Source organism: Dipteris shenzhenensis, chromosome 21, assembly GCF_047967505.1.
Source record: "Dipteris shenzhenensis isolate YYH24624 ecotype China chromosome 21, Dip_SZ_1.0, whole genome shotgun sequence".
NCBI lineage: Eukaryota > Viridiplantae > Streptophyta > Polypodiopsida > Gleicheniales > Dipteridaceae > Dipteris > Dipteris shenzhenensis.
In genome coordinates, this window is record NC_141616.1 from 17956122 (window position 1) to 18096762 (window position 140641).

The window sequence follows — 140641 nt, forward strand, 5'->3', positions numbered from 1 at the left end:
TATCCCTGTTGTCTTGTAAAGATCATCTAGAATTAAGGGTTATAAAGAGATCATCCATATCAGCAGCAACATCAGTTGGAGTGGGAATAGGAAGGATTGAGAGCTTCTAACCAGCTGGACTCCTTGTGAAAAATTAACATGGAGCCCCCTTTCCATCTGACATCTCCCTACCATAATTCCAAACTGCTTAAGATAAGAGCCTGGTTAGATAAAGCAAATTCTCTCCTAATCTTCTGCCAGATCATCCATCTGAACTGATATTTGTTCCAAAGTTGGCCCCAGGTCTGCAAACCTTTCTTGAATAGGGTACTTGCCAGAGAAAATTGCTCATCAATGAGTGGAGAGTTTTTAAACATAGCTGAGAACCAAATGGAATCATTAGACATAAAGGCTCCTTTACCAGAAAATAGTGAAAATACTTTTACCTCCTCAAAAGCTCTCCAAAATAGATTGCCATAGAGAACTACCCTTAGTCTTACAAGGTTCAAGATTACAAACAATAGATATTAAGGGATAGTTATTCTATTTGGTGGCCCTAAATGGCCTAACCTGTTTCATGTTCCTCAATAAAGGTTAAGCCAAATCACACTTTGTACTCGGAGTAGCTTTAATGGCTTAGGTTGTAGATAGCATTTTGGCTCCTCTATCCTTCCTTTTTAGACTTAGTATAGTAAGACCATCTTACTTTATAAATCTTTGATCTACCTCCCCATAGAAAGACCTACAAACTCTAATAAAATTCTCAAGACCCAGACTTGGAGCCCAGCAAGAAAGGTAAAAAATAGAGATGGGATCTATGCAATGGTTGAGAACCAATCTCCTTCCTACCAGATTGGCCAAAAATCCCCTCCACTTGTCAAATCCTCTTTTGAAACTTGTCTATAAACCAATGCCACCTTTGCTTCATGGATATGTCAAAACCCATTGGAATTCCCAAGAGCCTAAAAGCTATACCATTTTTTATTCTATGGCATCCAAGATTATGCAAATATAACTGCTCCTTACCACTAAGAATGTGATACCCTATTTTTGTATGATCAATTCTAGAGCCTTATGCTTTACAGTTGATGCCTAGACAATCATTGAGAGTGTCATACCCTATTTTTATATCATTAATTCTAGATCCTGGTGATGCTTTACAGATGATGCCTAGAAAGTCCATTATACAACTCACATCCTACTCAGTATTCCTGGGGGTGAGGGTAGTGTCATCAGCTAATTGCTGACACACTAATTGCTTCCTAGTCCTAAGTTCAATCCATCTAAGGATACTTTCCTGAATCTAACTCCTGAGAAGCCACCCAAGAGAGTCAGCTACTGCTACTACAAGGAGGAGAGGGGTAAGAAGGCAACCTTGCCTAATAGACCTATTCAAAAGAAAGAGGGCACTCATGTCTCCATTGATACATACCTTGGCTGATGCATTAGTAAGTAGTAGCTTAACATAAGAAATAAAGAAAAGAGCCCATACCCATGTCTTACAAATATTGTAATAGAGAATCCCATTCTAGCCTATCAAAGGTTTTATCAAATTTTATCGTGAGTGAGGAAGCATATATTTGACAATTAGTCTCCTTGGCATACTCATACCCCTCCCAAATATTTATAATTGCCTCCAAAAGGTGACTTATAAAGCCTTTCTCTTATGGAATAATCCAATCCTTCATCTTTCTTTGAATCGTGAGAGCTAGAGCCTTAGCAAATATCTTATAGCTACAATTAAGCATTGTGAGAGGTCTCTAGTTCCTAAGACATCTTTGGAGCCTTCCTTGGGGATGATCTTGATGATTCCCCCATTAACAAGAGAGGGGAGACTACCCTTTGCTATACTTTCTTGCCACAATAGCAGCAAGAAAGGTCCTTCCAGGTTCAAAAATACCTTATAAAATTCAATGGGAAGACCATCCTCTCCTAGTGTTTTACCATCTACCATCACTGTGACTACTTCCTTCAACTCTTCAATGGTAAAAGGGTTCTCTAAATAGACCATGTCAAATCTCTCTACTACTTTGTCTCTTACAACTTGACACAGCTATTTGGCTCTTTGAACCTCTTCATCTAGAATTATTGCATATGAGAGGATGTCGGGAATTGATTGTGAATTAGCTTGATATTATCCTCTGTGGATGAAGCTAAAGTGCCATTAACCTTTTTTAGAAGAGGGATGCCCTCACTGACCTCTTTTCTTCTAATAAGCTTGAAGGTTTCCTTGTGGGTCTATCAATCTCACCTGCCTACCAATCTTTGAATTACACCTTGGCATCATTCAATCTAAACTACTCTTGTTTTCTAAGCTCTTTTTTGGCGATTAACAACTCCCTTTGAGTATCTAGATCTCTTGATCTAGACTGCTACTCTAAACTCTCAATTCTACTTTGGATCTAATCCACTCTCTGAGCTCTTACTTTGGCGCTATGCTTTCTAGATGTCTTGAGAATTTTTTGAGTGTTCTCAACTGCAACATTCCAAGCATTTGCAATAGAACTTCCTTCAACAAAAGCATTTTCCCAAACTGTATTTATCATGGCTTGAAGACTCTTCAAAGCAAATAAATTTGGGTCTACTTTGAACCAAGAGATTCCTCCGTGTCTAGACCCAAAATCATAGCATAGAAAGATAGGCTTGTGATTTGATAGAGTTAGGGAGGAGAAAGTCTTAGTCTTTAAAGAACCGAGATTATTCAAGAGAGCATGGGAAAGATAAAACCAATCTAATCTACGTTCTCTCCTGTACTCACCCAATTGACTATTACACCAAGTGAGATCCCCATCTAGACATGTATCCACCATTTGCCAATGCTCTTTGAGTTCCTGCCAAGCATCCAGTTTAGATCCTTTGATAACAGTGCCCATTTCCAACCATCTAGTGAAATCCTCCATAGCAAAACAATTGCATCTGCACATAAAAGAGATTCCCATAATACCTTTCTTTCTACTGCTGAATTAAGTGCATATATAGAGATTATTGCAAATTTAATCACTTTGATAAAGCATTGAAGAAGCACCCATCTGTTTTGACCATCTGTGAGACCGCTTGGGTGATTCCTCCATTATAGTGAGAGAGAACTCCAATAGCAGTCCCTCCCTTCCTTCTGCATGGGAAGTATAATACAAGACTCTTTCTTTTCTAAAGTTTTCAATCTATTCTCTAAGTTGACTCCACAAGCCTTGACCTCTTGTAATGCTAGAAAAGTAGGGGAGAGAGTTAGCCCTCAACCAGTGAGGTACCTCTTCTCTTCCAAGGGTCCATCAACCCTCCAACAAGGAGACTAATTTATCTGAGATTGTTTTTCTGCCCCTTCTTAGCCCTGGGGTTGGGGATGTTCACCTGAGTAGTGGTAGATTTAGATTGCCTTCTTTTATGTTGGACATGATTGAAGGCTTTACATTGGTGACAAAATATGAAGAGGGGAGAGGAGAAGAGTGGAGATGAGGAGAGAGGGCACAGCTAGAGAGCACACCACAAATGACTAACTGTACACTAGATTTAGTTGAAAATGTAGAATATATAAAACCCATTTAGGGTTAGGGTTAGGGGATCTAACCCTTTCCTTTATAGCACTCTATTGGGTTAGTGCTATGCACATATGATCACGTGATGGTGCTATGCACACATGATCACATGATGTTGAGCGTGAACTCTCAACACCTTCCCTCAAGATCAACATCATGAAGTAGGCATTCCCTCAAGATGATGATTATACGGAATCGAAGAAGGAACGAGCATTACATTCCATTACACCCCTTTAATGGGAATGTCCTTCCTCTGCATCAAACCAAGAGCTAATTGGTGTTTCTCGAATAGCTCTTTACCGAGTGGTTTGGTAAAGATATCTGCAACATTCTCTTTGCTATCACAATGCTGTAGTGTGATGTCACCAAGTAACACTCTTTCTGTGATGAAGTGCTCTCTAACATCAATGTGCTTTGTCTTGGAGTGATATACTAGATTCTTGGCCAATGCTTGAGCCGATTGATTATCACAATATATTGTTGTAGGCTTTGACTCATCTAAGTAATCTATTTTTGACAATAGTCTTTTGAGCCATATAGCCTCACATGCACCTGTAGTGAGTGCCCTATATTCAGTCGAAGACAAAGAAACAATTGTTTATTTGTTTGAAAACCATGATATAGCACCTTGACCAAGGAAAAATGCATATGCCTATGTCGATCTCCCAGTCTCATGATCTTCGGCATAGTCACTATCACAATATCCATGCAACTATGGATGACTTCCTCTCTATTCTATCCCAAATTGTCTTGTACCTCTGATGTATCTCAAGACTCTTTTGGCTGCATTCCAATGAGACTGTTTTGGATTTGCCATAAACTGTGCTAGTGAGCTTATTGCATAATAAATATCTGGCTGAGTGATAGTCAGATATATAAGAGATCCGATGAGCTGCCTGTAGTACCTATCATTGACTGTAGGCTTTTCTAAATCTTTAGTAAGTTTCAAACTCTATTCCATGGGAGTGGCTGCAATCTTGCAATCTGCCATATGAAACTTCTTTAGGAGACTTTCAACATACTTGAGCTGACTCATGAATGTGCTATTTGAATCTCTTTAGAACTCAATTCCAAGACAATAGTGCATAAGTTCAAGATCCTTCATGTCGAACTCTGGAGATAAGTCTTGTTTTAGTTTTTTGATGAAGCTGTCCTTGCTTCCTGTCACAATTAGATCATCTACGTACAAAAGTGCAATAGTAATGTCTTCCCCTTGAACTTTGTAGTAGAGAGTATGATTTGCATTGGATTTCATGTATCCCAGATCAGCAAAATACTTGTCGATTTTGCTGTACCAACTTCTGGGTGCTTGCTTTAAGCTATAGAGACTCTTCTTGAGATGGCAAACCTTATTCTCCTTTCCTAGTTCAACATAACCTGTTGGTTGTTGCATGTAGACTTCCTTGTCTAGAAAACAATTGAGAAATGCATTCTTGACATCGAGCTGATACACATTCCATCTACTGAGTGTCGCTAGTGATATCAAGAACCATATGGAATCCATCTTTGCTACTGGAGCATAAGTCTCATCATAATCCTGACCATATTGCTGTGCAAATCCTTTTGCAACTAGTCTGGCTTTGTATCTTTGAATACTGCCATCTGGATTGTACTTCACTTTGTATACCCATTTGTTTGCTATGGCCTTCTTTCCTGGTGGTAGGTCACATAATTCCCAAGTATTATTCTTATACAAAGCATCCATTTCTTCATTCATAGAAGTTTGCCATTTTGGCTTGTCTACTGCATCTTCGAAGTACACTGGCTCTTCTATAGCCATGATGGTAGGCATAAGAACATAATTGGTCGTTTCAACCTAAATTGCGTTGCCTTTCTGAGCATATGTCAATCTAGCTGGAGGTATGCTTTCCCTAGTAGACCATATGAGATGTTGTGGCTCTGCTTGGGGTGTTGCTGGCAATTCTTGCTCTTCTTCATCAACCTGTTTTGTAGATGACTATGAAGTTGATGCTTCTATCTCCTGTGTAGGTGAGGTTTTCCATTTTGATTCCTCATCAAAGATTACATTTCTGGAGATAATGACTTTGTCGTTGATGGGATCATACAACTTGTATGCTTTGCTTTCTTCACTGTAGCCAACCATGATGGATTTGTGTGACTTTGCATCCAATTTCTTGCGATGATCATCATGTATGTGGGCATATGCTATGCAAGCAAATATGCGGAGATGCCCAATGTGTGGCTTATGTCTAGTGAATGCTTCATAAGGAGTCATACCCTGTATGGGTTCGGTAGGAAGCCGATTAAGCAAGTAGTTTGCTGTAGCTATTGCTTTTGCCCAATACTGATTCGGAAGATGTTTTTCTAGAACTTTCTGCTAAAGTCCTATTCTTCCTTTTAGCTCTTGCATTCTACTAAGGAGTATCTACACATGTGAATTGTCTTCGAATGCCATGGCTTTTGCAAAAGTTCATGAATGCTGAAGACATGTATTCACCTCCTCTATCTAATCTCATGACTTTGATCTTTCTACCTATCTGGTTTTCTACCATGGCTTTGAATTCTTAAAATCAGGAAAACACTTCAGATTTCTCTTTTAGAAAGTAGACCCAACAATATTTGCTGAAGTCGTCGATGAAAGTCAAGTAGTAAGGTGAATCATTGATGCTGTGGGTTTGGGCATAACCCCATACATTTGTATGAATCAAATCAAGAATACATCGTACACGAGAGGTACTTCTGCCGAAATTGGTTCGCTTTTGTTTGCCAAAGTAGCATGCTTCACAAACTTTTCCAAGAAATTGTAGCTTCAGAATCCCCATTGCCATATTTTGATTCTTGAGATCTAACAAGTACTTGAAATTAACATGACCATATCGCTTGTGCCATTTTGCAGATAGTGGCATCTATTGTGGTTGAGCTGACAGGGCATGCTTATCTGGTAGTATAGCTAGCATTCTGTATAAGCGTCCTTCCTTGACACCTTTTGCTACTAGTTGACATCTTCTGGATTTGTCTCTGATAGTGCATTCATATCCATTGAAGGTGACTCGATAATTGTGTCCCGTCATTTGACGTATTGACAAAAGGTTCTTGCTGAGCTTCAAAACATAGAGCACATCTTTTACTAATCCTTTCATACCAATGAAATTGTTCATAGGTATAACACCTGTCCCTTAAACTAGATTCAGTGTATTGTCTGCTGTGTAGATAACATTTTTCTGACCTTCTAATGGTTTCATCTCTTGGAACCATTCCTGATGATTTGTCATATGAGATGATGCACCACTATCGATATACCAAGGATCCTGTTCCACTTGGTCGACTTGATAGCTAAAATCCTCTTTGGGTGAAATCAGAGTCTAGGTGCATTTCCTTGCTTGCAAGAAATATATTCCCATGTTCATTTGCAATGACTGTGACTAGAATGTCCACCACGATGATTTCCTCTACCACGAAAATTGCCTTGATTGTTGTTGGACTGACCGCCTTGGTCATATTACTTCTTGTGGCAATCTCTTTCATAGTGTCCAAAATTGTGATAATAATCGTGCTAGATGTTTGACATGTTGGTGGATGCATTCCCTCGTCCTTGGAATCTTCCTCGATTGGAATGATTTCCTCTTTGATGATTCTAATGTTGCTGAGGATGATACTGATGCTGATTCTGACTTTGCTGATGACTCTGTTGCTGATGATGACCACTTTGCTAGTATGATCTACCTCTCCTCTGCTTCTGTCTGAAGCTATGAATGCTTGATCATTAGAATGACCTTTTTGTGCTTGAATTGCTTGAGTTCTGAGTTCTTCACCAAGTAGGACTGACTGAAGTTCTTCCAGTGTTGGAGCTTGCCATTGGATGGAAATACTCTGGACTAGATTCTTGTATCCCTCTCCTAGTCCATTCAAGATGACTTGAACCATTTTTGCAGGGTTCATAGTCTCTCCTATTGCTGCAAGTTGATTGTTGTAGTCTTTTATCTAGAGTACATAAGCATGACCAGTTTCGCTACTGTTGCGGAAACTCTGGTTGATCTGGTTTCTCAGTGTGAGAATCTTGAATGTGTTCTTAGACTCATAGAGAGCTGTGAACATATCCCATGATTCTTTCGATGTCTTGACTATGTTGAGCTGTCCTAGCATGAATCTTGCACATTCTGCTTGATCAGATGATAGGCGTACTTGTCTTTCTAATCCCATTCTACCTAAGCTCAGGCAATGGGAGGATCTGCTACTGGTGCGAAAACTATTTGTGCACATGTAAATCCCATTGTAGATTCCACTGTTGGTGCTGTGACAACAGGTGAAGTAGAACTACCACTGGCTGGATCGTCCAATGGTCTAGGTGTAGATCCATCAACATACTCCCATTTGTCCTAAAGTACAAGAATGGTCTCCATTTGGTATTTCCATGTACCGTAATTGGAGTTGTCTAACTTAGTAGATGCCTCCAGATTGAGGTTGCTAGTCATAAACATGGTGCAAAAAATGTACTCAAAGTGTCGTGAAAATCTCTGTATAAATCAACTGCAAAAACACTGACTATGCCAAGTGAAATCTTTGAATTGTCGGTGAAGAACTGCAATATATAAAATCTGATCTGTTACAAGGCTTGTGGCAAATGATGGTGGGAATAGCCAAGAGGCTTTACAAGGTTGAAATGATGTGCACAATGCCGTGTAGGCTTTACAATGGTGGCATGTGTGTGTGAAATCAAATGCTATCTGCCCACTGAACAATCTGCAATGCCTCTGAACTCTGAAGTCTACTCATTGATCTCATGAACGTCAGGTTTCAGGTATTGTAATGATGTGAAACCGTATGTGAGCATATGGACGAGTAGGTACTAGTCGAGAATTTTGGGCATGGCTTAGACTAGCAACTTGGGGAAATTCAAAGCATCCCCTCTATGGCGATCTGGTCTACTCTGATCTAGATCTATACCAACCGTCGCTCGATGAACACATGATCACATGATGTTGAGTGTGAACTCTCAACACCTGGCTAGTGTCTCCTTGGCTTCCTCGGGTGTGTTTGATTTGCTCTACTTCTGAATCCTCTTTATTGATATCCTCCCCATCCATGGCATCTTGTCTATTAATATCTTCTTTAAACTCTTTTTGACCATCCAGATTCAATAATCATGTGATCATCAGGATCCTCTCTATTACCAACTTCCATGTCAACCCCTTATCCTTGAGATGTTCAAAGGGGTTTTTATTTAATGCATGGGCGAACACAATGTCCTTCCCTTTTTCTAGACTACTCTTAGAAGTTTTCCCGAGGCAACCTCTTTGTGCTTTCCCCTTTTTAAAGGACCAATTTCCACCACATGTGCATATAAGAAAGGTAATTGGTTACAAAAATCAAGAGGAAGGTTAGGTAGCCCAACTGGAATCCTAGTGGATCTAAGGGCATTTGGAGAAAAATCCTTGGATCACCATTCCAAGTATAAAGGATGATTTCTAATGGTCCATAGAAAAAATGGAGGCAGTCAATAGAGCGAGCAAGAAAAAGCGAGCGACAATTAGTTGAAGTGGTTGGAAAATCAAGCAAGCAAAGAAAGAATCTAAGTTTTTAATAAAATAATTGCTTGAAGTTTAAAGTATTCAAAAGGGTGGTTGTGTGTTACATTTTTTGAAATTGAGTAGTCTAAAGTTAAGGACTATTGTAACATGGCCCCATTTGGGTTTGGCAATTACCCCGAGGGGTCACTCATAAACATATAACATAGCTCTTTAGTGCATTGAGGGGTGCTTTTCTATGGGGGGACTTACATGTTTATGTGCATGAGGGGATTTATAAAATAGCAACGTAATGTAATTTATATAATATGTAGATTTATGGAGTGTCACAATTTTAAGATTGAAAATGTAAACACATACAGGGGTTTAACCATTTACATGAGAAAAAGTAAAAATGCAAGAATTTGCTTGCTTGCACATGCTTTATGGGTTTATGAAGAGTGATCCCAAGAGTGCAATTAAAAGGTAAAGCATGTTAAAATTTGGTTTTTTTCTTTTTGGCCAAAATAGACGCTGTCTTCTCGCTCCCTATTATGGGAAATTTTGCTTTAAACTTGGTGCAAGAAATTGGATAGAATTTCACAAAATTCATATTCTGATGCACACAACTTTTTTAGATGGTGCAAAAAGGCATGGTATTCATCTAAAGCAGGCCTTGTCATTTGATTTGATATGTAACATTATGCCATTTATATTTGACAATTAAAAGATGCAGGGATGTTAAAAACTCATCTTTTGGGTTGAAACAATCAAATGTTGACATCTTGCGAAAATACAGGGATGTGAAAATGTTCATTTTTGGGCCAAAATTAACGCGCTCCCTGTTTTGGCCCAAAAGAGGACATTTTCACATCCTTGTATCTTTTGATTTGCAAGTCCAAACGGGGTCATGTTATGTATCAAATCAAATGGCAAGGTGTATGTTAGATGATTATCATGTCTTTCTACACCATCTAGTAAAGTTTAATGCACCAAATTATGAATTTGTGGTCAATTTGTTGCATTGGTAAGATTAGTGGGAGGTAAGAGTAAATAATTAGGAAAGGATATTTTTGCAGTAACAAAGAAACATGGGCTTTGTTCCAAGAGTGAATTCAGTTAGCTAAGCATTTACATATGCATGGAATCTAGACTAATCCATGCAAGGAGTCCCTTGGAAACACCCCACTTGTGTGGAAGGTTGCATTGATGATCTCAGTTACTCTAGTGGAAAGATAGTACTTGATTGTAGTAGGGTTTGTCTTTGGTACAAACAATGACTTGGAAATTAAGCATACAAACTGTCTCATGGAGGATGTGAAATTAGTGTTAGTGGCTTTAAAGTTATATGCATATTTAACCTTCTAGCATTGAGGAAACATGTGGACTTTTGAATAAGTATTATTTTTTGCTACTAAAATGGGGGATTTATAAATCTTTTGTTGTTTTTTATCACTTGCTTTTCTTGGCTCACTTGCTTTTTGGTAATCCTCGAAAAAATGTTGAAGGGCTCATGCTGCCATCTCTGGCTTTTCAAAGAGGAAGATAAGAAAATCTTTCTCCAAAATCTTGCATTCACCACATTCATGCTCTTTCTTACCCAATTTGATCTAATCCAAGTCTCTATGAAGGCCATTGGGGTATGACTCTAGGAAGGAAGCCTATCAAGACATAAGTATGCAGCCACATTGCTGAATCATTGAGGAGATTGTCATCTAGGAAGGCCTTAATTGATTTACCTGCACCATGTGGTTCACCCCTCACCCATAGCATGGCATGCTCCTCGAGCAGTTGATTATGCATGAGATCCTATTGTTTGATTGTTCTAGGGTGCTCGCACATTCATTTTTGTCTCCTAGCTATGGGTATCCCTACTCATTTGGAGTCTTTCGAGTAAATGCGTGATTAGCTCTTCATCCTCTTGCATGTTCATTGCTTGTTGTGGTGCCGCTTGCTGTAACTCCTTTACCTCCACCATGATTGTTGGTATCTCCTTTGGTTCCATGGTGGCAAGGGGATGTTGAAGGCTAATGATGAGGGGGAGCTACACCATAAAACACTCTGTAGTTACTTTGCATCCTTTTGCCTTGTATCCACTTTCCCTACATCTTCCTGCCTTGCATCCACCTTCTCTATGTCCACTAGCTCTATATCCTCTATCTCTACATACACCTTCCCTACATCCACATGCTTTGCATCCAATTGCCTTGCATCCACCTTCCCTACATTCTCTTACCCTTCATCCACTTGCCCTAAACCCTTCCCTACATCCACCTACTCTACATCCACTTGGTTTGCATCCACCTTCCCTACATCATCTTACCATTCGTCCACATGCCTTCTCTATGTCCACTCGCTCTGTATCCTCTATCTCTACATACACCTTCCCTACATCCTCTTTACCTTCATCCACGTGCCCTAAACCCTTCCCTACATCCACCTACTTTGCATCCACTTTCTCTGAATCCACGTTTCCTACATCCAAAAGCCCTGCATGCACATTCGTTGAGCCTACATGCCCTACATCCCCCTTCCTTGTGTGCACTAGCTCTTCATTTACCATAAAAGTAACCATTTCAATACAATACAAGGACAACAACACTTGCATAACATATCCATATACATGCTATCTTCAAGTCCTAAGGAATGGAGGATAGTGATTAACAAATGGGTTTCATGCAAGCATTTCTTTGAACACGTCAATTGGTAGAGACACAATTCTTTGCTACACATCGTGCCAACCTATACGCATTGGATCTGACACCATATATCTAATAGTTTTCTCAGCATCATCCATTTCACCATAAACTCTAGAAAATTGTTGACAAAACAAGTGAAATGGAGCTCACACTAATTATGTACTAGGACATTGATGATATGGCCCTCATGGGGATGCCTTATACTAAAATCTAGGATAGTTTCCCAAGAGTCCACTGTCTACTGCAAGTATGGCAACAAGAACTTGAAGAGTTCTTAATCATTGGGATCTCCATAAAATTCATTTGGAGTGATGCATGTTCCAAATGGGTTCAGCACTGCCTTCAAAGGTATTTCATCAATAAGGATTATGTGCATTAGATGGAACTTGATGCAATGATAAGCTAGTGCATTGCAAGGATTAAGGTAACACAAGTCATTCGATTGCATTGGATGGTGATATTCATTAATTGTGCAACATTCATCTTGTGAAAACCTAAAATTAAACTTGAAACAACTTAGTACACCATCCCAAGCCACATTCCTCTCTATTAAAGCCACCAAGGATCTACATTCCTATTGGTCATGCTATTCCACATAGCAACCTCAAAGTGGATCCAAACAATTTCCAAAAACTTTGTTAAGTTGTACTACAATGACATGATATGGTTTCCCACCTTGTGAATATCACCCCCTTTAGCTGCCTGCTGAGGGAGCATTCTTTCACCACCTCTTCAGTAATATGCCATTTAAATAAAAAATAACTAGCTTCTTTTGGGTGGGGGAGATGCACAATATCACCTATAAGGAAGAATATAAACATGAGAGTATTGTGGAGCATTACCAATTTTCAAGAAGGCATTGAAGAAGATAGTTTCACAAGAAACTACACTTGATCTTAGCCAATAAGCTAAGATCAATCTTGTTCATGCTTCGATTTACTAGCGATGGCAGTGGAGATAATGTTTCTGCTAGTTTAGCTACCATTGGCGACGGAACTAGCCATGAAGATCAAGGAGCATTGGGACTCGTGATCAATCATGCTATGGAAACGAATACAAAGTGTAGCAAAGGTGCAATATTTTTCCTCCGCTAGCCAAAGTCATTTGATGCATAACGCACTCCTTTAATGTTCCACATCATAGATACAATAGAACACCTCTTATCATTGACTCTATTCATGACCATCCCTATTGTCACAATCCATTACCTCAGCTAAAGGTGCAAAAAATTTGACAAATCTACCCCTCCTAGCTTTTTATTTGGTTGCACATAGAGATTCACATTTAGGAACATCAATTCCTTCACCAAAAACTTTCTCAGGCTCCTTATGGGATAGTTTTGATATAGTCCTCAAGATATAGCACCATATATCCAAAAATTAGCATAACCTCCTACCATTAATTAAACCCACTCAAGCTTTGATCCCAATAACAAAATAGATGCTCAAACTACAAGTTGCATATTTTAAAAGGTCAGAATAGAGCCACCAAGCCCTCTTATATGCACCTAAATGCATAGAAAGATAAGCCCATGTTGGAAGTTGCAGTAAGGAGGACCTATGTTGGCATTCCTAGTGCTCATCATGGAGGAAGAAGAAACATTTTAAAATCCCCCCCAGTCCTGAAGCAAATAGCCTGGGAGATGCTGACCCCTAGAGAAATAAAGATTTTCTAAAGACCATAACAAGAAGACGCAGAGGCCCCGAAAGGAGCCAAAACACTCGAAAAAGATGAAGCAATTAATTAAACATATGGAAATCTTGGTAAAGGCAAGATCCCCATGGTTAAAGTTGACAAGTGCATCCTTAACAAAACGACAAAGTGGCTGTGCACTTGTGCTATGGTTACATTCCTAGTTTGCATCCTCCAACAGTATTTTTGGAGGGTTGGGTTCACAATTTTTGGATGAGGAAGGGTTGAATGTCACAATTATTCACTTTCTTCACAATAGATATATGGTTTTTCTATTTGAAAAGAAAGAAATGGAAACATAGGTTGTGCCAGCACCTAGACCATTAGAAACTAGCCACTATTTATTTAATTGTGGGATCAATCCTTCAGTCCTAATTTGCCTCCCCCATTGAAAGCACAAAATTGGGTGGAGTTCCCAGACCTGCTGTCCCTTTTTCTTTTCCCAAAGATTGACTCATTGTGCACCCCACTTGGCCAATTTCTAAGCTTAGAAACTCAAAGGTTTACTAGCCTAAGGGCTAATCCCTAGGCTTGTGTCCTAATGGACCTAGCTATTGAACCTTGAATGGTATCCAGGTTCGTGATGGGCATGGAATTCTTTCCCAAAATTTTTTTTTAAAGCATTCCAAATCCTTACTTTCTATGTGGACTTTGAGGACACTTTAGTAAAGACTGTCTAGCCAAAGCTAGCCGAAGAAAAGAAAAAGAGAGTTGTGAGATCCCCCCTAGGAATAGCAAATGCAATCAAAGGAGGAGAAAACCAAACCTCAGAAAGACAAACGACCTAGTTTGCCTCCTTTGGAATAGGGAAAGACCTCTCCAACGCATTAGAAGAAAGACAAAGTGGTAACTATGAATGACAATAAAATAGATGACACCTCTGAAGAGGAAGGGCAGTTTGTGGCTAACACATAAGATTTCGAGCATCAGCTAGCCCAAGCTAAGAATGCAAACGTGGAAAAGGATGAGATGCCCTTTCCTATAGTTAAAGGGAAGAAAACAATCCAGGTAGAAAGAAAGAACCAGTGAGCTAGCCCTACCATTAGTAACCCAAAAGAAGCTAGTCTATTAGAAAGAGAGAAAAGAAGGATGTCATGTGGCTTTGCCATTTCCCCATAGCATAGCCCAGTCAATTTTAAGAAGAGGAATAGAAATACCACCCAATAATGCAATCAAACATCCAAGAAAAATTTTCTTTTCTCAATTTTAATGTCTAACACTTGACAAATGATCTTAAACCTCATGTTCTTAGGAGGTGGCTTAGGAAAAATTGTGAACTCGGCGAAATTTTCTTTCTCTTTAGGACGTTAGACAAGTTGAGGTGGCAATGAAAAGAAGTAGATAAAAATAGATTGTGGTTCACACCAGACCATGATGCGGTTCTAGGGGTTGCTGTCCACTTAAGCCAATACATAGGCATAATTCAACCGTTAATTTGGACCAATGGAATTGGGATTGACTTTAACCATGTCAAATTGTCTTGCCCTTTTAACAATTTATGACCCTTATTCAGTCCATGATAAAACTCTGTTGTGGGATGAAAAAATAGTGCAGTCAAATATGATACTACTTGGGGATTCTAATATGATTGAATCTAGAAGAGACAGGTGGCAAGGACTTGGTAAACTCATTAGGGATAGAGAGATGACTTTTTGGAATGCCTTCAAAGAAGCCTCTAAACTGGTAGATATGTCAGAAGACACGTATTTCACTTGGACCAACAATCAGATAGGTCAAAACCATAGGAAATCTAGAATAGATAGAGCTTACATTTCAAGAACAATAATAGATGAGGCCTTAACATGCAAAAGAAGTGCAGTGTCTTCTCTTCTCTTCTCTAATCACAAACCTATCTTGGTCGCTCTTGACAAAGGTGAGGGAGGAATGGCCAAATCCTAGTTTAAAGCCAACCCCTTTTTCTTCTAGCTTCCTTATGTCCATAACAAAGTATTAGCATCTGGAATAATGCCTTCGGAGGCTCAGCTACTAGCATTACCAAAAAGTGGATCAAAGCAACAAAAAAGACTAAGATATTCCTCAAAGCTCTAAAAAAGACAGCAGACAAAGCAAGGACCAAGAGGAGACAGGACCTCAAAGATCATGTCATATCATTAGAGGGAGACTTTTTCAAGGAAGGACAAAAGCATCTAAACTAGTGCAGAGAAACATTCCGAGCTGAAGCCGCTATAGAGGTGTTGCAAGCTAAAATTTACACAAGAGAGTAAGGGTGTTCGTGCAATGAGGATATGTTCCGAATCTTCAAAAAGAAACACGCACATGAAACTTTGGAATTCCTTGTACAATATTTGAGAGACTGTGGGACAAGAGAATCCCTAAGAAACAATCTTGTTTGCTATGGCTCATTGTGCACAAGTCGATTTGGACAGCAAGCAGGGCTAGGCAAATTGGTCAGGGAGATGGATGGTGTAGATGCCACAGAGAGCACAGGAGGATATTCCTCATCTTCTCCTTAACTTTCCCTCCGCAAGGTCCCTTTGGGATCTAGTGCAAAAATGAGTCACCCCTTTTCCATTTAATTTTCTTTAAATTCTACTCAATGATCTTCCTTATAGGGCCCCTCCCAATTGGAATATTATTCAGAGTGTTGTGTTGTGGTGCATCTGGCACCAAAGGTGCTCTAAAGTTTTTTTTGAACAAAATGATTAACATAGATGCTCTATTTTCATATTTAATGTTGTCCTTAGGGTTGTGGGGACAACCTCCAACTCTTGGAGCAGCTCACTAAACAATTATAGGCATGTCGAAAAAAGGAGGAGGAATAGCCGAAGAAGTAGGCCACTTTCATTGCACAAGCACGTTCAATAATGGAAGCCTCGGATGAGGTTGAGACATTTCTCCATGCCTCAGCACAATTAGAACCTTAGGTAGAAGGCAAGATCAACATCGCCCCCCTTCCTGTCAATGATCCCTTAGAGACTTCCCTACCTCAGAAAGGTTTGGACCCACCCGTGCTTCTGATGACCTCTCCAATCGACTCAATAGAAGGGAAGTCAAAAGTTCAATACAAGAGGCCAATTTCTTGGAATGACCCTACAGGTGCATCCTATAAAATATTGCATGAATTCGTTACCTGAATGTCAAAGTTCCTACTGATGCTAATGCTTCTTGAACTATTGAAGAAGCTACCAATCCTCACTCTAGTCAAAGTGCCATTCATTAGCAAAGAGTTAGAGCCAACCAAGGTCATCTTCTCCCTCCTTATATTCTAGTCACAATCATTCTTGGTCTATAGACTCAACACGATTGCCCCAAAGGAAGACGATGATGTAGTTTGATAAATAGTTGTTCATGCTTAGTTACTTTGATGGTAGTACAAATTGTTGGTCCTATCTTATTACCAAGTTTATATGTGCTTCCTCCCTTTTTGGCTTACTAGGGAAGAGATATAATGATGTATTTTGGTTTTCTTTATGAGATAATATAATCATACACCCTCATTTCTGGGCCCAAAAAAAAAAAGAATAAACACAAAGCCAAATACATGACAAACCAACAAAAGACAATTCTGAAAGAGTGTAGACAAATTTAGGAAAATAAGAGTAAATGCATGAAAAATAACAAAAAACAATATGAGCAGTGTGTGGATAAAAATGGAACATGCACAAAAGACACAAAACTAGCTCAAAATGGATTTCATTCAAAAATAGGAAAACGAGCTGAAATACAATGTTCTCATTGCTTTGAGGATCTCGTTCTATGATTGGGGGCATCTTGCTCATTCACGAAATCCTTAGGATTCTTTAGGAACATATATTTTTGTTTCTATGAGCTAGCTCAGAGAAAGCTATTGAGAAGACTGTCATTTAGCATATCCTCTTCTACATAGCCACAATTTGATATAATAGAAATTATTTTGTAGCCTCTACCAACTTTTTGGGGCTATCCTTCTAGGTACCATGGCTATTCTTTCGGGTATCCTGGCTAATATGTCATTGTTTAGAAGCTTCATAGCTTGTGATGCAATGGTACCCAATTTATGTGCTTCATCGTAAAGACAGTCGATGTCTCTATCTTGGTTTCCCTTATCTGCATTATCAATTAAAATTGAGTTATTTTACATAAGGGATGCAATTGCAATAAAGCACATAAAAGTATCATAACATAGCTATATACCCTTTCATCTATTTTCTTCTTGATGTTATATAAGGACCTTACAAACACTTCTCTTTTTTCGTTCTACTCCTCCCTTCATCACACCACTAGCCTCATGTACTGACATGCATTCATCAGTTGAAACAGATAACAAATGTAGTTGAAATAGATAACTAAATACAATAAACTCCATATGTAATGCAATAGAGAAAACATAGAAAAAGGAAAGAATGCAAATGACACATCCTAACTTCATCGAAGGTCACAACTGTCGTCTCTTCCTTTCCATCTCCTTCTTTTTGTCTGTGAATCTTCCTTTGCAAGTTCTCTCTCAATTACTTCCCTCTTTCTTCTCACCTTTTCCAAGACATCATCTTTGTAATAATCATTGTCCTCATGCCCTTTTGTAGCAAACCAAGTTGATATCAAGAAGGTTTTCATTCTCTAAGGGGTCATCCATGATCTCTTCGGTTGGTTTACCACAAGAGGCTTGCATGAATCCATGCTAGCCTTTCTTCATGCTAGGAAACAATATTGTAGTGCTAGGAGTTTCAAATACCTAATCCTAGGTAGGTACTCTCCTAGACTTCTTCGTAGCTTGTGTATCATGAACTCTACCTGCTTTTTCTTTCAGTACTACAAGGAAATGGCTTAGTACTAAACCACAAACCTATTCTTAATACCAATTCCACAAAATAGTATAATATTATCTATTTTCAAAACAAGTACAAATCCCACAAATATAGCTAGTACTAAGTACAACAAACTAGTACTAACTAACTAGATACCACATGCATTAGCATTGAGTACTATAGGCAATAAGTTTAGCACTACTATTTGTTTCTATTCTATTAGTATCTATTACTATTGTAGTACTATTATAACACTAGAGTATTTGTAAAAGAGAAACATATAGTACTACAATAGTAATAGATACTAATAGAATAATAGAAACAAATAGTACATTAATATTCTATTACATTAAAACTAGAACAGAAATGAATAGTACTATAGTACTCTACTATATTAGTATTGTATAGAAATAGATAGTACTATATTAGTACTACATTAATACTCTACTAGAGAAACTATATTAGTATTGTTATGCTCTACTATATTAGTATTGTACAAAAATAGATTGTACTAGATCAATACTACATTAGTACTCTACTTCAGAAACTATATTAGTATTGTACAAAAAATAGATTGTAGTACTATATTAGTGCTATATTACTACTATATTAGTGCTATATTAGTGCTATATTATTACTACATCAGTACTCTACTATAGAAACCATATTAGTACTGTTATGCTCTACTATATTAGTATTGTACAAAATAAGATAGTACTATATTAATAATACATTACTACTCTACTACAGAAACTATATTAGCATTGTACAAAAAATAGATAGTAGTATTATATTAGTACTCTACTACTAAAACTATATTATACTTGTTCCTACTCTACTATAAAAACATATAGTACTACATTAGTACTCAAATATAGAAACTATATTAGTAAACATATAGTACTATATTAGTAGTATATCAATCCTATATTAGTATTAAATGGTAACAAATAGTACTATATTAGAACTATGTTAGTGCTAGACTATATTAGTATTGAATAGGAACAAATAGTAATATATTAGTGTTATATATGTGTACTACATGAGTACTATATAACCCCAAGGTACACAATCAATGTTGACTAAATCGTAGCAGACAAACAAAGAAAAATCAAACAAGCATGAAGAAAAGCATACAATCTACTTACATGGACAAATGCTGATGGACTATGCAAAACTATCAAAATAAGATGAGAATACGATCAAAATCGTAGGTGAACAAAGAACTACCATACAAAAATGATGATAATAGGCTATGAGCTCATATGTGAAGCTCATTTATATAAAATGAAAAGCATACTAGCACTATCAAAACATAACTAAGTCCTAGTCCCCCTCTTATTGCAAATAGACCATATTGTATTTACACAAAGTCTTCAATAACCTAAGCCTACATACCTACTTTGCTCATGAACTACCGCATTAAGCAAAATATGTGCGCCTCTTTGGTGATGTTTGAGATGGCCATATGAGTGTTGATGACATGCTAGTGCATAAAGATTGAGGACCTCAATAAGGAGGTCCTCAACTCAAAAGTCCATCCACACCACTCTACCCCCTATTAGCTCTCTCTAGTAAAAAACTCTAAAGCAAGGACGTGTCCCATAGAGATCTATATTCCATCATTGTGTCCTATTTTTGGGGACCAAATCTCAAGACCACGTTCTAGGAGTAGCCAACTATGTCCTTTGATCTTTGCTACCAAGGAAAACATCTATCGTGCACCCAACATGGGTACACTACAACTCGTCTCACTATCAACCATCCCAAAGATAGTACCACTCTGTAACACCTTCAAAAATTATGTATCCATCTAATATCCATCATATTACCCCTAGAACCCTTTGATTTCCCACATCTTAGGGCAAAATATGCATATTAAAAAACCCATGCATCCCGTTTTATAAAAAGGCCCTTGGATGAAGGTAGTTCTCAATCTTTGGTGTCTCAATTCATTGCTGCAATTCCAGTAGCAAGGAGGTCCAAAGATACATGTAGTGTGGCATGCCTCACCATTCGGCTTCAGTTCTAGTAGTAAGGAGATATGTAAACAGTGATCCTTGTGCCTCACCATTGGTTGTAGACAAGAGCAACAAAGAGTTCAAGGATCGGTGCACTAAGAGTACCTCTCCATTGGCTAATAGTACCTCTCCATTGGAGAAGCAAAATCTTTTCTTGAGGAATCCATGTCACCTTCTTCTATGAGGATGATGGTTGCAGACAAAAGCATGAAAGAGGTTTGTAGAGAGGGCATCTACTCAGTCCATTGATGTTCTTGGGGCGTACGTATGCTCATAGAGCTTTGAAGGTCCAAAAGGGAGGTAGAAGATAGTTTTGTGGTGGGCTAGTGGTCCACATCTAAGCATCACCATACCTATGCACACTTTTGTGCAGGATTGTCGTAGTACATATTTTACTGTGTCTACTCTCATGTGCATGGTTCCCCAATTGCCCACAATGGTGTAGATGATATCATGCCATATGTTGACGAACGTGGCTGGAGGCCAAATCTGTTGTTCCCCCATCACTAAACTGAAGCGATCCAAATTTTCTAGGTTGTGATGCTAGCCACCTTCCTCTATAACTGGGGATTTTGATCCAATTATTCTTGTTACGGGTTCTGAACTTCGATACTCCTTTGAACTTTGACTCACTTCTAAGCATTGATATGCTTTTGAGCTTTGTTAAGATTTTTTTTTGTTAGAGAGCACATGTCGATTCAATGAAGTTGCATTTCTAACGACAACAACATGTCAGCCAAAGAGCAATCATTGGGTTCAAGCTTTCATCTCTGATAGACAAAGAAGAAGTGCACAGGGGCCAGTGATCAGCACTACACATCGGCTAGAGAGCATGTTTGGTTTAAGCTTTCACCTCTACCAGAGAGAGCACGTCAAAAAGAGGTACCTCTCTCTCTCTCTCTCACACACACACACACACACACACTCTCTCTCTCTCTCTCTCTCTCTCTCTCTCTCTCTCTCTCTCTCTCTCTCTCTCTCTCTTTCTTTCTTCTTCTTCTTCATCTTCTTCTTTCAAGTTTGCCTCGGCATACAAATTTTGCAATTTCACATGACTGAGCTACATCCCTGTTTCTTTTAGAAGAGTGGGTGGCTGCCATGGGATTCAAAAAGATTGGTAAGTCTGCTTTCCAACACGTGTTAAAATTTTGCTTTTTAAAGTAATCTTTATAATCAATGGAGGTCCAATCTATCCCAGCCTTACTAAGAGGGAATCAATAATAATCGCAAATGGAAGTACTTATGAGCACCTTCCATATGAAGAAAATATGGGGTATCGTCATGGAAGTACTTGTGAGCACCTTCCATATGAAGAAAATATGGGGTATTGTCCAAGAAAGTTAACATTGACAAACATCTACATTTTAGGCTACCACACTAACATGAGAGCAAGTAAAATTGTGTAAAATCAACCAAAATGGGATGAAAGAACTTGTTTAATTCTTAATCTAATAAATTTATATGTAAAAGATGTAATGATTCCCATCATTAGAGATAATAAGGCTCCAGTAATTGTTGACAGGAAAGCACTAGAGAAGAGATTTCATGCTAGACACATACTAAGGATCCTTATACTAGAGAATTAGCTCAACATAGCAAAGAAACTTTATACTGAAATGGATACAAACTATTAGTCTTTTTAAAAGGCATCTCAAATCAAATGACCTTGACCTTTATAAATAAAGAAATTAAGCCTAAAATATTAGTTCATGAATTGTCTAGGGAAATATTATGAGCAATTTATGATAGCCATGGTCACACAAGATATAGCACCCACATCTAGAATCATATGCGCATCCATAAATCGTGAGCACAATCAAAATATTACACAAACATAGGTCTACTTCAAAGGGAAATTGTAGCAAGAATTAAGATCCTTCAATAAAAATAAGATGAACGGCGGAACATAGACTTGGATATCTAAGGAGCTCATTCCAATCTAGCTCAAATAAAGAAACAATGAACTCACCAAAGTAAAGGAATGGACACAGGGTAGGCAAATGGGTGGCTTATCAAGATGGGCAAGTAGATTAGGGCTTTTAATCCAAACACAAAGACTCTCGGTCTTAAACTAATTTTACAAGGCCACCTTATGATAGTATTAGAATGTAGCTATGCCCTATAATAATTCATGCACTCCCCCAACTCTCTGGCTATCCAGATCTAGTAAGTCACTTTTTGGTGTTTGTACTTTGTCTCATAGACCCGTAAGGTTTTTTGCAGACATTAATTAATATTTCTTTCTAGTCCAAATTTTTGCTAGCCCTTTCATTACCACAAAGTTATCCACCACAAGGTCTACAGACTAAGTCCACCACTCACAGTTCAACTTTCAATCCTTTCCCATGCTTTGAGTTATAGTCGTAGTCAAGTCAATAGGTCCAAAGTTTCTCTCATTTCAGCTTCTCTTAGTTCAGTCCAATTTAGGCTACCCCTCCTTTTATACTTCACATACCTCTAGGTTGGGTTGAACCCCTAGTTCAAAGTTCAATAGGTCCAATAGGTCTAGAGTTTCTCTCATTTCAGCTTCTCTTAGTTCAGTCCAGTTTAGGCTACCCCTCCTTTTACACTTCAGTTCAATTCACATAACTCTAGGTTGGGTTGAACCCCTAGCCCAAGGTTAGATCCAGCATTGGGGTACTCAAATCTATGCAGACCAACATGGAGTCTATCAAGCCTTCCAAGTTGAAGTCGTTTGCTCCCCCAAGCAAGCCCTCATACTCAGCCATTGTAGCGATATCAACACCCACTCCTTATGCAACAACTTCTTTGAGACAAAGGATCATCTCAGACCTATAGGAGAAAATTTATTATTTATAGTAGCGAGCTCAAGCTTCAGCTTGTAGCCCTTGGTAGAAAAGTGCAAGAAGTGGATGGTAAAGGAAGCAAGAAATTGTTGCAGAGGTTGTACACAAATGCAATGCATCCCTAACATTCGATACTCATCTCCACAGTTAAGGACATCATCACCAATAAAATGAGCTCAATCAAGCAAGAGATGGGTGCTAATGCCAGCAACAAAGTCACCTTTAGTGGAAGTAAAAGAGTAGGAGACCAAAGCAAACAATAAGATGATCTTATGCAAGGGGGATTGAAAGATGGTTGCCTTCATGATGATGATGAGAAAAACAAAGATGACATAATCGTATGTGTTAAGAAGGAAGTACTACAAGTTGAATGGGATGACAATAACATACACAATATAAGTCAAAATGGCACACAAGCACATATCTAGTTCATAAGGAAGGCAGCAAGAGTTCATATCCTCAGACAAACACATAAGCTAAAGGGTACAAACATTTTGATATGTGAGGAGCTCACTCCTATCTAACTCAACAAAAAAATAATGAACTCACCAAAGTAAAGGAAGCATGCAAAGTAGGAAAATGGGTGGTTTATCGAGATGGTCAAGCCTTGATTAGCTACTTCAAATCCTAACCGGAAGACTCTCAATCTTAAATGTAGCTATGCCTTATAATAGCATAGGAGGAGGTAGCTTCTTGCGCTCCCCCAATTCTATGTCTTGTAGACAAGCTCAAATAAAGTTTGCCTTGTTGTAAACTTCTAGTGACTTTATATGCAAAGATCACCAATTCATCCTTGTCAAATGAATACACCTACATGTGAATTGTCCCCTTATTCCACAATGTCTACATAATGCATTGAAATAATCTAATTTGTATTCACCTCCATTATCACAAAAGAAAATTTTGATGCACTTGTCAATTTATTTCTGTATAAGCGTCCATAAATCTCGAAATGCTTCAAGTTTTACCTTCAAGCGATAAATCTCAAGTTTTTTGGAGTCAATACCAATGAATTTGATCAAATACAAATTTCTGCTCAAATAAAGTATTTAGACATAACCCAAATGCTTGAATGGATGATTTAGAATATGTTAGTGCTCCTAGATCATGATAATGTATGCCAAGATTACCTCTATTACCAATTTATCGTAATCAAATGAATACATCTACATGTGTATTTTTCCTTGATCCCATATTCACCGCCATTACCACATCAACAAAATTTGATGAACTTATCAGTCTATTTTTGTATAAGCATCCATAAATCTCTAAATGCATCAAGTTTTACCTTCAAGCCATAAATCCCAAGTTTTTTGGAGTCAATACCAATGAATTTGATAAAAGACACAGCTCTATTCAAATAAAGTATTGAGACATAACCCAAATGCTTGAATAGATGATTTGGAATATATCAGTGCTCCCAGATCATAATACTGGAATATGGACTTACTTTTACCCATGCAGTATGATTCATATGTCCTTTTGTGAATAGACCCTTGAACCGAATTGGCATCTCAAGAAAAATACAACTCATTAAATTGAGGTGTCCAAACCTTGGACATTCCGAGGAAGGGATCACGAATCTGATTTGTTGCACTAAGCGCTCTCTAAATTTGAATTGCAAAAGACAACTTGAGCATTTTGCCAATTTTGGTACCTTTTGCAGTAATAGAGTTGGGAGTGTACAAGTGTTTGACGAAGCAAAAAATCTAGTTGAGAACTATTTCCATGTCTTTTGTAATCGTCTTACCAAAAAAAATTGTGCCGTTGTTGAAACATAAAAAGTATCTCCAATATAATTTACGATGCGTTCATCATTTTGAGGCAATATAGTCCTAATTTCTTCAACCTTATGTAGAGTATTATCAGCCATTATTACATTTATCCTCTTTGTCATTGTCTTCCACTCTGGTAAAATCATTTTCTTCCCATTCAAATTGTGGTACTTCGTTCTTAAGACATATGATTATGTCATCAATGTCTTTGTCCTCATCATTCATGAAGGCAACCATCTTTCAATCCCTCCATGTCTTATTTCATGCTCTAGTTTCTTCCCCTTCTATGTCCAGATAGAGATCTACTTTTTTGACTTTGTTGCTACAAATTAACATCCATTCTTGCTTGATTGAGATCTCTCTCTCTCTCTCTCTCTCTCTCTCTCTCTCAGCCAGCTGCTTCCCAGTTCAATTCATCAATCCCTCCATCTAGCTCTCCTATCTTCCCACTCTAGCTCCCTCTTGCCTGTAGTCTGTTGCCTTTAGCTCAATCCACTTGTTACAGTTCACCATGGCTCATTTTGCCACCACAATTCATCATTCATCATGGGTTCTCAACAAGAAAATCCTCTAAATATCTTCCAAAGTATGCCTTTGCCACTAGGTCTATGGGTCACTGCCACATACTCAATGTTGAGTTCATTTTTTCTTTGTTTAGTTCATTTTAGGTTGAAGGAGCTCACTTCACAATCAGCTATGTTTAGGTCAATCTAGGTTGGGCTGAACCGCTTGCCCAACCTAGAGGTTACGTCAAGCAAAGGAGCACTCAGATCTACACAAGACACTATGGAGTCCCCTACACCCCCCCGTCACTCGCCTTCTCGACACCTCTATACAAACCCTCATACTTAGCCCTTGTAACCCTATCGACACCCTACCCACCCCCTATGCAAATTCATACAAACAAAGGATCATCTCAAACCCATAGGAGAAAAACTATTATTTGCAACAAGAAATCAAAGTGTTCAAACTTCAGCTTGCAACCCTTGGGGGAAAGTGCAGGATATGGAGAGTAGGAAAGCAAGAAATTCTTGCAAAGTTCATATGCAAATATAATGCATCTCCATCTGCATCGACACTTGTCTCCATAAATAAGGATATGATCACCAATCAAGTGACGTAGAAAAGCTGACTATAGAAAGTGGTCGACAACCCTAGAATCGTTTGGCTACATGAGTGAAGCTGCTTTCCCTCATTGCGCAGCCTCTAAAGCTATGTCTTAGCTAAATGCAGAACTATCGTTTGGAAAAACCAGCCGGTCATTGTGTCCCCTTGTTGTACCTACCGAATTCGCAAGGAATGGTACAAATACTTTGCCCATTTGGCCTCAGTCTCCTAGAGGGACATCTATCAACCAGCAAAGGGGAGTATGTCTCCTACTCTCTTAAACTCTCTATGGTTGCCAAGTCTCTCCTAAGAGCCTTCTCAAAAACTTGTAGAGTCCTCTAGAGACGGTGTGTCTAGAACCCTCACTCCACATTGAGGCTGCTCCAAATGCATGACAACGGGAGAATGGTAGGGCATGGTCATGCCTACCAAGATGGTTGTGGATCCCCCTCTTGCAATCCCAATTTCCTACGTAGAATTTATCCAATTCCTCCAGCCGACCAGCACTACATATTTGACAGAAGGAGAGGTTACTTGGGAGCCTGGTAAACTTGAGCTTCCACCACCATGGATGGAGGATATAAATTGCTATGTTGCCTGACATGACAGATAAGGGTGCCCCACCTTGCTTGTTCTCCTTAAACTCTAGATTGTTGAAGCCTTTTGATTTGAGTCCATGATGGTAATAATGACCATGCCATTGAGGTTAGCGTGGTCAGATAAAAGAAAATGACAAGGTAATGCTGATAAAGATTCTATGAAAGAAATAGCAAGCACAAATATAGTAGATTCTCTCAAAATTTTCAGCACCTCTTGTGTGATAAAATACTTACCCAAGAGTTCCTAGGTTCTTAGTATTCAAATACTAGTTGCAAATCATAATCCTATTGAGTTCCTTGTACTCTAAGTTGGTTGGATTATTTGACAATTCAATGACATCCACTTCTTAAGTATTCTCTAAGTACCCAAGAGCTACTAAGTTCTTAGTATTTAGATCGTAGTCACAAACCGCCATCTTCATTGTGATTTTCAAACATCATCCTCATCCTACTCACTATGAACCAGACCTCAATAACCTAATGAAGCAAAGGAAGATGTGCCATTTGGAATAATTGGGATCAAAAGACAGAGCGTGGCAACCCAAATTGTGATGCCATAGCTTGTAATTGTGTTTATAAGGTAGCAAGAAGAAGAAACTATAGAAATTCCTCTCGCTAAAAAGTAAATGCATTGACAAAAGACCAAGCCCCAATCACCCCTAAGCAAAGTGCGAAAAGTTCAAGCACAACAACACCCGCTTAGATCTAGAAGCTCGATGTCTACTGAAATGTTGAAATAGGGAAAGCCAAGAATAGGGCATTAAAGTAATGGGAAAAAAGAATACAAGCACAATTTGAGGCACATAGGTTCAACCAAAGGCAATACAAGGCAAATGCTAGGGAATTATTGTTGCCACCATAAGCATATAGAAGGAAGGAGAGAGAGAGTGAAGGGTGATTTCATGCAAGATGTGACAGGGGAGAAAGGGAGAGAGGTGTAGTTAGGAGGAAGTAGTGAGATCCGGGTAGAGGAGTGAGAAGGGAGTCATGAGAGAGCATAGGGCTAGGGCGAACCAAGGGGGATCCCGCGTGTGGCTAGCTACTCAGGGGACATGATGGCAAGTAGAAGAGGAGTGCAAAAAGGTGCGCAACAAGATAGGGCTAGATCGCAATCTAGAACATATGCTTTTGGGGGGGCCTAGAGGCTTAAAAAAGCGCTATCCCTCTGTTTTTGGACGGTGAGCTTTTGAAAAGCAGGGCTTTACTAAAAGCCTACTCTCCCGTTATTAATTCGGCCACCTTGCCTCCTCTCCTAGCTTGTGGATTGTGCAATATTCCAGCCCCTCTACGTCTTCATGCTCGGGAGCCAAAACCATTGTACGGCCTGCTATAGCACTTCGTACGGACAGCCAGGAGTAGGAGTCCCGGGTTCAGGAATCCAAGCTGAATTGTATGCTCAGCTCAGCCCAGCTTACTGTCTTCATCGGCCAGCCTTCCCTTCTTCCATCGTCTCTATCCTAGACAGCTTTCACTTCGTCTCTACCTCCTAGCTCCGAGGCCTTTTTAGCCTATCTTCTTTTTCAAATCAGATTTTAGTCATGGCTGATTCCATAGACCTCGGGCTTGCGATGGGAGACCAGGATATGAACTACCACGCGAATGATGACCAGGGTCTCTACGATGATTTGATTATGAAGACTCCCTTCAGTGAATTCACCACTGCTCTCGATGAAAAGTTCGAGCAAGTTAACATGAATCAAACGGGGTTGACACAGCAACTCCAAGGGATTCAGACTTCACTCTCACTTTTGACTAGCACTGTTTAGGCACTCACGCATGTGGATGCCTTGGCTTCAGTGTTAGGTCCGAATATCACTCCAGATCCTTTTCCCAAAGATCAGAAGTCTTGTAACAAGGAGGTGGTTGACACTTGGTTGCACAAGTGGCAAGTACACTTCCATCTTCACCCTTACCTAGATGATAAGAAAGTATAGCTTGCAGCAGGGTATATGTCAACAAAGGCTTTATTGTGGTGGAAGGAACTCTGACCCAAGCCTGCAACATGGATAGAATTTGAAGGGGTCTTCAGGAAAGAGTTTCTGAAGGAGGATGATTACGATATCACAGGCAAGCTCAAAGCCCTCAATGTGTCCAAGATGAATCTGACTTTTGAGGTCTATCTTCAGACGTTTCGGGATTTGCTGACCAGAGCTACAAAGATGGATCCAATGACCTTGCTAGGTTTCTTTGTGGATGGTTTGTCTGACTCGTACAAGCTACAGATCAAGAATAACAAGTGTACTACTTTGCAAGAGGCCATGAATTATGCGCGCATCTATGATGATACCATGGCCAGTGCAAAGGGAACCACCGTTCCTGACACAGGTGGGAAGAACAAGAGGAAGTTCTTCCAGTCTAGTACTAGTACCGGGGAGTCGAAGTCTATAGACAACGCCTCCAAGAAGCACTTGACTCAGATGAAGTATGGTCGTGCCCATTTCCTTCGCACATTGAAGTCAAAGAAAGAGGGACGTTGCTTCATATGCGAGGAGCGGGGCCACACTAGGAATGATTGTCCTAAGCGCAAGAACTAGATGCAAGCACCGGGACCGAAAGCTCCATGCGGGTCCAGGTACCAAAGCTAAAGGAGCTAATTAAGTTTCGATGATAGGTATTTATGTGAATGTAATTACCTGACCACTTTCTTATAATTGCACTTTTAACAATTCGTTATTTGGTTCCCATGATCTTTTCCAAGTTTATGGAGAAGTTAGGGACCAAAGAGTTGACATTCTCTTTGACCTGGGCAACTCTCACAACTTTGTTAATTACAAACTTGTGTAGAAGATGGGGTTGTCCACGATACCTAGTGATCACACCTACAAGGTGCAGCTTCTAGTTGGGAAGCAGGTGCATGTGGACTTGTTAATCGGAATAGAGTGGTTTAAAACCCACGATATTCAGATTGGATGGAAAGAGCATACCCTTTCTTTTTTGGATAAGGACACCCAATTTTGCATTCAGTGTGATAATATTCCCTCTTCTCAGGGACCTATTGTATCTACGATGCACCTTCGGAATATATTAAACACTTCTCATTATGATGTGTATTAGTGTGTTTTGATTCCGCTTTCTTCATTTGTTGTCTCTGTTAATAATAAAAATGATTTAAGCGTGTTTAAACACCGTGAATTGAGAACGTTGTTGGATGATTTCATGGATGTATTCTCTGCTCAACTGCCAGAAAGTTTACCTCCACAACGAGCAATAGACCATCGCATAGATTTAGAACCTGGGGCTCAACCTATTAGTGTTCCACCTTATAGGATGAGCCAGCTTGAGGAGGATGAGTTAGCTTCACAGGTACAAGATTATCTGAATATGGGCTATATTCGCCTAAGTAAATCACCTTAGGGAGCACCTGTCCTCTTAAGAAAGAAGAAAGATAATTTGTGGATAATGTGCATAGATTATAAACGATTGAATAATGTGACGATTAAGAATCGATATCCTCTTCCTCATACCGATGATTTGATAAACTGTTTGGCCTGAGCGAAGTATTTCACTAAGATTGATTTGCGTACGGATTATCACCAAATCCGTATCTATGCTAAACACATCGATAGAACCACATTCCAAACTAGGTATGGCCAGTGGCCACTACGAGTTTTTCGTATTACCTTTTGGTTTGACCAATGCTCCTGCTACCTTCCAGCAAATGATGAACAATTTGTTTCGATATTTTCTGAGCAAATTCGTTGTTGTGTTCTTAGATGACATCTTGGTATATAGCCGAACGCTAGAGGATCACATAAGACAAGAGGCCAGACCTGTAGCTTTTGAGAGTAAGAACCTAGACGACACCCAATATCATTGGCCCACACTAGAAAAAGAACTCTATGCAGTGTGTATGCTTTGAAGGTTCGGAGACACTACTTGTATGGTTCGAAGTTTCTTGTATTGACCGATCATCACTCAATCAAGTATATGTGTGACAGATTTGAATTGAGGGGAAGAAAGGCTAGATGGGCAAAGTTAATGCAAGATTTTGATTTTGAAATACGTTATCGAAAGGGTTCCCTGAATAGTGTGGCGGATGCCTTAAGTCGAGTCAAGTTGTAAATGCTATGTCATTTACAAAAATATCCTCAGACCTATTTCAATCCTTGAGAGGGATTTGTGCAACTGATAGTCATTTAAGTTCTTATTGGCAGAAAGTCCAAGATGGGAGCTCCATGGTTGACCGGGACTTAGGGATTGTGCCACCTACGGTACAAGTGGCGGGAGGTCAGTGGATGATTAGGAACGACTTGCTATTCCGGAATGGAAAGATGTGTGTCAGATGTTTCGGATCTTCGAACCAAGATTCTCTGGGAGTGTCATGATGCTCCTAGTGCTGGACAGCCAGGTATACATCGGACTCTGTCTCTTGTGAAGCATACCTTTTATTGGCCTAAGATGCGTGCATTTATTGTTAAAACTATGGTAGGTTGTCGGGTTTGTCAAGTTACCAAGGCAGAACGCCTTAGAAGCGCGGGTTTATTATAGCCATTGCAAATCCCGAGTAATAAATGGAAAGTATTTCCATGGATTTTATTATCGGTTTGCCTAAAACGCGCAAGGTTCATGACTCCATTTGGGTCATAGTGGACCGTTTGACAAAAATGGCTAGATTCTTACCTACTAGAACAACCATCTCAGCTGTTCAGTTCACTCATGAGTTTGTGGACCACTTGTTTAAGCTGTATGGTTTGCCCTCTAACATAGTCAGCGACATGGACTCGAAGTTTACAAGTAACTTTTGGACACTTGTTCTTGAGAAGTTAGAAACTTTTGTAAGTATAAGTTCCTCAGATCATGCACAATCTGATGGCAATACAGAGAAGGTCAACCAATTGGTTGAAGATATGCTTTGGGCATATGTTTCTAAGAGACAGTCTTCATGGGAAGATTATCTACCTATGATAATTTGCTTATAACAGTGCAAAGCATTCGAGTGGTGGTTACAATCCTTTTATGATGGTTTCAACCTAAGTCACCAGTTATGGTTGGAATAAAGGGAATCCAAAATGATGCTGCAAAGACATTCTTGCAAGGCATGCAAGAAATGTTGCAGTTTGCCAAGGAGTCTTTTAGAAGTGCCCAAGATCGGGACATATTTTATGCTAATAGACATCATTCACCTAGAGAGTTCTCTGAAGGAATGATGGTATATTTGCGTATTCCCAAAGAATCCAAGAGCCTAAGTACTGGTTTGGTTCCGAAGTTATCCCCCAGATACTGTGGTCCATTCAAGATTATTAAAAGAATGGGACCAGTTGCATATAACTAGACTTGCCTCCTGATGTTAAAGTACATCCAGTGTTTCATGTCAGCAGACTGAAAGAGTTACTGGGTGCGGATGATCAACTTGTTTCTCCTCAAGAGATAATAAAAGTTACAGATTTGACTTTTATTCCACACGAACCTGAGAGTATTCTTGAATTTCGTGAAAGACAGATTCGTAATAGAACTATTATGGAATACAAGATCAAGTGGAAGGATTGTGTTGAGGAGGATGCATCATGGGAGACATTACAAAACCTCCAGAGAACATTCTCGGGTTTTTTAGCTAACTCAAGAGTGAGTTCTTAGAGGAGGGGAAGTATGTCATGTGCACGGATTGGTATCTGACGTGTAATGGGTACACAAGACTAGAACAGGTAGCCTGGGGAGGCTTAGGGCTAGGCAAGCTTGATTCTCAAGTTGAGTGGCAAGGGTACAAACCAGTTAGAGGTCTTTGCTATTTTTGGCGCTTGGGGCCTGAGTCTATATAAGGGGCCTAGAGGTTCACTTCTCAGAGAGCCGATTGGTGGAGCAAGTCTCGTTCCCAGGTTCTAGGTCTGATCCTAGATTGAGTCGTGGACGCGCGCCTGCATCATAGCATAGCCCAAGGCCCAGCAGCGGATCCCAAGCTTCATAGTGCCACCTAGTGGTATGGGACACCAGGTTGGTTAGGATCTGGTTGGGAGTTCATGCCAGTAGCTCAGCTCGTGGTCCGGAGGGGACATCTCCTAATTTGGGATCGCCTCCCGTAGATGTCATGGTTGGGTGGTGAGTAGCCTACTCAGTTTCCTCACGTTTGGTGTGTTCTTGTGTTTGATGCGCAGAGGTTTCAGGAGTGCTGGGGTCGTGTCACATCCCTTCAGCAGTCTTTCATATGATGAGGTAGTCAAAGACCCCTTTCATGTATTAGAAGCTTTGGGAGGCCTTCAAGGCCATCCCAGTTCAGAAGTGCCCAGAGGGACATGCCTTTTGGGAGCATGAGGCCACCCTATTGCGCCAGAGATCTTTGGTCTCTCGACTACAGGTGGATTCTGTCTAGAACTTTAAGGGAGGTGATTAGATTGATATGATATGCGCCTGATCGCTCTCCTTGACGGTGCAACCAAGATTTTCCCCAAGGGCTTGAGTCTGTAGGTTGCACCTACACCTCCTAGACATCATTCGTGACACACAAACATGATTTTGGTTGAGATGAGAGTATCCTAGACAACATCATGTTTTGGGAAGCCATAGAGTGGGAATGTTAGGAGGCTCAGCCACTAGTGATGTTACTCTTGCATTTCAAAAAGGCCCATGACATGGTGGACTAGGCCTTTTTGGAGGGGACCATGAGGAGATTAAGCCTCTTGGGGTCTCTACCTTGTATACAAGTAGCTCTAGCCAGATGTTGGTTGTTGGTCACATGTGGGAGGCCTTCTCTCTATCTTGGCTCAGTGAGGCTAGGCTGCCCTCGTGGGAATGCGCATGCTGATCCATCAAAACATGGAGCTCTTGGATTTAGAGATTGCAGACAACACAGATTTTTATGTGGAGGGCATGGCTGCTAGCCTAGAGAGAGGGAGTGGCACCTCCTAAAGGTGTATTGCTGGGCTTTTGTAGCCAAGCTCAGGTCGAATAAATCAGTAGGCTTCCTCACAGCCTTCGAGGTGTTGCCCGCTTGGGGAGTTGATCTTGGCTTTAGATCGATACCCCATGGCTAGATGGCACGCTACCTAGGATGCCGGGTGGGAGTGGATGTTTAGTGGATAGCCCCAGTCTTAGATGGCACGCTACCTAGGATGCCGGGTGGGAGTGGATGTTTAGTGGATAGCCCCAGTCTTAGAGAATGTGGAAGCTTCTTTATTGGAGCTCCGCCAGACTTTCCCTCGCAGGTTGAGCAATTGCAGTGAACCAAGTTATTTTGGTCATGGCCTAGTAACAATGCATCATGCTTGTGTTTCCACAAGGGTTGTACGGGGTAGCTCAAGATGGCTCAAGATGTTGGTTCGGAATTTCCTTTGGGGCACACGCACTAGTCGAGCATGCGCCCGGTAGACGTGATCCTCCCCCAAGCAAAGGGAGGGCCCAATCATTATGGACCTAAAGATGCAGAGTAGAGACCTCTTCGGAAAGCTCATTGTTAGAGGTCTCACTTTGGGCCCAAAGCCTTGGAAGCTCCTACTCTAGCAGGGGTTTCTAAGGGACACACTCCACATAGGAGGGTAGTGGCAACAATTTTCTCGGAGGCCCCCCTCACAGATAAGGGGTCACCATTGATGCTGAACTTGATGACAGTTTGCTGACACCAATCTGCCCGCCTCATTCAGCACACAGTGTGGAGACGAGTTCGATGGCATCTAGAAGTCCGAGATCAGGATGGGCACATGTTGGGCCACCACATGCACATCAGGGGCACATTGGGACAGTGGACCTACCTGCTCCTTGGGAGCTTGTCACAGCCTTTCTGAGCAGGGGGAGCAGTAGCTCCAGGCTGTGGCACGTTTGAGGGGTGCTCATGGCAGGCTCATGGAGGTGTCATGGCGTGAGGGGCTTAGGGAAGCCCCAAATCCAGACCATCCTCCACGATGCAGTATGCTCAGACCTCGAGATTTGCAGGCTGCAGGATGGCCTTCATTTGAGCACCTTTCTGGATTGCTAATTTGTATTCTCAAAGTTTATAATAGAAGGTTCCTTTTTAAAGGGGAGATGGGGGAAAAACCCATTGCCATAAACATAACCGTGCTTTCTTCCAAAGTAATATTATCGAAAGGATTGTTCCAATATGAGAAGTTGATTGATTTAGGACAAATAGTTAAATAAACTCGCTCCCAAATCCCAGCTAAGATGAAATTCAATTTAAATGCCATCTGTTTGTATCCACCCTTGAACGTAGTAATGATGAAAAATTGGAAGCCCAATCTTTAATACAATGTAAATAGAATACATATGATGACACACACCTCTCTGGGGAGCCTTTCGTAATCAATACAATTGTGAGAGGAGAACATATAGATCCACAGAGACAATAAATAGCTCACAAGAATACAATAATTATTCTTGCGCCCTCATAGCTTTCCCTTGGGCATCGTGAACTTCATCTTCACATTTGAGCATATGGCCTCCAGTTTTATTTTGGCTAACCTCCAAAAGCAGTGTTAGAAGTGCTTCACACATCTGTGCTGGATCAGATTCCTGAACCTCTTTGCGTGAGCGAGAATAAACCATCCAAGCATGGTCGAGCTTCCTATCCGGCCTCACCACTACAGACCCAGGAATTTCTGCATCCTTCCGTACAACAAGGCCATCACTTTTTACACCATATCTTAGCTCCAGATGTAGTGCACATATAGCCATAGCAGCTGCCAAAGGAATAATTACAGGTAGCTTTGTGACAGGTGCAGGCTCATGTAAGTCTGCTCCATGGCCAGCAGGTAAAGGAAGCCATGGAAGTTCTGCATGGGCAATATGTGACATGGTAGATATAACACTGGGAGCAATGCTCACCTCAGTATGGAATGAAACTGTCGGGAAACCAGAAGGTAATGGATATTTTGCCAGGAATTCCCGTCTCTTGTCATACGTCAAGTCTTCTAGAGAGTGGATATCACCCTGAAAAAATGTTGTCTGAATATTGTTATGTGCAAAATCAAGTCCTAAATTCCAGCACATGTAAGAGCATAGAGGTTAACAGACACAAACACAGTTGGAGAAAGTATTGCATTGCTTGAGGGCAGCGGGCAAGGCAGACTAGCAAAAGAAGGAAGCCCCTATTAGGTGCACAGAACTGGACTTTAGGGGAAAGCCTGAGTGCACACACAAATGAACGCCAAGTTGTAGTTACAAAAGAAACAAGAAACAAGCAAACCAGTCTCATGATTCCATATCTACAGATCTACCTTTATAATTTTGCAGATCAGCAACTCCATGACATGTCGCGTTTCGTGATCTGCAACTTGACCTTCTCTAAATATGTCTGAAGCAATTGGGCTGCCACCATATGGACTCTGAACCACTACTAAACCAGCAACTTTCTCCTTCAGGTCCGGCCAATATTTGGCTATAGCTGCAGCAGAATCTACCCCACCTTTGCTGTGCCCAAGAAGCATTATACGCTTTCCACACCCCCAGTACAGCTCTTCGATGTAATTCTTCAACTCCAGGGCGTTTGTCTCTACGGATGCCTGCCAGCAAGAAAATTGCCATGAGCAGCAGACCACATCTGCTTGCAAGCCCTTTCGATATACTAAATGTATCTTTAGTATGACTGTCACAGAAGCCTTTAGTTCACACAATTCAGGATTTCGTCGAGACATCCTTGACCAAACTGATTATGTCATTAGACAATTTTGAAAATATATTGCCATTAAAACAGCATTTTCTAGCAGAAGGGAGGGAAGCAAGCTGGCTAGAAAATAGTACCTCACTATGAATTTTTGCAATGTGACAAGTGAGACCCAACTTTGAAAAGTACTTCTTAGTGTCGACAAAATAGAGCGGACTGTGATTGCTCAACAAACCTGTTACAAAAAAAAATCGAAAACCCTCATCAGCAGCTTTAACCTGTGCAAGACTTTTGCCTTTCATTAGCTGGAATGTCCAAAACTCAAGATTGGTGGAGTTTTCTGAGAGATTCTGTACCTGGGACAAGGAGGTAAACAAAACTGTTAGGTAGCTTGTGTATGCCATTACTGCCATGACAAAGCATAAGTCCATCCCTCAGCTCCTTACAAACAAAAAATCCAAAATCGAGCAGAGCTTGAAACATTGGAAATCAAAACTCCTCTGTTAGGTACATGCTAGTATAGATGGCAAGATGCGAGAAAAAGAGAGCAACATACCTCACTAACCCTAAGAGTTGCACAAACCTAATGGTCCTATCTTGCACTGGAGCCAATTCAGGCATGCATTGCAGCCATCCAATGTCATCAATAGAACCCCGTAAAGTGGTTTGAATACGGTTGACCATCCTGAACAAGACCATGTAAGCAAACATTCACCCATTTGATCAGCATTCCAGACTGCTGCCAGGCCAGTATCAACACTAAAGACTATCTCAAATGACCAGGCTCTTCAAGCTTCAAAGCTCTGTTGAAGAAAGACTATACAGAAAGAAGCCTGGTAATCAAGGGTTAACATGAAACTGATAGAACTAGTGCTGAGTTAGATTTGCATATTTGTAAGTTACACAATAAGAAGACTTTGTACCTTCTGACATGGGTGTGAGTTCGAGATATACGTGTCTGACAACATCTCAAAAAATAAAATGCCAGTTGCCATACAAATTTGAGACTTAAGAATGGGAACAACAACCTGCACGTTCCATTCTTCAAATAAGAAAAAACTGCCTTTATGATGTGCTCTTAAGAGAACAGTGTGTATATAAATATGCGCATGTGCACAGGATGTGTCATCACAGGTAGTGGCTTTCAAAAATTTTAAGCATTCTAATCATTTAATAAGATTAAGTGCCTCCTAGGGATAAGAATGTCAAGGTAAGACTTCACATGCCAAAAAATAATATTCTTAAACTACTGTAGTTGAACTGCCCTATTGAAACTCTGCAAAGCCTAAATCAACGCTCTAGCAAATAATCCACACCATGTTTGATTCCCATCCCTCAACGACCAGAAAAAGCTGCATGAAACCACTGACCCTTTCCAAAAAAATGACGGGATATTCAAGATGAGATGCCCAACTTCCACCAATGCTGACTCCGTTAAGCTGATAAGGTCACACAAAGTTCCCTGGGATGTAGTACTTAATAGTCTGCACATTGATGATGACAAGATGGAGCCGCTGTGGCCAGAAGTGAAATACAATCTTTCTTCATTGACCTCACCCGCCATTTGAGCTATGCTATTCCATCTGAGCAAATTTTCTTGTACTACTCCACTTGAATCCAAGGTGTCTGCCCTTAAGTCTCGAGCTGCAACCTCTTCTGCAAGCAACCACACAAAGTCCCCTTACAAAGTGGATTCTAATCTAAAATCATCATAGACATAGGTTAATCATGCACACTCTACAAAAATGCCACACATTGGTCATCAACCTTCCATGTAGAGCTAATGTTACTCTCAGTTTCAAGCAGCCCTGACATGAAAAAGCTTCTGGATTTGACAAAGATATATAAATATGCTTATGATATAATTGCATGGGATGTTGTCTCAAAAAGGTGTATGTCTTATATCAATAAAGAGCAAATAGCGGGGACAGTAAACTTGGAAACTGTCTAGAGCTATATATCAATCTTTAACATTTCCATTATATGTTCTCAGATTTAAGCTATCAACTCACAGTACTATGGAATGTTGTTCACAATGGAGAAAGAAAGAAAGAAAGAAAAATTTTATTAGAGTCTTCGGAAGACTGATGGGTCTATGAGGCTGAAAGAAAACCTCATACAAATCACAATAAGGGTGGAGCTACTGAAACGAGCATCATCACCCATGCTGAACCCTAAGTCTGATCATACATAATCAAATACATTTGGATGTAACAATGAAAAGAAAAGAAAAGGACTCGAGCGGAGCGGAGCGGAATCCTCCGTATGTCATGTCGCCCTGGCTGGTGCATAGCCGGTGATGGGACGCTAGCGCCCGTCAAGGGGTGCCGTGCGTCTCGGTCTCCTGGACAAGACTCAACACAAGACCAGAGCCACCGTGACTCCCATGGGACGTATCCCGGGTCTAAAAAATGACGGGAGGTCCCCCAGAGTGATCTGTGTCCCCCTCGATGTCTCGTGTGTCGTGCTACGGTCGTTGGGTCGGGGTCTCTGTCACGTCTGCCGCTAGAGACTGGACGATCAATGTCACTCGATGGGAAGAACTCTCTGATCTTGCTCTGAGAGGTGTCTGATGATGTGGCCAAGCCTCGTCGCCTGAGAGAATCGAAAAAATTATTCCCAAACATGCCCTAATGGCAAGTTCCTAGGTGAAAACCGTTTGTAACATCTCCAATTCCAATGTTCACAGTAAAAGCACATCAACATGGAAGACAAGACCCCTCCGAGTCAAAGGACCACAGCCTTGATAGCAAGTTCCACCTGCTAGTCAAGTGCTTGAAGACATGTCTAGTCCAGAATCACTCCAAAAAGATAACAGATGGTGGTATTGGACATGGACATTGATGAAAAGAAGATACAACAAGAACAAGAAGGGTGGACACCCACAAGTGGACCAAATGCCAAGAGAACCACAAATGAATCCCTTACCCAATTAAGCATTGAAAGAGTTACAAACTGAGCACTGGCACAACATTGACTATGTGTCAATCTTTCTTATTGTTTCCATTGCCATTAAGGAGGAATTTGAAAGGCAATGAGTGCAGAGGCAATCTTCAAAGTCAATTCAAAAGGAAAAACTACTAGCATCATAATGAAGAGCTCTCTATAAAATGTTATAGCCCATCCGTGCTATACTGAAAAGACTGCACGATTTTTCCAATAGATTATGCCAACTCCACTCAATGAATCCCACGCAAGCTGAGAAATAGGAAGACCCATGAAGCACTAGAGTCTCCAGCCAATGTCTTGTGGGACACTATTGGTATATTAACTGTTATATTCAAGGTCATAGATATAGACCGCGGTAAAGACAGTGCTTGTATTGTAGCATTTCGAGAGCTGGGATCTTAGGGGATTCTTATACCTAGGCACTAATTAGTGGATATATATCAAAAGCCCATGAGAGAGCTAAGCGAAAGGGTCCACGGTAGGATACATGGCATCACATGGAAAATCCACATGGCAACCACTAGGCTAGGTGAGAGGGCTCTAGAGAGAGAGAGAGAGAGAGAAAGAAAGAAAGAAAGAAAGTGTATTATTGTCCACTAAAGGCCAAAATGGGCCCATGGGACATCAAGAACTCTGCATACAAGATAGCACAAAATCAACGTGCCACAAAGAAGAGGCATCGTCGAATATCATCTAAGTGCTACGCAATACAATACAAGTGAAAGTACATAATGTCAAATCTAAGCCTAAAAACAAAGTAAACTAGATGCAAGGAAACCGCCCCTGGGTGCAAAATGGGGGGATGAGTACAATATGCCAATGCAAAGATACAAGTCCAGGTGTCACGGAGTCTGAGAACCAAAATAATACTGGAAATCCTGTCCATCGACTCTGCCTCCTGCTATGAGAGTACAAATCTGAGCAAAGGTGAGGTGAGCGGCTGGTGGGGCGAGATCTCCGTGAGTAAGTCTCCTCCGAAAAGCTGCCATCATCCTGGATCGTCTGGAGATGAAGTGACGAGTACGTCCCCTATGTAACAAGATCCTGCGGCGTCTACAAACCATCTCATATGTACATCCACAGGGTGGAGGCATGTGTCCTGTGTGAGCTCTGACCTCCTCGTGCTCCTCCTGGTCTCTGTCCTCTGGTATAGCGTGTGCCTGAGCTCTATCAGGCTGGGCTCTATCACGCTCCGGTCTGTGTTGATGGTCTCTGAGGTAGTCTCGTCGAAGCATAGTGGCCTCCCTGACATAAAGAGCTAGGCAATGCTGATCCTCGTAGTCCATCACTCGTGAGAGAGGTCCAAAGCCATCCGTGAAGAGACAGTGGAATCTACCTCTGAGCTCATAATATAGGGGGCATCTGCAAATGAAGTGCTCCTCTGACTCCACCTCTCCCATGGTGCAACAAGGGCAGATCCTGGTCTCTCGGCCTGGTCGCCGTCCATCCTCCATGCGTCGCATCCTACCAGCCTCTATCTCGAGCTGATGCGAAGAGACTCTAAGCTGGCCAAGGGCAATCCTCAGTGAGTGGGACATGTGGATACCTGTATAGCCTGGTGGAATGACAAATCCATCCTCTGAGATCCGAAGGAAGTGGTCACGATATGTGGCCATCTTCGTCGGAAGCTGCGTGGGATAAATCCAAGTGCGATACGTATGAAGCTGCAGCAAGTCTGCTCTCGTGACCTGGCTAAGCTCGTGGCGAGTCAACTCGAGATGAGGGGCATCTATGCTGTATCGGAAGGGAGGCAGTCTATCCATGTCTAGTCCAAGAGATGTGAGCCACCTAGTGAGTCTGAAGTACCAGCAGTATCGGGCCCCAGATCGTGCCAACTCCATAGAAGATGCAAGTGCTAACCATGGCAACCGAGCTCTGCCTGCTGCTGAGTCTCCAAATTCCCTAACCCTATGCAAATACATGACCGACTGAAACGCTGCATCCAATGCAAGGGGAGTAGCTCCAAACTCTGCTAGCATGATCTCGTGCGGAACTGTAGCCTTGGCCCTAATGAGCCGAGAGAACATGATGATCTGTAACCTCTCTACTCGTCTCCACTCTGCAGCGCCGAGGTCTCCTGCCCAGAAAGGAGCTGCATACATCGCAGCTGGTCTCACCAATGTATCAAAAAGCAAGGATTTCGTATCGGGATGCTGAAAGTGGGACTGAAAACACTGACGCTCAAGATGAGCCAACGAAGCATACCCTTTACTAATCCTATCTCGTGCTGCATATGTCATGGTGAAAACCGGTCCCCTGAAAACTGCCCCCAAATAAGTGTACTCTCTAACAAGCTCAATGGGCTGTCCGTCATAAGTGAAGCAAAACTCATCCGTGCTGTAAATACGATCAGAGGTGTTGAAAACCATAACCTTGGTCTTGTCAAGGTTTACGGTCAACCCCCTGTCCTGGCAAAACCTGTGGAGTGCCTCAATATGTGCCTGGAGGCCCTGAGCAGTAGAGGAAGTGAGAACCACATCGTCCGCATACAGGAGGATAGGAATGGAGGATCCTGAGAGAGTAGAGCCCACACCGCCTGTCATCTGTATAAACATCTCTAGCTCATCAATATATAATCCAAAGAGAGTAGGAGAGAGCGGGCAACCCTGCTTCACCCCAATCGTGCTGCATACCTCCTCTGAGAGCCCCTCACGTGTCCGAACCCGACCAGTGACCCTCTCATACAAAGCCATGATAGCCCACTGTATCTCTCCACTGAAGCCCATCTGGCGAATCCTCTGAAACAATCTGAATCGCGGAACTGTGTCAAATGCCTTCCTGAAGTCCACGAAGCAACAATAAAGCCGTTGCCTTCGTGACTTCGCCTCCTCTACCAGTGCCCTGAGTGTGAGGATGTGGTCAAGTGTCGAATGATCCCTGCGAAATCCAGCCTGCCCTCTGGCTCTGAGTCCTCTCATCTCGGCATGGTCATTTATACAGCTTTCCAAAACTGATGCATAGATCTTGGCCATAACGTGGCCAATCATGATGGTCCTGTGATTCGACGGCTCCATAGGGTCCCCCGACTTGTGGATAGGTACTATGGTATTGCCTAACCAGGACTGTGGTAGGCCTGTACAAACAGACTCATTGAAGAGACGGGAAAGAACAAAATCTAAGGCATCAATCCCATGGATTACATACTCCGCTTGCAATCCATCATGATCCTTAGCTCTCCCGTTCTTCAATCGGTGGACTGCTGCACGGACACTCTCTGGTGTGAAGAGACTAGATGAAGCTGGCCTAGGGGAATGGGATAAATCGATGGCTGGCTGATCTGGAACATCGTATAGAGCTGAAGTGTATGCAGACCAGACACGTGGATCTGTGAGGGGGCTCTGAGACTTCGAGCGGAGGAATTTTCTCCAGAATTCCTTGGAGTCACAGCTGAAAAGCAAGCTTCTCAGCTCCTCCTCATTCCGGGCTAGAAATTGGCGTTTCTTGCACCTAACCAACCACTTGTAGTCTCTCTTGGTTTCGGCAAGGAGGGGAGACTTCTCCTTGGTCTCAAGGTGAAGTTTCCTGCGGAGTTCCTTACACTCCTCGTCATACCAACCGTTGCAAGGAACAAGACCAACCGGTGGGGGACTAGACGAATGACATGTGGCAGGGAACGACATGTGAGCGGCAGAAACGAGTGAAGTATGTACAAGTTCCCACCGGTCCTGCGTGGATGGTAGAGCATCTAATAGATGAGGACGGAGTAGGCGGCTGAGGTTCTGGCTATATACATCATCGAACTGGTGGTCGAAATGAACCTCGTAATAGGGTTGGCGGTCGTGATAACGAGGGGGGGGTGGGTCATGGGAGACATTAGTCAAAGTAAAGTGGATGAGTGCATGGTCGGCAGAGGGCATGAAGGGGCTAACAGTAAGGCTATGGATGGAAGGGACTAGAGTCGGGGGACCTATGATGTAGTCGATCACGCTAGTACCACGCCCAGAAGGAGAAGAGAATGTAGGCATGGAAGACTGTGGCCACCTGGACAAGCCGTTATAAATGACCATACTGTGCGAGGTGAGGAGCTCCAGTAACTGACGTCCCTGATCTGTGGGCTGTACTGTGCAGTCTGATGAAGTCCGACAGAGGCTATCATCGTGAAACGCTGGGAGTATGACCGGATCCTCCATGAAGTCATAAGTGAGGGCCTGTTTGTCTGAGGTCCTCGCGTTGAAGTCTCCTAAAAGGATGACTTCTCCGCGATGTGAAAAATCTGCAATGTCCGCTGAGAGATCCTCAAATATGGACTGGCCTGGTCCAGTGGAAGAATAGATCGACTGCGCCGGGGGGAAGTAGCAAACTGCAATAAAAAGATCTCGCTAAGGGGCTCTGCGGCAGATGCGTACCCACAAGAATCGGGCATGTGAATCCGCTCTCTCCACTGTGATGATCCGATCGAGATGCTCTCTGTACAAAATGGCCACTCCTCCAGATCCTCTCACTCCAAATGTTCGAGTGTGCTGCCTGAAGGCAGATCTCCATGTATACCCTGTCACTCGTGGCAAAGGTCTCTCTGGACTCTCGTGTGTCTCCGTGAAAAAGATGATATCTCTCCCAAAGAATGCCCCCCGTAGATTGCCTGGCTGTGCTGTAAAAGAACCATTGCAGTTCCATACAGCGATGTGTAGACTATCTGACGGGTGGTGTGTCCCATGGGCCCTGTCCCGTCAAGCGGTCGTAGCAGGAGGTGGAGGTGGGGCTATATCTGCTGGTCTGTCATCTCTAAGCACTGTGGGAGCACGCCTCAAGGTGCCTGTGATGAGTCTGCCATCCCTGATCACTGCCCACTTGCCCTGAGCTCGGGCTGCATCTCTCTGAGGCATGAGCGCCTTGCGCTCCTCAACCTGTATCTGAGTCAGATCCTCGTCCATGGAAATCTGTGGGTGGTCTCTGAGTGTCCCTCTCCTCCTGAGGGCAGCTAGACGTGCCTGGGCATCTCTGAATCTGATAATGAGGGGCCGCTCTCTAGTACGATCCCTCCCGACTCTATATGATCCTACTATGCCATGATCCTGTACTCCCAGTGTCTGAGAGACAAAGGTCACAGCTTGTGTCATCGTGGACTTTGTCGCCGAGGGCAAGATACCACGAATGCGAATGTTGAGGGCCTTTGTGGCCCTCTGCTGTGACTCGGCCAATGTAGCTGATACAGTCGATCTCTGCGGTTGTGATGGCTGACGGCGGACGACATCCACCCACTCTGTGGCTCTCTGGACCTCTGTCTGAAGGGAGGTCAAACGCTCCTCAACCGCTGCTACTGCTGTAGTGGGAGATGTGTCTATGTGCTGAACGCGAGTCTCGATCTGCTGCACTCGCTCTCTGTGTGTCCATGAATCTCTCCAGCAAGAGTCCTATGAGTCGCCTGTAAGACCTGAAGATCTGTCCTAATAGACAAGATCTCCCGATCCTGCTGTGTCACTCGATCAGCAAGAGATGCAACCTGAGCTGTAAGTAGAGCAATGGTCTCGTCCTTCCTGTGAAGCATCTGAGAGAGAGAGAGAGAGAGAGAGAGAGATTAACGTCAACGGAAGGCCTTGCGGGCCTACGAGACAAAGTACAATCAAGAGAGTAACTCATACAAGCCATTGTGCGCATGCAAAGGGCTTGCTAAGGCCCTTGCAGAGTGCTATACTATGAAGCTCAAAAGCTCAAAAACTCATAAACCCAGAACTAGTACTCAAAAGACTCAAAATGCATAACCAGGTGCCATGGTGGCTCTCCGGTGGGATGTGGATATATCTCATAGCTATGCTGCGGTGGGGGGCGTGGTCTCCGTGATCTCTATAACCGGCGTGCCATGTCAAGACTCAATAGTAGGCCTAAAACGTGTTTTGGGTGGTGGCCCAAAATGTAAACGTTTTGCGTCTGAAACGCCCGTTTTGGGGCCCCTGGCCTCATTTAAAAAACCCCAAAAATCGTAAAACAAGGCTAGAACAATAAGTAGTTTATTACTTTAGTAATTCCATACTTTCAATATTTTCTACCAATATCAGAGTACCTATTAGCATCATTTCAGCTTTGAAAATTGAACCTCTTGTCATAATTTATGTATCTTCTTCAAGTTTGAAATATGACCATTGAGCATTGACTATTTCACCTTCAATGATGTGTTGCTTGTTTAGAAATTAGTAATATGGATTTCAATCATATGTTTCTAATTTCAAGTTATAAATGACATATCTGTAAGAAAACAATACAACGTCTGTGCTCAACACATAACAGGATCTCGTACGCAAGAGAGAAAATAGATAGTATAGAGAATCAAAAATTTGATTACTCTAGAACTGATACAATAGATGGCGCTGCCTCCCAACCGTGCGCTCCTGTGAAAGAAGCTTCGATGGCAAGCTGGAAACAGTAGAGGACGGAGGCTGGATGCTAAGGAATCAGAGTTGCTGTAGCCAGTGATAAAATGGGCTTCACGGGCTTGCTCTTATATAGCCACTAGTCGTAGTCGGTTGGGCTCAATTGGGTGAGACCCACTCCGCCCAAAACGATCGACTGGGGGTCGGTCCCGAAATAGGCCACCGACCACACGATAGAACCGGTGCACAAAATAGAGCAACTGCCCTACGGTCGCCGTTCGGCCCACAGCCATCCGGGATCATCTGGGACTCTAAACGGGCCCCGCAACCCGAGAGTGGGCTGCCCCGAGAAATGCTCCGTCAACCCTCAATGCGGTCAGTCATGGGATGCCTTCCCACACTTGCATGTAGCCTAGTTGGCAGTGTGCCAACTCCGTCCAGCCATCAGGCCACACATGGCCCCCATCTGGTGTCCAAACCAGGACCTACCGGATAACCGAGCTACTCAAATGCCTTCTCCTCATATGGGGGGCTTACAAGTAGAGTTAGCTGGTTCCCGCGTAGTTACATGAGAGTGGAGCATTGATATCTAACAATATCAAATATCTGTGCACTATGTTTCATGAGTTTTTTTCAAGTATTGGAGTTTTGTTGGTATTAATCTAAAATGTTTTGTTCTTATTTTTGGAAAGAAATATATATTTAAATACCTTATTTTGCATGAAACTTTTAAGAGACATTTTGGTATGGCCTTTAAACATTTCCAAAACCCCGAAACCCGTTTCAAAACCTACTGTTTCGAAACTCCTTGACTACTATGGTCGAGAGTAACCCCTCGGCTCTAGCGCTCCCCTCTGAGAAAGCCTAAGATAGGTTTGGTCAATCCTTGTTCTGTAACCGGTCTCTGTTGCCTTTGGCTCCACTGCTCTGCAACGTCTCTTGCCGCTAGTCCACTCTACCTTCATATCAGCAATTCCTCCTCTCCACTGTGTCCGCGGGCTGATTGACATGCATAGAAATCTGTGGCATACCACTGTGCTCCGTCTGTCCCTATCTTTGGTGGCACTGTCTCCGATAGTGTGATCTGTCTCAGTAGAGTCCCTTTGTATTGCAACATCTCCATCAGATAGAGACCAACACAGACTTAGTCTTGAAAGTGGATCACCGAGAGAGTGGCCCAAACCCAATCCCCTCTTGGAATAGACAATGGTGCCACCCTCGAATCTCATTGTAAACTCGACACATGCATAGAAAGTGCTTCTCTGCCCTAATGTGCAAAGCTTATATATCCACCGCTCTCTAGGTATGCCTGCGGTTCTACTAGCCCCGATTCTCAAATAGAGACTCACATCTATCCAATAGATGCGTCTGTCCTCCAAGATGGAGGTATGATGATCCACCCATCTGTCCCCTAAAACTCTAAGTGGTCATGATAGAACTGGATCTTGGTGGGGAACTCCTAGTCCCCCCCCGCTCTTCCGTGATTTGTAGATCTGTAATAGATCTAACCGTATGATATGGCTGATCTCATCTCATGGAATCAACAAGGACGGGGTATCAAAGCTGTATTGAAAGAACTAGTTGATCCATTTGAATCCCTGACTGGCAAACCATCTGGATATATGTGTGTACTAGGCCGTGCTGACCCTTGGTCTGCTAGTCATCTTAATAAGTATGGTGCCAATCTCAGTAATCACCAGCTAATTAGGGCCCAAACCTATGAAGACATGTCACCATATGATAATTTGGAGTGTGTCATGGCGAACTCTTCCTGTACTATCTGATGGGGGGCTGAGGGCTACTTCAAATCATCCAAGAAACCATAATCACCTGCAATCCCTCAAATATCCTTCAGATAGTCGTTGAGAGGTCACTCCCCTAGAAGGGTGCTGCATATGTTGCTCTCACTAGTGTATCAAAGACCCATCCCTTCGTTGGGGAGTCTTGAAAGTGTGCCTGGAAGTACTATAGCTCTAATCGAGCTAGAGCCCCTTGGCCATGTGTAAGCCGTGCTCTAGCTACGTGGATCATCGTGAAAATTGGCCTGTGAAAAATGCCCGGAGGTATGTGTAGGACTGCACAATCTCTACAGACTCATCTCGGTAGGTGAAGCTATGTCGATGAAAGATTGCCCATGAAAAGAAAGTAAAAAAGAAAGATGTATTAACATTTCTAAGGCCTCGCGGGCCTATGAGACAAGGTACAATATAAAAGTGACGCATGATCATACAAGCCACAAAGGGTTGAGGCAAAGGGCATACTAAGACCCTTTGTTGTGTGCTATACTAGACTAAAATCAGAAATACCAAACATATTCTCCAAGTCCAAAAATAGGGACTAATAGCTAGACTCAGTCATAGAGTGGAAATCAAAAGACATATCCAAGTGGCATAGTGCCTCTCCTGTGGGCTGCCAAAATGTCTCGTAAGAGAGAGAGAGAGAGAGAGAGAGAGAGAGAGAGAAAGAGAGAGAGAGGAGAGCTTAGTAACCCAAGACTGGGAGGTTACTAGGAAGCAAAGACTAGGAGGTTACTGAAGGTGAGCTTAGGAACCTAAAGCGGTTACTCCAAGCAAGGCCACGAGAGAGAGCTCAAGAAGCTTGAGAGCTTAAGAGCAAGAAGAAAGCGGAGAGCTTAGGAACACATGACTGGGAGATTATTCCAAACAAGGCCCTCTAAGTTAGTTTTGTTTCCCTAAGCAGCATCGAAAGTTCATAAGTCAATCTAGCCATAGTGACAAATTCTTGCAAGAAGCCTCAAATAGACAATTTGTCCATATTTCATTATGTCCTGCTTCGTTCTTTGTTAAAGCTTTAATTTGACATCTCACCATGCTTCCTCATTGCTTGCTATCATCGACTTACACAAAAAGCCAATTGATTTTATGACCTAGCCAAAAGCCACATCACAAGTTAACCATTTTCTAATTCACCCTCTTTGAATCATATGCTTTTGAATAAGCCTACACTAAAGTTCCTTTCCTACACCTACGCTTGCAAGAAAATATCATTTTAGCCTCTGCATTGGATCAACTACATCTAAAGGGGAAGACATCTATCATTTTTTTAAATGAAAAAATATTAGTTCCTTTTTTCTTTTAAAAAAAGAAGCAATCACTATTTAGTTTCATTATGGAGAGCATAGATGCACAAGGGAAAGGTGAAAGTACTGAGAAAGATAGAGAGGGAAAGAAAGAAGTAATGGACAGAAATTATGGAATTCCATAAACTTGAGGGTTGAATTGCTGAACTAGATTCCCAGTATGAATTCCATAATTCCTAAAGTTCAACATACTTTAACAAGCTTGAGAACTTGTGGGAGGCATATGATCACTGCATAATGGATAGACATTCCCTGAAGTAATATATTGCCAATTATAGGAAAATTGTGCTCATTCTTAAGGGCATGGATAAATTTAGGTGAGAAGAAATTCTTTCAAGATTTTCCCTTGATCACCATCGATACATCACTATTATATGCGTGGCAAGTTCGTGAATAGTCTTATCCTTGTAAGTTGTCCTCCCTTTTTCAAATCTTGCAAGAGACCATAATTGGGTTGATGGAATCACCACAACTTAGACTACTCACATTAAAACGCTTCCAAGTTTAACACTGTTGTACTGTCATTGCCGCATCAGCTTGAGAGAGAGTGCTTCTAGAAAGCTACCATGAGGTCCATGAACAATTAGCTTGCATCTTTTCTTATCTCCTTACCTAATTTTGGACATGTCTCAACAGCCTATAAATTCCACCATGAATAGTAGTAGCTACATTGTTCACCCACATTTGCATCCACCTTCTTGCTATGTTTTCTTCAACACTATTTTGGAGAGGAGGGATGTATGATGGAGGCAAGTGGAGTGGGAAGGGGCACCTCTCTTATGCTTGAGTTCGAGGTGGTATCTTGAGCTGACTAGGAACACCAAGATGCTGATAGGAGAGGGTCTAGTAGATGGAGAAAGACCTCACCCTGAAGTGTTAGTCACATCTTTAGGGAGCCCTCTCTATCTACTCTCCCTAGGTGTCTTGGCGAGGGGGAGGGGGGGGCACGCAACTGGTGGGGACCTTGTGCCTAACATGTGCATGTCATCTATACTTCTTCATAGCTCTCTTGCTTGGCTTTCTTTAATCAATACAAGTCCAAACCGCTATGATGGCTCTACCCAAGGGATTAGTGACATGCTACTCTCTCTAGATGGGGGTGGTCTACCCTCTCAAACCTTCTTTGTAATGAATGTTGAATGTTAACGTAATGCATTATGAATGGGCCTAGATGTCTTTTGTCTCAATCCTCAGCTGATGGGATGACACCCACATTTGCTCGATTGCAATCTTGAGGGCATGTGAGACGTGTCTATCCTCCAAGTACTGAGGTTTGATGATCATCCCATCCACTTATACTCTCAGAAAGTAGTCATGATAGAACCGTCTTGGTGGGGATCTCTTGGTCCCCTCCCAGTGGAGTAGGTCCAACCGTATAATACGGTTGATCTCATCCCATGGGACTAGGTTATCAAGAGCGTCCAAGCTGTACTGAAAAGGAGGTAGATGATACATCTCAATGCCATGTCCGTCAAATCATTTGAAAATGAGGGCATACCAGACCATGTGCGCTCCATGAACTCCACTCTCAGCAAGCCGTATAGATGACTCCAATGCCACTCTCAATAGTCTCCCTCTAGGTAACGCTAAAACCATGGGAAAATAGGTCACTGATTCGAAAATAGCACCAATCTCAAACGATGACATAGCAAACTCTGCATGTATGATTTTGTGGGGGACGGAAGGCTTGCTTCGAATCATCTTGGATCCCATCGTAATCTATAGCCTCTCAAAGCGTCGCCACTCACTCATAGTCAGACCACATCCCCAGAAAGGTACAACGTACATGGCAATCAAATAGCCACCCCTTCGTCAGGGATCCTGAAATTGTGCCTGAAAGCACCACCGCTCCAATCTAGCTAGGGCTCCCTCGTGTGAGACGTGCCCTTGCTACATGGGTCATCGTGAATACTGGTCGTGCAAAGACTACCCCTAAATAGATATAGGCCTGTACAATCTCCACTGGCTCTCCTTGGTAGGTGAAGCTATGTCGATAAAGTGCTCGCCGTCAGGTATTACACACCATAACCTTGGTCTTACCAAGGTTAACTATTAGGTCTCTCTCTCTACAGAACACCTCTAGGACGTCAAGGTGTCTTTGCAGGCCTACGGAGGAGGAGGATAGAAGGACTATGTCATCTACATATAGTACTATTTGTATCATCATATCGGCCAGTTACGATCCCTCACCTCCTAGGCGATCAATGAATCTCGTGACTGTTAGAATTATTATTATATTCTAGGCAGTGGCCAATGTAATGTAATAAGTGGGTTAGGGGCACTTTTCCCTCTTAGAAGTTTATACCCCTAACCGCAATCTAATCCCTAACTACGGTTAGTGGATAAGATAGGGTTTTGTCACTTGAACAAAACCCCTCATCTCTTTTCTATACTTCACTTCATTTTCAGTCCAATATTCAATACACTTACGTTCAACTTGTTAGAATTATAGATATAATTCAGCAGTGACCAATGTAATTTAATAAGCTAGTTAGGGGCACTTTTCCCTCTTTAAGAGGTTTTTCCCCCTAACCGTAGTTAGTTCACTAACTATGGTTAGTGACTACTAAGGTTTTGTCACTAGGACAAAACCCTATCTCTCACTCTTTGGGTTGTACTCTTTACACTCTTTTATTGCAACTCAGCTCTCAAGCTTTCAGCTCTCAAGCTCACTCTCTCTTGCTCTCTCTCTCTCTCTCCAATCTCTCACATTTGGTATCAGAGCAGGCTGATCCTGCTCCCTACTCCTTCCTCGTTGAGCTCTTGCCTTCAGTCCAAGCTCCTTGTGCCCGTACAGTTCGTGCTCCTGCTGCTTCATCCTGCCGTCTGTACTTGCTCGAAGTTTGACCTGTACCTGCTCGAAACAATCAAACGACTGTCCGTACAGTCCGTACGACTGTAGGAAATCCGTACCCTGCGCCACTCGCATGTACCTGCCCGTACCCACCGTACCTACGCATTCCGTACCGGTCGTACCTTCTGCATCGTCGTCCGTACGTTTGCCGTACATTCCGTACAACTTTTGCGTATAAGTCATCCGTACCAGCACGTACATCTTCCGCACTGTACCCGCATGTGTCGATCTTCTGTACCAGCTCGCCCGTACTGGATCTGTGTTTCCGTACCGCACGTGTGGCACCGTACATTTGCAGTCCTCCGTACATCGATGGATGCTGCTTGCCGTACAGTACGTACGGTTGTTCACACATCTTCAGTACATTTCCGTACAAATTGCCGTACAAACGGACTGACAGTTCCGTACTATCTGTCCGTACAGTTTACAGGTGATCTTAGGCAGGCACATCTTGCAGACAGCCATTGTTTGGCTCAGTTTCTTGGAAGAATTTGGGGCATCCTGTTTGTTGCAGACATTGCAATCAATTCGCAGCTGTTGAAGAAATTTGGGGCTGCACTTGGAGCAAGCATTGCAGATTTGGTCTGAAATTTGGGGCTTTCTGAGCTTTTGCCCCTTTTTGGTCGCAATTTCAAGCTCGAAATTTGGGGCTTTTGATTCTGCAGTACAATTTCTTGAAGAAATTTGGGGATTTTGTAATTACACTGCAATTTGGCAGTGAAATATGGGGCTTTTGCAGACAGGGCTCAATTCTTGCAACATTTGGGGCTTTTGACCAATTTGCCCCTTTCCGGTTGCAATTTCGGGCCTATTTTGGGGCTTTTGTGTTGGGAGAGCAATTTCTGGAGATTTCAGTTCATACTGCCTTTCTTGAAGTGTTTTGCAGCACTTTTGGCAGATTCTGGAGAGTTTTTAATGCTTGGACAGATTTCTGACAGTGCAAGTGTAGAAATCTGAGTTGCATTTACAGCCAGTGCTTGGTTGTGTTTTTTGGGAGTTGTGCATTTCATTCCCAGTAAGGAAATTCAGTTTTGTATCTGCTTAAATCTCTTTCTCAGATATGGCCCAGCAAAATCAGAATGACTTCCAATTCGGTGGTCTTTCACAGGAAGACAAGTTGGATGGTACCAACTACTCCCTCTGGAGTTTTATGGTATGCAATATTCTGATTTCTCGCAATTTATGGAATTATGTGAATGGGGGTGAGATCCGACCGATAGGTATGGCACCTAATACCCCTCCTCAGCAAGGAGGTGGAAGAGGTCGTGCACAGGGTGCAGCTGCAGAACAAGTTGTTGGTGCAGCTATAGCCAGTACTCCAGAGCAGAAGAGATGGGATTCACGGGATGCCTTAGCTTTGTCATGCATCTCTCTTTCAGTGAAAAGATTTATCATTCTGCATATCCGGTCGTGTAAGACCTCGAAGGCAGTGTCGGATATTTTAGAAAGCATGTATGCAGCCCGAAATGATGCAAGGGTATCTTTCTTGAAAAGAGAGTTAAGTAATACACATATGGAAGAGGGTGACTCCATGTCAGTCCACCTCACAAAGCTACAGGATCTCAGAGAGCAATTATTGAACATAGATGAGATTATTCCTGATTCAAAGATGATTACTACCACTCTGAATTCTCTTCCTGAGTCTTATCTCAGCTTTCATACCTCGCTGAACTTATCATTGAGGGGGGTGCAAATCCTCTCACTTTTCATGAGTTGATAGGACTTCTGCTTCAGGAAGAGCAGACCAGGAAAAACTTGGCTTCACGTGCAGGTGAACAAGCTATGCTCTCAAAGTTTAAGTAAAAAACAAAGGGACAAGCAAAGACATCAGTAAATCAGCCTTCCAGTGGGTCAGAACAGCCTTCACAAAAGGCTAAAAATGATGCAAGTAAGCCCAAGAAGAAGGGTTTTTGTCATTACTGCAAAAAGCCAGGTCATCACATTGCAGAATGCAGGAAAAGGCTTGCAAAAGAGAAGAAAAACAGCTCCGGTACGGCTGTTTCAGATTCAGCTCCTCATGCATCTGACAGTGGGGATACTGCAGCCAACTTTGTTGGACAGGATTATGCCTTTTTATCTTGCATTTCAGATTCTAGGCTGGCTGCTCCAAATGCTCGGGATAGTACAGCCACTTGTAATGATGATACATATGCATTTTTGACTTGCAGTTATGACTCTTCTACAGATGCATCTGCTTTTAGTGTCAATGAAACACTGAACACTTGGTATTTTGACAGCTGTGCATCCAAGCACATCACTTCTAGGAAGTGTCTTTTTACTTCCTTGCATCCACCTCCCGTTGGTAAGAAAGTCACTTGTGCCAATAACTCATCATATTCAGTACGTGGCACAGGAGAAGTTGAGCTTACTGCCATTGATGGCTCAGTTTTCAGACTTTCAGATGTCTTATATATGCCTGGTATCACTAAAAATCTTCTTTCAGTGTCCACTCTTAACAGAGCTAGATTTCAGGTCATCTTTGAGGATGACAAATGTGCTGTCCGAGACAGGGAAGATGATTATGCCTTAAGATTATCTGGTACTCTGCTGCATGGGCTTTTTCAGCTTGATCTTTTTGAGAAGAGAGCAGTCCATGCTCTTGCAGTTTCTACCCCTACTGCTGCCATGCAGAATGTAGAATTATGGCATGCCCGATATGGCCACATGCATTACAACAGCTTGATGACACTTCAGAAGCACTCTATGGTTGATGCATTGCCACCTCTTGAGATGCCTCCTCCACATGCCTGTGAAGGGTGCATTTTAGGCAAGATGCATAGATTCCCCTTCAAAAAGGATGGTTCAGTTAAAGCTGTCCGCAAATTACAGCTTATACACAGTGATGTCTATGGTCCCATGAGGACTTCATCATTGGGTGGTCATCTCTACTTTGTTACCTTTATTGATGATTACTCCAATTTCACTTGGGTCTTTGGGCTGAAGCGCAAATAAGAAGTGTTCATGGTGTTTAAACACTTTTCAGCCATGGTTGAAAATGAAACCGGACTCAAGATACAGACATTGCGCACAAATAGAGGTGGGGAATACTTGTCTGCAGATTTTGATGCTTTTCTGAAAGGCAAGGGTATTGTGCATCAGCTCACAGTGAGGCTGACCCCTCAGCAAAATGGCAAAGCTGAGAGGAAAAATAGAACTCTTATAGAGATGGACAGATGTATGCTGAAAAGCAAACACATGCCTCACAAATTCTGGCTTGAAGGTCTGATGTGTGCCAATTACATTTTAAATTGGGCTCCCACTAAGGCTTTAAAAACAAAAACTCCCTATGAGGTCTGGAATGGGAGAAAGCCCTCAATGGATCATTTCCGAGTCTTTGGATGCCTTGCTTATGCTCATGTGCCAGTTGAATTTAGGCACAAATTGTCAGATAAGGCAATTAAGTGCATATTTGTTGGGTACAGTGCAGAAAGCAAGGGGTACCGTCTCTACAATCCCACTACACGCAAGATCATTGTCAGTAGAGATGTGATATTTGCAGAAAATTCAGCTCACACTCACGCTGAATTTCATATGCCTTCTTCTTCAGAGGATGTCTTTGAGGGGTTGCTACCCATTGCCCTGGGTTCCCCTGCTGATATTTCTGATGCAAATCAGAATTTACAGCCACCTCCCGATGCTTCAGTTCAGCCACAGGATGTCTTGCCACCTCCACAAGCAGTGGAACATCTGGTGCAGCAAGAAATTGCAGACATACATGCAGCAAAAACAGTCCCAAACTGGCTGTCACAGACTCTCAGGGAGAGTAAAATTGATGCTCCATTACCTGGTAGGACTCGCAGTGCAGCAAGGCACATGGAAGGTGCTAATTCAGTGGAAACAGCATATGCAGGTACTCTTCTTGATGAGGAGGAGCCTGCAACATTCAAAGAAGCAAAGGACAATGTGCATTGGATGAATGCCATGCACGATGAGTTGCAGTCCATTGAAAAAAATCAAACTTGGGATGTTGTAGACTTTCCACCAGGTAAACATGCCATTGGCACACGATGGGTTTTCAAGGTCAAACGGAAGCCAGATGGCTCCATTGACAGATACAAGGCAAGGCTGGTTGCTAAAGGCTATGCTCTGAAAAAGGGCATAGATTATGAGGAGACATTTGCTCCTACATCCCGGATGACCACCATCCGATCTGTTATTGCAATGGCTGCACATTTTCAGTGGAATGTTCATCAGTTGGACATAAAAACAGCCTTCTTAAATGGAGACTTGCTGGAAGAGGTGTATGTCAAACAACCTCCAGGCTTTGAAATTACAGCAAATGCACTTCAGGTATGCAAGCTAAACAAAGCTTTGTATGGGCTGAAACAGGCCCCTCGTGCATGGTATGCCAAGATTCATGCCTTTTTGACCAGCAAGGGGTTGCACAATAGTCCTACTGAGAGCACCCTCTACATCAAGATGGATGGGGGGGAAATTTTAGTCATCCTTCTTTATGTTGATGACTTACTGCTCACAGGGTCCAATGAAGACAAAATTGCAGATTTCAAAGCTGATTTGCAGACCAACTTTGACATGTCAGATTTGGGGCTGCTTCACTTTTATTTGGGGATCCAGTTCTCTCATGAGACACATGGCACTGTTATGTCTCAGTCCAAGTATGTGCAGAAACTCTTGGACAAATTTAACATGCATGATTGTAAGCCCATAGCCACTCCCATGGAGCCGGGGCTGAAACTCACAATGCATGATGCAGGAGAATTAGTTGATGCCACACTTTACAGTCAGGCTGTTGGATGCCTCATATATCTATGCAACACTAGACCTGATATTCAGTTTGCAGTATCTCAGGTGAGCAGGTACATGCAGAGCCCAAAAACTATGCATTGGCAGGCAATTAAGCGCATCTTCCGTTATTTGCAGGGCACGAAGTCTTTTGGCTTGCTATTTCCCAGGGGGGTGACTTGCAGATGCATGCATACAGTGATTCAGATTGGGCTGGTGATTATGACACTAGGCAGTCCACTAGTGGCAATTGTTTCTTTTTGGGTAAATCTTGCATTTCCTAGCTGAGCAAGAATCAATCTACAGTGGCTACCTCATCATGTGAAGCTGAGTACAGGGCAGCTTTCACAGCAACACTTGAATGTGTCTGGCTGCAACGTCTATTTGCTGATCTTCCTCTGTCTTTGGAGGGTCCTTCTCCAATTCTCACTGATAGTCAGAGTGCCATTGCAGTGGCAAAGAATCCAGTGTTTCATGCTCGCACGAAGCACATTGAGGTTCACTATCACTACGTCAGAGAGAAGTTGCATGCAGGAGAGATCAGTATGATCTTTGTGTCCACACATGACAACGTTGCAGATATTTTCACCAAAGCACTACCACGTGAAAAGTTTGAGGCATTTCGTAGTGCCCTGAACGTATATCCGTTTGGTGATTGATCAGCCTTGTACATGACATTGGCACTGCAGGGGGGTGTTAGAATTATAGATATAATTCAGCAGTGACCAATGTAATTTAATAAGCTAGTTAGGGGCACTTTTCCCTCTTTAAGAGGTTTTTTCCCCTAACCGCAGTTAGTTCACTAACTATGGTTAGTGGCTACTAAGGTTTTGTCACTAGGACAAAACCTTATCTCTCACTCTTTGGGTTGTACTCTTTACACTCTTCTATTGCAACTCAGCTCTCAAGCTCACTCTCTCTTGCTCTCTCTCTCTCTCCAATCTCTCACATTAACTCTCACTCTTGCTCCTTTATTCTCACATTTGGTATCAGAGCAGTTCAAGCTCTTAGACCTGCTCCCAACTCCTAGCTCTCAGCAAGCTCCCGTCTGTACAGCTCCCATCGCATTTCGTACAACTGCGCGCTCAGAGTTTGCATGCAGCCCGAGCTGCACATTCTGTTCAAGTGCCGTACAGCTGCCGTACACAGGAGCTGAACTGCATCTTGTACAAGCATACGGCGCCGTACAACCTGCAGTCCATCCGTATCCTATACGTGCAGTTTGCTCTGTACACCTGCAGCGCCGCCATCTGCCATATTGTTGTACAATAGTACGATCATCCTTACCATACTGTAGACTCCCGTGGCCATTCCGTACCAGATCCGTACTACTGTGTCTACTCCGTACCAGATCCGTACTGTTGCCTGCTCCTGTCCGTACGCTTTTGTTTGTACCAACGCCGTACAATTGTACAACTGTTTCTGGCCAGCGCCTGTCAGTCCGTACAGTTGAATACATGTTGCAGGTTGTCCGTACATTTTTGTTCCTGCTGCCGTATAGACATGTGTGTCGTCCATACTACAACCATGAAGTCTTTGTAGGTGCCCTTTCGTAGGAGTCAGGCACTTGGGCATTTTATTCTTTTGCAGACATTGCAATCAATTTGCAAGATCCACTCCAGAATTTGGGGCTTTGTGGTTTTGCTTGTAATTTTTGCAGAGAAATTGGGGCTTTTGCAGGAAGAGTGCAAATATTGCAACACTTGGGGCTTTCAGTAAATTTGCCCTCTTTTGTATGCAATTTCCCACAAGAAATTCGGGCTTTTGCATTTGGATTGCAATTTTGCAGTTAAAAGAGCATTTTGGAGGTTTGCAAGCAGTTCTGGACTTGGTTTGAGTCACATTGCAGACATTTGGGAATTCTTGCTGAGATTTCTTGCAGAATTTTGGGCATTAGTAGAGCATTGTGGTGCATTTCAAGCCTTTGATAGGCTATGACAATATTTGTCACTATGGACAGATTTTCTTTGGCAGATTTAGGTTGTGCATTTTGTATCCCAGAAAGGGATTTTACTTGTTCAGTTTGCTGTGTTTTTTAGTTTATCTAGCAAAAATGGCTCAGAACAAACCCAATGAGGGGTTTGGAGTCCTCACACAGGAGGATAAGTTGGATGGCACCAACTACTCCTTGTGGAGTTTTATGGTTCGCAACAGCTTGGTTGGTAGACATCTTTGGGATTATGTCAATGGACATGAAGCAAGGCCAGCTTCTGTGGCTACACCTGTCACTCCTACAGGAGGTCAAAATGCAGCACAAGTAATTGGAGTTGCTGCTCCAGTGGCTCCCACAGTAGAGCACAAAAGATGGGATTCTAGAGATGCACAAGCTCTATCAGTGATTTCTCTTTCTGTCACGAGGTTATTCCTCACATTCGGTCATGCAAGACCTCAAAGGCAGCTTTGGAGATATTGGAGAGTATGTTTGCAACAAGAAATGATGCCAGAGTTTCCTTTCTGAAGAGAGAGCTTTCTCATACACATATGGATGAGGGAGATTCTATGAATACTCACCTCACAAAGCTTCAGGATTTGAGGGAGCAATTCCTGAATATTTATGAAGTTATTCCGGATTCAGAGATAATTACCACCACTCTCAATTCTCTTCCTGAGTCCTATCTTAATTTTCACACCTCGCTGAAGTTGTCATTGAGGGGGGGCAGCAATCCACTCTCTTTTCATGAGTTGGTAGGACTTCTCTCTTGTAGGAAGAGTAGACACGAAGAAATATGGCAACACGGGCTGGCGAGCATGCCATGCTTTTAAAGTTCAAGCCCAAGGAAAAAGGGCAGCCAAAGCAGCATGCCAATCAGCCCGCACATCAGCATAAAGCTGATTCAGGACAGCCCTCTTATAAGGCTAAGGGTGATGCAGATAAGCCTAAAAAGAAGGGCATTTGTCACTAATGCAAGAAGCCAGGTCATTATATAGGTGAATGCAAGAAGCGCATAGCTAAAGAAAAGAAAAGGGATTCGGGTATGACTGTGTCAGATGCATCAGCTCCTCATGCACATGATGGGGGAGATGTTACAGCCAACTTTGTGGAAGAGCACTATGCCTTTTTGTCTTGCATTCCAAATTTTTCAGTGGGTAGTTCAGATGCTACAGCCACTATTGAGGATGACCCTTATGCTTTCTTGACTTGCAGAAGTGTTTATGCATTTCAAACACTTTGTGGCTATGGTTGAGAATGAGACAGGACTCAAGGTGCAAACACTTCGCACAGATAGAGGGGGGGAGTATACGTCTCATGAGTTCAAGGCATTTTTGAAGGAGAAAGGCATCACGCATCAGCTTACAGTGAGGCTTACACCTCAACAAAATGGCAAAGCTGAGCGCAAGAATCGCACTCTTATGGAGATGGATAGATGCACGCTTACCAGTAAAAAGTTGCCTCATAGGTTTTGGCTTGAAGGCCTCATGTGTGCAAACTATGTTTTGAATCGGGCTCCCACAAAGGCTTTGAAGACAATCACTCCCTATGAGGCATGGCATGGGAGAAAGCCTTCAGTGGATCACTTTAGAGTTTTTGGTTGTGTTGCATATGCCCATGTGCCTGTGGAGTTTCGACACAAGTTATCAGATAAGGCACTTAAATGCATTTTTGTTGGGTATAGTGCACAAAGCAAAGGCTATCGTCTCTACAATCTTGCTTCTCTCAAGATTTTTGTTAGTAGAATTTTCATAGAATTCAGCACATACACATGCTGAATTTAATATTCCAGCTTCTTCATATGATATTTTTGAGGGATGCTTTCTATAGCATTTGGTTCCCCAGCTGAGGTTCATGCTGAAAATCAGAATTTACAGCAACCTCCTCCTAATCCACATGCCCCGATTCAGCCACAGGTTGATTTTGTACCTCCACAGGGTGTGGATGAAGTTGTAAGGTAAGAGATTCAAGAGATACACGCAGCCAAAACAGTCCCGAATTGGTTGCTACAGACTCTCAGGGAGAGTAGAGGCTTGAGCTTGAGGCCCCATTGCCTGGTAGGACTCTTAGTGCAGTAAGGCATGCAGGGGGGGCTCTTTCTGTTGAGACAGCTTATGCAGGTACTCTTCTTGATGAAGAAGAACCTGACTCTTTTGAAGAAGCAAAGGATAATGTGCATTGGATGCATGCCATGCACAATGAATTGCACTCCATTGAGAAAAATCAGACTTAGGATGTTGTGGATTTGCGACCAGGCAAGCATGCCATTGGTACCAAGTGGGTTTTCAAGGTGAAAAGGAAGCCAGATGGGTCCAGTGACAGGTACAAGGCAAGGCTGGTTGCCAAAGGCTTATGCATAGAAGAAGGGCATAGATTATGAGGAGACTTTTGCTCCTACATCCTGGATGACCACCATACGGTCAGTTATTGCCATGGCTGCAAATTTTGTTTGGAATGTCCATCAGTTGGACATAAAAATAGCTTTCCTTAATGGGGACTTCTAGGAAGAGGTTTATGTCAAACAAACTCCTGGATTTTAACTTTCTGGAAATGCATTTCAAGTTTGAAAGCTTCACGTGCATGGTATGCCAAAATTGATGCATTCCTAGCAAGCACCCTCTACATCAAAAAGGATGGAGGGGGATATTTTGGTCATCATTCTTTATGTAGATGACATGCTGCTCACAGGGTCAAATGAGGAAATAATTGAAGATTTTAAAGCTGAGTTGTGGAAGCTGAATTTGACATGACAGATTTGGGCATGTTAAATTTTTATTTGGGGATCTAGTTTATACAAAACAAGCGTGGCATCGTTATGTCTCAATCCAAGTATGTGCAGAAGCTCTTGCATAGCTTCAACATGCATGATTGTAAGCCTATAGCCACTCCCATGGAGCCGGGGCTGAAGCTTACTATATATGATGCAGGTGAATCAGTGGATGTCACACTTTGCAGCCACACTATTGGATGCCTCATCTACTTGTGCAATACACGGCCCGATATTCAGTATGCAGTATCTCAGGTGAGCAGATATATGCACAACCCAAAGACAACACATTGGCAGGCTGTAAAACGCATCTTCCGTTATTTGCAAGGCACAAAGTCTTATGGCTTTATGTTTCCCAAGGGGGGTGACCACTTTTAGGATCCATCGACCAAGTGTTGGCTCTTTGATACGCTAGTGCGACCGACTCTTATGTATGCAGTGTGGAGGAGATTTGAGCGGCTACAAGTGACCATGGGATCTAGGATGATTTGGAGCAAGCCCTCAATCCCCCATGAGATAGTACAAGCAGAGTTTACCATGACACCATTACAGATTGATGCCATCTTTCAGACAGTGACTTTCATTCATAGAGTCTAGGACTTACCTCACACCGGAGACTACCTAGGTGGCTCTGGAGTCATCCAGACAACTAGCTAAGGGTGGGGCAGACACATGGTATGCATGTATATCCACATGGTTTGCCCGACACGGGATTCAGATGGACAGGCTCCCTCCCTTCAATATAGTATGGATGCACCCCCTGAGTCGATCCCGCGAGATGAGATTAACCCAACCATATGGTTAGATCTTCTCTAGCTCCACACATCTCGGGCTTAGGGGGGAGATCAAGAGCTCCCCACCAAGACCCAATTCTACTGCAACCATTTCTTGAATGTCTTGGAGGAGGGATTCATCATCAGACCCCTATATCTCGAGGACAGAAGAGTCTCACATGCACTGAGGATCGCCATTGGGTAGATGCGGGCTTCATCCCATTAGCTGAGGATTGAGATAGGGAGAGAAGCACGTATACCTAGAGAGCAGCGGACATGCACCGCTATGCACACTCGGAGTGGTTAAGACAGAGAAACACTTTCTATGCACCTGCCTAGCCTACTACGAGATCTGGGTGCGATACCACTATTCTATGAGGATGGGAGTGACTTCTGCCCACTATCACAATTGATCCACTTCCATGACTAGGTTTGTATTGGGCTCTACCAGCTGACACAGGGAGACCCTGCTACAACAGATTAGAGAGCAGCAGGAGGCGACGGACCACATGATACAGAGGCTGACCAGACAGGCTGACCAGACACAGTAGCATGTCACAGATTTCTATGCATTTGAGTTGGCTCCAGGACACAGTGGAGTGGCCAGTATGGATTACCAAGAGAGGATTGCAGAGACCACATCCACGACACGGAGAGCGACCAGAGCACACTCGATTGAGGTCCGCCCTATCACAACTTTCCTCAAAGGGGACCGCCCGAGACGAGGTGTCACTCTGAACATAGCTCAGCGGGTTCAGATATCGAGGAGACCACGCCCCTCTCCCACACCACAGTATGAGAAAGCTAGACAGCCGAGACATTTTCACCGCTCATAGATGAGCCACCACAGTGCTGGGTTTCGATTTCTGAGTTCCAGCTCTTGCTCTCAGCTTGCTCCAAATAGCAGATAGCAGATAGCACATGATATGATATGATAAGATATGTGTTGTATTGACTTTGCTTGAGCTACTGAGCTCTCTTTATTTCAGCATAGTAATCAACAACCGCCTTAGCATGCCCTTTGCTCTAGCCCTTTGTGGCTAGTATGAGTTTTTCCCCTTTTGGTGTCACTTTGTCCCATAGGCCCGCGAGGCCTTCCATGGACATTAATCTCTCTCTCTCTCTCTCTCTCTCTCTCTCTCTCGTATTTCTCTCCATTTTGCAGTTCAATTCTTGTGGTGTGCCCTCTCTCTTTTGTTGTTTAGTTTCCACTGCACTCTCACACGATAACCACAAAGTTCTATAAATATAATTTCCATCATTTTAGCATTCTGAATGGTAAAAAATACAAACTAGATACATATCATAGGCTATCAGATGTGTAAATTTTAGAATTATTGCATTAAACACAATAGATTTTATCACTTTTCCTAACCACAACCATAACAAAGCAACTTGCTACAAAGAAAACTTAGTCAAACGCAATTATGTCAACCTCACTCACCCCATATCACCTCCTCAAAATGAACGCAGATACAACATAACAAAGCACATGACTGTCATTCAGGATAATTGGATAATTGTGTTGAGGATGTACTCAAAATTTTGAGTAGTTTCATCACACCTAGTCTCTAGAACTCATCTAGAAACACTCACCAAAACATTTTGAGAGGCACTGAGTGAAGCTCATTGAAGGGTCATCAACAAGAGCAGCTTGGTATATCACACACTGTCCACACACATCTATACATCGAGAGCCACAACTAACCTGGTCGGAAAAGGAACCATCAATTTAACATAAGAAACCAAACCATGCATGCTGAATGATTACAAGATCCCAAAACATTTACAATCGTTATCTCTCTAAATGCTGGAAATATTTATAAAATCATTATACATACTAACATTAAGATCTTGAAATTTTGAGAACTATTGAATCCTTTCTTTTATATCATTTTGATCCTTGTCTCTTCTCTTTCTTCCCCTGCTATAGACTCCTTTCTTTTATGTCATTTCGATCCTTAGTTTGCAATGAAGTGATCAAGCAACCATCATCATCTATTTCTTTCTCATCTATTTCTTTCTTTTATTTCATTTCGATCCTTAGTTTGCAAGGAAGTGATCAAGCAATCATCATCATCTATTTCTTTCTCGTCTATTTCTTTCTTGTCTATATCATGCTTGATGTTGTGCAGGGATTTAGGGTGTTGCATGTGCCCCATGGGACCAAAGGCCATACAGATCAAACAAAATGCATGTTTTAACTAGAGAATATAAAATGAAATTATGATTTAAATTAAAAATAAAAGTCAATTGCATATCAATCTTCAAAATTACTTGCTTAAAAAGCCATCAATCTAAGCCTCCATGTATGAACCACAGAATTGGATTTTATTTATAAAGAGTCACATCGCTCCACCACATCCTCCCTCTCCTACAAAGACTTGTTATCCTCCACGTACTAGGGTTTGATGAGCACTCCATCCTCCGATACACTCAAGAATTGATCATGATAGAACTCAATCTTGGTGAAGAAGTCTTCCTCTCCTCCTGAGTCCATGACGTATAGAGCTGGAGTAGATCCAACCATATGATATGGTTGATCTCATCTTGTGGGGTAAGGGGGGACAACACATCCAAACTGTACTAAAAAGAGAGAATCAGTCCATCTGAATACCTTGACTGGCAAACCATCTAGATATATGTGCATAATAGGCCATGCTAATCTCTCTATCCAATAGTCGTCCACATGACTCTGGTGCTAATCTTGATAGCCTTAAGCTAGGCAAAGCACAATTCTATGAAGGTATGTCAATGTCTGAAAAGTGGCATCGATTTGGAGTAGTGTCAGGGCAAGCTCTGTCTAAACTATTGGATGAGGAACTGAGGGCTTACTGCAAATATGTGCAAAATACTCGGTTCATAGCCCCTCATGGCCTCTCCGATTATGGAGTCAACGCAATGCAACCTGCACATTCCATGTGGTAAACAAGTAGAATGTGGTGGCCTTGAGTAGAGAGGACATATCAGGTGATGCATGGGCTTGGACACCATAGAGCGATGTGACAAGTGTGTGCCAGATAGGCGGGACCGTAATGGGATGGGTGGCTTCCCTTCTATGAGAAGCCCCCATGCAATATCGGAATGTGCTCCGTGGAAAAATGAACCACCTCATCCAACATATGCGAAAGCAAAGCCAGCCTCTTACTGCTCGTAAGGTGGCGTGAGATCCATTGTGCCTCAGATGTCATCAAATGCTCCAAATCCTACTCGCGTATGAGGTGAGATCTCATCTCACGGCACTCAATATCAAACCATGGTTCTCGGGCATCGTTCCACGGGGACACATGCTACGGATCAAGTCGTGCATGGGAATGATGATCTGGCGGCAGCATCCTAAACCACTACTACAAGAGGGTCTGCGACATGGGTGAGGTCTGCATCATACCAAAGTGAGGTCGCTCTCTCATAATACAAGTAACTCGCATAGATCGCATCTCGGGCATGATTAAAGTAAATCTAAGCATGGATTGGGGCAAGAGGGTCATGCCCTGTGTCTTGCCTAGCAGCCAAAATATTGAATGCCATGTAAGAATGACAAATGTCGAGTGGCGAGGAAGGAAATACAAAATCATGTACCCGTGACACAGAGACTGAGGAACCCATCAAGTAGTCCACTATACTAGTTCCCTCCACATGGGAACAAGTGACTTCTCTAGATAATGGCCATCTCTAAAGGTCGTGATATATAATATGGTCGATTGCTCCAATACATGTCGTCCATATCCTGTCATATGTGGTGCATCCTTAGAGTGCCTCACTATCCCAAGCTCTGCTATGTCCATCTCTAGTACGCTAAGGGGGTCCAATCTAGATCTAGTAAGCCCACCTGTCTGCTCCTTGTATGCGCATTGAAGCCACCTACGAGGAGGATCTCCTCTTGACTAGAGAGCTCCATGAGATCATCATGTATTGTCTCGACTCTCATATGGCTTCTGGCTCTCTATGGTGATCTCATGCACATAGAATGATGTATCCGAGGGAAGTAGCATACTGTAATGAAGATTGGTCATGCGGTCGAATCTAGAGATTGAACTCGTATCAACATGTGTCGTGCGTGCTCCTCCTCCTGCATCACGGATGTGAGTGGTCTCAAATGTGATCTAAAGAGAACTACTACGTCCCCAGAGCCTTGTATCCCACATTCTCTCCTCATCTCCTCCTGCCAGCGTCCCAACTCCCAAGCGCATCATGTTACTATTGGAAGCCCTCTCTCTGGACTCTCATGTGTCTTATTGTAAAGGACAACATCTCTATCGGTGAAAGTCTCTCAGAACCATTCCAATTCCATACAGCCATGCACAATCGATTCTGGTTCCCTTTCCATAGGGCTGACACCATCATGTGTTGTCTGGATCCCTCTCTCTTCTTTCTACTTGTTTTCAAATAATTGCCTTAACGAGAGGGGGAAAGAAAGAAAGTTTATTAAAAGTCTTCAAAAGACCAAAGGGTCTACGAGACTGATAGATTCTGGTACAATGAGAGAGAGAGAGAGAGAGAGAGAGAGAGAGAGAGTAGGAATCCAACAAGATTTTTTCCCCGAGAAAAAGAACCTACTGTTTGAAACTTTGAGGATAAAAATTCAGCAATCTTAAAAGGCCCTGATATGAAGGGTGCTGGCCATCTTGCAGCCTGCCTCTTGGGTTCTCAGCTCACTGCCTACAGTACCCTTGAAGTTGGCGAGGTGGGGGGAGTATACAACCAACAGACACTTCGATCCATGAAGTGTAGAAGGTGCATGTAGGCCAAGCCTTGTAAAAACCAACCGATACTTCAATCCATGAAGTGTAGAAGGTGAATATAGGCCAAGCTTTATAAAAACCAATCATGCATTTTCGACCTCTGCTGGTTTCTCTCCCTCCCTTCTTCTGACTCCCGCTCTTTTTCGACTTCGACTACCTCTAGGGGCCCTGTCAGTTAGCACAGAGATGGAGACTGCTTGTTGTAGCCAACACTCCCGCAGCGGAAGATTGTGTAACTCTGTGAGCCTGCATGCTCTCCAAAAGCTTTGGTGACTATATGCCCTTCAAACAGACCTTGCTGCTGCTCCGGTGGACAGGCGAAGGTGGCACTGTTGTGTTCCATTCCTTGATCTCCATGCTGCCCCTGTCTGAAGCCACTGGATGAGCACACCTTGAATGATCCTCTACAATGCACATGCTCTTCACCCTAGAAGGTGATCTTCAGACCAGACTGCTGAATCCTAGGGCCTCCCTGCTGCTATGACACAGCCAATGCTGAGACACCTTTGGATGATTCCTGGCCTCCTTTTGCTTCTCTACAGTGCAGCCTGTTACAGGCTTTATGAATGGATGAGAGGGGCCAAGGATAGGGCCCTTCATAGAGGGGCTGGATGCCCCCGAAACAGCCCACCCAGATCGGCAGAACTGGCCAACCAGTTTGCAGACTGGCCCAAGAAGGTCTGCACCAAACTGCGTAAAATAAATGGCCCTAGCCCACCACTGCTTCTTTGCTGGTCCTGCACCAGCCCAAGGCCCCACATCTGGACACATGGCTGGCACTGTTCCATCTCCAGAGCCTGTCCTAAACGTGGGCATACAGTCATGCCTTAATCCAGGGCATGGGAACCCATGTGACAGCCTTCCATGCTGTCCACATGGCAGCCCCCCCCCCCCTCTCTCTCTCTCTCTCCCCGTACATCGTTAGCCTCTCCATACATCGTACCTGCCTCTCCGTACATCATTAGCCTCTCCGTACAGTCATCAGCCTCTCCGTACACTCCCGTCATATCTGCCGTACAGTCCCGTTGTACCTGACTCTCCGTTAGTCGTACCTCTGTTGTACACTTTCTCCCCGTAGTACCTCTCCATACAGTCCTTTCCCTCACCCCAGGCTGAGCTGATCCCTTTGGCTTGGAGGTTAGCGTCAACAAAAGGGCACATCAAAGTTTGCACAGGCCATTATGGAACTCCGAAGATGAAGACTTTTGCCTCTACACCGATTAGAAAGCCCTCCTACTCTGACGTTGAAGCCTCCGTATCAACACCCCAGCCCCTATGCATTGCACTACAAGCGGAGGATTGGATCTGATCCACAAGAGCAAATATACTTTCTATAGCAAGAAGTGAGAGAGCTCAGGCTTATGGTTGCAGCTCTTGGAAGAAAGGTGAAGGAGATGGAGAGCAAAAGCAATCAAGAAATTATTGCAGAGGTTATGGAAAAATACAACACATCTCTAGTAGCACCAACACTTGTCTCCATGGTTGAAGAGATGATCACCACTCAGGTAGCAGGAAGCCATAGCAAAAAACAAGAAGAGATTGCGGATAGGGGGGCTGCCAGAGGATTGTATGGGCTATCCTGCAGATGACTTTACAAAGGGATACACATTAGAAGAGAAGATCACAAGTCTCAAGAAGGAGAAACCACAGATAGAATGGGATGAAACTGACATAAGTTGGATCTCTCAGAAGGGAACACAAGTACAAGTTGAGTTCACAGAGAGAGCAGGTAGAGTCAAGATTCTCCGACAGACAAACAAATCGAAAGAGGCACACAGGTATGAATATCTGAGGAGCTTACCCCAAATCAGTTCAAACAAAGGAATGTTGAACTTACTGAAGTGAAGGATGCACACAAAGATGGAAAATGGGCAGTATATAGGGATGGACAAGCCTTGATCCGTGATTTCAAATCTAAACCCCAAGACTCTCACTCTTACACTGATGTTGCTCAAGCCATTTTCTTTTTTCTAAGATAAAATTAGTAGCTAGTTATGCATCTAAATAAACTCGGGCTGAGCTCATATACTCCCCCAAAGACTCTCAGTCTCATACGGCTAAGAGCCCGCCTCATACGACACCTATAGGATTTGGGTTAGGACTAGGAGATCATTTGGGCTGTCATGGCACTTTACGAGAGAGTTTCAAGCAGAGTCCGGGCAGGATCTAGGTGGACAGAGGAGATCATGAGCACTATCGGGGTCAAACAAGGGTGTCCATTATCACCTACCTTGTTTGGTCTCTACATTGACGAGCTTGAGACAATGATGCAGACACAGGAGGGGTTGGTTGCTCTCTTGCGGGCACACTGATCCGGATATTGCTTTACGCAGATGACGTGGATCTCTTGTCTTCCTCAGTAGAGGGGCTCTAGAGACACCTTGATGCACTACAATCCTTTTGTGAGTCTCATGATTTGAAGGTCAACCTGGGTAAAACCAAGGTTATGATCTTCAATACATCTCAAGCTGTCATGTGCCAGGAGCAGTTTGCATTTGATGGGTCACCTGCTGAGGTAGTTTCTTCATACACTTATCTTGGGGTTGGCTTTTCCGGACCCATCTTCACTATGAGACCCGCGATGCAGGCACACTTGAGCAGAGGATATGCTTCATTGGCCAGACTAGAGAGGCAGTGCTTCCGCTCTCACTTTCAGGATCCATGGAACAAAGGGTTGCTTTTTGACTCTTTGGTCCGTCCAGAGAGGATGTATGGCAGTCCATGCTAGGGACCAGACTTGTCGGATACAGAGTGGGCCAGGGTGGAGTGGCTACAGGTTCTCATGTTATCACGGATGATCTGTGGTAAGCCATCCGTTCCTCACCAGATCATTCGAGCAGAGTTTGGGTCACCCCCATTACAGCTAGATGCTGCATTTCAGGTCAGCACGTATCTGTACCGAGTCAGGGAGTATGGGGATTACACCTCTGGGCATAGCAGGCTACCATGGCTAGCATTGTTCTCTTCTATGGCACTTGCAGTAGGAAGGGACTAGAGGTGCTGGTATGCACGCACATAGAGATGGTTTGAGGGACTACCCCCACATGGACAGACTACCTCCATTCTAGTATAGCATGGATGCTCCGTTTTCTCCCCTCCTATCACACGAGGTCAACCAGGTTATCCATGAGGATCTATTACAGCTACACACAGTCCGGACCTGGTTGGGTCCGAGTGATCTTCCAGTGAAGCTGGGCTTCTACAGAGATCACTTCTTACATATCACAGCAGAGGGTTTCATTGACCCCCAAGGTACATGCAGATTTACTTACCCCACTCACTGAGGATCTCTCTTGGGCAGTTCTGAGTCTCTTCACATAGACTTTGTATCAAAAGCGGCAGAGCAGAGCGACTACCCAAGGAGAGGTGCATATGCACTTTGTGTGACATGTAGGAGGTTAAGACAAAGGAGCACTTCATCTTTAGGTGTCCTGTTTACTATGAGATCCGCAGACGTTTCTACTGCCTCTTCAGAGACAACTATGGGATTTTGGCCCAATTCATCTCCTACCCAGACCAACAATGTTTGGCCGGTTTTATTCATGAGGCACTTAGACACCACGAGAGGATACTTCGAGCATGGAGCTAGGAGCAAACTTTTTCTTGGCTAATCCCTCTCAGAGCTCTATCACGGAAATTTTTCCAGCCAGATCACATGGACACCCACAGGATGAGGCCTCGACATGACCGTGACCTGGAGCCTGTAACCCAACAAGCTCAGACAGAGGGTTGACACATAGATCACACTTGGGGACATCCCCACCCTATTTAGAGTCGGGTCTCGCCCGACGCGGGTCACAGTAGCCGTGGTTAGACGCAGAGCTATGACCAGGAGACATGCCAGGGCTGCACCTTTGAGTGACCGACAGCACTCTATCGTCGATTTCATACCCCCATTGGCTCATCCACCTTGATGTCCTAATGTTGATGATGATGATGATGAAGATGATGAGATAGTCAACTACTGACACAACTATGTTGTACTGACACGACTATGTTGTACAAGGTTTTTCACACTGTCTTCTGAAGACTTTAATAAACTTTCTTTCTTTCTTTCTCTCTCTAGTGCGACCCACTGCCATGTATGCAACACCTTCTGGGGTTGGGATCTACCGATAGCAGAGTGGAGGAGATTTGAGCGGCTACAGGTGATGGATGCACCCCCTAAGTCAATCCCACAAGATGAGATTAACCATGTATCATACGGTTAGATCTCCTCCAACTCCACATGTTTCGGACTTGGGGGGGAGATTAGGAGTTCCCCACCAAGAACCAATTCTACTGCGACCACTTCCTTAGCGTCTCAGAGGAGGGATTCATAATTAGACCCCAGTATCTCGAGGACAGACGAGTCTCACATGCACTAAGGATCGCTATTGAACAGATGCGGGTTTCATCCCATCAGCTGAGGATTGAGACGGGGAGAGCAGCAGATATGCATGCTATGCACATTGGGAGTGATTGAGACAGAGGAGCACTTTCTCTGCGCCTGCCCAGCCTACTACAAGATCCAGGGGCGATACTCCATTAAAAAATGTTGGTCTTGACAATCATCTGATAAACTTACCACCCATACTGTGCATTTAAGGAAATCACACATTGGATGGCCCTCATTTTCTTGTGCATAGCCAGTCGGGCTTATACTTTTCCACTATGCCATCAGAAGGATTCTTTATTTAGTAGACCCATTTTGTGCCAAAATATTTTCCCAAGGGGAGGATCAAGAAACTCCCATATGGCATTTTTGTGAATGGATCTTATCTCCACGTGCAAGGCATCTTGCCATAATGGGCTGTCCTTTGCATTCGGAAATGTTGGAGGCTCAATGTCTGCACCCATAACAGTGCTCTTGCTTTACCATGCCTTATGGCTGCCCTCGTCCTTCCCAAAGAAGGATGACTTTGTGCATCCTGTTGTGTGCCTTCAGCCCACCTTGGTAGGGGGTATGCTTGCTGCACCACCTGCTCTCTGTAGCCTACGGCATTGATACGCAATAAGTTGTGGATTAACTGATGATCGTCCACCTTGAATGAGACACACCCTCCGGTGTATCTTGTTCGGTGTAAGTGCATCTCTAAACATATCCTGATCATGAGCATTTTCTTCCAGTGAGTACATGATAAGGTATCATGGTCTACAAACACTACATCTCATGTGATTATTCTCCAGCTGGACGAATTAAACAATCTATAATCCTTACTCTCAAAAGGCTTCATTCCCTTCATGCACCCATGTCTCCAGTGCTATGAATATGTCTTTTCTGAAAATTTCCTCTTCTAATGATGAAAGGGAGACACCACCAACAGGTTTTGTCTTGTATTTTGATGGGGCTTTTAGTCCTTCATGCCAACAAGGAGCCGCGGGGATGGTCTTGATGAATTTTGAAGGTCAAGAAGTATGGGCTAGAGGACAAGAGCTTCCAGGTATCACAACTAACAATGCAGCTGAGTATAATGCTTTGATTCTTGGTTTGGAGGGTTGTCTTCAAAGTCAAGTTAAAGAATTGGAAGTAAAAGGAGATTCTCAGCTTATTATAAAGCAAATGCAAGGGCATTACAAGACAAGAAGTCCTCATTTGAAGGAGCTCGATCAAAAGGCTATGGCACTATGTAGTCAATTTGATTTTTGCAAGTTTGTTCATATAAACTAAAAAGAAAATCAAAGGGCAGATGAGTTGGCTACTCAAGCCATTGTAGTACAAGATCGAGGGGTGGTTTCTTTGGTAGACACTGGATGGCCAGAACTACAAGATATTCAGCAATATGTGAAAGAATTGCCTTCAAATATCACAGTATATGGGACATCTCATCATCTCATTAGTACGTGGCGAGATTTGAAGGCAATATCATCAATCTCTACTGTTTGTCATCTTTTGAGCATCTAGGATATCTCTTGCCACTGCGAGTAGCTTGTAGTAACTTATACAAGATTTTTGTTGGTATTCTGAAACTTCTTAATGTATGAATCCAGTTTTTTGGCTGGTTGCTTGTAATTAGTGTTTGTTCCTACTGTGCATACCAAGCCAGAAAAAATCTCTGCAGAATACTTGCAAGGCAACTACTCAAACACAAGGACACATTTGGTGTATACTAATGCGTCGCCACCCAACCACAGATTCCTCAAGATCACCTCAAGCCAAAGGCTAGGCAAACCCCTGCCATCGTACTCCTAGATAAATCTGCATGTCCCATACCATGCAGCCCCATTTCGCATAGATGTCATTAGGGGGAAAAAAAAGGCCTAGACGGGCTCCAACCAAGCTGGCATTCTTGAAAGGCCCCACTCCCAAGAGTGTAAGCTCACTCTTTCATAGGCACAGTCTTAATTGTTTCCACAATAAGCCTGCCCTTAAAGGGCCAAGGGTACTACCTGTCCTAACTGCCCCAAGGTTAAGATAAATAATACTATTTACTTGACCTCCATAACACTAGCCACGTTATGTCCATATGTAGACATTACATATATGATCCATCGTACATTTCTTGGTAGAGAGAGAGAGAGAGAGAGAGAGAGGTTGCGATGGACAAAGAAGCAAGGAAGCAAGAAATGTTGATAAAAGTGAAAGATGAGAGAGAGAGAGAGAGAGAGAGAGAGAGACAAGGTGTGAAAAGCAAACCTTAATCATAGAAATTAGCAAAGATGCAACATCTAACACCTAGAAAGACTAAGCTGTTCTTCAAATCATCAAAGATGCACAGCCTTAATTAGTAAAACCAAAATCTTCAAAGGCATGAATTGTACCTCAGCTCTGTTAATTGTTCGGGACGAATTGTCAAGCTCACCACCTTGAATGTTTTCAGACATGGGATCTAAATCGTATGTCCCTTGATCACCTATAGAACAATATGCAACATCATTCTATTGTGAAAACCAGAAAAACAAGAACAAAATATGGTCAAGCCATACACAAAATATAGATAGCAACTATTGTATGAGCATTGCCTAAATAAGAACCACAACAAGGCCAGTTTCACAAATTTAGGAAGCAATAACAGACACAAAATAATTGCAATCAAGTATTAGCAAAAACAAGAAGAGTGAGACACACCAATGTTCTATAAGTGGCTTCCAACATTACGCCGTTCAATAACCAAATTTACAAACCATACAAAGCATTAACAGATGTAGTCCTTGGAAAAAAATGTTCATTGCCTACAGGCTACACCTAGCTTCCACATTATAAGATCTTGTTAGAAAGAAAGAAAGAAAGAAAGTTTATTAAAGTCTTCGGAAGACTGATGGGTCTATGAGACTGTGAAAATCCTGATACAAGTTGTGGTAGTGGAGCTACTAAGCGAGCGTCCATACCAATGCAAACTGCAAAAATGCAAAATGGCAGTACTAAGTCCTAAGTACAACATAGTCATGTTGATGGTCGACTATATATCAGTCTCAACATTATCATCAATATCATCGTCATCATCGGCAACAGCAAGATATCAGGATGGATGAGGCAGTGAAGGCATGAAGTCGGCAATAGAGTGTTGTCGGCCACTCAGAGGTGCGGTCTTGGCACGTATCCTGGTCGTAGCTCTGCGTCTGACCAAGGCTACTGTGACCCCCGTCGGTCGGGCTCCGACTCTAAAGGAGGAGGGGATGTCCCCAAGTGTGATCTGTGTGTCAGACAGAGGAAGGAGGGGATGTCCCCAAGTGTGATCTGTGTGTCAACCCTCTGTCTGAGCTGTCGGGTCACAAGCTCCGAGTCATGGTCATGTCGAGGCCTCGTCTCGTGGAGGTCTATGTGATCTAGCTGAAAGAACTCCGTGATAGAGCTCTGAGAGGGATCAGCCGAGGAAGAAGTCCGCTCCTGTCTCCGTGCTTGAAGTATCCTCTCACAGTGTCTAAGTGCCTCATGAATGAAACCTGCCACACACCGCTGGTCGGGGTAGAAAAGAAAACAAGCCAAAATCCTATAACTATCCCTGAAGAGGTAGTGGAATCGCCCTCGGATCTCATAGTACACAAGACACTTGAAGACGAAATGCTCCTCTGTCTCAACAACCTGCATGTCACACAGTGTGCATATGCGCCTCTCCCTGGGTAGTCGCTCTACTTTGTCGCTCTCGATGCGAAGTCTGTGTGAAGAGACCCGAAACTGCCCAAGAGAGATCCTTAGCGAGTGGGGTAGGTGAATATGTGTGTATCCTGGTGGGTCAATGAAACCCTTCGCTATAATATGCAAGAAGTGATCTTTGTAAAAGCTAAGCTTCACTGGGAGTTCACTCGTTCCCAACCAGGTCCGAAATGTGTGTAGCTGTAGTAGATTCTCACGGATAACCTCGTTCACCTCGTGTGATAAGAAGGGAGAAAACGGAGCATCCCTGCTGTACTGGAAGGGAGGTAGTCTATCCATGTGGAGCCCCAATCGCTCAAACCATCTCTCTGTACGTGCATACCAGCACCTCTAGTCCCCTCCTAATGCAAGTGCCATAGAAGAGGATAAAGCTATCCATGGTAGCCTGCTACGTCCCGAGGTGTAATCCCCATATTCCCTAACTCGGTACAGGTACATGATGACTTGAAATACAGCATCTAGCTGTAAAGGGGGTGACCCAAACTCAGCTTGAATGATCTGATGAGGAACGGATGGCTTACCACGAATCATCCGTGATAACATGAGAACCTGTAGCCGCTCCACACAGGCCCACTCTGTATTCGACAAGTCTGGTCCCCAACAAGGGCTGCCATACATCCCCGCTTGGTGAACCAATGAGTCAAAAGCAACCCCTAGGTGCGTGGATCCTGAAAGTGCCGGCGGAAGCATTGCCTCTCTAGTCTGGCCAATGAAGCATACCCTCTGATCAAGCGTGCCTGCATTGCGGGTCTCATAGTGAGGCTGGGTCCGGAAAAGATAACCCCAAGATAAGTGTATGATGAAACTATCTCAACAGGTGACCCCTCAAATGTGAACTGCTCCTAACGCATGATGGCTCGAGACGTATTGAAGATCATGACCTTGGTTTTACTTAGGTTGACCTTCAAATCATGAGACTCACAAAAGGACTATAGTGCGTCTAGATGTCTCTGGAGCCCCTCTGTCGAGGAAGACAAGAGAGCCACGTCATCTGCATAGAGCAGAATCTGGATCAGTGTGCCTGCAAGAGAGCAACCTACACCCCCCTGTGTCTGCATCACTGTCTCAAGCTCATCAATGTAGAGGCCAAACAAGGTAGGCGACAAAGGACACCCTTGTTTAACCCCGATGGTGCTCATGATCTCGTCTGTCCACATGGATCCTGCCCGAACTCTGCTGAAACTCTCTCGTAAAGTGCCATGACAGCCCAAATGATCTCCTGGTCATAGCCCAAGTCTTGTAGGCGCCGTATGAGGCGGGCTCTTGGGACTGTGTCAAATGCCTTGCGGAAATCCACAAAGCAACAATAAACCCTCTGCTTCCGTGACCTCGCCTCCTCAATGATACATCTGAGCATGAGGATGCGGTCCATGGTTCCATGATCACGCCAGAATCCGGCCTGTCGACAAAGAACACCCTTGTTTGACCCTGATGGTGCTCATGATCTCGTCTGTCCATCTGAATCCTGCCCGAACTCTGCCAGAAACTCTCTCATAAAGTGCCATGACAGCCCAAATGATCTCCTGGTCATAGCCCAAGTCCTGTAGGCGCCGTATCAGGCAGGCTCTCGGAACCGTGCCAAATGCCTTGCGGAAATCCACAAAGCAACAATAAACCCTCTGCTTTCGTGACCTCGCCTCCTCAATGATACATCTGAGCGTGAGGATGTGGTCCATGGTTCCATGATCACGCCGGAATCCGGCCTGTCCTGCTACTCTAAGTCCTCGACACTCTGCAAGTCTGCTAACCTCGGAGTCAAGTACTGATGCATAAATCTTGGACATGAGATGTCCAATCATATACCTAGATGAATCCAAGAACATTCCCAAACTGATCCTCTAAAAACACAACATAGTGCAGTTTCAATCTCACAATAGTCACTCATAAGATTGAAAACCATAAACTCCATCATGCATAGCAGGGACTAGCTACTATGACATCCCCACTCACGTCATCAGCGCCCAACAATGGTTGTAGCTACTATGACATGTCCAATCATAATGGTCCTGTAGTTCTCCCAGCTCATGGGATCCCCTACCTTGTGGATGGATGAGATAGTGTTAATGGTCCAAGTGTGTGGAAATCCCAAACAGACAGCTTCATTAAAAGGCTTTGCTAAGATCGGAGCTAGGAGGTTAATCCCATATGCAATGAACTCAGTGCATAGCCCTTCATGATCCTTCACTCGGCCATTATGAAGTTTCATTGCGGCATCCTTTTCCCCTCCTCTAGTGAAGAGGGTGCACGATGTGGAACGAGGCATGTGTGAGGTTAGGGGCTGGCTGATTTGGCATGTCATAAAGTGTGCGTGCATAATCAAACCAGATCTGAGTGTCAATGAGTGGCAGAGGGAACCGTCCTTCTAGAAATCTCCGCCAAAAGTCCTTAGAATTATTACTAAACAAAATGTTCAGTAGCTTCTCCTCGTTCCGACGAACGAAGTCTAGTTTCTTCCTCCATACCAGTCTACAGTATTCGCGTAGCGTATTTGGTGCGCTCGGAAGACTGTTTTTGGATTCGAATCTGAGTTGATGACGTAAAGCCTTACACTCATCATCGTACCAACTATTACAAGGTACGGTTCCAGGGGGTGGTGGGCGGGTGGAGAGGGTGGTGTGAGGGAAACCGTGAATGGCAGCCTCGTGTAGTGAGCGGGTGACAAGGGCAACACGATCCTCTAAAAGGGGTATGAAGTCGATATAAGCGAGAAGTATGTACAGACAGCCAGAGTAAGAAGGTGAGTGATCCCGATCAAAGCGTATATCGTGGTAAATGGAGTAAGCACTGAGTGGAGTGGTGCTCTGCGAAGGGAGGTGGAGATGCTAAAGAAAAGGTATGTATGATCAGCCCCTGTGGGGAGAGGTGCTACAGTAAAGTCAGTAATGCGAGATGTAAAGACAGGGGATCCCATGATGTAATCAACAACATTGGAGCCCCCCCCCATGTGGAAAGCATGTGAAACCACCTGAAGCGGGTCATCTGTCAAGACCATTATAGATAATGAGATCATGTATCATGCCGAGGTCTAATAGGGCCTCCCATAAGATGAGAATAAACCTCGCCTGTCAGCCAAAACCTATAGCATGCCTGCCTCCTCAAGGTCAATATCTGGCAGTAAAGTGGAATCATCTTTGAAGTCAAGAAGTGGTACCTGACGGGCCCTTGTCCTTGCGTTGAAGTCCCCCACTAGAAGGACTTCTCCGCCGCTAGAGAAGTCAACGATGGATTGATAAAGGGCAACAAAAGGGGATGTCTCATCATCACCTCGGATATCTCTGGCAAAGTGGGAGGTCTCAGGGGGGAAGTAGCAAACTGCGACAACAAATCCCGGCTGTCCATGTGTCGGATCCGGATCCAAAGAAATCTGGAATGTGTATCTCTTTGCTCTACTGAAATGGTCCCTCGAAGTGTGGATCTGAAAAGGACTGCAACTATGTACTGCATGGGATTAAGCTTCAATGAAGATGCTTTGCTGAGTGAAGCTTGAGACCCAAGGTCCTCCTGCTCTTCCCCCTCCACGCTTCTGCCTGACCTCCAACCAATCTACTTCCTCAATGTCAACCTGTTCTTTTTCCTTTTCGGCCCCTCTACTCGTCAACATCCGTCTATTGTTTGTCGCCATCACTAATCTGTTGCTCGTCATTTTCACCAATCTACTGGTTGTCGCCATCAGCCATCCATTCGTCTGATGTTCATCATCAACCATCATCTATTGGTCGTTGCCATCACCAATTTGCCAATTTCCGTCAAGGTCCACCATCCACCTCCTCTTCGTTGTCATGACTGTCTAATCATTGTCATCACCCTCCTGATCCTCATCGTCAATCCCCACTTTTTTGCTGATCCATCCACCTCTAGAACAGCTTGTTCTTAGGTTGTCCAGTCATGCCTTCGTCACCAAAATCCCCGCTTCTCTGCCCACCTCTCCATCTGCCTAGAATAGCCCACTTTTGGGTCTTCACCGTCACCATCCCCTCTCCTTTCATACATCATGCATGTCCTTCTTGCCCACACTCATCCCTTTTTCTTTTTTCTTGTTTCTTCCCCCCAAATCTCTCCCCCCATTGTTCTTCCTTTCCCTCTTCCTCTCCATCCTTTCCCTGCTTCTCTCCATCCTCAGACTTCCTTCGCACCTCTCTTCCCTTCTCTCCTCCATTTCCTTCCTTCCTTTTATCTCCATCCTTTCATTCACACCACCCTTCCCTTCCTCCTTTCCCCTTCCCCTCTTTGTGGAGCAACTTGTCACTCACTCTTAGCATGGTAGGTGGGGTGGGTCTAGCTAGAGGAGCTCAAATGGTAGCATCCCCGCCTTCCACCTCTTGTCACATCACACTCTCACCAAAGGAGAAGAACCAGGTTGAGTGTGCGGTATAGCAGCTCACTAATAGAGCAATTATTGAGCGCTTAGAGCACTAGGCGACAAGTCCAACGAGCCTCGCTTTAGAAGGCGATCACATCCACTCACATCATCAGATCCCAAGGGGTGGTGGCCTTGTGTTTCCAAGTATGCCTCAAGAGTATAGGAGTATCATGTCCTCAATTGGTGCCAGGTTTGGCATCGTCTTGGAGCCCTCCAAGACAACAACCTCAGTTCTCATGGATCATGGGGTGCCGAAGGTCCAATCACAAACCCCTCCACCCTAGAGAGCTTGGCTAACTGGCCCAAGCCTATCTTTTGATTATGGCCACCAAGGGACATGGCAGGTGATGAGTCAGGGTCATAGTAGCAGCAAAAGCCCACCTAGCACTTGCCTCCCCCACCACCACCATCAATCGTACATGTTTCCTTCTCCTAGGTTCTTCTAGGTATAGCTTGGATCTTGGTCTAGAATCGAGAAAAGAGACATTATGTACAAAGAAGAGCTAGAAGATAGAAGCAGGCAAGCAAGTAGATTAGGACACCAATGGAGATGACCCCTTCCCTCCTCCACAGGCTCAAGCTAGGGACCAAGGACAAGAGACCTCCTTGGGAGGACTCCACCCACTCTTTAGAAGGACCTTGGATAAAGGGCCCTGCAGCGGCATAGTCAACCCTCTAACCCCACAGAGGCCATGTATTTAGGTGGTGCTATCTTCTCCCTCCCCATGTAGTGCAGCCATGTTCCCCATTGGCAAGTCCTATCGCCGCAGGGCTGCCAATAACGACGTTTTCTCCCCCCACTTTGAGCTCCTCCCATGTACCTACAACCTCACCCTCTCCAACTCTCCTGAGAGTTAGGATCCTTTCCCTACCCCCCTTCCGTAGCACCCCCTCTCCATCTGCACCTCTCCCACCACTTCTTCCAACTCTGAGGTTGTTTCCGACAACGGTCTGTGAATGGCATTGTCGAGACCTTCGATCTCCCCCGCCCCCCCTTTCCATCCTCTCCCGTCACCCCCACTCCCTCCTCGCCTCTCTCCCTTCCACTTGTTCTTCCTTCCATCCCCCTGGACAGCCACCTCCCACCTCCACCCTTGCTTCCCCAAGTTACGATTCGAGTGCTTCTTTCATGGGCTAACCACAATCTACACTTTGCGTACGAGAGCTTAATTGCACTTCTCCAGCCTATAGATATGTGCACTCCACACCACTCTCTCACGAGCCCATGTGGCTTGGCTTACCTACCCAATATTTATACGTCACTCAAGTTGGGTGTGCAGCTTCATACACATCTACTTGAATCATCATAGTCTACAATGCTTTGTGAACTACACAATCTCGCAACTTATGACTTGCAAGTGTACGTGATTCTTCACTAAGATAAGATGGGCCATGTGTAATGCTAATGTCAATTGGAGGACATGTTGCCATATCCAATGCCATCAAAGTTAACTATCTGAAGATGGATTTGCATTATTGCAAGGTCCTTGGTAAGAAGATGATTCCCTAGTCGAATGGCAAATGCTATGTCAATCATCAATGATTTTGCTTTGATTCTGTTCATCTTATAGTGAATTTGACATCACATTCACACACTTGGGACAAATAAATGTGGATATGAAAATAGTAACAAGGATACAGTTGTTGACTAAGGTTGTGTTGCTAAGTTCTAGGTATGTAACATACATAGAAGTTGAGAATTATGTAAAAATATCATTTGGGCATTACGGAGAATGCAATTTTCAGGAGAGCCCACTCATTCCCAAATGTAAAAAATGTATTATGTTTCTTCTCCTGCGCTCTTTCTGAGCCAGGGTCAAGCCAAGGTGGTAGTGACACTTGGCTACACAATCATCATTTCCCATCATCAATTAGCAGCAGATTTGCATGGTTTTGGGCAGCAAAAAACAATGCAAGTCAAAACATGTAGAGTTGAGTTTTCAATCAAAAGTCAACGCGTTGGCTTTTTGTCGCCGTTGGCTTTTGATTGACTTGCTCAACTATTGGCGTTGACTAGTTGACTAGTTTGCCCTAAAAGCCAATTGAAGAGGCCTTAGCCCTCCATCATGGGGATGCATTCCATGATGCATTCTAGGCAATCAGGCCCTCAATTCCAACAGCTAGTAACAACATTTAGCCTCAGCATTATGGAACAGTCCGGCATACCAAAGTTAGCATCAGTTCAATCCCAGTTCAATTTGGAGCGATTCTTAGAGGGATCCAATTCACAACAGAAGGCCTTCCATAGTATGAATCTAAACCCTAAACCCCCCAGCATGGGTTAAACATCTACGACAGCATTCCTTATAGCCTCTACATCAGCATTTAGTCCTTAGTAGCCTCACTGCAGGAGTCATAGCCTATCATCTAAAGGGGCTCATTTTTTAATTCAAACATTCGCAGCATTCATATTAGTAATAGCGCTAGGTGTAACATGCAGAGGCTTCTGACCATAGTTAAACAACCCTAGACTAATTGTAATTAAAGACTAGATAGCTCAAAGAGATCCCATTGCAGGACAAATTTGTGCTCACCCAAAAAAAGGGGATACTAGGAGCCCTAGACAAGAAGGTCCACCCAGTTTGGGATTTCCTCTTCATAGAATAGGGGATGAGGTGCAATCTCCACAAACTTTTGATCATATTTTTAGAGATCTAATATTGTCCTTCATGGGACACTCCTTATGAGCGCGATGGGGCGCCCCATGTGGATTATGTATGGAATAAAGCGACGTGTGAGCTGACCTTTTTCCCAAAGATACATGGTACGCGTAGATTGTTGATTGCCAGAGTGGATGGTGCCCTCTCCGAATGGCACTTGTTGGCCCGTACAAGTAGTGGCTTCTCGCCTTGGGATTGTATATACAGATCATTTGACTTGGCCCATAGGTTTGGTGCATGTCTATGATGCCTTTTTCAAGGCAGCGGACAAGCTTGGACTACTCACCTTCAAAAACACCTGCTAAAGCTGGCTGCTTAGAGCATTTGGTGTACGCTCCCAACTCAAGGAGGACTGCTCCAACCCCCTTCCCATGAGTCCCACAGTAGTGAGCTAGAACAAGCATGGCTTTCATGACAGTGTGCGTTAGAAAACACAAAGGCTGAGTCTGAGACAATAGGTGCAATGCAGGCCCTTGGTAGATATTTCGATACTTCAACAACATATGTTCTCAACGATAGATGTCAAGAGATGTAAAACACATGCTCCCAGGTCAAGGCATTGAATTTGGTCCCTTGATGATTGGCCTTATAGCTGTGGAGTTTGTATTTCTATTAAGCATGCTCTAGCCTCAACGGTATTCGACCAAGGACAGCTAATAGGGGACCAAGCAGTGTGGATAGGCATCTTTTGGCCAAGGATGCCATGATGGTCTCTTGGAGAGATTGGAAGGATTCTATGTTCGCGACTGGGCTTGCACAAAGAGGAGTCCACAAGCATCCTAACGGGCAAGACGATGTCCGATCACTCTCCCATTATACTATAGTTAGAGCAGCCATGCCAGTTTGCCTAGTGAGGAGTGAGAATCCCAAACGGGCTTTTCTAGTAGGAGGAGGTCGAGCTTGCTATAGCCCAAAATTGGCACGCAGACGATGCATGTTTGCGAGAGGGCTGGGCTTTTTGGATAGCAAAGCCATCCAAAGAAGTAGGTCATAGAGAGGCCATTCAGAGCTATAGGACCAAGCTATGAGACGGTAGGCTCTTGACTTGAGAGAGAAGGCCCTTAGGCAAGACATTGCATCCATAGAGAGGTAGAGGGAGGGGCCAGATTCCCCTTGGCAGGTAAATAGATATGAGTGTGCTCACTTGAACTGCGTGTGGAAAAGGCTAGACATGCAAAGCACTCATATCATTCCTCGTAGGCTCGCTGGGTACAACATTGAGATTGGAGCACAAGGCATCACCGCATACAAGATCTTGGCCAAGATCTTGAGCTTATAGCTATGCATGCTCCTCCTAAACACCAATCCTGACATGCAGACAAGTTTTGTTCAGGAGAGGAGCATCCTCAACAACATCTTCACTTTTTGGGAAGCCACCGAGTAGGTAGGCAAAGAGTCCAAGCCACTTGCAATCCTACTCATTTCGAGAAGGCCTATGACGGGGTAGATTATGCCTTCTTGGAGGGGGCTATGAGGATACTAGACTTCTCAAAGAAATGGGTACGAGGATTTCAGCTTTGTATGCAAGTAGCTCCAACTAGAAGTTGATTGTAGGTCACACGCAGGAGGCTTTTTCTATGCCGCTACATGAGGAAAGGCTGCCCCTTGGCCCCTTTCTTGTTCCAGTTTGTGGCAAGGATCTAGGCTATCTCCTCCAATCCTAAGAGGCCTAGTGGGGATGCATCTTCGAGATGAGGGACTTGTGGACTTAGAGTTCCAAGATGGCTTGACAACTTATGTGGAGGGCATCGCCACCAACCTATAGAGGGTGGGAACCTATAGACTTCATAGATGACACGACCCTTCATGTGGAGGGCATCGCCACTAACCTATGGAGAGTACGAACCTTTTAGAAGTTTATTCTAGGGTTTGGGGAGCCAAGATCAACTGGAATAGATCAATAGGTTTCCTCACACCATTAGAGGAAGCGCTCACATGAGGAGCACTTCCTCTAATGAGAAGTTTATTCCAGAGCTTGGGGAGCCAAGATCAAATGGAATAAGTCAATAGGTTTCCTCACATCATTAGAGGAAAGACTCACGAGGGGTGGAATCTTGGCTTCAATTGAATTCCCCAAGCGTACACGACACGGTACTTGGGCTGCCTAGTGGGTTTGGATATTTCCATTGATCAACAGGTATCCCAGGTACTAGAGAGCCTTTGTGGATGTCCCTAGCAGGCAGAGCAATTGTCGAGAACCAAGTTCTTTTGGCCACAACTTATACATTGCACTCTATTGGTGCTTCCATAGATGTTATATGGGTGCTTCTACAGAGATTGTATGGGACATATTAGGAGGTGCACACAGAATTTTCTTTGGGCACGTTCGAACGCACGTTCGAACGGCACACAGACTACCAGAGCAAGGTTGCTTGGTAGACAGTAATCCTAGCACAGGAGCTGGGTATTATTGAGCCGAAGAAGTTGAGCAGAGGCCTCTTGGGTAGGCTCATAGTTGAAATGACTCACTACAAGCACATGACCTAGGAAGCTCTTGCTACAAAGTGGCTTGTAAAGAGCAGTTCTTGCGTCCCATTGATGGATTTTTACAAAGGCCCCATAGCGAAGAAAGGGTCATCGTTGATGCGGAGGTTGATGAGGGTCTGGCGACACCTCTTCACTAGCCTCATTTAGGCTAGGCCGCTATGCAGAGGAGTTTGAGTGCCAGCCCTTGATTTGGCACCCAGAGATCCGTGATCAAGAGGGGCACGTGTTGGGCCACCACATGCACATCAGTTGGGCACAATGGGACTGTGGGAGCACCAGCTCTTTGGGATCTTGGGGTGACCTCTTTGAGCAAAGAGAGAAGCAGGTTCAAGCAGTAGCATATTTGAGGGGGGCTCAAGGCAACCTTGATGAGATTGACACAACTATCCTAGCATCTTGGCATGGAGCTTAGGGTGACCCCGGATCTAGATCGTCTCACGATGGTTCAACTATTTCTCCAAGACCTAGCATGGGGCTTAGGGTGACCCTAGATCTAGATCACCTCTCTCAAATATGATCCTTCCCCAAATTTCTACAGCATAGCTCAAGGAGGACTATTGCTAATAGAGTCAGATCCGAGAAACCTTGATCCTCCGGATAATTGTGCCTTGTCCTCTTTGGAGTAGTAGAGAATTAGGGTGGTTGGGAGACGAGGGAGGAGCTGGGCCATTGAACCTTGAATCAATAGAGATGAGTTCTTTCAATGGCACCTGTGGCTCTAGGAGGGCCATCCACTTCATGGGATTTAATGGGACCTTGGCAAGTGGTTTGGGCCATCTAGAGTAGAAGTGGAGTTCTTTACATATACCACTCAAATCGGTAGAAGACTATGGAGCCCTTCCAAGGAGCGCCACTGGGCGGAGCAGCTAATCCCCACTAAGGTCACGGCAAGTTTTCGGTCTTGGCTTTGGACCAGCCCTCTACTCAAGGAAGTCTCTTTTTTGGGTTCCACAAGCTCCTGGAAGGTGCTGCAGACTGAGCAGAGGGCTGCAGCAAGCTGCGCAGAAGTCTGGAGCAGTTTGGAGAAGATCCATGAGGTTTCACAGATCAGGGCAACGCAGGATCACGGAACCTGCTGGTACTTTGGCTTACGCCTAATTTGCTACAATATCCAACCTCGAATTCATCATCATCTGCTCGTTGATTGCTGAGTTAAAAAGAAAGAGATGAATTGGCACACATGACACCACACCACGGCCCAGCGCCCCCCCCCCCCCCCCCCCGAAGGAACTTTATTACATTGAAAGAGAATTTTTGTACAAGGCTTGCAGCTCTCTGCTAGCAGGGTGCCTAAAGTTATCAACTCCCCTTGCTGTCCTTTTTCCTAAATTCTATTACATTCTAGAGGTGCCACGAGTTTGCAGCTATGGGCTTGCCAAGCCTGTGGTCACACACTCCAATGAGAATCCCCTCCTTGTGGGCAGCTTGAGTCCCTTAAAAATAGGACAATTTACCACTTACCTGCAGCAATTAATTGTAGCACATAACCATGGCACCCATTAATTGTTAGCTCTTGTATGCAAATAGAAATCTTTAGACTAATCCTAGTCTCTTTGTGGGCATCCCCACCAAGCAAGCCGGTGCACACAAATAAAGAAATACACTCTAATTAATCAACGCCAACCCTCTTTGACGGTAGTTGAGAACCTTAATCGGAATCAAAATACTTAACCCTAGTCAAATCTCTGACCGTAGTCAACACAAATGCTCTGGTTGACCGAAGTCAACCTGCCTTGGCCAAAACCAAGACTCCTCGACTGAAGTCAAGACTCCTAGACCGGAGTCAACACTTTGACCAAATAGAAAAACTCTTTGACCATAATTAATAGAAGAAAAACTCTTTGACTATGGTCAAATAAAAGGTCAACTTTGTAATTACTTGGAGTATTTACACATAGCAAGATGGCACAGGATATGGAGCAGGTACATTGCCTATTCATAGGCATTTGCAGGGTCGGTTGGTAGGGAGAATCCTACAGACTCGGTTGGCCCAGCCTGTAGGAAATTCGGGCTGTTTGGGGCAGCCTCCAGCCTTATAAAGGGGCCCCTCTTGGGCTTATTCTGTCGTTCAGATTCTGGGCAGCTCAGCCTACAGACCAGGAGCCATCCAGTGCAGCAAGTGAAGTGACTGTTTGCAGCAAAGATTGTCTCAGAGCCATCATCAAAGGGGCTGGCTTCACAGCAACAAAGGAAGACCAAATCAAAAGGAGCTTGTTCCTCACCATTGGGCTGCCTTCACAACAACACAGAGGTGAAGCATCCATAAGCAAGCACTGCCTTGTGATAGTCTGTCCAGGAGGAGCAGCAAGAAGGTGTGTTTGCAGGGCACACATACGAGGCCCACATAAGCTCTAGGAGAGCAATGCAGGTGAAGTGTTTTGGAGGTACCACGAGAACCTTGGAGAACAGGTTTTTTGTGTACAAGGGTCCACATCTAGTCAGCACTCTGCTAATAAAGGGGGCGCATTGAACACATCTTTTGTATATGATTTGATCCACATTGGACAAATATATATTGCTATTTTTACATCTCTATTGTGCATTGTTCATTTACTGTCTGCACATCTACATAAGGAAGAGAGATTTGAAATTGACATTACGTGATTCCTGTGCATTATCTTGTTTTTCTATCTTCCGCCACGGGGAGCGTTGGCCTTAGCAAGCAACCTCAGCTCTCTGTTTTCTAACATGGTATCACAGCCCGCAAGGAGATTCACGAGTATTGGGAGCTCAAAGGTGAGAATCTTGGAAAAGAAGATCTTGGTTCAAGCTCATAGAAATCGATTTCTAAGTCTAAAGGACAGGTGCCCTTGCAAGAAGGAGGGTGACTCAGGTTCGTCAGGGTGTACACTCCCTTGCCCTTCATCTCCTTACCATGGCAACTACTAGGCAAGCTCGACAGAACTACTACCCATTGAGGAAGATGAAGTGGACCATTTGGTGGTTTAGAGGAGTTCGGAGATCACTACAAGAGTGGAGCTAACACCACAAGCTACCATTAATGCTACTGGAGCAATGGCATAGGCAAATCCCAATGCAGTGGGAACTACGTGATGCAGAGGCCTTGCCATTATCATGTCCTTGGCATGACTGCAGATTCAGTCCTCACGCATATCCAGCTTGCAGATATATCATTTAGTGCATAGACAATCGTGAAGGACATGTACGAGGCGAACAACGATGCTGGGATTCTTGACCTCGAGATAGAGCTATATGGCACGCCAATGTATAAGGGGGATTGGGTTCAGGATCACTAAGATGAAGGTGGTGAGGGATCAACTTTCAACGGATGGTCAGGCCTTGGATTTGTCAAGGGTGGCTAGGCTCTTGCTTGCATGCTTCCTAGGAGCTACAAGAGTTTTGCTATGACCATGATTGAAGGCAGCGGTTGACACCAGTGACTTTTGACGAGCTAGTGCCTTTGCTTCTGCAAGGAGGAAGCTTAAGCCTTCAATGCCAAGCACAAGATGAAAAGCACAGGTTAAGGGCAAGCCTCTGACGGCAAGCCCAAGTAGAATGGTAAGTTGGGAGAAAGCACCAAATCTACTGTGATCAGCTAGGACACTAGCACAGAAATATAGCTGAGCAATGTGCATGGGGGTAGGATTACGAATTTAGAGGCCCTAGGAGTAAGGCGTTTGAGGATCAATTTCGATGGCTCGGCAGTGAATAGTCTCCACAAGCTTGTAAGCGATCTATGAGATCTAATATTGGTATCAAAGCAATCGACGTTGGCAAGCAAAGTGTAATGGAAGTACCTGCGTTGACGTACATGTCAAGTTGGAAATCGGTGTTGGAGCGGAAGACAATTTGCTGAACACAGAGGTGGAGTAAAGAGAATTTGCAGAACCCCGTGTTCATATAGCAGAAGGCCGTCAGCTACTAGCGTTGGGCAGTAGACCCACAGTGACGATTGGGCTGTACAGGAGGTGTTCAAGATCATAGATGTAGACCAAGGTTGTGCGATGACGAGTATTGCACCTGCATTGAGTATAAGAGGAGAATTTATAATTGTTGGAGGTTAGAGCGCGCGTTGACATCATGATGATGCTTACAGTGGCCGTTATTGTAGCCTATGATTGAGATGCTGGGTTAAGCTAGTGCTGATCACAATATACAGTGACGGTAGATATATATATACATATGTACAGTACATGAGTCTCCAATAGCGAGCAGGTAATTGAGTGTTGCAACATTCCAGCAGGTACGTAGGCATTTTGGTGATGAGGATACCTGAATTTATTTTGTAATATTTGCACGTCTATCAACCTATGTGGTATACCTCAAAAAGGCCCTTATTTTCGGCATTGATTGGTAGGAATTTCAGTTCTTTAACGTTGAATTGACAAAATCTGGAATATAAAATTTAGACAAAAGCTGTGCTAATTAATTCAGTTTAAGCTTCTGGTAGTCATTTGCTCATGCACTCTTCTCACACTCTCAAAACTAGTGCTGATCAGGCTTTTTAAAAAGCGCGCATGGTAAGCTTCTCAAGCCCATGTACTTGATGTTGGTGGTACCAAACCTCAAGGCACGTGGAACTTTTGCGTCAGACGTGCTTGGCATTATCTACCTACAGGCCTTGATTCATAGACACTCTCCCCACTCTTCTGATGCGCAAATGGTCCTTAGATGCTCTCCTTCGGGGCTCTAGCTCAGTTGTGAGCTCAGCAAAATCTCTCCACACTCCTTCATATATGGCTCAATGCCAAGGTCGTTTCATGCAGTCTTCTTCAAGCCATTGTAGTCGCAGTTCTCTTTATTGTCATGCTACATGACCTCTATGTAATCACCTCAGGTCCTCCAACAAGCTCAGTTGAGATGAGGAGGATCACTCATGATCAGTTCTATTTAAGCATGCAGTAGATTAGTAATGTTTTCTTGCATATGATAATAGACGTAGTAGATGTTTTCTATTATTCATGTGGATTCTTTCTGAACTGTATTGTGTGCATGTAGGACTTGATCGTTATATTTTCACAGTTGGTATCAAAGCGGTTGAGACAATGGAAGTGAAACCAGAGTCTGCACAGCAAAGCTCATGATCTTCAATGAGACGAATTTCCCTGCGTGGCAGCTTAGTCAGCGACTATATTTTTAAAAAAAGGTCTGTGGGGTATGGTTTTGGGTGGGAAGCTAGAAATGAGCGAGCTCTGGGGATTTTAGGTCGTGCTCTAGGGATGAAATTTCGCCACCATCTCGACTTGTCAAAGACTACGGGAAATTGGATAGCCATTGAAATTTGAAACTATGTTTGGTGCAAGACTCAAAAAATCTAAGGTTCTTCTCAAACAAGAATTCTTAAGCCTCCAGATGAAGGATAGTGCAACACTGGGAGAACATTTGAACCACATGAAGACAATTCTACGTCAATTGAGCACAGGTTGAAGAGGATGGTTCTAAGGCAGTATTACTTCCCCCAGTCTACGATGAATTGGTAAAAACTCAAATGCCAAATCAAGCCATAGTCAAACCAATCTGGAAGTCCCTTGCTCCTAGATCATATGGCCATTAAGGTGTGAGCCAACTCCAAGTGATAAACAAAGTGGAGGGGATGTAACAAGCATAACAATAGGCACCGGCAGAAGTCAAAAAGGAAACTCATTCCCTATCAAGCACAAACAAAGCCATGCTAGCTTAGCACTGGAAGAGCAAAACTATCTGTTACTGCTTTACTTCCCAAATCTTCCCAAAGGCAAGAGAGAAGAGAGCCTCAATAATCCTACAGGAGGTAATGCAAAGGGCCCAAAAGAATCCCAAAACAGCGAGGTGCTGCATCAGACACAGTTTAAGAACCTGGATGGAGGGGTTCAAAATGGAGAGCCTAAATGTAAAGCCATCTTATCTTCTTTAGACGAAGCTTTACATGACAAATCGGTGGCATGGCTCAAATCCAACTCTCATAGGTTTCTTGCATGGCTGCAAACCTCCAAAAATCTACATGGAATTGTGGATTCGGAATCCAAAGGGTCTCATTGTCACAAATGTCAAATTCTTGGAAAGGGTTCCTATGTTTTACTTTTTAAACAGCTGAAATGGCAAGGAGAGCTTTAAGTCAAGGTCTGTGGGTAAACAGAAACCAACCTTTATACCTAGAGCAATGGTATCCAGATTTTACTCCTAACAAGCCTAGGTCCACAACAGCAATTGTTGGATTAAGCTCTTTGTTAGGAAAAAGGGAAGGTCATAAGGGAAGAAAAGAAAAGCTTCATAAACCCTTCAAATTTGTGTTGAGCTGGATCTCGCTGACGATTTCCCGACTCAATTTGCATCCTGACTAGAAACGGATATGTGTATGGGAATAGTTGGTGTAGATTTTTTAAATTCAATAGATACAGATGGCTCCCAAATACTCACGTCCCTCCTGTGCAGTGGCAAAACAGGCACAAGCGGAAATCAAAGGGAGAACTCATTCCCTTTCAAGCACGAAAAGAGCTATGCTAGTGCCCTCCAATCCTCAAGAGGAGGATTCTTTGACGCCCCCTTTTCTCCATCAACCTCACATTCCTAGCACTAGAAGAACCAAACCTTTTGCTGGTTTCCCTCTGTAGTCAAATCCTTCAGGAAGTCCAAAGGAAAGGAAGACCTCAATAATCCTGCAGTAGATAATGCACAGGGCCCGAGAGAATCCGAAAACGGCAAAGGTCCTGCATCAGACATAGTTTCAAAACCTGGAGAATTGGTAAGAGGAGTTCAAAATGGAGAGACTACAAGTGAAGCCATCTTGGTTTACATGATGAATCGATGGCGTGGCTTAAGTCCCACCCTCTCACAGGTTTCTTACATGGCCCTAAACTTCCAGCAATCTACATGGAATCGTGGATGAGTAACATGTGGATTAAAAAGGGTCTCATTGTCACAAATGTAAGATTCTTAAGGGCTACTATGTTTTTCTTTTAGGAAAAACTGAAATGGCAGGGAGAGCTCTAAGTTAGGTCTGTGGGTGGTCAAGAACCAATCTTCAAGCTTGACAAGCCTAGGTCCACACTAGCACCTATTTGGATTGAACTTTCACTTTAAGAAACTAATCTTTCTCATGGAATAGGGAAGGTCATAGGTGTAGAAAAGGAAAGCCTCATAAATCCTGGAGAGATTCCTCGGATTTGTGTTGAGCTGGATCTTACTGAAGATTCCCCTAACTTAATTTGCATCATGTCCAGGAATGGACATGTACAAGGAACAGCCAGTGATCTACAAGAACTTGCCTAACTCATGCTTCCATTGTGACTCCATGGACACGCAGTCAAAGAATGTCCAGCCGAGGAAAACAAGGCTAAATAGGAGGTTTGAATGAAGGGGAATAAAGCCACAAAACCCAAAGCTAGGAACGAAGAAAAATTGGTGTCTGACAGTGAAAGGGCGTGATGCTTCTCCTAGATTCTCAGAAAAAGGTGGAACAGCCACCTCAAACAAAGGATAAGGACACCAAGGAAGTTTCTTTACAGAATGCATTTGCTGGTCTTCAACAGACAAATGTTGAGGGAAAAGGGATGAATTCTATAATGCTGGAGGACAACTCCTAAGATGCAACAGAGAAAGAAAAAATAGCAGAAGGGTGGATCGCAGAGGTCCAAACAGAACTCAACAATGCAGATGCCAAAGCTATGAATGATAATTCCTCAGAAGGGGAGATATTGGATGACACTCAAGGTCTGGAGCTGGCCCTTCAGAAAGATGCAATCATGGTTAACCCCAAGGTATCAGCCACAGCCCTCAACAAGAGAAGAACCTCAAGGGTAGGAAGGCAGGACACAATCAAGAGCCCTGGACTAAAATCCAAGATGAAGAACAAAAATTGTAAGTGTTTATCTTTTATGATATACAAGATACAACATTTACGGGCTCATTGATCTAGACTGATCTAGTGAGTTGCCTTTCTGGCTTAGCAATAACATAGTCTCTCCCACTTTCCTTGCTCTTCAAGAAGTCAAGTATGCGGAGCAACAGTCAAGAACAGACTTCAAAGCGTGGACAAAATAAGATTTTGGTGCTTTACAGAACATGTTAAGGGGAAAATGCAAGCCTGGGATGACCTTAAGGAGAACTTCCAGCTCATGGACTTGGCATCACAGGGGAATTCACCGGGTCCAATAGACAGATATAGGAGACTTAGAAGAGAAGCGAGATTGGACAGGGTTTACAACTCAAAACCACTTTGGGAAGCCAAATCTTGGCTTAGGCAGATTCAAACCTCTTCAATTTGAAATCTGCCCAAACAAGGTCACTGAAATTCGGACAGATGCCTTCATGAAATTTCAGGGACAAAGCTGTCAGCTAGGCTGAAGTTATAAGCTCAACTCAAGCCCTAATTAAAAGAGCGAGAAAGGAGGCTGCAGCAGCAAGACCCAGGAGAAGGATCAATTGGATATTAGAATAACCAAGGCAGAAACTTTGGCCTTATCCTGGGACACCACACCTGAAATGGAAGTCAAAAGATCTCAATGTCACAGGCATCCACAACCAGTGGCATGCTGCCTACAAGCTGCAGCGCCATCAAATACCACCAGGAAGCCTTAGACAAAAGAACACATAAAAAATGCAGAGTTGACTTTTCACTTTTGGTCACCACATTGACTTTTTTAAATCAACGCTGACTTTTGACCGAACTGGTCAACGGTAGGCATTGATCAGCCAACCAGGTCACTCAATCTACTCTAAAAGCGTGTATATAAGGCCTGCCCATTGGCCTCATTCTTCATCCAAGTCTTCTAGTGGTGTAGCCTTCAGCAGCAGCAGCTCCAGGGATCAGGATCAAGGCAGAATTCTACCACAGCCCCTTCCAGCCCTCCTTCCGTTAGTCCTCAAACGGTTCAGTCCGGTAGAGGGGTCTTTCATTCTCTATTTTGTAGTGAGGGTTCTCCCTCCATACAGTACTTGTTTCTTTACGATTGTATTCACCCCTCTAGGCCAGACATTGTTCAGTATTTTATTTTTCCCTCTTCGGAGGCTTGCTATATTCTCTCCCTCTGATTCTGACACTCACTCCATGGTTTCACTTGTGTTTTGAGTGCATTATTCTTTTAGTTCAGATAGTAGTGAGTAGGAGAGAGAGTGAGTTAGGCTATCTCCCTGTTACATTGGTATCAAAGCTTCAGATTTTCTTTCTTGAGATAGGGAGGGTCAGTTTAGGGACAGCGCCACTGTTTTATGGTACAGACAAATCTGGAAAGGACCATCAGTACAAGTGAGAAGTCCAACACAGGTGGGGATGAGGGATCCGCTTCCCAAACCCTACCACCACAGAACCTGCAGAAGCTCCCATGGCTGCCATGATGGCCATGAGGCAAACTATGATGCAAATGCAGCAACAGCAGTCCGAGAGTCTCTTCAACCCCATGGTTAAGCTCCAGGAATTGCGAGACGATTGTGAGCAGGCCACCAGAGAACAGCTCAGAAGGCGAAAGAAGAATGCGATCGGGAGGATCAGGAGGCCAGGGAGCTCAAAGAGCGTACCGCTCAAGAGGAGAAGGAAGAACGAGAGTGTAGTGCTTGAGAGGAGAAGGAAGAACGAAGTGTAGTGCTCGAGAGGAGAAGGAAGAACGGGACCAGCAACTCTACTCCGACCACATGGGGAGGAAAGGAAGAGAGTCCAACCGCCCGTCAAACATTCTTTTCCTGGGAAGCTGAACTTCACTCGGTACGATGGTAAGCAAGAACCTTTAGTGTTGACTTTGAGGGTCGATCAGTTTGAAAGGTTACCATCTGGTTAGACCTGTAAGGGAAACTAGATTGAAAGGATACCCTATATTGTCTAGTTAGACCTGTAAGGAAAACTAGATGGAAAGGATACCATCTGGTTTTCCTGTAAGGGAAACTAGATCGAAAGAATACCGTGCATTGTCTAGTTAGACCTGTAAGGAAAACTAGATGGAAATGCCCTGTACTGTGTAATCCCAAGCCATTGCTATTCCAAAGGAAGCCCCTTATGGAGGTCAATGTGGTCTACATTTGAGAACATAAAAGCCAACATAGTTGGGTCAGGGCAAAGGAACCCCGTGCTGCCATTTGTGAGTCTGTCAAAAACTGCACAAAAACTCAGCCTTCACTGCATGATTATGTCCTTAAGGCCTGCAACACCAACACTTAGCCTGTGTGACTGCATCAGCCATACTCTCCTAAGTCAGCCCCCTACAGCCTGAACTTCATGAAGCCTGCATGCTGCCTAGATGTGGACTGTTGGCACTACCATTGGCTGCCTTATACATCCACAGAGCACCTCTGATATTTGCCAACCTGCGAGATCCAATGTAATTTCAGTGAGATGCAAAGATCCTGCTCCAATGCCTCTCTTTACTGCCCTTCTTCCTGCTGAAGATCTGCTGCTGCAGAGAGTGTTCTCCTGAAGTATCCCTGGCCTCCCTGCTGCTCTGGATGCAGCCAATACAGAGGCGCTATGGATGCTGATCCTTGGCCTCCCTGCTACTCTGGACGCAACCCAAACCTGCGGCACAAGATGATACCAGGACCCCCAGCAATGGGGCCTTCGTACAGGAACAAGCCCTTCCAAATCTGGCTGAGCAGATCAGATCCCAGCCGACCAGTACAGACTTGGCTGACCTAGTCTCAGAACATGCTGATGTCAGCCAACTGTACCTGCAACACAGCCTATAAATAGGCCGTACCTGCTGTTGTACCATGTGCCTGCAACTGTCTCTACTCCCAGCCGTACGCCTGTTGCTGCCCTACCACAGTCTCCACCAACCTTCAGGCTCTAGCACAGTACACGGTCGGCCCTCTTCCAGGACCAGACTTATGAGCTTCTTCTCTCTCAGATCTGCCCCCATGGCAGCGTTCTTGTCAGCCAAGGTCGCACCCCATTCTTTGCTGCTGGTACCATGTCCTCCTCATGTGGAGCCTCACAGATATGCTGTAACATATAGTAGCAAATATCCGCACTATTGTTGTCAAGGCGCATCTACCATGCTGTAAAAAGAAGACCTTCCACATCCATCCCCCCCCGCCCCCCCCCCAGCACATGAGCACACTTGAGTTTCTTCTGTCAAACTATGGAGATAAAGGGCAGCCTCCATCGTGATGTAGTCTGTCCTTTATTTCCCAAGTTCTGATTTCAATTGTAGAGTGCTAAGGGCAGCATACCATCATTATGACGATGTGCAAATAAAAACAGCTGTATCACTCGACATCTCCAAACCTATGGGGACATGCCTTACATCTAACCTTCCTTGAAACTTAAGAAGGTTGTCAGATTGGCAGAGTTTTTCAGAGATTCAAAGGACAGTCAATGGAACCAAGAGGCACCAGTTTGACCAAAGAAAGAAACATAAGAGGAAGATGAAATCTCCCCTCTATGGAAAATGATCCTAATCCATATGCAATAAGCAAAATTACATTAGTCTGCAATTGCTTGACCCTTGGTGCTTGAATATGCTTGCCTACAAAATAGCAATGCTTGTCTCGGGCTTTTTTGCTGGCTCGCTTTGTTTTCCTTGCAAAAACTAAAAATCTTACATAAGCTGATCGCCTCATCCAGAAGATACCTCTAGATAGTAAACGTTAAAAAAGCGACGCCACGAATCACAATGAATTAAATAGTCTGAAACCTTGAAATTAGGGGTGGCGGGGAACGGGAACGTCGGTTTTATGATTCACAGTTAGGACCGCATTATCATCAACGGGGACTGTTTAGGGAGACTGACGATATCTTGGATCATGCAAGACGAATGGAAGGAAAACTTTGTCGTTAAAAGGCGAGGTGGAACAGCAGATGCAATTGGCAATGGCATAGAGGGAGCAACAGGCCTTCAGGCAATCTGCAAAGCAGCCAGAATCAAATCAAACGAGGAAATGCGTACCGGGAAGAAGCGATTGGTAAGTTGACCGGCGCAAATCGGAGGGAGGGGGCGGCAAGGGACGCTGCGAGAGAGCTCTATATTCGATGGTTGCAAATCGTGCGTGATATTGAGGGATGCGTTCTCGGTCGTTTTTTCGCTGTTGTGTCTGAATAGAAAGCAATCTGCAGGAGGGGAAGGCGCACAAAAATCTGTGCAGAAATCCAGAGATGGAAGACGAAGAAAGTCGCACACAGAAAGCAACGAGTAAAGACGACAACACAGATGTTCAGAACCAACGAGTAAGAGTGAAAAGGACAGGGAATGATGACGTGGCTGTCTTATCCAACAGGAACCAATCAAAACTCGCCACTCTGACCTGTTTCGTCACCAAGGTGATCCTCATAATGGGGGCACGTGCGCCTCCCACTAGATTCTAGAATCTGTCACGCCAGTCAACCACATCCATCCCTATCCCCTAAGCCCTTTCTCAATATTTTACTCCCTCACACTTTTGAGAGTCACGAGGGTTTCACACACCACACTCCAAGAGACCACACCTGACCCAGGTGCCCACCCTCACACAACCAATGAGAATGTGTGCCACCTTAGCCCTTGCGCCTGCTCTCACATGCATCCGGACAGAGTGCAGCAAAAAACATGCATGGCAGATGACTCTCGGACGTGCGGTAAAGAACAAGACGAATGCTCATAAAGCATTCATAAGGCCTGCCTCATATGCGCAACTTGGAAGAGAGAGAGAGATAGAGAGGACTTGGATGTGTAGCAAGGAGAAGAGAGAAGAGAGAGAGAGGGGGCCTTGCCTTGAAATAGAAAGGGAACATGGAAATTAGAGAAGGGAAAAAAAAAAGGAATAGAAATTATTTTCGCTTTGCCAATCTCACCCACCGTCAATAAGGCTACCACTCGAGTGGCAAGCCAAAAACCGAGCAACCTCAACATGCTTGGCCAAGTTGTTCTTCGAGCCACAGCCCACAGTGGGAATCGACTCGAGCCCTCACGCTAGAGATCTAGCACCAGACCAACTATACTTGGTAAAGTAGAGAGGTGGCATTTATGATTTAAAGCAAACTTCAAGTGCCTAGATGTGAACACCCTAATGGACAAATGCTCATATAACAACCATTTTTTACAATAAGTAGTTTAAAAAACAAGGATTTTTTGAGATTTTTGGCCCTGATGTACGAGCCTATTCATGCAAAGGGGCTGGTTTTCAAACCAAGTTTCAAATCAGATTTTGCCCACAAAAATAGGTTTTCAAGTTGATATTTTGAGAAAGACATCGGCTAGAGGTATACATTCAAACTGTATTAGAGGATACAATGACACTACGTTATCCACCCAACCATTTTATCTAATCCATTAGTTTAAATGTCATAAATGGAGAAACTTCATTCTAATGGTTCTTTCAAACTATATATGAATAATCACTTTGTCTTTCTCAACTAGACTATCTATCAGTTTACAATAGATGTCTCTTATGCTCTAGATGCTATATCTATAAAAAATGTGGGCAATCCTTGGGACACAAATATATTATCAAGGAGTAGTCGTCAACGTTGTAGAGAAATAAAATAGAAGCATCTTTCTCATCCACTTTTTTTATTTTAAATTAAAATGCCGGATATATTAAGGGGTTGGTCACGCCTCAAAAAGAAAAGACCAATTACAAAATTGGGCCAACTACAAGGGGGGACACCCACGGCCTATGCTGATAGAGCTTGGAGTCGCAACTGCTTAGACAAAGAAGCCAATACTGAGGAGACAGTGACTGGGGATTTCTCCCCTCACATCAGACCGAGATCCCTGAGATTTGCCTTGACCATAGCTATGATGGTGGAGGGATGGCCGAGTGTGATTTAGACCTTGAAGGCCAAGCGGTTTCTCATATCCCAAGTGGAGAGGCATACAACCGCACGAACATATTGCCCAAGCAGCACCATCCTCCATCTTCCTTTGATATAAAATTGAGACATGACCGCTGCCTTTCTGATTGCAGCTTCCACTCTACCCCAGACCTCCCTGGTAACTGGACAAGACCAAAACAAATGCTTCAAAGCTTCCATAGCCTTAACGCATAGAGGGCAAATCAGCGGGGAAATGGGAATTTGTTTTTCAAGCGATCCTCTAACGGGTAGCCAGAAATTGGTAATCTTCCACAGCAAAAAGATGGCCTTCCATGCCCTGCACTGCTTCCAAATATCTATGAACCTATTCTGCCATCACACATGGCCTCTTCTCACCTGCTATTTCTTGCTAAGTGTCGCGAACCGAGGCCCCATTGTCTCAAGGTATTTGTACACAATCCTCTTTTGAAAGGCGATTAAGGCCTGTCCTCCCCCTGAGCCATTGGGTTTGTCAACCCTCAGAGGAGGAGATGCAGTTAGTTGGCCAGTCACTCCATCACAGCAGCTAGCAGGTCGGATTCACCTTGATTTAGCTGAAACCTAATCCGTAGCTGATCAAGGAGGACCCAATCTGCGGATCTTGTGTTCCAAATGTCACCCCAGTTCCTCAGACCTTTCCTGTACATACTGCGATGGGCACACGGGAGGTTGTGAAGAGCAACGGCTGTTGTTTGAACGCGTGGCTCCACCAAATAGATTCTGCCAAGCTAGTGTCACTTCTACACCATGATTTCATCACAGATCTAGGCAACAACACTCTCTCCTCCCTCTGCATTGCTGAGGGAGCCCACCCAAACCTCTCTCCCTCACCACTTAGCTCGTTCCCTCCCTCCCTCCCCACCACAGCCCCATCGTTTGGTTCCGTCGCCACCTCCTGCCCCACTATAGAGCCTGGAGCCTCTCCTTTAGTCGTTTCTGTGCTCAGCATTAAGGTACTCCATAAAAATTATGGCTCTCTCTTCCTTAGCCTTCCTCTACCTCCCCCTCTTTCCTGCTGCTCAACTTGGCTCAGCCTAGCTCTTCCTCACCTAGCCTTATAACTCATAGATTAGAGTGTGAGAGGGGAGGGAGCAGAGGGCTAAGGAGACTCTGTGAGGGAAAGAGAGGAGAGTGGAACGTTAGGAGAGAGAGACACTAGGGAGTGTGGGTGTGTAAAATGTGTTGAGCCACACCACAAACTCAAGGGTTTTATTAAGATTAGGTATTCACCCTATGACAGTCATAGTGGTCATAACATTTTAAAGGGTGGCAATGTGCCTTTACCCCAACAACCTCCCACCTAAAGGCCAATGTGCCTAAAGGGGAGAAAAGAATAAAAATTACAGCAATGTTACTGTATACAAGACCATAAAATAAGAATGGTCTCATCCTAATCCCATGATGTGGCGACAATGTGCAAACCGCTCTGTAGGCAAGCTCTTAGTGAGCAAATCTACAGGATTATCATCAGTATGCACCTTCACAAGCTCAAGCCGCTTGTCTTCCAGTACCTCCCTGATGAAATGGTATTTCACATCTATGTGCTTGGTCTTCTGATGAAAGACCGGATTCTTTGCCAACATGATAGCACTCTGACTATCACAATGCAAAACTAGCATATCTCCTGTAATGCCCAAATCTCCCACCAACCGAGTAAGCCATATTGCTTCCTTGCAAGCCTCAGTGGCTGCAACATATTCAGCTTCAGTGGTTGATAGTGCAATGCATTTCTGCAACCGAGACACCCATGATATAGCACCTCCTGCAAATGTGAAAATATAACCGGTAGTAGACTTCCGGTTATCTGCATTCCTTGCATAGTCTGAATCTGTAAAACCATGCACCAATGCATCCTGCCTACCATAGCATATGCACAAGTCTTTGGTACCCTTGAGATACCTCAAGATGCCTTTCACTGCTTCCCAGTGCCGCTTGCCTGGATTTTGCCATATACCTGCTGATGACTCCCACCGCAAAAGCAATATCCGGACGAGTGGCAACCATGGCATACATCAAAGAACCAACTGCAGATGCATACGGAACCTTGGCCATCTCAGCCTTATCATCATCTGATCTGGGGTTGTCCTTACTGCTGAGTCTTAAATGAGGAGGCAACAGGGTACTAATAGACTTCCCCCCCTCCATATTAAACCTCTGCAGTACCTTGCCAATGTACTCTTCCTGTGACAGAAACAAAAGTCCCTTAGACCTGTCACGAGTAATCCGCATACCTAGTATGTGATTTGCATCACCCAAGTCTTTCATGTCAAAAGACTTATGTAGTTGCTTCTTCAAAGCAATAATCTCTTGCTGAGATTTGCTGGCAATCAGCATGTCATCCACATGTAGAATGAGTAGCATCAAACTGCCATCCTTTGCCCGTTTGGTGTACAAGCAGTGATCGGTCTCACACCTATGATACCCTTGGGACTGCATGAAGGCATCAAACTTCTTGTACCATTCTCTTGGCGCCTGCTTGAGTCCATACAAGCTCCTCTTGAGCTTACACACAAGCTGCTCTTTCCCTTTAACAGCATATCCCTCTGGCTGACTCATGTAGATCTCATCATGGAGATCTCCGTGAAGAAAAGCAGTCTTCACATCCATCTAACATAAATCCATGTCCTCATGAGCAACAAGAGCTAACACTGCTCTCAAAGTAGTCATCTTGACTACAGGGGAAAAGATCTCATCAAAGTCAATGCCCTTCTCCTGCTTAAATCCCTTGGCAACCAATCTGGCCTTATACCTCGGTAAAGCATTTGAATTCACTTTGACTTTGTAAACCCACTTGCACGGCAAAACCTTTCTGCCTGCAGGTAGCTGCACCAAGTCCCATGTATCATTTTGAAGTAGGGAGTCCATTTCTGACTGCATGGCTTTCTCCCACTTCCTCTTCTCTGTTCTTCCCATAGCTTCCTTGAAGCTGGAAGGCTCACCACAACCCGTCAGCATGATAAAATCAGCCACATTATTGGCTCCTGGAACAAACCTGTCAGGAGGCCGTTGTACACGGGTGCTCCTCCTAACAAAATGTTCCGAATTAGGCTGCTGTCTAGCCTATTCGTCATGCATGACGGGTGGCTGTACCACCATATTTGGCTGTTCTACAGCGCCATTTGCTGGCATATCCAGTGGTGCATCATTGGCAAAATTGTCTGGCTGATTTTCAGCCTGTATACCCTCTTGAACAGGGTTATTTACAGCAGCCTGCAGTTGCATATTAATGGGCATACTTTGCTGTCCGACATCATCATAAACAACCCTCCTGTATTCCGCAGGTTGCACGGGTTCTCTGTGTACACAATCCTCTTTAAAGATGACGTCATTGCTGCGTATAATCTTCCGTTTGACAGGATCCCATAACTGGTACCCCATTTCACCTTCGTCACCGTAACCCATGAAGATGCATCTGAAAGACTTTGGCTCCAGTTTGGTGCGCAGTTCTTTGCGTACATGAGCAAAGCACTCGCAGACAAACACACGTAAGTGCTTATATGAAGGTGGCTTGCCAGACCACAACTCCTCTGGCACTTTCAACTCCAAAGCCTTGTTCGGCGACCTGTTAATTAGGTGAACTGCTGTTTGCACGGCTTCTGCCCAAAAGCCATGGGGCAATGCAGCATAAGACAACATACATCGAACTTTCTCCTGAATAGTTCAATTCATTCGCTCACTCACACCATTTTGAGATGCATTATGAGGGGCTGTGAGTTCCTGTTTAATGCCCTTAGCTTCGCATAACTGTACAAAAGCATGTGACACATACTCACCCCCATTATCGGATCTGAGGCATTTCAGCTTGTGTCCTGTCCGATTCTCAAGCTGAGCGACAAACTTCTTGAAGGCATCTAAGGCATCGCTCTTATGCTTCAAGAAATAGACCCACACTTTGCGTGTGGCATCATCAATAAAAGTAATGAAATACTTTGCACCCCCTAGTGATAGCTGTGGCATCTCACACAAATCAGTGTGCACTAGATCAAGCGGTGCTCTATTCTGGGGAGTTCTCCTCTTATGAGGAGTCATAGAATGCTTTCCAAAAATGCAATGATCACAAGTAGGCAAATCTGAAAATGAAAGAGACGGCAGATAACCCAAACGTGACAGTTCTTGCATTCCTTTAACGGACATGTGTCCCAACCGGCTATGCCACAATGAAACCTTTGGCAGCTCGGTTATGGCAACAACATGATTACCTACACTGGAAACATAAAGAGGGTACAAGGTATCACTCTTATAACCCTCAACCACTACAACCTGGCCATCGGTAATCACCCATTTGGAATCCCCAAATGTGGTGTGATAACCACTGTCATCCAACAAGCCAGTGCTAATCAGATTTTTCTTGATTTGCCGCACATGGCGAACACCACCAAGCATAAATATGCGTCCGTCAGGGAATACTATCTGTATACTGCCAATCCCTGCAATCTGACATGCATAGTTGTTCCCAAGGTGAACAACTCTAGGAGTACCTGTGTAGGAAGTAAACCACTCCCTATGAGGCGTAACATGAAAAGAAGCACCTGAATCCAAGAGCCAGGTGTGCATGTCATGGCCATCAACAACCAATGTATGTGCAATTACAGCAGAAGAACATAATACATCATGTCTGTCACTGTCACTGTCCTCTGCTGCAACATTCACTGCATCAGTGTCATCTCCCTTGGCCTTGCCTTTGCCTTTGCTTCCACTGCCTGCATCCTTTGCCTCAGCCTTCTTGGCTTTCTGATCCCGTATAAACTTGAAGCACTTAGACTTCACGTGTCCCTTCTTGCCATAGTAAAAGCATTCAATATCCTTTTTGCCACGGGAATGACTGCAGGATTTGGACTTGCCAGCAAATCTCCCCTTCTACTGAGTCCTACCTCTTTCCTGTACCTGCAAAGCATGGAAGACTTGCTGCCCATATTAATCTTCCTACTCATCTCCTCCATAAGGAGAGAGCTCTCTACATCAGCATACATAAGAGTGACATTTGAATTTGACAGAGTGGTCTTGAAAGTGTCCCAACTCTCAGGGAGAGTACACAACAAGAAAGTAGCCTTGAACTCCTCATCAAGGTTCAATCCCTGTGCGATAAGCTGTGTAAAGATGGCATTGAACTCACTCAAGTGTGAGGTCATAGCTGTACCTTCCTTCATGCGAAGGTCGACAAGCTTCTTCAACCAATAAACCTTACTGGCTGAGCTCTTTTGGGCATACAACTCTTCTAGCCTCTGCCATAGGCCATAAGAGGTCTTTTCTGCCTGAACATTGAACACAAGAGAATCAGTGAGAGTAAGCATGATAGCCGCCCTTGCGGACAAATCAAGCTCCTCCCACTCATCATCTGCCATCCCAGATGGCTTGACACCCTTCACCCTTATGGGCTTAGAAATCTTCTTTAGCAGAAGTACATTCAAACACTGTTCTGCCCATAATGCATAATTGTGTGCCCCTTCCAATTTCTTTATGTTCAGTATTGAGGATTCACTTCCCCCTGATGCCATATCAGACAAGGAAAGTGCCTGACTCCCTGTAAGTCAAAAAATGACTAAATAAAATTCTGATTTCTCAGAAAACCTGCTCTATCAAGAGCCAGGAGCACTCACAATAGTGCTGTTTTTTACTGTCAAAAAAAAAATCCTGCAGCAAAACAAAAAATTTTCCCTCCAGTCACTGTACCTTCTGACACACTGTACCGTGCTCAAATAGGCATAAAACAATAACTACATAATGCTGCAGTTGTTCCACAAGTGCTTTACAAGTGCATCATCATCTGACGAAACACAAAACATTGATGTCCTGATCACTTCTCCCACCTCAGATGAGGTATTGCACTGATTTTATATGCATAAACCACTTGTCATACACTGTTTTGTCCACTGAAAAAGGCTCCAAACACCTCAGCCTGTCACAAAACTTGCCACAAAGTATGGGACAAATCCCAAACAATCACCCTTCTGCCAAGGGGATAAAAGGCATCTGAAGTTCTCAAATAGTAACTCAAGTGCTCACAAGCAAAATCTGGGCAAAAGCCCCTTGATTTGACACCTGTACCAAGTGAAAAGACACCTCAACACTGAGGTAGCATACAAAATACAGCGCTCTCCTGGCACTTTCACCTGACAAAGTAATGCATAAACTGCCTGTGTGCACAGTGGCAACACAGATCCCAACGTACAAACACCGAAAAGAAGATCTTTTGAGCACTGTCAACGATGGACAGTTAGGGACCGAGTAAACTCGATGCGCCCTGGCCAAGCGTGGCTCAACTGATGCCGTACACAAAATGTGATCTGCAAAGAAATGTCACTGATACACTGTGGAAAACGAGACCAATGTGGGCACCCTGGCTCCACACTGCCTCAAGGCATACACTGCATACACTTCCAGGCAAAAGCCCTTTGAAAATTTCACCCGAAAACTGAGATTTGCACTCAAAAGCATAAAAGCCCTCTGCAAATTAAGGCATCTGACCTTCTCTTCTAGCAGGATACTATCGCCGCTTCATTGATCAATATGCTGCTTTGACATGACCCATGACTATGCTATTAAAAGATGGGGTTGATTTCTCTTGGGATGAGGATTGTGATCATGGCTTTGCACAAATCAAGAATGCTCTGGCTTCAGAACCCATTCTACACAATCCAGACTGGTCAAAGACCTTCTATATCAATCCTGGGTTTGGTGAGCACACTCTGGCAGGTATTCTTCTCCAGCAAGGGGAGGATCGGTTCATGTATCCCGTTCGATTTGCTTCTCGACAATTGCTCGACACTGAGCGACGCTATTCAGAGGCTGACAAGCATGCCTTGTCTCTGGTGTTTTGCATTGAGAAATTTAAGCATTATGTGGCTGGAAAGTCCTTCTTTATACTCATTGGCACTGGTCTTGCAAAGCAGGTTCTTCAATCACCAAATCCCATGGGCCGGTTGGCCAAATGGTTGGCAGTTCTACAAGAATATGATTTTTCTTTCAAAATTGTAAAAGGGGGTTGTTCCAACTTGAAGAATGCTTTGATTGATTTAGAGGAGTGCCTTGATGTAACCCTGGTAGCAGCCATAGAAGTTGGGGATCCATGGTATGGTGGTATCTACAAGTTTTTGACTGCTTTCTCCTTTCCTTCAAAAAGTACTAGCTATGAGAGAAAGAAGATCTGCAGAGATAGTAGGCGCTACACCCTCCTTGATGGGGTGTTGTACCGTCAAGGCATGGATGGGGTACTAAGATGGGCCATTGATGCAGATGAAGTGCCTAAGGTATTGAAGCATTATCATGATGGATTTTGTGGAGGCCACTATGCCAGTGACTATACAGCTAAGAAGATTTTACATGCTGGATACTATTGGCCGACCTTGTTCAAGGATGTCACTTTATATTGCAAAACCTATGAACCATGTCAATTCTTTGGTAGGAAGGATTTGCGTCCTGGGCAACATCACCCAGTGATGTCCATCCATCCGTTTCAGAAGTGGGGAATAGATTTTGTCGGGCCCTTGCCCATGACTGCCCGCAAAAAGAAGTATCTTTTGGTAGCCACTCAGTATGTCACTAAGTGGGCTGAAGCTATCACCCTCCCTACTGCAAATGGCAAGGCAGTTTCAAATTTCATATTTGAACGTATCTGCACAAGGTTTGGGACACCCATGGAGATAGTATCTGACCATGGGAGTCCATTCTTAAATGAAGCAGTGGAGTTACTCATGGATCGCATGGGTATTGATCATCACACTTCTAGCATCTATTATCCAGCATCCATGGGTCAAACAGAGCGGCGGACCAATGGCCTCCTTTGTAAAACCATGGGAAAAATGGCTGCAGGAAACAGTAGCCAATGGGATCAAAAGGTCACTGAAGCCATGTGGGCTTACAACATCACTCATAAAACATCTACAAGTCACACTCCTTTTGAGTTGGTGTATGGTACTGAGGCAGTTTTACCACTAGAGATAGAGATTCCGGCCTTGAGATTGGCACGAGAACAAAGGATGACAAAAGATGAACATGTAGAGGCCTGATTGGTACAACTTGAGAAGTTAGATGAAACCCGACGCCTTGCACTACACCAAATAGAGATCCCAAAGAATCGACAAAAGGCCCGATTGGATGCTAAGATTCGCAAGGGATGGGAAAGACACTTTGTTGAGGGGGATGTTGTGCCATGCTTTTTTAATAGATTGGACCACCAAATGGATAAGAAGTCTCTACCACTGTGGACTGGTCCATACAAAGTCATCAAGGAACGTAGCAATGGGTCTGTACAAGTTCAGGAGCTACATGAACCATATCGCAAGAAGGTGATCAACAAGCATTATCTCAAGCCTTTCTTTGTGCGTGATGGACCCAGGCATGGAAATGCTGTGCATTCCTTGCCTGGGAGGGGGAACTGTTATGGATAAAATTGTCTAAGGAAAAAGGCATTAATATGTATGTGTGTTTGTATATGTGGCAATAGTATAATAAAATATGGTGTGCATAGGGCCCAAGGTTGAGGTGGCAGGGCATGACCATGTGCCACCCTTCCATGTAAGAGGACCCATAAGGTGTGTTGTACATAATCCATGATAGTAATATTATAAAATGTAAGGTGGCATGGCTCCTCCATGTGCCACCCCTCCACCTAGGCTGCATTTAGTGAGATATGACCCAAAGTCCATGGGAGAAGCAATATAAAATAGGTGGAGATGGATATTATATTGAGTTATTCCCTCCATATGGGATAGGCCCATGTGGGGGAGGTATAGAAGGTCCAAGAGAGCAAGTTAAATAATGGGAAAAGTAGGATGAGGTGGTAAGATTCCTTATGCCAACCCTCCACTTGTCCTCCTAGATGTTTGAACATATTATAAAATTGGAAAGAGACCAAGGGAGTATCATAGACTTGAGATATGGGGCTTGATTTATGTGGAAAATTGATGCAAATGGTTGTCGCACACAATTGAGAGTGCGTAAACGCCTAGCCCACATGGGAGACTTTTCCACACACACCATGCATGTGGGAGGATACATTAATTGGGAGAGACCCCCTCTTTTTGCTATAAAAGGAGGGGGCTATTCCTTGATGAGACACGCTCATTCTTGTAAAGCCACCTAGCTAGTATTTTGATATTTCCCTCTCATCCCTTCTTTCAAATAAAGTATGGTTCTCTTCCCTTGATGTCTCCATCTCTACATTCCTCCTCCTATCATGTACATGTTTCTCATCCCCCTCTCGTTTTCCCCTTGTGTCATAGTCTCCCTCTTTCTTCCCTCCACTTCTAATTCCTTCTCCCCTCCTATGACAACGGTTCGCCCTCACGATCTCCTTTTCTCTATGGCCCTCGAGCGTCGCCATGCTTAGCCTCTAGCCTCTGGTCTCGATTTCTTTTCCGGCTAACAGTGGCTCATCTCGTTCTGGCCAAAAAGATTCAGAGTATTCAATGCTCATAAAGTTTTCTTGTTTCTTTAAAGATTCGACAAGTGCCTTCGTTGATTTTATTGTCTCCAAATTTTTACTTTATTGCTCAGGATATTTTTGCATCATACTTTCAAGATGTTAATGAAGGCTTTCAAGCCTTTCATTTCATCTATGTCAAGTGCTTTTTTTTTTTGTGAGAACAAATCTAGTTTCCTCTAATGGAATTATCCATTGTAATAAAGCATATGGCTCACTAAAAAATGATATCTATGAATTGACTAGTGCTTCCATTGCATCATTGGAGTATTGTTATGCATGCTAAACCGAAAGGAGTGTGGATTTGTATGTCCTATTAGTGCATCATCTCCTTGTTTTAAATGTGGCTCTATGAATGCTCTCCAATCTACCATCCTCTTTAAAATAGCCTCTTTTGATTCTTCTTTTCGAGAACCTCCAATTTTTTTCCCTAATGGTGAGAAGTGCATGTGCAGTGTGCAACGCTCCTATGGCACGTGAATTGTATGACATGCTTGCATCGGAGCAACCTACTCTCTTGATCCGAGGCTACACATAATTTTAATGATTAGGAGAGCAAAATATTGTATGCAACTTGACATATAATATAAAACCCTTTTTTGACATTGATTTGTAAGAATTGTGTTAAAAGTTTTTTTTCAATGGTGTATTGGATCAATCATTGTTTCGTTTTCAATTCTCATTATGTTTATTTTTGATGGTATATTGAATCAATTCTCTTTCATTTTATATAGAATGGAGTATAGAATCCATTCTCATAAAGTGTACCTCTTTATTTTAGTAACTTGCAAACAATGTCGATCCCACTCGCCATCTTATTGATCATCACTAGCATGCTCTTGGCGGTGACCATCATGTGCAATTGCTTCATTGTTCTCTATCGACATGGCCTGCATATCTTGCTGGGGCCTCAAGGCACCCACCAAACTCCTGCCATTGCTGGACAAGCCAGCATATAAAAGACTTCTAGAGAACCATTTTTTGCATCCGTTGGCTTCATTTTTTGTCCTTCCCATTTTACATGGATATTGCCATTTTTTGGCTTCATTTTTTGTGGGATGTGAACATCTTGTAAGTTAAAATGTATAGCACTATTGATCTTTATAGTTATGAGTGAGTCACTTTGCTTTCAATGCATTCACTTTGAAGGCAAAATTATTATTGTGCAATTTTTTGAAGTAATTGACATGGAATTTAAAATAGTGCAATGCTATTATCATGCAAAACATGTTTAGTACATTATGTGAAAATTATTATTGTGCAATTATTGAAGTAATTGACTCGATATATTGAAATAATGCAATTGCATGATTGTCACACTATCAAGTAAATTTTTAGATAATGCAATGCTATTATCACACGATTCATGAAACATGTTTAGCAACACTCCGAACTAGGGAGTGCAAAAATTAGTTTCACAATATTAAAATAAAAATGGCAACATAAACTTCAAAGACTATCCTCAATTTAAAAAAAGATTTACAATGCCAAGAGACACTACTTTTGGTCAGTAGACCCCAAAATGGAAGCAGCAATGGCCTCAAATCCTAGTCCCTTGCATTTTGCAATGGATCTATGCACATCACCTAAGAAATGCAACCTTATTCTCAAGCGAGATCTTGATGGCAGACTTCACATCTCCACCATTTACTACCTAGCACCATAAAATTATCTCCATGTTTTCAACTGCTTCAACCAAGTTTGGAGGCTGTGCTATTGTATCAACATCACTATTAGCAGGTGCCCGTAAGTCGGTAGCCACTGTCTCAACACCATCGCCTTTGCACTGTGGCATTGTTCTATTGGGATCTCCCACAAAGTGCCATAACATTCTCTCCACTGAGCCTCAAAATTCTTGTAGGCAGATGGCACATCAGATTCTCCAACATTGCCAAAAAACATCGTAAATTCCATGTCCATGATTTTTCCTGCATGGTGGGTGTACAGTGAGAGCCTCCAAAAAATGTTTTTGGGGTGCAAATGCTAGGAGAGGTACATTCAAGGTTGAATCATCACATTTGAATTTGAATTGATAAAGTTTGTTGGCTTCTCCATCTTCGCGATGAGCAAGTCTTGCCACATTTTAGTTTTGAAAAAGAGAGTCTGATTTGATGTGAAGAAATGTTTTAGAGCTGATTGTTTGAAAATTCAACATGCTGGCAATCTTGACTTTTAGTTTGTTTGGGGTTAATCAAAATTTTAAAGGTTTGAAAGTTTGGCACACTTCAATTATTTTCTAAAATACAACATGATACTTTGCAGTAGGAAGTGGAAACGAAGAAAGAGAAGAATTTACAAAAACTGATCGTTGATCAGGCAAAGAAAGAGAGAGCTTACAAGGAGCTTACTTATCTCCAATATTCTCTTCTCTTGCTACCTAGTGAGACGTCATCTACTAGTGCTCAATATTGCCATCATGGAGAAGATGACTAGCCTCCCAAGGAGAGGGCACTTTTTGCTGAGGGATCATTTAGGTTTTTTGAGATGATGTATGCCAGTCGCCTCAATACATAGCTAGCTACTAAGATGGTGATACCATGATTGAGACCATCACACAATTCAAGACCATTGTACACTACGATCTCGGGACGATTTCATTCCATGACCCTATTGGAAAATGCCAAAACCATTTGCATAACACTGGTTACAGTCATGCATATTTCATGGATGACATGGGATAGATCCTAGAGGAGGATGGAGAATCTCATGTCATTTTAAGGATGCAATAGACCATGAGCATTGTGTTTGACAAGGACATACTATAACATTGGAGAAAGCAATCTCTTGATCTAAGAAGGACTATGTCATAGACGTGCTGTGCAAAGAAATCCTTATGTGTAAGCACTTAAGAGTTTGATACAAGGTGTCATTCATTTCATGGATGCGATACTATCATGAGCATTGTGTTTGACAAAGACATACTATAAAGAAACCTCTTGCATAGAAGAACTATGTCATAGACATGCTCTATAGAGAATTCCTCATGCCTAAGCACTTAGAGTTTGATATGAAGTGGATGCTAGGCCGCATGTGAGCCATGATGACCCACTACAAATCAATGATTTTAAGATTAAGTGAAATGGAATAACAAACCCATGGCATGTATCTCATGAGGGTTGGAGCGAGGAAAGGGACGAGTATGGATAAGTGGAGTTACCAGTGACAGCTGGTACATACCCAATAACAAAAGGTCAGACCTAGTCATCTTAGGGTAGTAAGGGTCACTTCATAGCATATTTTGTAAATATCTTTATCACTTTTATCATCTCATCTATAAATTTGTTTGGTATATGTTCTTTTGTATAGCTATCTTGCCCTTCTTTTTGGGAGAATTTCCGTAATACATTTGCCGAAGATTAATTCAAAGAACTTGATATATGTTTATGCCCCTTTGAGATGATTTTTGTAATACATTAATTTGCAATATATATTCATGCCCCTTCGAGGGTTCTTTTTAATCTGTATGTTTAATCTCTCTTTATGTTGACTTATGGGGTAGAATGGGGGTAACAAATCCTCATTATTCCCCACCAATTTTTTTAAAGATGACATAGTGTAGGTGCCAAATGGATATACCCATGTTGCATAGATGCATGATGCATATATTGAATGTCATACCTATGCTTTGATACTTCATGATTTTTCTTGCATGGTGGGTGTATAGTGATAGTGTCAGAAAAAAACTTTTTTAGGGTGTAAATGCTAGGAGAGAGGTTGAATCCATCACATTTGAATTTGAATTCATAAAGTTTGTTGGCTTTTCCATCTTCGGGATGAGCAAGTCTTGCCACATTAAAAGAGAGTCTGATTTGATGTGAAGAAAATGTGCTAGAGCTGAATGTTTGATAATCCAGCACGCTGGCAGTCTTGATTTTGAGTTGGTTTGGGGTTAATCAAAATTTTAAAGGTTTGAAAAAATCGATGGAAGTTTGGCAAACTTCAATTATTTTCTAAAATCCAACCTGATCCTTTGAAGTTTGCTGTAGGAAGCGGAAACAAAGAAAGAGAAGAATTTACAAAAACTGATAGTTGATCGATCAATCCGAGAGGCAAACGATCATCTTTGCGTGTGCGAAAATCTATCGGAAGAAGAAGAATAAACCGTTCCATCCATCACTCCCACCATCGTCACCTTCAAATCTTATCGGAAACTTTGTCAGAAATATACGAATTATAATCAAGCCGTTCCATCCGTCATCGTCTCCTGCAATTAGTCTGTGGACGGATTTGTTGTGCCGTAGTTCTTCAATCGTCAGAGCCCTCCAATCGGATGTTCAAACTGCGTACGCGTTTCCCAAACAGCTGTCGATCGGACTCATCATCCAAGCATTCGCGTCCCGATAATGCTTATGATTCTGTGTGAAAAGCAGCAGCACATCAATTCTTGGACTATAGAATTCGCGCCTGGAGGTGTGATCCTTCCATGATCGAAACATTCGCGTCCCGACGCTGTATGATTCTATCTGGAAAAAGCAAGGTCGATCTTTGCAGGCTAGATTACCGTGCTTTCAACAATGTCTTTGCGTGTAAATCGGTGTGATCTCCGCTTAATTCTGCCTTAAAACCCTGTAACATTTCATCGTGCATGCGTGTTCTGTTGCTATTGTAGATAATTATAATTCTGTGCGAAAATCAGGTGTCCTTTGATCTTTAAAAGGTGGCAAATGTTGGTGTGCGATCTTAGATGTGGTTGCAGATCAATGAACAAGGAGAAAGAACCTGCTGCAGCAGCAGAAATGGCGTCACCTGTGCCAGGAGAACTTCTAGGGATCATCAACTTCATCGCGTGTACACAACGGTTTCTTGGTCCTCCAATTCTGTACCTCATCTCCATATCTGTGGCTCAGCAAAAAGGATCGTTGGATTGCACTCCACGCGATGCATTCCCTCCAGCTCCTCCCTCCGTCCGAATCCGGTCAAAGTTGAGCCGCACCATCGCTCTCGTCTGTGCACTTCCCGGTGCATTATTCTATCCCAAAAAGCTGCTGCTCATCCTTCGCTGATTTGCCCCAGGTGCTTCTTTTGATCGTCTCGAATCTTTTCCTCCCCTCTCTTAGCTCATCGCGTTGGATCGTCGCTTGCGTTAAGCTTCGACTTTGTGAGACGACCGTGGGCTTTTTAAAGACACCCTTAGCGTGTACTCTCTGCTCGATTTTTGAAATAGCTTCCGACGCCATAGTAATCCTTATCCTTTGTTCATGGAACGTCAAGCCTTGAGGTGGGAGGACCCTTCAATCTCCCGAACGGATACGAGAAGGAATTTCCACATGGGTAGCTTTGGATTTGCACTGCGAAGCAGCAGCTCGCTAAAATCCAAATTAACCGCTTTGGGGAATGAACACAGCTACCAGAGGCTGAGTAGCTGGAGCGATTCATCATGGATCAACAAGAGGAAGATTGTCAAGCTGAAGGGCAGAGATTTGAACAAGGAAAGCCGCGTCAGGGCGAAGGGCTGGAGGATCAAGATTGGTCGTAAGATCAGGATCAAGGCGTTTTCACCAGTGAAGTTTCTGAGGCGAATGAGGGATGCATATGTAAACATGATGATGGGAGCTGCGTCCAAAAGCAGTTGGTATGGTTTGGGCATGGCGAATCAGAGTCTAGCTGGTGGCAGTCTGCTATATTGCGGCAGCAAGCATCGATCATACGCTGTAGTCGAAGATGGAGAGATTTTGAAGAAGGCATTGCAACAACAGAGGCTATTGCTGGACCATGTTGGTTATACCAAGTTCTTGCAACTCGCTGTCCGTTCCTCTAATTCGCTATGATCAGCTAGCGGTCGGAATTTCAGCATCCGACACTACGTCGATCAATCTGCTTGCGTGATTTCTTTGATCATCTGTGCGCGTGCTGCAAGCATCTCACGTTTTGTTAGGAATTTGGTTCAGCAGCGTTGTCTCTCTCGCTAATTTTTGTAGGAACTGCAGCAGCTCGCAGCTCGCAAGAGCTTTGTAAATCAGATATATCCAATGAAAAGCTTATACGTAAGGTAACGATCAGAGTGTCGATTGACATTATGAAGAGATCTCGTCTCTTTGTTGACAAAACTTGCCGGGTATCTTGATGCTATGAAGAGATTTCATTTGTTAGTGGACGAAGAATCTTCGTATTATGAGCTCTTGGGGTCTTCAAATATCCCAAAAATCATATACATATCTGGATTTTCAAGGCACAGTCCTCACAAGTGGAGTGTTCACTCCTCTCTCTCTCGTTCACCTCACAAAATTTTAGTTTACCAAGCGTATTCAAAAGAAAGAGTATTTTATTATTAGTTTTTGGAAAATTTTGACAAGATTATAATAAGAGGAGGGGTTTTTTATTTCAAATCTTTAAAAAAATCACTTACTTCATAAAAAGTAAAGAGGGGTGCTTTTTATTGGGAGGGAAATTTTTTATGAGTTTTTTTTTTTCGGAGGGGTTTTTTAAAATACCTCTCGAATGCATGCGATACCTAGTTGTGGAGCTCTTTAGTTCTCACTATATTGATAAAGTGGAAGCAAAAGAGAAAGCAAATGAAAGGACGTTGGGTTATTAAAAGGCAATTTTGATAGGATAAACTCCATAAATGTCTTTAAAAAAAAATTTTAAGTGTGAAAAAGGAGTTTCAAACTTTCATTATAGAAGCACCATTCCTATTTTTCACTTAAAATACACTACGAACCAGTTTTCTTCTACACTTTCTAATTTACTTTCCACAATTGAATATGCTCACAATGCACTTGACAAAGCCTAACCCACCCTCACACTAACCCAATTTTTCAATTAAAATACACTACGAACCAGTTTTCTTTAATACCTTTTAATTGACTTTCCATACATAAATACACTCACAATACGTTGACTAAGCCTAACCCACCCTCACATTTCCTCTTAGTACCACAATATGTTCGGGTGGTCTTATGATTTGGGCTATCTTTTGTCTCATGGAGAAGCATCACATGAGACAAGATAAAAGCAAATTAGGCTGGGGCATATGATACACTACAAGCTATAGCCCAGTAGAGTATAGTGTTGCCTTGCAAAATGCATTACTATTTTTTTCCAAACAATGGGTGATTGGGCAAATTTGTTTTAGTGGGGCTTTGAGGAAAGTGCTTAGGTTGATGGATTGTGTACACAACGTAAGCATCTATTCTATCTCTTGTTGATGTAAATAATGGTTGATGCTCCTAGAGGTTCTGACTCCAGCAACCCTTCATATGCTAACACGCCATCTCAGATGGGGCCAAGCAAGTTTTTTTGAAATTATGTATTTAAAAAGACACGTACTTTTCAATTAAAAACTAATTGGAAACGTGTTTTTAGGTACCGGTAGTTCAGATGAGATATTGTCGTATTTTCAACGAGTTTTCAACTTTACTACATGGTGTTTTCCATACGCTGCATGATTTATGGGACTATGCATGCATGCCACATGGCCTCCATGCAATAACTTTTTATACATGTGTCGAATTTCGATTGCTCATAATACCGAACAATAAATCGGGAGACTTCACGGTGTATTTTTTATACCATGCGATGAAGCAATATACCTCATGGTATCTTTGGGTTGTGCCTATAAAAGGACTTGCCACCTCCATAAATCATAATACTTGAAATTTCACAGTTATCAAGATTCTATTAGGCTTCTACTCCTACTACTAATGCGGTTATCACCTTTTCTTTCATAAGTTTTTAAGGTTTTGTTTTTTCAATTTTTTGTGTTTATGTTTATTAGTTGAGGGGTCAATGCAAGCTTGGGTGTAGCCATTTTTTGTGAGGTTTAGGGCATTGTTTGTATATAGATCAATGGAGTTCGACAAACTTTGTCTTCAAGTTGTAGTACACATTCCAATCTTGAACATGAGACCAATAAAATATGGAATATAGATTTGTAACGAGATCTTTAAAGCATTACAAGTGCTATGTTGCATGTGAAGCATGCATCTTGAAGAGTATAAGATATAGCAATTTATTCAAAACGGTCAATTTTTTTTTTTGCATATACATGCAACCAAGTGATCATTCAAAATTACAGTACATGAGCTTCTCCACATTAGATGTGGTCTTAGGGGCCTCCAATGTTGTGCTAAAATTGTGCACACCTGTTCAAAGGCATGTTCCATGTCTTTTTCTTGATTTGTTAAAAACCAAAATAAGAAAAAAAATGAAAGCCAGACTCATGGGACTACTGCAAGGTGGTCTTAAAACATTGATAGTTGGTGATATTGGTATCTAGATTCACCCTAGAATGGAAGAATTTAAAAATGTGCAATTTGTGCACGTGTAAAGATTTTTTGATAAAACCAACATAGCTTACAATTTTGTATTAGTTTATTTTCCATGCAATTCCTTGCTATATGGCTCATATAAGCATGCCAAAGGTCCTTGCATTTCATAATATATACTATCAAACCTGATAGCATGCCCTTTGGCTTATTTGTATTTTGAAGCAATTTGGGCCACATTGCACTTAGGGCAACTGGTATATCCAATTTTGCTGACATGTATCAACATCATGGGCAGCTGAAAATTTTTCCATACCCATACACTTTTAAAATTTTCACCTCCCGCCCTGCAAATCTTTGAATATCAAGGTACATCCTACTCCTGCCATCCTGCAACCTGCCCCATGTAGAGTTAGCTCAGAGTGGCCTCGTTCTTTTAGTTTGGCATTATCTTATTTATTCAAGTAAGTTGTCTTCTATTCTTTACTTGCCTCACAAGCTAGCTTGCTCTATTTTGGTGGTATTTCATTGATTGTCTCCATGGCATCAATGGCAAGATGTAGCTCATCATGGCTTGCAAGAAAACTAGACAGAGGTTGGAAGATAGAAACGCTAAAAAGCTTGGTCAACACACAAGGAACATATTGTAAGGCAAGGAATGAAATGGCACGGTATCAAAACATCAATGAAAGACACTTTTGCAACATTTATAGAGGGAGAAACAATGAGAAAAATGTAGACTCCTTACAGAGTAGCAACAAGAAGTAGTTGCAGATGCACACATTCGATCATTACCATCAGAGTGAAGAACAGGAGTTGTGGTATCACAATTGGTGGGAGTAGATAAGGCAACAATATCAGGCCATTCAAGTGAATACCATTCTTAAGACTTCACAAGCTTTAGCCTACATCCCAAAATTCATAGAGTGACAACCCTAGCAACACCTTGGGAGATTCACACCCAAGAGACAATGCTCTCTAACTTGAGATTTGGCCTACTAAAATTAAAATAGGTACACAATTTAGATCAACTAGCTACAAAGAGAGCAACACTACTTATGTTGGTATCCTCTGAAACAAAGGAGAAACGGCTTAGGCACACAATGTAGAAGATGTTGTCAATCATAAGGACCAACATGACTTTAGCGGTTGGACACAGAGTGAAAGCAATGCAGGATCATATTGATTTGAGAAGTCTTTGGGTTTCAACAAAATGCAAGAAAATGAGAGACAACCTAAGTACGAAAGTTATTGATTGAGTGATAACATTCTGACACGAGAATAAGATACTTTCTCCAAAGAAGGACATCTCTAAAAAGTGGATGGGACATAAGTAGTGGGACGAGCACATCATATACACATGCTTGATGCAACATAGATCAGTGGTAGCCAAAACCATCCTGATGGCTATCTGTGATTGAGTTTTGGAATATTTTAATAGCTCGATGGTTGGATCTTCATGCAACATATCAGCATGCTAGTTCAGATCAAACACCAGTTATGTGATTGTTCTAAACCGGCTGAACACTAATAGACAATATATTGTTATTTTTTTAATTGATAACCAGCCTAGTAGTTGAAATCTTTATGTTTTCTAGTAGTTAAATATTAGGTAAGTTTAATTATATACCAGTTAATTTCTAAACTGAGATGGCTTGGACTTAGTATGATTGTCCTAAACTAGCCTAGTGGTTGGAACATCATGTAATATATCACTATGCTAGTTTAGGTCAGACATCAGTTATGTGATTGTCCTAAACAAGTTGAACAACAATAGACAATATATTGTTATTGTCTAATTTATGGCCAGTCCAATGATTGAAATTGTTGTGTTACCTAATTAATTTATAAACCGGGCTGGCTTGAACTTAATGTGATTGTCCTAAACTAGCCCGGTAGTTGGAACATCATGCAATATATCATCAACTTGGTTAGATCAAAAATATTTTTTGTTGGTTAATGGTTGAAATTGTTGTGTTTTCTAGTAGTTAATTAAAAAATAATAATATTGCTTGTGGTAGTGAAATAGTTTTCCTCAAAATAGTGCAAAAAATATAGTGTTTTACCCTTAAATTTATTTCCCAGATGTTGGACGAGCAAATGGAGTTGTATCTAAAGTATACGGCTCAGAACACTAATCTGTTACTCGGGCAAAGGAGCTTTGAGCATTGTAAGCCCTGGTATATCAGAAAACTCAAAGATAGGTAGTATGTGTTATTGCAAGCTATGAATGAATTGAGATTTGGTCGTGTTAGAGCATTGCTCCATGAAGATAGATGCCCATGTCTCGCAGATGTATGTGCAGTATATAGGCCACCCAGATCCTTGTCATGTGTTCTGAGGGAGACTAAGTTTGGTAGCCTAAGGTCTCTATGGGAGACCATGGTTTGTCCAAAGGGAGACTCTAAAAGGCACTACATTAAATGCATTTGTGGCGCATGCACGCATTGTAGTATGAAAAAGAGGTGATTTAATATCTGTCTAAATGAAATGAGGGAAGACAAACCTGTTGTTCTAAAATGGAGGGATTTGAACATGTTAATGTTGAAGGATCTGAGAAAAATAGATGACTACTATCGTATAAGAGCACTCAACCAAGGGTGCTTATAAAACACTTGGTTCAATCCATCCCAAAATATGTGCTTCACAATTTCATGGCCAACTAGAAAGACAAGTAGTTTAGTAAGTGCCTTGCCAATTTTTTCCATAACACTATTTTCTCTGTCAGAGATTTTGCAAAAAATTACTTATTTCAAGAACAAGATGAGATACAAAGTGCTCAGTGGTACAACAAGCAAATAACAATTCTAGTACATCTCACGTACAATCATTTTCTTGATTCTTGTATGATTGATGCCAATCTACTTGTTGACTCGAAGTCCAAGTCAGTGCAACATACATACTATTTCTACATTTTGAATGATAGGGAACATGACATCTTATTTGTGCAATGATTTTCTAATGCATTGAAAATTGCTGGGAAATGATTATCTCCATATACAAGAAAATATAAAACAACATTGGGTGTGGTCAAATGGTGCTTTTCTTAGTTTAAATCAGCCCGTGGATCTCACGTACAATCATTTTTTTGATTCTTGTATGATTGATGCCAATCCACTTGTTGACTCAGAGTCCAAGTCAGTGCAACATACATACCATTTCTACATTTTGGATGATAGGGAACATGACATCTTATTTGTGCAATGATTTTCTAATGCATTGGAAATAGCTAAGAAATGATTATCTCCATATACAAGAAAATATAAAACAACATTGCTGTGTCAAATGGCGCTTTTCTCAGTTTAAATCATCCCATGGATTCTACTTTGTCTTAAGGTTTAAATCCCTGACCGTTCTAAACATGATGTTGAATTTCTATGGGTCTAACCACAGCAAGGGAGAACATGACGGATGTGGTGCTGCTATTAAGTGATCTCTATTGAGGCTCTATCTAGACACCAATTAACATGCCCTTAAGAAAATCTCAATGATACCCATGATGCTGTAACATGGCTCACAGCCAACCTCTCCATAGAAGCACAATCAACGTATAGTAAACAAAGCCTAAAAGATGACTAGTGCAATGCATAAAGTGTTCAAAATGGGTTCAAACATGCACGATCCATCATGGGGTGTCTTGGAGAAGTGGACGATTAAGGTAGTACAAGAAAATGCATACTAATTGCATGGGTATAGTTAGCCAAGGAAAATGTATCCCAATCCTATCATTTATCTTGTAAAACCATCGAGTTGGTAACTCATAGATTGCATTCCTCTTCTAGTAAATGAAGAGATTATGTCCATGCATGGTTCTTCATCTACTAGTATGCATGACCATGTATGTTTGGTGGGAGGGGGAAGATTTGGCAAATGCTACCATATAGATCATGGAGTTGGTTAATTTGGATAAAAGTGTCGGCATATAAAGGCCAAGGTAATACGAGAGAGATGTCCACAACGTGGTCTAGCATAGCCACCAAAATGCTAGAGGTAAAGGGACTTTAATAAGTAGAGGGACCTACCAAACCCAAGGCCAAAGGCTGGGAACCTATAAGACTTTTTGTGGAATCAGAGGACAATGGACCTAAGAGTGTAAAAAAAGAGAATAATGACATGAATATTGGGAATTTTCCTCAAGGCAATGATGCTTCGATGAATTAGGACAAGGAAGGAGCGAGTAGCTTCTAGGCATAACACATGTGATTGCCAATATAGAATGTGCTAGTTCAAATGATTGATATATTAACATTTGAGCCTCTAATCACATGAAAAATCATGGAGAATTATTAAACTCTATCAAACTATTTGGACTTCTTTTGTGTTTTGAAGAGTTGATATGGAATATTTGATCACCCACATGGGTAGAAGGCTTGTTAAATTGCTATATGGAAGCTGTAAATTTTTCGGGGATATGTTGTATGTGCCTACTATCACTAATAATTGAATTTCCATTTGTCACTTCATTTCATATAAAATACATGAGCAATGGTAGTAAAGACGTGATTACAAAGGGCAAGGCAATCAAGCAAGTATACAATTCAAGCTTGATGTGAACATTCCTAAGATGCATGCCACTATGTATACCTACAATGAGTAAAATTCCAATGTTTAAATGTGGCATAAAATGATTGGAAAATGAAACTTTGAATATTGAAAGATTTATGTGACTCAAGCATAGTCAAAAGAGTGCCCAATTTAGCCCAATTATTAAATTATGAGCACTTTATGACTATGTCTAGGTTGTTAGTTTCATAAGAACATAAGGTTTCCATTCCCCTTGCATGGTATGAGAGCTTAGAGAATATTGGAGCTTATGCATATAGATGTTTTGAGTCCTAAGGTTGACATTCCCTTTGCATGCTACAAGAGCTCAAAGAATATTGGAGCTTGTACATATAGTATATTTGGAGCACTAAGCTCTACACGGGGGATGTTATTACTATATTTCATTCATAGATGATGATCCCAAGAAAGTTTGTTCTTTTTGTGTGTCATTCATGGTCAATTACTTACGGCAGCTAGTCTATACATGTAGATAGCATATAGGAATGGAAAATATAAGCACTAAAAAGAGTGGTGGATTCTTCATAGCTCGAATTTTTAGGTTCTCTTATCATTCTACTTTAAGTTTTGACACCCTTCAATGACACTCTAGTGGACACAAGACATAAAGATGTGTGCAAACAATATAACCATAGAAATTCTTAGATAGGTTGATTGTATGGTTAGTTACATACCATGGCTAGTTTACATATGCACATAGCATACACTACAAGGTACATGACATTTTCCGATGGAAATACCGACCTTTTTTATACTAAAAAGTTTTTTTTGGCAGGTGCAAAGGTCATTATTAATGTCAGGAAAGAAATGTCGCTAAATAGCGACTTAGCTAAACGTCGCTATATAGCGACACTGGTAAAGCATCGCCATATAGCGACTCTTAACAGTTTTTTTAAAAAAACATTAGTGGGGCTAAACAGGGCCACAGCAAGCCCTGTTTTGCCCCACTAATGCTTTTTTTTTTTGCATTACAAAAGAATGTTTACAAGCACACAGGTGAGATAAAACTCTCAAACCTTGTTTGTTACAAAATTTCCCTTGTGAAAGGGGTGATACAAAATCGCTTAGACGATCTGAGAGACAGAAGCATATACATGCCCAAGTATATACAACCTTGTTTGTTACAAAATTTCCCTTTCGAAAAGGGTGATACAAAATCATTCAAACGAGCCAACATATAAAAGCATATACATGCCGAAGTATATACAAAATACTACTAGTACTGCTCATCCAAATCATCATCGTCATCGTGGTCGTGTTGGCCTATGATCCCTGGCCCTCGTCGAAGCCATGTACGCCAAATCCCTCAAGAGTTGCCTCCTCGTCATCACCACTCACCTCTATTGATGGGACATTCGAGCTTGCACCCTAAGAGTGAAACCATATTAATTGGAAATTAGATTGTAACTTAAAGAATAAAATAATTTAAAAAGTGAGATTACAAGTAGGAGTAGACTTATACCGTGCAAGCAACTGCCTCAGCCCAATCGACTATCGCTCCTAGTGCCTCCATCTCAATAAACCACAACTTCACTCCTATGTGGAATACGCATCTCGTCTCTTTGTCTGCGGGAAGGCAACCCATTGCAGCTTACTGTGGGGCCAATTTACGAGAGTTAGATAAATTGCATTCAATATGTAATAAAACAAATAGAATAATAAATTAAATGAGAAGAAGTAGACTTACCACCCATGCCTCAAATGCTAACCGTCCGCCTGCACCAAAGTGCGAAGCACCTACGGTGTCCATCCATCTCCTCGTAGCCCTCCGCTGATTGTCAAACTTTTGGGGTTGGTCCCTGTACTCCTCCTTCAAAAACTTATAGCCAACTTTGTCTGCCTAGCTGGGTTTAGCCTTCCCCTTTGTGATGGAAGTTTGCAAGGTTGACCTACGATGCTTCAAGACAACACACATGTGTTCTCGCATCAAATCCTCATTGAACTTCCAATTTGGGGGGTTAGGGTATTGTCTTTCAATCCCTCAATGACTGCCTTCTTCTTTTCATCATCCTGGTACCACCGGTCAATAGCTATGTTGCTCTTGAAGTGGTGGCTCATCAATCGCCTCATGGTGGCCAGTACTTCTAAGCCCTTTTTATTTTCTATTATCTCTCCATCCCTAGTGACTTCATAGTATAGGTCCTCGGGCGGGAAAGGAGGACTCATGGGAGTGGCAGAGCTAGAGTGAGGGGTGGTACTGCGAGCGCATACGGAGCGAGGAGTAGTAGAGGGAGTGGGAGAGGGAAAGGGACTTGACTGGTATTGGGTCTCATGACCAAGTGGAGCCTGTAGGGATGTGAGTGTACATCTCCCGAGTCACCACAACAACCTCAACCCTTCCTACTCTTCCTTCCCTTACGATGGGTACACCCAGGTGATGATCCCTCAGTCGAAGGGGCTAGAGGGGACGGCTGTTGAGTAGGTCCAGCCATCGGTGTAGGCGAGGGAATAGCTAAGGTCCTCTGGGATAGCAGAGAGAAGAATCTTGCTACCCCCGTATCGCTCATCTGTGCGACAAACTTATCGAGACTCTTTGCGAAGCCATGGGCTACTAGCAAAGGAGTTCCCCGAGGGGTAGTCACAGTGCTAGGCCCAAGAGGAGTCGGGCAAGGGGTAGTCATAGGGGTAGGCCCCTGAGGAGTCGGTTGAATGGAATCAAAGCCCTATGGAGAGTAAAGATCATGATGTCTCCTCCTACGAGGGTTTTTGTACTCATTGGATGTGTGACGTGGTCCCATGTCTAATTTGGGGAGATTGGACAAACGTAGACACAAACACAAAAACAAAAACAAACACAAGAGCGGCGGGTAGGAAGCGGAAAGACAATTATGAAATTCAAACTCAAGAAATTATGAAAAGGCAATTAATTACTTAAGAAATTTATGAAAGGACATCAACACAAAAAGGACAATTATTTACTTAAGACAATTATGAAAAGCCAATTTTGAAAGGAGAAATATTTATGAAAGGCAAGTGGAATCCAAGAAGGTTTTCATGTATAAAAAATATCGCAAAAAATACTATTGTTAAACAAGAGTTCTCATATACAAAAAGAGAGTGCAAAATCTGTCTCCAAAAGTATGCTTAAGCAAAATCTGTCTCCAAAAGAGACACTCTCCAAAAATGCCAAAATAGTGGAGGAGGTCTACTGCTCTGCCTTACTGTTCGAAGTACTTTTCTCGTCCGAACCACCAGGCAGGTCACTCGGGACCTCATCTTCCACTTCTCTTAATATGAGGTCATACTCTTCAGGGATTACATACTGGCTCTCCATGAAGGCCTCTACACAACCCATTGTGTCCTTTATACAGTCATCTTTGGTGCTCCAATGATCATGGCGATCTCTCCAAAACCTACGGAGATCCCGTAGGTTGTCATGCATTCCTCAGTCGTCCCTACTCCATGCACCTTCGGTGAGGACCCCACCCAAGCACCCGCACTTGGAATGATTGGATTATGATACCATCCATGCTTGCTGTTGTAATGATTATATTCTCTTTCGTTGAGCATAGAGATTTGGCTAGTTGTTCAAAGTGTGGGGAACAATGATATAGAGATGACTTGCAGGGTGAGCAGATCTCGGTAAAGGTCTTGAGACACTTTCCCATCATTGCTAGAATACATCACATGTTACGATGCAAATCCATAGCGGAGTTGATGACTTGGCATGCTACACATCGGTCCAATGATGACACATTGAGAATTCCTACAAATTGTGCAGCTTAGAAGCACATAAACAATCAGTGGCCAGACTTCGCGAGGGAGCCACGCAACTTACATCTTGGGCTTGCCATGGATGGCATGAACCCTTTCGGATTACGCTTGACATCTTGGTGGACATGGCCCATAGTCTTGGTGAATTATAATATCCCACCATGGCTAACAATAAAGAAGGGACACCTCATACTTGCATTGCTTGTGCCAGGGAAGTACAAGGCCAAAAATATGGACATGTACATGGCACCTTTGATAGAGGATTTACCAAATCTTATGGAGAGGAGTGCGGGTCTTTGATATTTCTAGAGCTTCTAAACATACCAATGACATTTTAGTTAGGGGAATCTTGATGTGGACCATGCATTACTACCCAGGATATGGAGAGTGCGCAGGTACGTGGTTGTTTCTTTACATGTATAATATATGATACTTTTATGACTCTCTTTCTAGCGCATGTCTTATACTAACACATTCATGCACGCATGCAGGTCTTGCAATAAGTAGGTACCATGCTTGTCCTGTTTGTGAGCCAGGCTTGAAACTACTAGTTAATGGTGATGTTAGTAAAGGAATGTGAAAAAGGCTTTGAGGGTCACAAGAAACTCATCCAAACCCATATTGGTGTAATCACCTTTACCCTAGAGTTGAATGCATCCTCGAGAGCTACTTGTGGGGAATCACTTGTCGTTCCATTTGTGAACTCAAATTCAAGATCTTGATGACTTAGGCATAAGTCCATGCCCTGTTCTATTTTGGCTTTGCTGATGGGATTTGTTGTTGATCTTGATTGGTGTATTGATTTTCCCTAGTGTTTGGAGCTTATCTTCCTGACCAAGGAGCCCTTGTGCTGATGTAGTTATGATTGCGAAATGTGCTGTGTTGAGGATCGGAAGAGGATTGAGCGCCTATTTTCACCTAGGACTTCCACATGTGAGCAAAGAGGTAGGACTTCCACATGTTATAACTTTATTGCTCTTTAAGGACACACCTAGACCTAGCACTTGGAACTAAGTTCCTATTCACCTAAATGGCCTTAGTACCTATGAGTACATCAAAAGGTGAGTATAGTGACATATTGACCAATTGTGACCTCTCCTTCCCCCTAAACCTCACTGCCCTCCGCTCAACCCACTCCACCCCTCCACCTCGCCTCCCACCATGCTCCCTCCCCTCCGCCTTGCATCACTCATACCCACCCCCCTGTGCATCGCTTAGAAAACCCCTGCTTGCACCGCGCAGCTCCAACCCCCTCTTTCGTCTCCCTGTGTGTATCCTCCTGTCCTACATCCTCACCTCCAATTTCTTTGTTGGCTCCTCCTCCCTCAGCCACCCCAGCTCATGCAATAGAGCTCAACAACTCACCCTCCTCATGCTGGTGATCACGCAGGGTGGAAGGAGAACAAGAATGGCAATTTTGTGTTGGCTCTCCCAATTTATTCTTAACTACTTTCGATCGCTATTCACATCCATGTTTCATTATCTTGATTCTCAATTACATCAATCTGCACCATTGAACTTCGTTCGAATAACTATTCAATTGTATTATCTAGTGTCTCTAATGTGTAGTGTCCAAGAAGTAGTGGCAACAATGAATCGAGGTTCGTCGTTCATCTTCACGAAAAGCCATTGGAGAGGCAAGATAATGAAAAATAGCAGATTGCAACCAGCTAACCATAACATCGGCTACCTCGCCCTGGTGATCGATGCATCAAGCATGGAGAGAAGGTTGCGGCGGGTGATGTTGAGATGAGAGGAGGTGAAGCGCATGCCGACAAGGAAGCTTGGTCTTATATCCTGCATCAAGGCAATGAAGAACAGTCCAGAAAGGACATGTGCCATTTATCCCTCCCCCCCCTTCCCCCATCTCTCATGCTCTAATAGTATTTTTCACCAACAAGGCCTTGCTATTGGATGTACATAAAATATGTAGAAATTTGGTACAAAAGTGTCAAATCCTTTAGGTAGTTCAGGGTCCACTTACCTGCCACCATCCAAATAAACCATATGTTAGAACAATATAGCTTGATTTGGGTAGATGAGTAGTGCTTCTGCACCCTGGCTTGTTATTGCTTTAGCTAGGAACTAGAACAACCATACAAATTACAATTACAAGATTAAGATGATAGGAAAATAAAATTAGATTACAGGATTGACTTCATAATTTCATTATACCAATATAAATTTGTGAAGACCACTCATGGACATTTAAGTAGCACAAATACTAAGTCCTAAGTTCAAAAAAATTTGAGGTAAAAAGAAACCCAAGGGGGGTAGTCCACTCCCTCAATAACAAGATTGGTTCATAGGGAGTACTCCACACCGTTAGAAATATTTTGAAAATAGAAAAAGATTAGTTATGGGGGTATTCCACACTCTTAGACACTGAATTGCTAAGATTCACATATATTAAATTAGCATTAGATAAAGTAATCAATAAAAGATGAGAAAATTGATTTTAAAACTTTTTATTTCCATAGAATTTTTAATTTAATAAGGGGAGATTTTGGACTTCAAACATATATTACTTGGTGTTTTAGTTCTCTAGATGTCCATTTAGGTACTTCTCTTATCATCCTTCTACCTAGTTTTGAGCCAAAAGAAACCCTAATCCTGAAAGGGAACTCATGTGGCCTTATAGTTTTACATTTGGACTTTTTTCGACTTAAATTGCTTGTTGGATGGATATCAAGAATGGGATACTAATGTACTAGGAGTTCATGATGCATTTACCACCCATAAAATAATGAAGATTCAGGTTGAACTTGTAAAAGTTTGAGAGAAACTATAGACAATGCAAGAATCATTGTCAGAAGAAAGTGTTTCTAAATTTGACTAAATTATTAACTTATTATCATCCAAGGTGCTCTGATGACTTAATAATTCACAAGCCAATAGAAACACTGTCTTCTCAACTTTTAATCATGCATTACCCATATTTCCTTTACCTCTTCTACAATTTCAATCTCAAACCTTCATTATTGGTGATCATGAATTCATACATTAGTACCCATTATTTGAAAGCCATCCACATGCAATTCTTGAGAACTTGAGTCCAAAATCCACAAGCCCCATCATTGAGTTTGCACTTTTGGAGTTTGGGAATAAGGGAGGGAAGCAATTTGAGCTGACTTTGTAAGTTTGAGGTGACCAAGACATGGGACCAATATTGCAAAATCAACTGCATACTCTCCTTTGCCCCCAAACTCCTAAAATTAAATTATACATCTGTTTGGGCTCAAAACTAGGTACTAGATAGGAGGATCAAAGAGCATAGTACCCAACTAGACTTCTAGAGTTCTACCCGTTGATTGCATAAAAGATAGAGTACTATACTGCCTTTATAACTACTACAATCTCTTCCATATGCTCACCCCTACTCCAAACAGAAGGCACCACAATCTCTCTCGACCCAAATCCACCAACCCTCATCACCACACCCAGTAGAATCTTCAAAAAGTTCACCAACACACTACAGGAAGAGAAGAACCATATACAAAAGACAAACTTTATTCCAATTCATATTCATCTTATATTCATTACATAAAACCAACCAATAGATTTCTTTAGGCATATCATCTTCTACAGGCCACTCCACATCAGCTCACTCTTCATCTATGACAAGCAACACTAATGACCACATGCCATCATTCATCCATTTCTAAATCTACATTCAGGACAAGATACATGATCCGTATGCTCTCTAAATTCTGATTTTTAGACCAGCCTTGCAAAATGTCAGACCAGCCCTCTTTTCCTCCTATCTTCTCCATTGGAAGTTCTTCCAGACTGAGGCAAATGCTATTGATTTGCTGCAGCCACTTAATCAGCTCAGAAAACACACTTTTCCTTCTTGTTTAGCTCTGATTCACCTCAAAATCACTTCCCCAGGGCAGTAGCAATCACAACTATTAAAACAGTCCTAAATTTCCTGATTTCCAGCAAGCATCCAACCTGAAAAGTCTCCTACTAGCACCCTCTTCTAAAAAATCAGCGACAGCCCACTTCTACTGGCAAAATCCAGTCAAAAACCAACCGTACATGCGTTTTCCTACACCTAGGTAGGGAATTTCAGCAAATTCTTCCTCTTGGTAAAAACGTTTTTGCTTGTAGCTCTCAGTATCAGCAAAAAAATAGCACTTTGAACCTCTTCTTCAAGTCACCTACCTCCAAACAGCAATTCTAGTCCACTGGAATGCTTTTCTCTAGGTTGCCCTCCTCCTAGACACAGGAAAAACCTACTCCAAAAATCGCCCTATTGTACCCTGTAGCATCATATTATGGCACTTCATCACGATGAAATTGAAGCCCTCATTGGGAACTGGCTTCTGACCACTCTCCTTCAGAGAAAACGGCAGCCCTCTTCCAAAATTCACCTTTCCCGTGATAGAATTGATCTCCCAGCATGCCCTGTAGCACCAGCTCAGCATCCACAGCTCGAGCAAGTCACCTGCAGTCTTAACAGCTCCTCCAAGACCAAACCAAGCGACCTCCAGAATGGCTCTCTCTCTGGCTCACCAGAATCCCTCCGCGAGTTCCTCCCTTTATGGTTCTCCCTTGCACGGTTCCCCAACATTGTAGCCTCCTCTGAGTGCCCATGATCCCTTCACAAACTCATAGTTGCGCTCCCCCAGCTAGCCAAGGAGCTCCTCTTCCAACTTCTCTTCATTGATGTCATCCCATGTGCCTGCCAGCTCGTCGACGAGAAGCATCCTTTTCCTCTACGTAGCATGCATGGCCTCCTTCCTTATAAATTAGCCACGTCATGCTTCCTTTTTTACCACTCTTCCACCTTGCCTCAAACACATTACACCAAGACCATTGATGCCCAAAATCCCATCCTTTAACACACGAATACATGCCACAAGCGCTTAGCATCTAATTGCCCACCGACCATCCACATATGATGAACACAATCCCAACTCAATGGAAACAAGGCATTCAAAAGAAAAACTCATGCTTTCATGCACATATGGCTCACGACAACCATGAAGAGTACATGTCATCCCTCAACAAAACACCATCACACTTTGGATGCCATGCTCTAGAGTGCCTGCTACAACCACACTGCTTTTCATTATCTCCCAGAAGTCCCTGTAGAAGTATCTACCATCTCAAGAAAGTATATCATCAGTGTGGAGTCCTTCATGAGAGTGTCCATAGCTCAAAGCCACCACCAACTAGCTATGTACATAGCTAGCAACTAAAAGAAAAAAATCAGCAAACCACCTGGATAAAAAACAAAGCAAGCTTGTACTCTATGCCTCTGCCCTTCTTTTTCCCAGATCAAAAGGAAAACTTTGAACCCTCCACTACCAGATATGCATAATCCACCATCCCCCTGGATTAAAAAGAAATCTCGATGCAGACACCTTCCAATTCTTCAAGCATTTTCTTCTGTCAAATAACCATTGATACATCTTGTCATGATCTTCCATTTTCAGCAACCCCCTAGGTTCTTTATATATGGCATCATTAATATATACTATTGCATTTCCTCCTCCATACCAGCTCACATAATCTTGTGATGGAAACAACCATTCCTCGCTTCTACTCCTCTCTTATGGGCTCACAAGCCTCACGTCCCTCAAGGCTACCTCTTTTGCTCAGCCTCTTGCTTCTTCATCTATTACAAACAACACTAATGACCACATGCCATCATTCATCCATTTCTAAGTCTACATTCAGGACAAGATACATGATCCGTATGCTCTCTAAATTCTGATTTTTAGACCAGCCTTGCAAAATGTCAGACCAGCCCTCTTTTCCTCCTGTCTTCTCCACTAGAAGTTCTTCCAGACTAAGGCACATGCTATTGATTTGCTGCAGCCACTTAATCAGCTCAGAAAACACACTTTTCCTTCTTGTTTTAGCTCTGATTCACCTCAAAATCACTTCCCCAGGGCAGTAGCAATCACAACTATTAAAACAGTCCTGAATTTCCTGATTTCCAACAAGCATCCACCCTAAAAAGTCTCCTACTGGCACCCTCTTCTCAAAAATCAGCAACAGCCCACTTCTATTGGCAAAATCCAGTCAAAAACCAACCGTACATGCATTTTCCTACACCTAGGTAGTGAATTTCAGCAAATTCTTCCTCTTGGCAAAAACGTTTTTGCTTGTAGCTCTCAGTATCAGCAAAAAAACAGCACCCTAAACCTCTTCTTCAAGTCATCTACCTCCAAACCAGCAATTCCAGTCCATTGGAATGCTTTTCTCTAGGCCGCCCTCCTCCCAGACACAGGAAACACCTATTCCAAAAATCGCCCTGTTGCACCCTGTAGCATCATATTATGGCACTTCTTCACGATGAAATTGAAGCCCTCGCTTGGGAACTAGCTGTCGACCACTCTCCTTCAAAGAAAACAACAGCCCTCTTCCGAAATTCACCTTTCCTGTGACAGAATTGATCTCCCAGCATGCCCTGCAGCACCAGCTCAGCATCCACAGCTCCAGCAAGTCACGTGCAGTCTTAACAACTCCGCTAGGACCAACCAAGCGAGGGCTCAACAGAATCCCTCCACGAGTTCCTCCCTTTATGGTTCTCCCTTGCACGGTTCCCCAACGTTGTAGCCTCCTCTAAGTGCCCACGATCCCTTCACAAACTCATAGTTGCGCTCCTGCAGATAGCCAAGGAGCTCCTCTTCCAACTTCTCTTCATTGCTGTCATCCCGTGTGCCTGCCAACTCATCGATGAGAAGCATCATTTTCCTCTACGTAGCATGCATGGCCTCCTTCCTTATAAGTTAGCCATGTCATGCTTCCTTTTTTACCACTCTTCCACCTTGCCTCAAAAACATTACACCAAGACCATTGATGCCCAAAATCCCATCCTTTAACACACCAATGCATGCCACAAGTGCTTAGCATCTAATTGCCCACCGACCATCCACATATGATGAACACAATCCTGACTCAATGGAAACAAGGCATTCAAAAGAAAAACTCATGCTTTCATGCACATATGGCTCAGGACAACAACCATGAAGAGTACATGTCATCCCTCAACAAAACACCATCACACTTTGGATGCCATGCTCTGGAGTGCCTGCTACAACCACACTGCTTTTCATTATCTCCTAGAAGTCCTTGTAGAAGTATCTACCATCTCAAGAAAGTATATCATTAGTGTGGAGTCCTTCATGAGAGTGTCCATAGCTCAAAGCCACCACCAACTAGCTATGTACATAGCTATGCACCTACCCATCAGCATGCAACAAGTGAAAAACATTTTTTTCATTTTTGTCCACACACCGTGAGTTTGAGAGTTCTTTACAAGTGGTTGAAATTAAACAAACAATTCTTCCATCTGAGTAGAGACCATCTCATCATCTAAGTAGAGTAGACTACTTGGTATGATGTTAACAGATTGGTTAACAATATGCCACTGCTAGTTAAGTGATGTGATTTGATGGATAGTGGCAAGTCCGTAGAGCCAGGATTGTGTCTTGGGCCCAAGAGAATCGTAAAAGAATGAGAAGGGAGAGTGGTATAAAGAGATTAGGGTTGGCCCTCCCTTCAAAAGGTGACTTGTATAAAAGGCCAAATGGTTGACTTTGGTCTTCATTACTGTTTGCACAAGTTTGAATACAAGCTCCTTCTTCTCTTCCAAGAGTGTTTTGGGTGTTCCCTTATTTACATTGTAGTGCCCTTATGTTTGCCACTCCATCCCCCTTCACTCTCCTCTTCCCTTCTCCTTCTCCCTGCCTTCTCCCCTCTCTTCTCCCCTCTCCCCCTTCCCTCTTTCTCTCATGGAAACACATTGCAACAATCCAAAGGCCGCTTGAGTGACACATGCGGATGGCTCGTGCGTTGCATGGCTCTCACAAGGAGTACTTGGACTGGAAGCTCCATTGGCATCTCTTCAACATCCCTAACAACATGTGAGTCTCCGTCAAGACCGCACATTTTTGGCGCTACTACCAGGGAATGGAGGTATGCTTTTGCATTGCACTTGTCTTCTTTCAATATCTACCCATTGCACAAGGCTTCAAGCTTAACTTGGAGCTTTGTTAGCGGAGTTATAGGAGAGGAAAGAGTGAAGAAGTGAGAGTTTGGACGAAAAAGTTAGAAAAGCTGTCATTTTTTGTTGAAGAGTCTTTTTTATCATTTGAAGCTTGTTTTTTATGTTTCTTAGTGTTTTGAGTTGGTAGGAAGTTAGTTTGAAAGATTGCTAAGGAGTGTATGAGGTCTAAACACACAAAAACCAACCAAAAGTGAGGATTTATGCTGAATTTCAAAGTGGTTTTGTGTGGTAAAACTCACCCCTCAAGAAATCTTGCATTTTGGTTTGCAAAAGTTGTTTTTGTTTCAAGTTTTTTTCATTGAGTAGGTAGACTAGGTAGTGTAGCACCCGCCTAGCACAAAAAAACTGAATAGAAACTCAAAATCCCCCAAAAATCACCAAAAACCAATCGACAACGTAGTGTTTCTCTATCCCCATGGGTCTGCACCTTAGCGCTATCCCACCGACCATTGCCATGGCCGTGTATATCATCGGTCAAACTTGCGTTGACCCATCGCCTTAGCCTTATCCCATCGGTCAAACTTGCATTGACCCATTGCCTTAGCCCTATCCCCACGACCTAACACATGTTAGTACCTAGCCTATCGCCCTAATTAATAACTGTTAGTCAGCTCTCCCATCGGTCAAACATGCGTTGACTCGATGCCATAAGGCTATCCCATCGGTCATTGCTTTAGCCCTATCCCCATGGGTTATTGCCAGAGCACTATCCCACTGATCAAACAGGTGTTGACTTGTTGTCATAGTTGTATCCCGCCGATCGTTGCTTTAACTCTATCCCACTGGTCGTTGCCATAGCTCTATCTCCAGGGCCATAGGAATAGCTCTGGGAAGCCACAAGGGGCTATTGCCCCTTGACGCCGCATTGAGGTGGACTCAACCTAGAATTGAGGCCTCAACCGTGCCAATGAACACATGATCTTGAGATTAGGAAGAGTCCTACAAGATCACCTTGAGCCTAAAGACAGTGCCTCAAATACCATCTTGTCAACCTCCATACCTACCTTGGCATCCTCAGGATCAGTAAGCTCAAAAGTCAATTCTCATGCATTGCAAGATCACCAACAATAGAATTATCTAGCTCGGAGGAGTCCTTGAATTAGGACGAAGACACCCTCCAATGTTAGAGCCTCAATAGCTCTGGACTCCATCCCCATTGATCTCCACTCTCCTACCCCATCTATAGTAATAGCTACATTAAGGGAAACCTTTTCCAATATCATGGGAAGGTTTGGATTGACAGACCCAGTAGAGTGGCTAAACCCATTTGTTGGACAAACTGGGGCAATGTTAGAGACTCAAATGTCGGCCCAACCACCGATGTCAGAAGCAATACTCACGGAGCCAAGTCCCATGATACCTAATGGTAATCAACCCCCATCATACCAATTCTTTGATGATACACAATCCTATGGGAATGGATTTGGACCCACATTCTCACAATGGGGAAATAGTGACACCCCAACCCACACATCCTTATAATCTTTAATCTCCCAATCATGCTCAAGACCTTCCAAGGGTGCCAGTCAACAAATTGGGCCAACATTTTGAGAGTGATGACACGAATGTAGTATTATCCATCTCCTTCCGTGATAAGAAAGCTATGGAAATCTTAGACAAAGGAGCACGTGTTAGCATCATCACGAAACAATGTTGGGAAAAGTGGGGAAGTCCCGACCGAGAGAGTACTTCCTTGGTAGTTAAATTAGCTAATGGAGGCTTAACTCATCCCATAGGAGTACTCAAGGACATTAAAATCAAAACCTTTGGCCTCACATATTGGGTGTGCCTTGTTGTAATGGATTTCCAAAACAATGGATATGAGGCTATTCTAGGGAGACTTTTCTTGAGTATGGTAGGATTGATACATGATTGTCGCTCCAACAACATTTATCTAAGGAAAGATCAACAAGTTGTGAGGGTTAATCTCCAAACATGGAAGGCTCACACTATGTCCAAAAATCTATTTGCAGCTGAATCGGATACCACTGATAAGTCTGTGCCGGTAAAACTCGTTTAAAAATTTGAGAAAGAGGACAGTGAGAAGAGTCTTGATGAACCTTGGTATGCTCCTTTACCAAAACTAGAAGACTCACTTGATTGGATGCATACACTAGTGGCAATAGATCCACCAACTACTCAGGGCACTCAGACGATGTACCTTGATGATGAACAACTTAACTCCATTACACCTTTTTACACCATAAGAGCGGTACTACCTAATAAAATTGAATTAGGAATTGGCAATTCCATTGATCCTAACAGGATAGATATGACTCCATCTCAACTTTGGGTAGAGCTGACATCAACAGGTGCAACATGCCAAATACAAGCCATGGTAGATGGGCGAGCAGGCCACAAACTCATCTCCTGGGAGACATTAAAGCATCTTTGCCACGTATGCCTTCAAGTATGTGATTTTGAAATTCAATCCATAGAGGTTACCTATATTAAGGTTATTGGTTCTATTGAATGTTTCCTTTGACAATTACATTGTGCCTTGCAAGGTTTTTGTAGCTCTTACAAGTACCTTAACGGAAGCTACCATTCTTGGTAAAAGCTAGATCCAAGACTAAGTACTTACAAAGGGTTATTTGGTGATGAATCATCCCATCAAGATGCACCAATTGCTAGCCAAGGGTCAACCCTAGGGCGCCAACTCCCTTTAGTAAGAAAATCTATCAAAATCTTGAGTATGAGATGAATTTAACAATATGCCATGAGTAGAAATTGTTCAAATTAGCATGGTTGTGTTCTACACTAAAAGAGCTTCAAATATGTCTTTACACCTTGAAATTAGGATAACACATGAAAAAGTTACATTAATTTGAAAGGAGATGGGTTTTCATATTTTAGTGTATTTTTTGTTTTACCCCCCCTCATCCAAAAGACCCTCCCCCTTGGGCCTCCCATATTATGAAAAATATGTACAAATCTTAAAATCTTGCATATTTTTCAAGGTATGTACCTTATATTTTGTGGGAGGGGGGACATGAAATTTTCATATTTTTCCTTGCATATTTGACATTTTTAAAGGAACTCCATGCATATTATATATGGACCTTGTTCCCCCATACCCTAGATTTTGGATGAGGGTAGTAGCATATTACTTAGTGAGTTGGTGCCCCAGGGGATCAACATTAGCAACTACTTCCACCCCCCCACCTCGACAAAGACACCACCAAGGGAGAAGACGAAGACAAAAGGCAACCAAGCAAATATGGTTCCAAAAGGATCTATTGAAGACTCAAGGATACTTTGAGGGTGAATCATTGGATTCCAAAGAAACCTAAACATAGAAAGCCACCTCCTCCGCTAAACATCAAGCCTCACCCACCAATCACCCCCTCATGTAAACAACAAACCTCAACATCAAAAAAGAAGAAGACGCCATCTAACAACAAGGAAGGTACATTACCAAATCATAGTGTCTTGGCATTCAAGGGCAAAGAAATCAAAGAAGCGCATGGGATATGAGGTAGAAGGAAAAATAAAAATACCACAGCAATGTATTTTGCATATACACGAATTTTTAAGGATGCTCGCCATGGAGGAAGTAGAAGGAGACAGCACAAATGAAGAATGTCCATGATTAAAGCTTTGTATTGAAGTCCATTGAAGGATTTTATTTGGGTACTAGGCAAGAAGCCAATTCAAGACAATTATAATCAGAGTCATCACCTCCTATGTCAAATGAGAGTCAAAATATGCACTAGATGTCACCCAAGGGTCAAGGCTTGGCAAGACAATAGGGAGTTAATGCAGATGGCACCTGGCAAGGGACTATCACATCTCTTGTGCGCTCGCCACCCAAGTTGAGAACGTCCAGTTGTGTTGCGAATCGTCTTTGCCAAGATCTACACCCACAAGACTACTCAAGGCCGAGGGATATTACCTTGGCAACTCTTATATATGGGTACCCAAGCCTTACCAGAGCAATCAATAGCCCATCCATGTTTGCCCTAAGCCTAAATGTACACCATCTCCATCGCAAGAGCAAGAGCAGAGCCCCAAATCTATCAATACAAAAGCAAGGATAAGGGAAAAGCACCATGTAGGAGGATCATACGCAAAGGAATTCATCTACCTCCTCTCGAGTAGTTACACAAGAACCTATCTCAAAAATAGAGAAAGTAACACAAGAACCTACTCGATCACAAGTCTATCAAAAGGGATGTCAATTTATTGCATCATCTTCAAGGCAATTGGTAGTAACACAAGAACCTGCTAAGACAAAAGCTAAATCCACGTTGGGAGCCTCTCAAGAACCTTCCTTACTAAGAAATTTGGCATCTATCATCAGGGTAGCTACACAAGAATCGGCCACACAAGTAATGCCCATCACAACTGAAGTCCCACAAGAACCTTCCAATGTGAACAACGAATTATCTTCATCCTTGACAACTTTCTCGGGCTGAAACTTGGGCTCAACAAAAGCAAAAGATCTCTGAGACATTGCAATCCTACTCACATTTGATACATAGAACATATATCACTTTATTACGATGAGTATCTTAGAAGTGGTACATGTGGGAGATTGCAATGTTCAATGGTGCAATACCGACAACAAGAAACATGCCAATAGTAGATCCACAAGAACCTGCTCCTAAAAATGGAGTAGCTCCATAAGAACATATTGCTGCAATCAAGGATCTCAAAGAACTTCAAGCAACATTGATGCCAATGGGATGACAACTACTCGCCATCAAAGATCTCTAGTAATGTCTTAGTGACTCTCCTTCGAAGTGAAACTTAGATTAACTAGGGGGAGGGAGAGTTAGATTAGGGGGTTTAGTTAGATTAGATTAGGGGGCCTAATGAGATTAGAATAGGGGGCTAATTAGATCACCAAATAATTTTTTCTATGAATCTTTCAAATCTTTAAAGTTTTAATGCAGTTTTTGAATGCACACATTAATGAGACACAAAATTACAAACCTATTGAAACAAATCCCATGGAAATCAAATGCTTGAATGCAGACATCAAAAATTTTTTGGATTAGGAGACCCAATAATTATTTGAGCTTCATGTGCCGTGTTGTTAAAAGGCTTCTTTTTTTTTAACACACACACACACACCCAAACCTTGTTAACTCTTGGTTGGGTTAACCATGTTCCATGTTGGTAACCCTTGGTTGGGTTAGCCACATGGCACATGGCACATGCCACGTTGCTCACTAAACTCTTATCAGGGTGTGTAGAAATGCTGGAACAAGGTTCTTGTACAACTCTGCTTCAAGAATGACTTATCCCTTGCAAGGTTTACTTTGTGTTGGAATTGTCATAGCTATGCAATTGTTGTACCTTGTGCATGATTGTTTTAAGATAGTTATGGAAATTCTGGTATGTGTCTAATTCCATTGGAAAAATTGAAGATCATAAAAGAAATATCCACTTGGAAATACTCATGATATAATCCCTTTTGCACGCTTATAAGAGGCTTCCTCTTTGGACTTTTCTGGTGCAGGGCAAGACACCACTTGATGGGTGTTCTACCCCCATCATATGATGTCCCCCTGGGTGAGACTAGGTACACACACACACACACACACACCCCCCCCCTCCCCATTGGGGACCTTTGACCTCTAGGGGTGTATCTCATTTTGGTAAAGGTTTTGATACAACAGAGTTTATATCCATCCCAGATATTGGTAGAAAGGCTCTACATGGATGCGAAAAGAGCATGGGGGAGAGTATTGGTAAGCATTGGGAATTGTTCACTTGATTTGTTTCATTTTCATCTTGAAGAAAGAGCATTCGCATTTTACTTGTCCCATTTGTCCCATCCCCTTAAAAATAAATATGGCCTAGTGATTACATTGGGGGGTACATCTCCTTCCCCCTCACTACAAATGTTTGGCCAAGACCACGATAGAGAATTACCATAGAGACCACCATGTTGTGAATGGGCTCTAATACTATGTAATGGGATAAGGCCCCTAAAATGAATGATGCCTGCCCATATTGGACCACTATGCCCCTAATTAATAATAGGACATATGTAATATACTCTAGGAGATCTAAGTAGATCTCCTAGCTTACCTTGGAAAACCCACTAATATGCTTCATTAGGACCAACTTCACATAGTGGACCCATAAGGGACATTTAAAAAAAAGGAAAAAAGAAAAAGAGAGAGACCGTTTGGTCCTTACTTCATTGATTGTTAGAAAAGGATTAGACTGAATTCTAGACTGTCGTAGTCTCACACTTCTTGATGATGCCTTACACTCCCTCATCTCAATAGTGCTCACTAACTTTGCTTGTATTTTGGGTACTATATCACACACATACACACAGTTAAAGGAGAAGGACTGATATGTAATGGCATTGGAGAGTACACCTCCTCCTATAGTTTTGGTGGGAAAAAGAACCCAACATCAGCGACTTAGATTTCACTGCTCCTCCATGTCTTTATCTATTCAAGCCTTACCTTCATAGACTCCACGCAGTATCTCCAAGAGAAGATGCCTTGGTTTAAGAACTTGAGATGCACGATATCTCTAAGAGAAGATGCTCCACTCACGAGGCCAACCACCCATTTGGTAGTTCGAAAATAAGAAGAATGCTAGCACGACTACTGCCATTTGACTCCGCTATGTAGACAAGGTAAGTAAAAGAGACTTACCATACAAAGATTCTATGGAGACAGAAAGACCTTAGGGCGGGTGTACAGGTTAGTAAGGTGAGCTACTGCATGTAAAATTCACTTGGCACGGGCCAAATCATCGCCTGATTACAAGTTTGTCATGCCGTTAGCCCAAAAATTAGTCAAGTAGAGGTTGATTCACCCCATCACAACTATGAACCAACTAGATGTTGCAAAGAAAGCGAAGCAATGGAGATTGTGTTGGCAAATGATGCATTTCATGTGCTATCTGTAAGAAAATAATTCAATGTCTGTGCTCAACAGATAACAGGATCTCGTATGCAAGAGAGAAAACAAGATAGTATGGAGAATCAAAATTTTGATTACTATAGAACTGATACAATAGATGGCGCTACCTCCCAACCGTGCACTCCTGTGAAAGAAGCTTCGATGGCATGCTGGAAACAGTAGAAGATGAAGGCTGGATGCTAAGGAATCAGGGTTGCTGTAGCCAGTGATGAAATGGGCTTCACAGGCTTGCTCTTATATAGCCACAAGTCGTAGTCGGTTAGGCTCAATTGGGTGACCGACCCAGTCCGCCCAAAACGGTCGACTGGGGGTCAGTCCCAAAATAGAGCACCGACCATACGATAGAACCGATTTAGGGTAACAGAGCAACTAACCTACGGTTATCATTCGGCCCAGAGCCATCCGAGATCATCTGAGGCTCCAAACGGGCCTTACAACCCGAGAGTGGGCTCTGCCTCGGGAAATGCTCCGTCTACCCTCAGTGCGGTCAGTCAAGGGATGCCTTCCCACACTTGCATGTAGCCTAGTTGGCGGTCTGCCAATTCTATCTGAAGCCCCGTCCAGCCATCAGGCTACACATGGCCCCCATCTGGTGTCCAAAGCAGGACCTACCGGATAACCGAGCTACTCAAATGCCTTCTTCTCATATGGGGGGCTTACAAGTAGAGTTAGCTGGTTCCCGCGTAGCTACACGAGAGTGGAGCATTGATATCTAACACCCTCCCTCAATGTCCACTCGCAAGTGAACTTACTTTTTCGGCCCAATGGCAAGTCAATGAAGATGCCTCTCCAGCAAGTCTCTTCCAAGAGCCTTCATGAAGATGTCCGCAGCATTCTCTATAGTCGAACAGTACACCAAGTCGACCTCTCCATCCATGATGAGCTCACGTACAAAGTGATATTGAATCTCAATGTGTTTTGTGCGAGCATGGAACACCAGGTTCTTTGCAATCGCCAGTAGGCTTGTTCTACACTGTACCCATGTCCCCCAAAATCCTCCTCAACCACACTGCCTCACAAGAAGCAAAGCATGTAGATTTGTACTTGGCCTCGGTAGAAGAAAGAGCAATTGTGGGTTGCTTCTTGCTGACCCATGACACAACTCCAAATCCAAGTGAGAAACAATACCCTGTCACTGATCTCCTGCTCTCCATGTCTCCTGCCCAATCCGAGTCACGAAATCCGGTTAAGATGTTGCCCTTGGTATAACTGATGCCATAATCAAGTGTGCCTTTGATGTATTTCAGCACCCACATCCCTGCCCTCCAATGGTTCTCCTGGGGCTTATTGGAAAACCTGCTTAGTACACCAGTCGCAAAACTGATGTCTAACCATGTGTTGCACAGGTAAATCAAGCTGCCCATAAGCCTTCTGTACTTCATTTGAATCCTTGTTTGAGAGCTTCGCGTCAACCTCCATAGGGGTACCAACTGTCTTGCACTCAGCCATGCCAAATGCCTTTAGTATCTCTCCAGCATACTTCAGCTATGAAATAAAGATTTGTTTCGGCTCCTACCAAACTTCAATCCCCAAATAGAAATGCATCAGTCCGAGGTCTATCATTTCAAACTCTCTTCCTAGCAAATGCTTCGTCTGCGAGATCTTCTCTTCATGGTTTCCTGTTATGACAAGGTCGTCCACATAAAGGACCATGATCATACACCTACCTCCTTCTCTGAAGATATACAAATTTGCATCATATGGGCTCCTCCTGAACCCATTTTGTAGAAAGTAGGCATCAATTCATTGGTACCATGCTCGTGGGGCCTATTTTAGCCCGTAAAGTGCCTTCTTGAGTTTGTAGACTTTACCTTCTGAACCGGGGATCTCAAAACCTGGTGGTTGTTCCACGTATACCTCCTCCTTGAGATCTCCATTCAAAAAGGCGGATTTCACATCCATCTGAAACACGGGCCAACTTCCCTGGGCAGCTAAAGCCAAAACACTGCGAATTGTGGTTAGTCGAGCTGTGGGAGCAAAAGTATCTTGATAATCAAAACCATGTACCTGTGTAAATCCTTTTGCCACGAGCCGAGCCTTGTACTTATCCAACGTGCCGTCGGACTTGTACTTGGTCTTGTACACCCACTTGGTTCCAATTACCTTGCGTTTTGGTGGTCGATCCACAAGGTCCCAAGTGTTGTTCTTCATTATGGAGCCATACTCCAACTGCATAGCCTCCATCCACCTATCATCGCCCTGTGCCTCTTCAAGACACTTGGGTTCATCAGCACGGATCACTTCTGTCATCAAAGCATAATTGACCAAGTGTTCCTGTGCCATTCTTTGCTCCTCTAATCTCTTGGACCGGCGGTGTTCGGATGGTTCCTCCTCAATGGCTGGAGGTTCTCTGCCATCCAAAAGCTACTTTAGCCACTTCGGGAATGGCCGCGTTGGATATGACACTATGACATGGAATAGTTTAC

General features: G+C 43.0%; 1 protein-coding gene across 1 annotated transcript; it reads right to left on the reverse strand.

The window, feature by feature from the left end:
* Window positions 1-34519: 34519 nt before the first annotated feature.
* On the reverse strand, window positions 34520-95766 carry LOC147888577 (uncharacterized). The gene is made up of 11 exons (XM_087392749.1): window positions 95506-95766; window positions 87451-87673; window positions 72853-72944; window positions 62966-63077; window positions 37319-37604; window positions 36872-36976; window positions 36505-36633; window positions 36305-36354; window positions 36086-36183; window positions 35563-35847; window positions 34520-35275 (listed from the first exon to the last, which is right to left on the reverse strand). The coding sequence occupies exons 2-11, from the start codon at window positions 87551-87553 to the stop codon at window positions 34718-34720; spliced, it is 1818 nt and encodes a 605-aa protein (XP_087248875.1). The 5' UTR covers window positions 87554-87673; window positions 95506-95766; the 3' UTR covers window positions 34520-34717.
* Window positions 95767-140641: the final 44875 nt, after the last annotated feature.

Coding starts and splice junctions, on each gene's coding strand:
- LOC147888577 (XM_087392749.1), bottom strand. CDS start 87,553: ATGAACACGGGGTTCTGCAAATTCTCTTTACTCCACCTCTGTGTTCAG. Junction 63,078..72,852: donor GAACAATTAACAGAGCTGAG/GTACAATTCATG, acceptor TTTTCCGACCAG/GTTAGTTGTGGCTCTCGATG. Junction 36,355..36,504: donor CAACTCTTAGGGTTAGTGAG/GTATGTTGCTCT, acceptor TTGTCATGGCAG/TAATGGCATACACAAGCTAC.